This window comes from Mustela nivalis (assembly GCF_964662115.1).
Source record: "Mustela nivalis genome assembly, chromosome: 4".
Taxonomy (NCBI): domain Eukaryota; kingdom Metazoa; phylum Chordata; class Mammalia; order Carnivora; family Mustelidae; genus Mustela; species Mustela nivalis.
This window is the reverse complement of record NC_139023.1, coordinates 39979503-40123681: the sequence shown is the minus strand read 5'-3', so window position 1 is coordinate 40123681 and position 144179 is coordinate 39979503.

The following is a 144179-nucleotide window of genomic DNA, read 5'->3' as shown; positions in this document are numbered from 1 at the left end:
AGACAGAGATCACAAGGGGCAGAGAGGCAGGCAGAGAGAGAGAGAGAAACAGGATCCCTGCTGAGCAGAGAGCTCGATGAAGGGCTCAATCCTAGGACCCTGAGATCATGACCTGAGCTGAAGGCAGAGGCTTAAATCACTGAGACACCCAGGTTCCCCATCTATCATCTTTCTATTTACATATCTAATTAATTGCACCTCCTAACACATTATATTAGGAATCTAGATTTCCCATACAATAAGTCTTCATCAGATCTTTAACTCTTTCCTTACTTTTTATTAAAAACAAGAGTCATGTCCTTTGTATTTGTTTATTTGGTTGGTTTTTGACACTAAATTATATTTGTTTTAAAAACTATCCACTTCTCCCATATCTCAGGTTAGCACTATAGCTAAATGAATTGAATTATTAAGAATTAGAGGAATTAACTCTTCTCATACATCTTTCCCTCTCTTTTTTTCTCCTTTCCCCTTTATAGTGAGAAATAAGTAGAGGAGAGGCAGATACCATTCACAAATAACTGTCTACAGTGAGGTTTTTGTAATCCCTTGGCTCATCAGAACTGTGCTGCCTTGTTTCAGTGATGTTGGGCTCAATATGGCATAGCTGTCCAGTAGCTTAAGAGCTTTCTAACAAATAACCTTCTAAGGCACTGGTGCTCCCTTTTGAATTGTCTGTATCTTCTTTCTGGTTTGCAACTAGCACCGATATTCTACATTTTTAATGTGTGTCCTTCTTTGTTTAAGTTGCAGCAGGTCCTAGAAAGTTTATAAAAATATGCAAAATTAATAATAATAGGATAATAGTTACCAACCTACCCATATTGAGAACTTGTTAACTTCCAAAAACTGTTCAATTTCCATGTGAGACAAAATTTAATCATTATACCATTCCTATGAAATGGTTACTATTTTCCCCCATTTTACAGATGAGAAAACCAAGAGACTGAAAAAGTTCTCATAAAACTGGTGAAGGAAAATAAAGAATATTTTAAAAACCCAACATCAAACATGAAATAGGAGACATAATCTAAGATGTTTTAGATATGGAAAGGAAAATAAAATATTTTCAAAAATATTTATTATTGTAAATATGAATTTTTAAATGAAATAAAGAAATCTATTTACCAAGTTTGAAATAAATAGTAGCATTCAATTTTCACATATGTAGATCTAATAAAACAGTTCAATCTTTATTTTATTTTTTAAATTTTATTTTAATTTTTTGGTGCTCAAAGGTTCATTGTTCATGCACCAACCTCAGTGCTCCATGCAATAGGTGCCCTCCTTAATACCCACAACCAGACTCACCCATTCCCGCACCCCCCCAAAACCATCAGTTGGTTTCACAGAGTCCACAGTCTCTTATGGTTTGTCACCCCTCTGATTTCGCCCAATTGGCTTTTCCTTTCTTTCTCTTAATGTCCCCCATGTTCTTCCTTCTGCTCCACAAGTAGGTGAAACCATAGGATAATTGACCCTCTCTGCTTAATTTATTTCACTCAGTATAATCTCCTCCAGACTTGTTCATGTTGATACAAATGCTGCATATTTATCCTTTCTGAGGGAGGCATAATGCTCCATTATATATGGACCATATCTTCTTTATTCATTCGTTTATTGAAGGGCATCTTGGTTCTTTCCACAGTTTGGTGATTGTTGCCATTGCGGCTATGAACATTGGGGTACAGATGGCCATTCTTTTCACTCCATCTGTATCTTTGGAGTAAATACCCAGTAGTGCAACTGCAGGGTCATAGGATAGCTCTATTTTCAATTTTTTGAGGAATCTCCACACTGTTTTCCAAAGCAGCTGCACCAACTTGCATTCCCACCAACAGTGTAAGAGGATTCCTCTTTCTCCACATTCTCCCCAACACGTTTTGTTTACTGTCTTGTTGATTTTGTCCATTCTAATTGGTGAAAGGTGGTATCTCAATGTGGTTTTGATGTGAGTCTCCCTGATGAGCTGATGCTGATGAGCATTTTTTCGTGTGTCTGTTAGCCATTTGTATATCTTCTCTGGGGAAGTGTCTGTTCATGTCTTCTGTGCATTTTTTGACATAAAGATCTGTTTTGTGTGTGTTGAGTTTGAGGAGTTCTTTATAGATCTTGCATATCAGCCCTTTGTCTGTAATGTTATTTGCAAATATTTTCTCCCATTCCATGGGTTGGCTCTTTTTGTTGTTGTTGACTGTTTCCTTTGCTGTGCAGAAGTTTTTGATTTCAATGAAGTTCCAAAAGTTCATTTTTAGTTGTGTTTCCTTTGCCTTTGGAGACAATCTTGAAAGAAGTTGCTGTGGCCAGTGTCAAAGAGGTCACTGCCTATGTTCTCCTCTAGGATTTCATAGATTCCTGCCTCGCATTGAGGTCTTTTATCCATTTCGAGCTTATTTTTGTGTATGGTGTAGGAGAATGGTCAAGTTTCATTCTTCTACACATAGCTCTCCAATTTCCTCAGCACCATTTATTGAAGAGACTGTCTTTTTTCCACTGGATATTTTTTCCTGCTTTGTTGAAGATTATTTCATCATAGAGTTCCAGGTCCATATCTGGGCTCTCTACTCTGTTCCACTAGTCTATGTGTCTGTTTTTGTGTCAGTACCATGCTGTCTTGGTGATCACAGATTTGTAGTAAAGCTTGAAATTAGGCAACATGATGCCCCCAGTCTTGTTTGTCTTTTTCAACATTTCCTTAGCAATTTGGCCTCTCTTCTGGTTCCATACAAATTTTAGAATTGTTTGTTCCAGCACTCTGAAAGATACCAGTGGAATTTTGATCAGGATGGCATTGAAAGTGTAGATTGCTTTGGGCAGTTTAGACATTTTTACAATGTTTATTCTTCTGATCCACAAGTATGAAATGGTCTTCCATCATTTTTGTGTCTTCTTCAATTTCTTTCATGACTGTTCTGTACTTCCTCCAGTACAGATCTTTTACCTCTTTGATTAGGTTTATTCCAATGTATCTTATGGTTCTTGGTGCTATAGTAAATGGAATCAATTCTCTATTTTCCTTTTCTATGTTTTCATTGTTAGTGTATAAGAAAGCAACTGACTTCTGTTCCTTGATTTTGTATCCTGCCACATTACTGAATTGTTTGAGTTCTAGTAGTTTAGGACTGGAGCCTTTTGGGTTTTCCATATAAAGCACCATGTCATCTGCAAACAGAGAGAGTTTGACTTCCTCTTTGCCAATTTGAATGACTTTTATTTCTTTTTGTTGTCTGATTGCTATTGCTAGGACTTCTAGTACTATATTCAACTGTGGTTGCAAGGGCAGGGATCCCTGGTCTGTTCCTGATCTCAAAGGGAAGGCTGTCAGCTTTTTCTCATTGAGAATGATATTCACTGAAGGTTTTGTATAGATAGATTCTATGAAGTTGAGGAATGTTCCCTCTATCCTTATACTTTGAAAAATTTAATCAGGAATGGGTGCTATATTTCCTCAAATGCTTTTTTTGCATCAATTGAGAGGTTCATATGTTTTTTTGATTGTTTGTTTGTTTTTTCTCTTCTCTTATTGATTTGTTCTCTCACAATTATTGATTTGTAAATGTTGAACCACCATTGCATCCCAGGGATAAATCCCACCTGGTCATGGTGGATAATCTTTTTAATGTAGTGTTGGATCCTATTAGCTAGGATATTGTTGAGATCTTGGCATCCATATTTATCAGGGCTATTGATCTGAAATTCTCCTTCTTGGTTGCATCTTTGCTTGGTTTGGGGTCAGGGTAATGCTGGCTTTATAGAAAGAGTCTGGAAGTTTTCCTTCGTTTCTATTTTTTGAAACAGCTTCAGGAGAATAGGTATTATTTCTTCTGTGAATGTTTGGTAGAATTCTCCAGGGAATCTGTCAGGTCCTGGGCTCTTGTGCTTTGGGAGGTTTTTGGTCATTGCTTCATTCTCGTTACTAGATATTGGTCTATTCAGGTTGTCAATTTCTTTCTGTTTCAGTCTTGGAAGTTTATAGGTTTCCAGGAATGCATCTATTTCTTCTAGGTTGCTTAACTTATTGGCATATAACTGTTGATAACAATTTATGATAATTGTTTCTATCTCCTTGGCATTAGTTGTGATCTCTCCCTTTTTATTCCTAATTTTATTAATTTGGGCCCTCTCTTTTCTTTTAGATTAGATTAACCAGTGGTTTTTTCAATCTTATCAATTTTTTCAAAGAAACAGCTTCTAGTTTCATTGATGTATTATACCATATTTCTAGTTTCCAACTCATTGATATCTCCTCTAATTTTTATTTTCCTTATTGTGGGTGGAATTGACTTAATTTGTTGTTGATTTTCTAGTTCTTTAAGGTATAAAGAGAGTTGGTGTATTCAAGATTTTTCAGTGTTTTTTGTTTTGTTTTGTTATGGTTTGGTTTGGTTGGCTTGTTTTTTTTTTAGTGAGTCTTGAATAGTTATCTATTTCCCCCATAGGACTGCCTTTACTGTATCTGATAGGTTTTGGACCAATGTGTTTTCTTTCCAATGGGTTTCCATGAATTGTTTAATTTCATCTTTGATTTACTAGTTGATCCAGACATTCTTGAGCCAGATGGCATTTAGCTTCTAAGTGTTTGTATTCCTTCCAAACTTTTTCTTGTGGTTGAGTTCCAGTTTCAAAGCATTTTAGGTCTGGGAACATGCAGGGAACAATTTCAATCTTTTGGTATTGGTTGAGCCCTGATTTGTGACCTAGTATGTGGTTTATTCTGGAGAAAGTTCCATGCACGTTCAAGAAGAATAAGTATTCTATTGTTTTATAGTGTAATGTTCTGTATATATCTATGAGGTCCATCTGGTCCAATGTGTCATTCAAAACTCTTGTTTCTCTATTGATTTTATGTTTAGATGATCTGTCCATCCCCTACAATTAATGTGTCCATATCAATATGACTCCATTTTGATTAACAGTTGGCTTATGTAGTTGGCTGCTCCCCTAAAGGGGGCATAAATCTTTATATTCTTAGATCTTGGTTGATAGACCCTTTAAGAATGATATAATGTCCTTCTGTATCTCTGATTACAGTATTTAGCTTAAATTCTAATTCATCTGATATGATAATCACTATCCTAGCTTTCTTTTGAGCCTCCTGTCATGAAAGATGGATCTCCATTCCTTCACTTTCAGTCTGGATGTAGCTTTAAGTTCCAAATATGTCTCTTGTGGAACCATGTGATGGGTCCTGTCATATTATCCAGTCTGCAAAACTGTGCCATTTTATGGGAGCATTTAGGCTGCTCACATTGAGAGTGATTATTGAAAGGTAAGTTTTTCTTGACATCATGTTGCCTGAGAAGTCCTTGTTTCTATAGATTGTCTCTATAAATATCTGTTCTATGTCACTCTTGGGTTCTTTTTTCTTTTATAGAGCTCCCCTTAATTTTTCTTGTAGTGCTGGCTTGGTGGTCACATATTCTTTTAAACCTTCCTAGTCTTGGAAGCTCTTTATCTCTCCATCCATTTTGAATGTCAGCCATTTGGATAATCCATTTGGATTATCCATTTTGGATAAAGTATTCTTGGCTGCATATTCTTCTCATTTAGTGCCCTGAATATGTTATGCCAGCTCTTTCTGGCTTGCTAGGTTTTGGTGGATAGGTCTGATGTTATTCTGATGGTCCTTCCCCTGTATATAAGGAATCTCTTCACCCCAGCTGCCCTTAGGACCTCTTGTCTAAAATTATGATTCATGAATTTCATAATTAAATGTCTGGAGGTCTTTCTAGATTCATAGATCTTGGGGTTGTAATTTCTGTTTCTAAGACATGAACCTTTGTTCCATTCTCTAAACTAGGGAAATTTTCATCCAGACTTTGTTCAACTGTATCTTCTAGTCTTCTCTTTTTCTCCACCTCCCTCAGGCATCCCAATAATTCTGATGATGGAATGTTTCATTGCATCATTTATTTTCCTAATTCTGTTTTCATGTCTTCTAAGCTTCTAGTTCCATGTCTCCTCTTGATCCTTTTTTTCTATCATTTTTTCTTCTAGATCACTAATTTGATCTTTGCCTCAGTTACCCAACTGTTAGAATATTTAGATCATATTGGATCTCACTGATAACATATTTTAGAACTGCCAGATCAGCTTTCACTTCCAACCTTAGAGTTTCTATGTTGCCACTAATTGCCTTCTCCAACCTAGCCATTGCCTGGATAATTGTTACCCTGAATCCTCTTTCTGATATACGGTTTATGTTCATATCCAATAGCTCTGATGGAGAGGGCACAATCTCTGAATTTTTCCTCTATTGGGTGTTCCTCCTTCTAGTCATTTTGGTGAGAGGTGGTTGAGGGGACGTATAGCTGAATACATCAACCACAATCTAGGCAACATGCACTCTGAAAAGTTTCAAAGCAATTGAGGGACACTACCAAAAAGAAAAGAAGAAAAAAAAAGAAGAAAAGAAAAAAAAAAAAGGAAATAGAGAGAGAGAGAAAAGAGAGAGAGAGAGAGAAAACATAGCCAAAATGTAAGCCAAAAGTAAGACTAAAAATAAGCCAAAAGCAAGACTTATAAAGTACATAAACAAAAATAAACAAACAAAAAGACAGACAAAAGTAAAGGACAAGATAAAAAAGAAAACCTTGGCCAAAATGAACCTCAAGAATAAGATTTATATAGGGAAAAAACAAAAACAAATACACAGAAACACTAACAGAAGAATAAGATAGGAAGATGGTTATAAACCCTCAATGTGAGTAAGGAAGTTAATTTCACTTCTTCCTGGGTCAATCTTCTTCTTTGTTAAAGGATTCAACTTTCCAGAGATATAGGGAAATTAAAACTGGTTTATATATAGGGGTAGTATTGAATAGGGAAAAAATATTACCTTGAAGCTTATATCTATATGTATTTAAAAAGAAAGAAAGAAAGAAAGAAAGAAAGAAAGAAAGAAAGAAAGAAAGAAAGAAAGAAAAGAAAAGAAAAGAAAAGAAAAAGAAGAAAAACAGGTGTATGTATGAAAAAAGTTCAAGTTAAGAAGTTATTATGGAATATGTTGTATTAAACCTCTAGTTGCAATGGTAAGTAGGTTAAAAAAATTAAAGAACAATAACTGTGGGAAGAAATTAAAAGAAAAGGAAAAAGAAAGAAAAGTTGTATCTATGAAATATACAGATTTTGAGGCAATAACATGAGCTTAATATATTGTTTTCCCCTGATGTTGGAGTTTTACAATTTTATGGGGACCCTCTGGTGGTTGTCCTTTTGTTCTTTTGGCTTGTCTTCTGGGAGAGGGTCCTGACACATTGTTTCTCAGTCAGTCTCCCTTGGGCTGAGTCACCCTGCCCACTATCAAGGGGCTTGGCTCTGTGTAAACTGGTTTTTCAGGCTTTTGTTCTCTGGAGGCTTTTGTTCTTTGGCAGCTTTTTGTCACTTTTAAGATGTTTTGTGGAAAGCAAACTGTCTGCACCCAGATCTCAGCCTTAGAGAGAAACCTCAATCTGCTCTCCCCAGGTCATCCAGAATACACAGACTCCTCTTCTGTAAATTGCTCTGAACACTGCAATCTCTCACAGGCTGTGAACACCCTCAGCCACTGTCCCAGTGGTTGTCTGAGGCCCCCGCTTGTCTCTGTACCCCTGTGCCACTAAAACCACAAGTGATACTGGGCCAGGTGACTTCAAACTCGAGTGATTGCTGTTGTTGGGACTGCTTTCTGGGGTCCATGCCCACACCCTGTGCACCCACATGTGATGGAGGCACAGGTCACCAAAGACTGTGGGTCAAGGGAAACCAACCTGAGACCATGCTGTTTCTCTCAAGCGCAGGCTGTGTGCACTCAGACCCCACATCAGCACAGGTCATGGAAGGCTGCAGGCCTAAAGACCAGTGGCAGTAACCATCCTGGGACCGTGGGCTTAGGCCCATGCACATGACCTCCCAATTCCACCAGTTGCCTCTTAAGATCTTTTGCTCTTTTTTTTTTTTAATTATTATTTTTTTTTATTTTATAATTTTTTATTTTTTATAAACATATATTTTTATCCCCAGGGGTACAGGTCTGTGAATCACCAGGTTTACACACTTCACAGCACTCACCAAAGCACATACCCTCCCCAATGTCCATAATCCCATCTTTTGCTCTTTTTGAATGCTTTTGACCAGTCTCCAAGTTAATGTTGGTCTCCAGTCTTTGTATTGGGTATTACTTTCAAATGAGTCACTTTTGGTGTTTATCTTCTTATATCAGTCTGAGTGTTCCACTCTGTGTTACCTCTCCACTGATGCCTTCTGCCCCCGTAGAGATACAGAATTGTATCATTTTGCATCTCAGGCTGTTTTCATGGGTGTTCAGAGTGTTTTGGTAGATATTTAGCTTACTTTAGGGGACGAGCTGAAACAACGTCTCCTACTTTTCTGCAACCTTCCCCTCCTCTCTGAAATGTAAGAACATTCTGTAAAGAACACTCTTAGCCAAAATTCTACTAAACATAAAAAGAGAAAAAAAATTCTAATATTACATAATAATTCCAGAGAAAATAAAAAGACTGTATATGTCGCATCTAGTAGCTTAGATAGCTACTGTAATTTTTTTGGACAATATAACAGGGAAAAGAGTAATTAGCTGTCAATATCCTTAAGGAAGATATATACAAAAATCTATTTAAAAATTTACAAACCAAATCCACAATTATGTTAAAATAATAAAGACATTGTACTGTTAGGAGAGTAGTTAATAAACAGAAAGTATACATGCAAATGGAAAGGCTCAAAAAAGCAAAAGGATAATGTATAATTTTGTTTTCAAATCTAAACACCCAAGCAATTTGCATATTAACAAAATAAAGAAGATACGATATAATCATTTCAATATCCTAATGAGTATATGATCATGTTGTATAAATGTTTTTGAATGAAAGAATGATTGAATAAATGAATAAAAGAGATGTTATAAAGCAACCGATTTTTAGTTCTCATAGTTCTGGAACCTGAGAAGTTCATGATCAAGGTCCTGGAAGATTCATTGTCTGTTAAGAGCCCACTTCTTGGTTCATATATTCCCATCTTCTTCCTCTTAAAAACTAACATGGCAGAATGGGCAAGGGAGCATGCTGGAGTCCCTTTCATAAGGGCATTAATTAATTACATGATGACATTATCCACGCTCAGGATGTATTCACTTCCCAGAGATCTCATATTCTGATACCATCACATTAGGGATTAGGTTTTGAACATATGACTTTAGGAAAACACAAACATTCAGGCCACAGCAACTGGTAATCAGGAAAAAAGTAGAGCAGACTGAAAAGTCTTTGGTTTGTAAATCCACTTAAAGAGATGCTAAAACCCATGATTCTATTGTCCAAAAAAGTAAAATTATAGTTTCAGGAATCTTTCCATTTGCAATAACCCAAGGATTTTCAGTGCATTTTGCCCTGCATGATCAGTGACAAACATGGGATTTAATGATTAAGGTGCAATAGAATTTACTTTTATCTTCTCAACCATATGTCTGAGCATGCATATTGCATGTGAATAGGACTTAACATCCTCATCCACTATCTTCCTTGGCAAATATAGTTTTACTGCTTACTAAACTTGCTTTATGCTGCTTGTAGAGTAAGAGCAAACACATTAGATTTCCCTGTCCAAGAAATGAAAGTGACAGATAAAAAGATTTAAATATGAACTACAGTACCAATAAAGGCGAACAAAATGCTTGCAAGAGGTGCCTAAGTAGTAACATTTCATTTTGATAATGTTCAATGGTTTAGAGCTAAGGACAAGGGCCTCTGCTTATTCCAGGAAATGGAGTTAGTAAGAAGAGTACAATTAAATGCTGCTTCTCAGAAATAGAGGTCAATAATTCCTAGTTTCCAAAGGCTAGTTTTCTAGCCTGGCATGGACTGGGATTTTCTGGCAGCCTTAGGAAAGAGAAATTTCCTTATTGTAAATTCTATTACACTTTCTTCTTACCATACTATACATATTTCTGAAATTTTCTTACATAAAAGTAAATCGATTTTTAAAGGGCACATAACAATATTTAGGAAGATTACTCATTTGAAGAAGACATTGGGATTTTTCAAAAGATAAAATCTCTGTGTCTGTAAATTATCATGCTTTGAAAGTATGTGACATTTATACAATAATAAAATATAAATTAATTTGTTTTGTCCCTGTAGATTTGGGGATGTGGTGTATACTAAAAGAGGATAAAGAAAAATACAACTCAAATCAGCATAAGGATAACAGTTAATAGTTAACTAGACAGGATAACTGACAGGATAACTAGACTTAGATTCTAGTACTGTCTTGGTGTTAGTTTATTATCTTTAACTAGTCCTTTATTATGCAATTCAAATTAATAGTTTTAATCCATTTATCCGGTCAATGCAAATGTATATGTAGTCATGTTGTCCCTGGTTAATCCCACCAAACATTTCCCAACACTTCTAGATTAAAAGCCAAATATTGTAAATGACCTCTACCGATGTCTTCCTTACTATGCTCCAGCCTCAATGCCTCTTTCCCAATCTTAGAACACACCCAGTCACATCCACTTTTTGGCTATTGATTTTACACACTTGCTGTACTCTGTGTGTCTGGAATACTCTTCCCCAGCTCACTCCAAATCTGTTCAGTCTTCTTCAATCCCCTTTCTCAGGTTTTTACTCAAATTTTATGTTCTCAAAAAAAAAAAAAATTAGACCTTATTTTAAATGGACTTAATTTAAAATCGAACCCCTCCTCCAACTTTCCTTACACTCATTCCTGTTATTTTTCTTAGCATCTCCCATAATTTAAAATGTCATATATTTATCTACTTATTTCTGCTTGTTTTCTGTCTCTCCCACCAGAACTTAAGGTCCACTGTACTAGACTAGTTTTTCTACTTTATTGACTGTTGTGTGCCCAGAATCTAAGGCAGCCTGTCACAGAGTATACATTCACTAAATATTTTTTAAATAAATGAAATTAATTAGTACCATACAGAAGATGTGTTATGTACTGGCAATAAAGCAGTGAATCATATAGACAGATAATATGCAATTTCAACTTACATTTTAGTTAGGGATATAGGTCAGAAAAACTGTAATTCAAGTATATCTTACAGTACTATGTAAATAAGTAGGTACCAGAAAAATAAACCTAAGAAAAATAAGCCACTGCTTCAAGGCAAAACAAAAAGTATAAGTACAGTTTAAAACAGGTAGGTCTGATTAAACTTACCAAACATCAGCAAACCATTGTGAGAAAAGTTTGTGTGTATGTGTGTATATATATAATAATTAAATGTGTATATATATAGAATTAAATGACATGATAAGGAAGGATGACCTATTATAGTCTCTTGAGACTATAGTCGCTACTTACTATAGTAGCATTGTAAAATGTTCAGCAGAGTTGCTAGGGTAGAAATCTAGTTTCATATTTTGTACAAATATGTAAAACTGAACCTAAATATACCTATATATAGTTTTTCAGCACTTAGGGCAATGGAAAATAAGTACAAATCAAGAGACTCACATTACCTCAACATTTCCTCTTGATACTCATACATGCCTAAATTTCAGAATAGGAGATAACTCCTTGTGTGAGAGATGGGGGTCAGAACGCTAGGTGTTTTGAAAGCCTATTGACTAAACTGCCATTCCTTTACCTTCTATTGGAGAAAGATTGAGACATACTTGGAGTAAGATCTAAATATTGGCTGTTCAAGATTCAGGGAAAATTATAAACAAATGAATGAATAAACATGTTAATTATAGAGTATTATATGTACTTTGAAGGAAATAAAAAAGAGTAACTGGAGAGTATAACAAAGAGAACAATTTAGATACTTTAAGATCCCTTTTATCTAAAAGTCTCCTGATCTTTATAAGAGAAAAGAGGTCCATTTGGCTTTAACACAAGATTAAGGGAATGAGTCACAGAGAGAAATGCAGTTAAGACCAATCACAATTTATAGCCACTCATAGCTTCATTACAAATCATTATAAGGTTTTGTGCCACAGAATGTTTTCTTCTATTTTATAAGAATCACTTGGACTACTGAGAATAGACAAACATTAGACCAATAAAAAAAAATACTACTCAAGGTTAGTAATCTGGGTAAGAACCAGTGGAGGTTTGGACAAGGATGATAGGGCGGAAGGTGATAAGAAGTGGCTGGAGTGTGTGTATATTTTAAAGATAACACCAATGTAATTTAGTGATAGATTGGATTCTCAGTGTGAAGAAAAATGGAGTCAAGGATGACTAAAGTTTTGAGCTATAAGAATAAAGTAGTTATTAACTAAAACGAAGAAGGCAAGTAGGAGAGTTTTCTTAACAGAAGATCAGGAACTCAGTTTTTTTTTTAATTTTTTATTTTCAGCATAACAGTATCATTATTTTTGCACCACACCCAGTGCTCCATGCAATCCGTGCCCTCCATAATACCTACCACCTAGTACCCCGACCTCCCACCCCCCCACCACTTCAAACCCCTCAGATTGTTTTTCAGAGTCCATAGTCTCTTATGATTCACCTCCCCTTCCAATTTACCCCAACCCCCTTCTCTCTAACTCCCCATGTCCTCCATGCTTTTTGTTATGCTCCACAAATAAGTGAAACCATATGATAATTGACTCTCTCTGCTTGACTCAGTTTTGAAAACATGAAGCTTAAAGTAACTACAAGATATCCAAGTAGGTAGGTAGGTTAATTAAGATACAACAGTATGGAGTTTATAAGAGAGGTTAGCCAAAGGGGCCTATATGGATTTTTTGCCATTACATTGTATGAGACTGGATGAGATTACCATCAGAGGGGTGACAAATAGGAAACTATACCCTTTATGATAAGAATCACCAAACCCACACTGGAATATGTTTTCAGTAGTGTCTGTGTGTGTGTGTGTGTGTGTGCATGTCCATATGTTCTGATACCTAGTTAATGGAAGATAGAGTTAGAGACAGTCCAAATATGGGGAAAAAAGTCATAGATTCAGTTTTAACCCTATATCATATACCACTGTGAGTCTTAGGAAAAGTTCAACTCTAAGTCTCAGTTTCTTTAATATCAATAATGAGGCTAATAATTTTCCATCTGGTTATGAAGAATATATGTTCAAGGCTGTACAAGTTAGAGTACAGTAAAATACAGATCTGGGTAGAAAATACTAATTTAACTGAAGCCCTAGATTGTGCAAGTAGGAGTTGGATTAGCTTAAAGGGACAAGTCTTGAGTTAAAAGGTTTTATGTAATTTGTACAATGTTCCTTATAAGATTAATATTATTTGTCATTAAATACCATCTTTCTGGAAAGCTATTTTCCACTGTGTATCTGTAGGCTTAAAAATGCATAGTTTTTAGCTTTGGAAGTGTACTGTAGTACTAGAAAATAAAATGAAACAGAAGTTTAAGTATACAGTTGCTTGAAAATGACTCAAATGTCCAATTATAAGAAACTACACTAAATATCTGATGATTTACCCAAAGAATACTTTATCATAAAGCCATTAATATATTTTTAAAAATTTCATGAAGTTGGAAAAGCTGGTATAAACATGCACAATTAAAAGATATGAGACAAATAACAATTTATTATTTATTTTATGTTAACCATTTTGTTTAAATTGCAAGAAAAAAAAAAAAAACTAGAGGTGACCAACCATGTGTTGGTAACTGTGTGTATTTCGGGGTGACATTTGAAATAATTTACATTTCTAAAATTCCTAAATTCTTTACAGTAGGTATCATTTCTGTCAGAAGAAACAAATAATTTATTAAAATAAATATTCTTGGACCTTTTCATATTTTGCTGTTTGTATAACTTATACATCCTGTCAGTCTCTTGTGCTTTTAGTGCATCAGTCATGTTTTACCCTGAGGAGAAGCAATCTATTTACAGGTAAACTGAAACATTAATTACATAGGAAGATCTCTTCTATGCAGTGTTCTGATAAAATGCTATAAAAACAAGAAACACGAACTTCCATAAAATATTTGTTTCTTTGAAGACATTTAAACTCAGTGTTTTTCCTTGAAAAGCCTCATGAATAATTAAGCCTAGTCTAACTTGCCTGGAAATCTCTGCCTGCTCTCTAACACCATTAAGATTGTAACACTGTCACAATAGACCCATTAAGGTCATTTAAATTGGATAAGGAATGGACCCTGGACGATACAGAATTCAAAAGAACTGACTACTAAGAATGATGATGTGCAGTATAAACATCCAGATGTCAGGAAAAGCCTAATGTGCTCCTTAGAAATCGTGGAATAAAATGCCTCTAAAAAGTATACTGCTAGTTTTCAGAGTATCTTGATTATTGGCTCACGTTAGGTTTTTCTTTTCATTTTTCATAATTTACAGAGAGGAATGTAATAATGTCATCATATACTGATAGGAGGAATGGGATTCCAATTGCATTTATTTTCTCATTAAGATTTTGAACAAATTATTAGTGACTTCCTAGTTTCAGAGTCCTCATTCATTGAGTGGATAAGTAATAGTTCTTAACTGCATCTCATGCATTTTTAATGCGCATGAAATGTGCTAATTCTTGTGTAGTTCTTAACATTGCACCTGTAATAAAATATTTATTATTATTATTATTATTTCCTATTTCCTCTAGTTTTTCTGTATTGGAAAATCAAATAAATGTATAATCTGAGACTGATAGATAGTTTTCAGGCTCAGAGAAACAAGAGGAACAGACCAATAGTTTTCTCTTCATTAAAAAAGAAGACTTCACTTCATGTTGAAATATGTGTTTAACATCTATCCATACCTAAAGTTTCAATTAAGGTCAACTGAAATAATATAAGAATAAGATCTTTCTAAACTATAAAGTTCCATGTAAGTATGAGAGATGATTACTAATATTACCAGGCTCTTGCGCAAGCATTGGAATTAGTATTCAAGTTAGCAAACATCCTTTGCAGCATAATAAAGGGCTTTAAGAGTTAGTCTTTTCAAAAAAGCATATATTTTATTTCCTAGGACTAATTTACAAACTTGCAAAAGTTATTTGAATTTATATAATCAATCATTTTAAGAAAGATTCATTTTAAGAGAGTCCATTTTTTCCTAATATAATAAGCTCCTGATGTATTGCTGACTTGAAATTGCATAACTTCTAATACTGAATCAATATTTTATTTTTCAAATGCACATTTTCATGAACAAATATCTGCACATACTTAGAAATCAGTTTCAACTTAGAATTCATGGTGGTAGATTATATTAGAGGAAAAAAATCTAAGAGTCTACTTGCCAACTCAAAGCAACAGGAACATTGGTGCAGTGAATATAAATTAACTCTCCAGGGAAGATTTTCTGACAGAAGTGCTTTTATGACTCATACTATCTCTTGATCCATGAAATGCATTGCACACCATCAATTTGCTACTTGAGTTGTCCTAAAGGGAAAAGGTTGTCATTCACTCACTGAAATATAATTGGCTATGATAAATTATTTTATTGGTTGCATTATTAAAATTTAATTATTTTGCAAATAAAAGCATAGTATTATACCACTTTTACAATAAAACACTATTTAGCATTTATACAATTCCATTAAAGCACTTACAAAGATGGAGGAGCACTGTATCTTTGTCATATTTTGCCCTTAATATTATGATGGGTAACTGAGATTAAGAATCTATATAACTGGGACTGGTCAGACCTTGTAAGAGAAGCAAATCTGTTTTATCCTACTGTGCCTTCTACCATATCATGAGTTGTCCATGATTCTGGTCTCTCAGGCTAAGACTAATAAAAATACAAAGTGATATAGAATAGTACTCAACAGTTCATTCTTTCATTAACTCCTTTATTCAACGAATACTTAAACATCTTCTATATGTATGATAGAGCAAATCTTGTAATGTTAGCATTACCCATATTTGGATTCAAGTCCTAGCTCTATAAAGTAATAATTTCGTGACCTTTGTGGTATCACAATGATTACCTAAGACTTAATTTGAAATATATAAAACAAATCACATTGTTGTGTCAAAATAAATAGTACACAAAATGTAACAATCACAAGCTAAGTAGCTAAAATTATGTGCTAAATGATGTGAGTTACTTTATAGCAATAATAATCCAGTCAGAACTAAATTAATAAATTGAGGCAATGTAATCAGTAAGTTTTTGTTAAATTATATTGCAGTAACAAGCAGTCCTGGTATCTCAAAGGATTAAAGCCATAATAGTTTAATTTGTTTATATCATCTATCACTGTAGGAAAGCTGTGGTATTGCTCCCATGTATCTTTTGTTTCAGGACCCGTACTAAAGTAGTAAATCCTATCTGAAGTGTTGCCAATTACACTGCATAAAAGGGAAAAACCAGCGATAAAAATCAATAGTATAAACATTCCTGAGGGGCTCAGTTGGTTAAGTGTCTGCCTTCCTCTTGGGTCATGATCCCAGCGTCCTGGAATCGAATCCCTGCATGGGGCTCTTTGCTCAGTGTAGAACCTGATTCTCCCTCTATCTGCCACTCCACCAACTTGTGCCCTCTCATTATCTCTCCCTGACAAGTAAATAAATAAAATATTTTTTAAAATCAACAATAGCTCTTAAATATGATATATGCCATTCCCATTCCTATTTCAATGACCAAAACAAGTAAAAATGAATCTTATTTCAATAAGGCATCATAATGGGAAAAATAATACAATCTATAGCAATAGGTAAGTGTTACATGGAAAAAAGAATCTAATTCTAGGGAGCCAGTGTAGTTAAGGCAGCCTCGATGTGGGGTAATATTTATGCTAAGTTTCTGGGACCAAGGAATATTTGGGGGATGAAGACAGTGTTTGGAAATAAAATGATAGCTAGTGCCTTCCAGATGATAGGGACATCTGTTGAATGATACTTATTTACTGAAGCAACAATCCCCAACTGGAGCTATTCAAGTTGCCTAACCTTGGCAATTTGCTGAATAACTGAAATTCAACAAAGGCTTTACAGGAGCCTTCAGATTTAGGAAAATCACAGCTGGTTTTAGTCTGACACACATTGGCCATTCTACTTTTAGTCTATTTCTAGAACTTGTATATTACTGAATTTCTACTCCATTCCTCTGAACAGATAATGTGTACATTGTCTCAAAATGTCTTCAAATTTCATCTTTTTGTACTTCTTATCTTATATTGGAATCTCTAGATATTTTTCTAGTAGTTGATATTACCATTCCAATTGCTTTGTCTTATCAGAGACATTCTCTGTGGCACAGGGAAGTAAATATATCCTGGATCTGTTGGCTTCTAGGCTCATATCCAAGTCAAGTGTTAGGATCTCTCTGGACTGACAAGAACATCTTGCAGGGTAGCCTGGGTGGCTCTCTTGGTTAAGCATCTGACTCTTGATTTTGGATCAGGTCATGATGTCAGGGTCATGAGATAGAGGTCTATGTCAGGTTTCATGTTCAGTGCAGAGTCGGCTTGAGATTCTCTCTTTCCCTCTGCCCCTCCTCCACTTGCTCATGCTCTCTCTCTCTCAAATAAATAAAATCTTTAAGGGGGAAAACAAAACAAAACAAAAAACCTTGTAAGCCAGTGTCCTTAATACGAAAATCCATTGAATTAAAGACATTTGAGCAAGGGAAGACCACAAAACAGACAGATGTAGAAAGATAGAACTAGAAATGACTCATTCTTTCAAGTAGTTATGGCAATCAAAATTGATTTTCAAGAGACTGCATTTGCCAAGACTAACTGCTATTCAGATCAATTGTTATCTGCCCTTTTTTTTTATTTTAAACCATCACAAGATTAGTAGAGGGGTGGAGACTTTAGAATGTCAGGGCCATATTATGCTATTATAGCAACTAGTATTCACAAATGATATTTTTATCATTTCTTGTAAATTTATAAACCATAAATATACCCTAAACAAATTAACAAATAATTCATTAATCATGAGAACTTTAGAAAAAGTTATGCAACTTATAATAAAAGATATGTAAAATGTGTTGAACAAGAATATTATACCACTTGCTTTCAAGGATTTAAGTAGTGTTTATGCTTTAAAATGTAAATGAGTTGTATTTCACATAAACTATAAAAATGAAAAAGTATTTTATAAAGATAATAATTATGTAATTAATGGTATTATACATAAAGATCAGAAAAACAAATCTAACAATATGAAATTTCAGGTATATGGAATCTTTATCATTGTAGTCAAAAATATTTATTTCAATTCTCCATTTGGCTTGTACGGCTATTACATAGATAAAAACAAGTCAGGTGCTTTTAGGAAATAACTATGCATCACACTCTGAGCACAAAAATAAAGACAATTATTTTCACTTTTTCATAAAATACTAAAGGAAGAATAATCATTTTCATTGCCAAAAATGTCACTAATGAAGCCAAGCACATAATAGTACAAATTTGGGAAAAAATTCAATGACATAAATTTGTTACCCAGCCAAAAATTATATAGAATTGTAGTTGAACATACTTATTTTGAAAAGAGTTCCGGAATGATGAATCTTAATAATATCAATCAGCATGCATTTTCAAAATACAAATCCAACTGCAAGTAAAAATCATAACTTTTTTTAAAGACTGAAACTATTTCAATAGATACAAATTTGTTCATGAAAATTTAAACAGGATATTGTTTCAATGGAAAACTGATTTCCTAAGAAGCAATAATAAGTATTCTCATAAAATTATGAACAACTACCATCATTCCTAGTATAACTTTCCGGAATATGAATATGTTGATTAATTTCACGAGACACAACTTGAATTAGCCTTCTTTAACATCAAGAGCTCTGCTTAAAGACCAATCCAGTAGTATAGACCAACAAACTAAGCTTTGAATTTCAACTTCTAAATGAACATTTCTCTTTTTTTGTGTTTATTGTCTACTTTATTATGTTAGATATTAGCAAATATCTTACAATGTTGTTTGGCTTGCATATTATTTCATCATTTTGATATAAAGATAAAAATAGATATCCCTTGAAATTTTTTAAAAAATATTTTCTCATAGTTGATTAACATATGTATTAATTTGTAATATTGATAAAATGGTACAACAGATATGCAATTAAATACTACTGTCATGAAGGTCAAGAGATAAGGTTATTTCAATGTGGATCATACTTTTGCCATGGACTTTATTATTTGTTCTAAATTCTCTTAAGGAAAAGAAAGATGTAAAATATTTAAATCCTTTCTCTCTCTACCTCTTTCTCTCTTTATTTACCTATCTAGCTGTCATTCATGCAATCATGTCAGGCCAGTTTCAGCTTCTGTTAAGACACTGAAGTTGTATATATGCTAATGTTATTTCTATTAAAGACAAAACTGGAGTCAGAATGTCAGAGTTTAAATCCCTCCTCAGCTCTTTGAGAACAATGGACCTTGGACAATCAAATCAACCACTCAGTTTTTTGTTTGCTTTTTTTTTTTTTTTTTAATGTGTAAAATAAGAGAGATACTAAAGTGTTTATTACATTATGGATATAGGATACATGAGTTAATTCATGTCAAACCTTTACACAATGCATGCCATATGCCTACAATTCATTAAGTGACAATGACTATAAATTAGCATGGAAGCTACTTTGAGAATGTAAGTGTACCAGTCAGGATTTACAACCAGGCCAGCCTAGTTCCACATTCCATTACCTCCCCACTGTAAAATACTGCCCCCTGATTAAGTATCTCATCAGTAAAAGAGTCTCTAAAAGAGGTTTGCTGAAGGTGGTAATATTAAATTTGAGAATAAAACTTAACCAGGACTCAAAATTGAACAATTGTCTTTCTGGTCCTGGAATTTGTTACCAAAGGCCCATCTAGTGTTTTTCCTTGGCCTACAAGCCAGGTGGGTTTGTTGGAGAACAGAAGTACTGATGAGACAATGTACTGACCCACTTTGTCTCCCAGAAGACAGTCCCGGCTGGTGTAGCATATACTTATTGTCAAATAAGACCATTTTTTTTTTTTTGGCTTGTCATTATATCTCTCCTAGGAAATAAAAATATAAATGTTGTGTTATCTGGAGAGGGGAGAAAGTTGGACCTGATATTTGAAAGAGCCAAATCCCATATGAAATTATCATTACATTAAAATAGAAGCAATAGTTTATAACTATGAATATAAACCAGGTATCTGTCATTGTTTTTTATTCTAATCTTATTACAGACACATGAAACTTGAAGTCTATCTTAAATATATAAAACAAAACAAAAATCTCCTAAATCTATTTGTATAATGTATAGTTTCAAGGAATGTCTTATAAACACAGTGGCAGAATTGAAGAACAGAGACATAGAAAAAGAAGCTCTTTATCATGTTAATTCTGATTATATGCTAAAAATTCTTAGATTTCAGATATTGCAAACAAGAATGGCTTGAAAAGAGAATAAATGAAGCTAGTACATACCCCACAAGGGTGTTCTGAAGGAAATACTGGTGAGACCCTGTGCTATAAAATGCATTTTCTTGAGAACTCGACCAAAAACTGAGTAAAAATTAATAAGACTTTAGAACCAAATGAAATAACATTTTCTGTCAGTAATGAGAACCATGACATGATCAAATTTTATAGTCTTTTAAGCTTATAAGCTCTCAACATACTATGATGTAAAGCAAAGGATATAGAGCCTTGTGGATCTTTGAGAATAGGGTCTGAATCTCAGTAATCCATATGAGTTACTTTAGGTAAGGTAATTTAATTCTCTTAGCTGTCTAGACATTGAGAGTAGGTAAAGGAGAAAGACAGATATATATATAATTTCTAATTTCAAAGATTTGTAATTTCAGCACAAATTTGACCCTAAGACAGAGAAGAAAAGGCAAAAAAGAAGAAAGGTATGTCATGAAATATCCTTGGGTCCAAGGAGAGGCACTCTTGTTGCCATGCCTTATGATCTAAACTGACATATTTACTACTGCATACAGCGGAGTCTTTTGAAGAAGTACAAGTTAACTCTAGGGTTTTGAAAATGTTCAATCAACAAATTTACTGATGCTACATTTGTTCATTTCATTTATATTGAGGTAGTATTTAAAAGAGGGACTATATCACCAACATTAAAACATGTAGAGGGGCCATACAGAAAAGTGAAGTAAACAGTTCTACATAGGGAATCATAAAATTAACAAAGTCTTGGAGGAAAATCATAAACAAGAAAATAGTAGTGAATTTCATTGTCGAGTGAGAGTCTCATGGGTTAAAGCACACAACTAGAAAAATGTGCATTTTTAAATGAAGTATTTAACACATTAATTTTTAGTAATATATCTTTACTGACCACTCATCATATTTAAAGCTTTGTAGATCAAATTTGGGTTGGAATACTTACCCTGAGCTTTGTCACTCCCTATACTCAAACCCATGAATGGTTAGATAGATTTAGGGAATATGAATAAACACATCTATACTCAGTTTCATTATTGGGAATATAGTTATACTGGTATTTCCTTACAGGACTATATAAGCTTCAGAGGTGCTGTATATAAAGGACTACCCCCCTACTCATCATACACCATACCCATCATGTTATTAGTGTTTGTGATAATGATGATTATAATGATGTTGATGATTATGATAATGACCATGTGGAGGACAAGGAGGAGGATGCCATACCAATCTCTAGCACTGAGTCCTTTATATATCTGTGCAAGATGAAGTTCCCAATCTTAATAAGGTCATAATTCATTATAATGGGTCGTATACACACTTGGACAAATAAATTCAAAACTCCAGTACTATAGATTTATGTGCAATCTCCTAGCAGCAATTAGAAAATTAGGTTCCAAACTCTTTCAAAATAAAGTCTAACAATTTGTTTCACAGATATTGTCATATTGGAATGATGAAAAAAGGACAGAAAGATGAATATACCTTTTAATATATATATATATATATATATATATATATATAAAATTTATTTATTTATTTGAGAGAAAGTGAGAGAGAAAGAGAGAGAGCACAAGGGGAGAGGAGGGTCAGAGAGAGAAGCAGACTCCCCACTGAGCAGGGAGCCTGATGAGGTCTTGATCCAGGACTCTAGAACTATGACTTGAGTTGAAGGCAGATGCTTAATTGACTGAGCCACCCAGTTGTCCCAGAAAGATAAATATGTTTTTATATATTGGTGCATTTTTTTATGACTCTTCAGGAATTCTCTTTTCATCACTTTAGTGTCTGACTCCTTCACTTATTCCCAACATAGGAAAATGTGAAGCTCTGTTATAAATCTTATCAATTTCATCTATGTTAATTTACTTATGTTACTTTCAAACTACAGTCCTTCTAATGGAGGGTAATGTTTAAGTGTCATTCTAGTAAACTGAAGAAATAACCAAAAAAACACCTTCTTCTTTTTTTTCTTTTCTTCTTTTTTTAATTTAAATTCAAGTTGGTTAAATATATAGTATAGCATTGGTTTCAGGAGTGGAATTTAGTGATTCATCACTTACATATAATACTCAGTGCTCATCCCAACAATTGCCCTCATTAATGCCCATCCATCACTCAATTACCCCATCCCTCAACCACCTCATCTCCATCAACCCTCAGTTTGTTCTCTATATTTAAAAGTTTCTGGGGCTCCTGGGTGGCTCAGTGGGTTAAGCCGCTGCCTTCGGCTCTTGTCATGATCTCAGGGTCCTGGGATCGAGTCCCGCATCAGGCTCTCTGCTCAGCAGGGAGCCTGCTTCCCTCTCTCAGTCTCTCTACCTGCCTCTCCATCTACTTGTAATCTCTCTCTGTCAAATAAATAAATAAAATCTTTAAAAAAATAAAAATAAAAATAAAAGTTTCTTATTGGGGCACCTGCGTGGCTCAGTGAGTTAAAACCTCTTGTCTTTGGCTCAGGTCACGATCTAGGGTCCTGGGATTGAGCTCCACATCAGGCTCTCTGCTCTCCTCTCCCTCTCTGCCTGTCTCTCTGCCTACTTGTGATCTCTTGTCTGTCAAATAAATAAATAAATAAATAAATCTTTAAAAAATAAGTAACAAAATAAAAGTCTCTTATTGTTTGTCTCCCTCTCCGCTTTTATCTTATTTTTCCTTTCCCTATTTCCATCTGCTTTGTTTCTTAAATTCCACATATGATGAAACTATATTATATTTGCCTTTATCTGACTCAGTTATTCTGCGTCATGTAATACACTCTCATTCCATCCATGTTATTGCAAATGGCAAGATTTCATTCTTTTGGATTGCTGAGTTATTATACACACACACAGACACACACACAGACACACACATACACACACCACCTCTTCTTTATCCTTCAGTAATGGACATTTGGGTTCTTCCATAATTTGCCTATTGTTGGTAATGCTGCTATAAACAATGGAGTGCATGTACTTCTTCAAATTAGCATTTTTGTATCCTTAGGATAAATACTTAGTACTGCAACTTCTGGGTCATATAGTAGTTGTATTTTTATACGAACCTTTTATTGGATATGTCATTTGCAAATATCTTCTCCTAGTCCAACAGTTGACTTTTAGTTTTGTTGATTGTTTCCTTCACTGTGAAGAAGCTTTTTGCTTTATGAAATCCCAATAATTCATTTTTACTTCCCCCGCTCCCCCACTGCTGGCCTCAGGAGGCATGTCTGGTAAGAAGTTGCTGCTGCCAAGGTCAAAGTGGTTACTGTCTGTGCTCTCCTCTAGGATTTTGATGGATTCCTATCTTACATTTAGATCTTTCATCCATTTTGGATTTATTTTTGTGTGCAGTATAAGTAAGTGGTCCAGTTTCATTCTTCAGCATATTGCTGTCTTGTTTTCCCAACACCATTTGTTGAAGAGACTGTCTATTTTTTCTACTGGATAGTCTTTCTGCTTTGTCAAAGATTAGTTGGATGTACAATTGTGGGTCCATTTCTGGATTGTCTCTTCTGTTCCATTGACCTATGTGTCTGTTTTTAGACCAGTACCACACTGTCTGGATCAATACGGCTTTGTAATTTAACTTGAAATATGGAATTGTGTTGCCTCCAGCTTTGCTTTTCTTTTTAAGTGTTGTTTTTTGTGGTTCCATACAGATTCTAGGATTGTTGGTGTTTTTGCTTTGCTTTGCTTTTTAAATGGTGTTTTTTGTGGTTCCATACAGATTCTAGGATTGTTTGTTCTAGCTCTGTGAAAAATGATAGTCTTATCATTGCATTGAATATGGATTGTATTGAATGTGTAAATTGTGTAAATATAGACATGTACACATATAGAATGTATAAATTGTTTATAGATATTTTAACAATATTTATTCTTCCAATCCATAAGCATGGAATGTTCTCCATTTCTTCGTGTCCTCTTCAATTTCTTTCATAACCATTCTATTATTTTCAGAATACAGATCTTTTACGTCTTTGGTTAGGTTTATTGCTAGGCATCATATGGTTTTTGGTGCAATTATAAATGGGATTGATCTTTTGATTTCTTTTTCTGCTGGATTATTATTGGTGTATAGAAATGCAACAGATTTCTGTAGATTGATTTTATATACTGTGACTTTGCTGAATTGGTGTATCAGTTCTAGCAATTTTGGGGTGGAGTCTTTCAGATTTTCTACATAGAGTATCATGTTTTCTGCAAATAGTAAAAATTTGACTTCTTTGCCAATTTGGATATTTTTTATTTCTTTTCATTATCTGATTAGTGAGGCTAGGACTAGAAGGAAAATAATTAAGATTAGAGTGGAAATAAATGATATAGAGATAAAAACAAAACAGTAAAATGGATCAACAAAACTAGGAGCTGGTCCTTTGAAAGAATTAACAAAATTAATAACTACTTAATTAGACTTACAAAAGAAAAGAGAAACAGAAACAGAAAATTTAAATAGACCCATGACCAGTGTTGAAATTAAATAAGTAATCAAAAATCTCCCAACAAACAAAACTCCAGGATCTGATGGCTTCCCAGAGGAGTTCTATCAAACATTTAAAGAATTAAGGACTATTCTTCTGAAGCTGTTCTGAAAAGTAGAAGTGGAAGGGAAACTTCCAAATTTATTCAATGAGGCCAGCATTACCTTGATCCAAATCAGACAAAGACCCCACTAAAAAGGAGAATTACAGACTAATATCCCTGATGAACATAGATGCAGAAATTCTCAATGGAATACTTGCTAATCAAATTCAACAGTACATTAAAAGGATTATTCACCAGGACCAAGTGGGATTTATTCCTGGGCTTCAGCGATAGTTCAACATCCACTAATCAATCAACATGATACACCACATTAATAAAAGGAAGAATAAGAACAGTATGATCCACTCAATAGACACAGGAAAAACATCTGACAAAATACAACATCCTTTCTTGATGAATACCCTCAAGAAAATAGGGGTAGAAATACCAAAATAACATAAAGTCCATATAAGAAAGAGTCACAGCTAATACTATCCTCAATGGGGAAAAACTAAGAGCTTTCTCCCAAGGTCAGGAACAGGAGAGGGAAGTCCACTGTCACCACTGTTGATCAACATAGTACCGAAAGAAAACCATAACCTGAGCTGAAGGCAGACACTTAACTGACTGAGCCACCCAGGTGGCCCCCAAACCACTTTTTTTCTATGCCAACTCTTCTATTACTGTATCCAAAGTTAACCCATGCTAAATCTGACAGATAATTAAACCCTACCAAAAATGTAATATATTTTGGGCTTGATTCATTTGATGTGAAATGAATAAAATAGAGAAAAACATACGTGGGATCTGAATTTTCCTCAGGCAAATGAACTGGAGTGAAGAAAACTAAAACTTTATATTATTAAGGTGAAAAAAAATCTACACATTCCACTAATAGACTTGGAAAGAATGAAGTTTTGCACTGTATACAAATGGAACACTTCTAATTTTACATGACATGTACTGTAGGTAGTGTTTCTGGATCCTTTAACTAGAGTAGACTTCCAATAGAGATCGTATTTCTATTCATATGCAAAACAATCAGTAGAATGTAATTAATATGTACATATGATAAGGATTTTTGTCTTAATGCAAGTAAACAACACTCCCTTTGAAATATCCCATTTCACTACCCAGGTGCTTTTCCAAGCCACAGAGTCTTCTACACATTACTGCTCAAGCCATCTGGGCTTCATTCTGTTCCTGATACCTTCATGAGAGCATTACTCCACTGAACACAGTCATCTCCACGAGTCTTCTGATGCTGTTAGTTTTATATTAGATTCAAGTAAGGAATTCTGGCTCTCCCCCCAACTGCTGCTCCTACAAAAGCTTCACCAGGGTTTATAACTCTGTTCCCTTTAGTACAACTGAAAAAAGCCTTCTAATGAATTAAAAGAATAAAAACTCTATGTTCAGAGATAATGGAAGAAAAAAAACTCAGAAAATAGTCTACAAGTACTAATGTGTTTGCACAAGTCTAGACTTATTCTCAGTGTAGCCACTGTAACCATGGGGTTGCCCATTCAGCATACCTCTATTCAGCACACTGCAGGGACTAGAGCTGTTCATAGCTGTGCCCACTGGCAACAATGCTCTGAGATGGACAACTTTACATTCTCCAAGATATCTCTACTTTATTCCTTTCCTCCACCTTAATGATTGATTCCTGTGGCTGCAGTCCCTTTTCCAGACTGGTTCCTGGGATGAATTTGCAGTAGAGATATCCACTGCCGTCATGGAAAACGCTACGCTGGGCAGCTTATACTATGAATGTGCTTGTCTTTTCAATTCAGTTCATATAGTATATGAGTTGATAAGTAACATTTTTTACAAAGGTGAGTAAAATATGTCACACTTTTAATAATTTAGCATGTCAACATTGGGAGATAGTTTTAGCTTTAAAATTACCTATCATTTTATATCTTAAAACTTCTAAAGACTTTGAGATTAATTTACTATCCACACATTTTTTAATCAATGTAGAAGACTAGAATATAGAATATTAAAAAAAATAAAATTTTATTTATTTATCTGACAGAGAGAGATAGATCACAAGTAGGCAGGTTCCCCCCTGAGCAGAAAGTCCAATGTGGGGCTTGATCCCAGGACCCTGAGATCATGACCAGAGGTGAAGGCAGAGGGTTAACCCACTAAACCACCCAGGTGCCCCTAGAATACTTAAAAATTTTAACCCCACATACCATAAGAAATATAATCATTTAAGATGGTAAATATGTCTAAATTAAACAGCATCTTACATAAGCCCATGTCTGGGTTAATATTTTAATATTCCTGCAGACATATTCATTTTATTTAATCCTTCAGTTTGGAATTTTTTTTTTTTAAGTTGATTTTGCAAGATCCATTAAGGTTGCTTTGACAATATCTTTATGGAGAAGATCTGTGCTCAACCAATTTATAGTATTTGTGTAGAATGGTGGTATTATAAAAATGTATATATCTTGACAAATTTTATTTTTGAATGTTAAATATCAGCATGAAATATTTTCTGTACAAAATCGTTTTGTCACAAATCTAAAATAATTTTATTTATTTATGGTGACAAACTTTAAAATTTTAACAATTAAGGGCTACCTTGCAGGTTATATACTTTCAAGCTTAAGGCTTTGCCCAGGCATGCAAGATAGTACCATTAATCTTTAATGCCACCTGCATTTCATTAGTTACTTTCTTATCATATAAGTAAAGTTCATCCTTGTTGACACAAAATGTGTAAACACCCACAGGTTATACAGACAATAACAATTAGCACATTTACAATGGAGTCCTCCTAATTACTTTTTAAAGTCATTAAGATTAAAAAATGAAATTCTAAAATATTATAACCAATGCTGAATCATTGCGTTCAAATGGGAATATGGGTGCAGTAGCTATTCAGTTAACTAGATTCTCAGAGCTAAAATCAGGAAATATGAGCTGCATTTTCATAAACTCCATTTCACATTTAGGACAGCAGAAATGAATTTATTCTTACGTTCCTGTATTTAAAGGATTTTGTAGGAAATAATGTATCTACAACTGATGACTGAGTTGCTATCCCAACTTTAATGAATGTCAGATAGATTCCAGTAGAACAAGAGATGGGGAGATGAATAATTGTGGTTTTGAGTATATGTTATAAACATGACATTTCCCAATTAAGTAGGGCACTTCTGACAAAAATCATACCAACTTTACAAGTCTGGGGCAATAATAATCTTATGTAATATTGTGTATATATTCGCTGGAAGCTCAGTGTTGCTTTTGCATTCTAGTGATATCTCCTCTTTCAATAATATCAGAATTTTTTTTTTATTCAGACCAGAGAAGGAAATTTCTACTCACCTAATATTGCAAAATTAAGTATAAGTTAAAGAATTATTAAATTAACAAAGATTATTTTAATAAAAATATTAGCTCTGAAAACTACAAAGAAAGAAGTGAAAAATAAGATTTTTATTCTAATGCAGTATATGCTAAAGTCATTTTTAAAATTTTGACGAATTCAAATTTAACTTTTTGCTAAGCTTTTCTTCTTCACAAGAGTTTGGTTACACAAAACAAGATTACTTAACATTGACAAGGAAAATGGTATTTGTCAGGTACAGAGTATGTGCTGGGAACTCCACTGTGAGTTTTGCAGATTAAAAAAATATTTACCAAGAGACATTGTAACAGGTGTCTTTCATATTTTATTGCCTATTTTATTTATAAGCACATATTTATTTTATTGCCAACCTTCAAAAAACCCTGGAAGGCAAAATCTCTGATCTTTGTTTGACCAATCTAACTCACTGTAAAATTTCCAATGATTATGAAGGGAAACAGATTTAGGAGGTATTATAATTCCAGAAGAAAATTGTACATCCACTCTTGGCAAATGCCAATAGAAAACACAGATTTTCAGAACAACCAGGCAGAGCAATATGAGGTTATATCAAATAGTGTTTATCTTTCTAAAGGAAACAAAGGGGATTCTGCTCAGCCAGCATATGTAACAGAGATATCAACAACATTCTCCAACACCAAGGCACAAGCTAGCTGCCCTCCCCAACCCCTTTCTAGTAGGCAAACATGAGAGTGACAACAGATGAAAGGATTACATACAAAATTCTAGAATTAAGACTCTTCTTCCTCCTATCCCACATACATCATGTAAGTTGTTTTAGATATAGGGCAGTGGCCCCTCAGCTTGGCTGGGAATAACTCCTTATTCTATGAATTAAAACAAAAGAGAAGAATGAGAGAGAAGGGAGACATGAGAATCAATGTGATTTCTGTAATAGGACACAAGATACATATTGACAAAAAGAGCACTACTCACCCATCAATCAGTCTCAGACTCTGCAGACTACAATAGACAGATTCAGGTATCTCCTGATCCTGATGCTGAGAAATGGAACAAAAGATAAACATCCTCAGTACCTTGGGAGGCAGACTAACCAGAAATAGGATGTAGAAGGGTTATAGTTCTGACCTATCAAAGGAAAAATGTAGAAGAATGTAGAAGACAGAATAGGGCTAGAAGTTTGGAAAAAATGCTTAGTGCAGTCGTATTAGCAATATTAGTTTGTGGTATGACCCCTGAATGGTGGTGGCACCCCTCCTTTTTTAACATCCTTTTTTCAGTTTGATATTTGGTCCTCCTGTTCATCCTCCATGCATCATAGCCCCGGTTACTCCCCAATTCTACCCACATTGTGGCTTACTACCTTGCTCCTTACCCTTATGTTTGCAAATAATGATAATTTGACAAACACTTAATTTAGTAATTGAAACCATCCATATTTCTTTTAGTTTTTAATCACTCATATTTTTAAATCAACATTTAGTAAATCATCTAGTAAATCATCTCATAGGTCAAATACTTATTGGATTTTTTGGTCAGGTTTACTGTGGTATAATTTACATACAGTGAAATTCACCATTTTTAGGATACTTTCATAAATTTGCAAAGATGCACACAACCATGTTACCACCATCATAATCAAGATATAACACATTTATCATTCCCAATATATTACTTCTGTCTCTTTTAATCAATCCTGTTCAACTCTCATCTGTACCTAACAATCCCTGATCTGTTTTCTCTCACTATAATTTTGCCTTTTCCAGAATATTATATGAGTATCATATAGAATCTATCCTTTGAATCTGACTTCTTTCACTTAGTATAATACATTTGACATATACCCATGTACTTGCATGTATCAGTACTTTCCTCTTATGGCTGAGAAATATTGCATTTTATAAATATGTCACAGTGAGTTTAATCATTCAATAAATGAGGACATTAGGGTTCACAGATATTAGTTGTTATTATAATATATGTAATATGGCTATAAACATTTGTATAGAGGATTTGGTGTCTGCATAATTTTTCTTCTGATAATGTAATACATGTACATCAAATTTAGGTTTGAATTTTCATTTTCCTAATGACTAATCATTTAATTTATATGAGAGTAGGTTTTCATGTTCTTACTTGCTATCTGTATATATTCTTTGTAAAAACCTGTTCAAAAATGGACCTGTTTTGTCCATTTTTTTAGTTTTTCTTTGCTTAGTGAGTCTACAAATATATATGTATATATGTTCTGTACATGACTCCTTTATTACATTTTTGTCGTGTAATTTTTTTTTATCTGTGTCTTTTGTTTTCATCATCTTAACAATATCTTTTGAAGAGTAGTTTTTTAATCTTGCTGAGGTCCAATTTGTTGGTTTCGGTTTTTTTGATGACTTATGATTTTAGTAACACACTATAGAAATATTTGAGTAATCTAAGGCTGAAAATATATGTTTATATTTTTTCCTTTAGGAAGTTTCAGAGTTTTGAACTTTTACCTGACTCAATAACCCATGTAAATTAATGTAAGATATAAATTGAGGTTCTTTATTCTGCATATGGAAGTCCAATTTTTTCAACATCATTTATTAAAAAGACTTTACTTCCTCCAACATTACTGATATCTAATTAATCATAAATGTGTGGGTCTACTTTCTAGTTTTCTTTTCTGTTCCATTGAGCCATGTGTCCATCCTTTTCCTAGTACCACATTATTTTGGTTAACATAGATCTAGGTAGTTTGCATTCTGAAATTTTACTCTGTAATACAATTTCAAGCAGAAGAATCATTACAAAACCATATCCAGACACATTACAATCCTATTGCAAAGGAAACAATAATAAGAAAAAAGAAAAAGAAAAAAAAAATAGAAATGCGACTAATAAAAAAAGACACAATGTATAAAGGACAAAACTGTGTATGAATGATGGAACTCTTCTCTGAAGCCATTCAATCCAGAGCCAATAGGAAAAAAAGAAAAAAAATTAACATGCTGGAAGAGCCTTTTCTTTATTCCAGATAAACAAAAGCTGATCTGCATATATGTGTATGTATGTGTGTATCTGGATATATGTGCATGTTTGTGTGTGTGTGTGTGTGTGTGTGTGTGTGTGTGTGTATGTTGTGTGTGGAGGTGGGGGTCTATGTGGGTGAGATCTTGGCACACTAAATGTTGTTGAGAGTGTGGAACAATTTGAACATCATATAGTAAATTTATCAGAATGCAAAATGATTCTGCTCCTTCAGGAGATGGCTTAGCAGTTTCTTATAAAATTTACCCTATTACTCAATAAATACAGTTTTAGGTGTTTTCCCATCATAAATAAAAATATTCCCACAAATTTATTTCTCCCTATATGTTCACACAGCTTAATTTACTAGAAAGAATGTGAAAATAAAGGTGCCTCGGTGGCTCAGTGGGTTAAACCTCTACCTTCGGCTCAGGTCATGATCTCAGGGTTCTCGTATAGAGCCCCACCTCAGGCTCTCTGCTCAACATGGAGCCTGTTTCTTCCTCTTTCTCTGCCTGTCTCTCTGCCTACTTGTGATCTCTCTTTCTGTGTCAATTAAATAAATAAAATTTTTAAAAAAGAACATGGAAATAACACAAATGGTTATCAACTAGTGAATGAATAAGTCAATTGTGGTATATACATACAGTGAATACTACTGACCAATAAAACAGAGCAAAATGCAGATAAATAAATGAATAAATCTCAAAACAATGCTAATTTAAAAAGGCAAGCACGAAAGAGTGCATATGAGGTGATTTAATTTATGTGAAAACATACAAATTGTATTGGTGGTTGCCTGGGTACAAGAACGAGAAAAGGGTACTGAATGTAAAAATATAAATAAATTAATTAATTAAAAAAAAACTTTCTGGATCAATGAAAATATCCTATATGATTACTTATATATGTGTATGTATATCTTAAAGCAAATCAAATTACATACTTCCAATTCCTACATTTTATTTGTGTAACTTATACTGTAATAAAGCTCAAAAAAATCTATTGAGCTGTAATGTTTTTATCAAAAGTTGTCTTTGTCTATTTAACAAACATCAACTATCTTTTTTTTCTTTTCTAATAGAACACCAGTTTTGTTCACTCCCTAACTCTCAACTATGGTGCTTGCCTAGAGAGTTAGGCCCACTCCAATCTTAAGCATTTAAAACTTGATTGCTATAATCTACTTTTATCAAAGTATTGCCCTTCCAAAAATTGTTTTAAGCATGAGCATGGGTTGGGGCTCCTGGGTGGCTCAGTTGGTTAAGCATCTGATTCTTGATTTTGGCTCAGGTCATGATCTCAGAGTCCTGAGATGGAACTCAGCATCAGGCTTCCTGCTAAGCCTAGAGTTCGCATGTGGTTATCCCTCTGCCTCTCCTCCTGCTCATGTTCTCTCTCTCAAATACTAAATAAATAAAATATTTGGGGGAGGAGCATAAGCATGTGTCAAAATCCTGGCCAATGGGAGATTACTGTTGCATAACGTCTTGTAAAGTTCCCCTTACTCTTTTAACATGTATCCAAATGGCCAATTTTCAAATATTCATGTGTTGTTACTAAATATCAGTGTTTTTGATAATCTGTAATATGATCTAAGTTACCTGACAGGTCTTAAAGGGAAGGAATTATAAGCATATATGCATGAACTAAGTATATTTTTCAAACTATGTTGATTTGAAGCAAGGTAAAATATGTAAGATCAAATCATAGAGAGGGACATACTCATGCACATAAAACAGAAATGTTGCTTATCTTACCAATACACTAGGACATTTGCCATTCTACTCAACCCTATTCTATTGTATTTATTTAAGTCTTAATGCTGGTAACAGCCCAGGAAATATATTTCGTGGCATCAATGCATCATGACTCAGAATAAGAAAAACAGAGATAGTGTGGTCTCATTCAGTAACTCTCAAACAGACTACCAAATATTTATGGCTTGTGTGATTTTTCAACCTACCTCTTTTTCTGGTCAGTATCATGAAAACATTAGATAAATATTTTATGATCTAAGTTTTAAGTTGCTCTGTTACAAGATGGAGTAACAGTACAAATATTTTAACAAAGATATCAGTACAAGTTAATGGTAAAATAGCCTCAACATTTTAACCAACTGAGCCACCCAGGCGTCCCTGACCTCAACATTTTAGATGATCCAAAACTTTAGGCAATATGATAATATACTTTAAATGTAGTATTTTTATACAATGAAAACATTTGTATTTTACATATTTTAACAGTAAACGTTTATATAAAACAGTATGGTAAAAGGTCTTATAATTATCAACAATTACTTTAGTAAATTTTAAGTAAATTCAATAGGTATTTCATTGTCTTTAAAAAAGCATCTATAGTTTTTCCAGGCAGTTAGTAAATAATTGTCATTAAATTATCAAGCGTTTGTGCATATTGAATCTAATAGAACATCAATTTTAACCTAATAAACTATTTTGAAAACAAACACTATATGACTCACAATATGTAGAAAATAATTCAAGGCATATCTGCTAAGTATAGTTATATTCAGAAGTTGAATTATTGGCAAATCATTGTAAGTATTGAAAACCATATAGTTGGGGCGCCTAGGTGGCTCAGTGGATTAAAGCCTCTGCCTTTGGCTTTGGTCATGGCCTCAGGGTCCTGGGATGGAGCCCCACATCTGGGCTCTCTGCTCAGCAAGGAGCCTGCGTCCCTTCCTCTCTCTCTGCCTGCCTCTCTGCCTGCCTCTCTGCCTACTTGGGATCTCTGTCTGTCAAATGAATGAATAAAATCTTAAAAAGAAAAAAAAGAAAGAAAAGAAAACCATATGGTTGCCTATGAATATCCATTCAATGTTAACAAGGACTTGAGAATAGAAAAAGTCCAAAGAACATCAAATACATCAAAGCTTGGATTAATTTATGATTATGAAAATGTGATTCCCAGGTGTAATGTTTTTAGCATTTTAGTTCTGCATTTAATCGAGATGAGCCTTACTTGGAATTAGAATCAGACATTCAGAATACTAAATATCAATTTCCTATGTCTCAAGTATGTCAGTAAATTGGTTAGACAATATATCTAAAATAGAGTTTAATTTGATTACTAAGTCGACTTTAAATAATACTAATTTTATTTAAAGAAAAGAAAGGAAGATGAAAAAAGGCAGAAAAGTACATAAAGTTGAGGAAAATCATTAGTATTCTCACTTTCTGTTCCACAACGCCACTGTGGCTTCCCTGCACATTTGTTGGTTCATTGGTTCCAAAGCCTTGTAAAGATCTTTGCACATTAGTTTTTTACCTGTTAGAAGCCTGCTGGTAAGATGAGCATAGAAGAACTTTTCAGGAGGAGAGAAGGGCACACATGAAGTATCAGAAATGAGAAAGCCCAGGGCTTCAAGAGGTACTGGGTGGTAGGACTTAACCTGAACATAATGTGCAAGAAACAAAATCTAAATCCTTTCTATTTTTATCATCTTTCACAAGTATGACCTTCTTATAGTTTCCAAAGCATATCCAATTTTTACTGTTAGTTTTCTTTCTTTACAGCAGGTATTATCCCTAAGTCAATGTATCAAATAAACATTTGCATGGAGATTTCATGTAAGTAGTTATTACATACATCTGAGGTTCAAGCATATAAATCTGGGTCACAAAAATATGAGCAGTTTTTTTTTTTTTTTAAGATTTTATTTTGTCAAAGAGAAAGAGAGCACAAGCACGGGGGAACAGCAGGCAGAGGAAGAGGAAAGCGGAGGGAGAAGCAGGCTCCCTGCTGAGCAAGGAGCCTGATATGGGACTCCATCCCAGGACCCTGGGATCATAATCCGAGCCGAAGGCTGATGCTTAATGACTGAGCCATCCAGCATCCCTGAACAGTTTATTTAAATGTAAAGGAGTTAACGAAATATTTTGGGTTACTGAATATAGAGAAGAGTTTACAGTTAACCTTAGTGCTTTGCAGCACAGGTGAGAGGACAAGTCTGCAAATTTTATTTGGAAGGAGATGCCAGGATAATTGAAGAGTATATCATTTTAAAGGACTAGTTATGGAAATGAATCAAGAAGGAATCAAATGTGTTAATTGCTGATAGCTTAAGTAAGAGTAGAGCTGAAAATAAAGCATTGGGTTAAGCAACAGATTTTGCCAAGACTGGTTTCACTGAGCCAATAGGTGTGGATATATGTCTGCCATGTGTCAAATAAAAGAATTGGAAATGAAGACATGAAGAAAGCAAATTCAGACAACTATCTCAAGGAGTGTTTTTGTAAGGGGGAGAATTGCTTTACTGAGGAATAAGTTGTAGTGTGGGCTTTTTGGCAGTCACAGTGCTTAGTATCAAAAGAAAAAAATATAAGGATGCTTATTACATGTATTTACTAGAGTTGACAAAATTTAGTAAATAGTAAATTACAGATTCCAAAAAATCCTGCTTTATTTAGTTGTTAGTCTATGATGGGTTTCTTCAGAGTCGTTATATACTATTATGTAAATACCTAATCACCGACACACTGTGCATTACTACTCAATCCTACGTAAAGACTCCTTTTGAGTCATTATGGATTATTGTGTAAATGCTTAATTGCAGGCAATTTAGGATAGTTATTATTTACTTGATAGTTTTTAAAGTAGGTATATGGCAGAACTATTCATGTCTTTTTGGTGTTCAAGACCCAAGTGAGAAAAGAGTATATAATTCTATTTATTTATGTGTATATAATATTCATTGCCCAAGTCGACATTATCATAAAATATTTTGAGTGTTAATGATGCTATATTTTTCAGTTGCAACTAAATGTCCTTTTGAAGTTACACAGATGGAAAGAAGTGATTCTCCTGCCTACTGGCTGGTTTTAGCTTGTTAACATATCTCCATTGCTTACTTAAAGTGGAAAATTTGCACCATGGAAATACTCTTATGCCCTTGCTCCTTCCTTCATTTGCATCTTGTTGCCTTTCAGGTAGAGACAATAATGAATGGGTCAACTTACTCCTATGAAACTGCTTGAGTTGTTACAGAGAACTTCCTAGATTAGTTCCTCTGAATCATTCCAACATTACCATACTTGGTACATGTTCCAATAGATTAAGCTATAGTTTTTCTCTAAAGTAACAATTTACATGATAAAATTTGTTTCTAGATCTATGCATTTTTACTACAACAAATATTTTGATGAAGAGCTACTTGGGTGGAAATTGAAAAGGCAGATAGCTGTACATAATGCCATGGCCAGGACAGATCTCATTGAGAAGATAAAAGACCTAGAAAAAGGCTTGGAAGGGGTAGGTAAATTAGAATTTAGCAATGTAGAAACCTTTGGGTGAAGCTGTTATTCAAGGAAAACAAAACTGGTAGTCAATGCAAAGCCTCTAAGGCAGAAACTTGCTGTGTGCTCCCAGAGGTCAAGGCCAGTAGAGTTAAATTAAAATAGAAGGAGCTGTAGTAGGAGATAAAGTCAGGAAAGTAAGGATATGGAGGCCAAAGAACACTTTGGGCACATTTTTGGGCTATTCAGGATTTTGCTCTGACAGAAGAGGAAAGACTATAAAATTTGGGATGCAGTGTTCTTTGCTGCTGAGAATAACTGTAGGGACTCAGAGTGGAAATACCAGTTATTACAAACAAGAATAGGAAAAAAAATTGATGGTTTGAACAAAGGTTACAAAGGATTGAGAAGTGGCATTTGATCACATTAGATATGGAATTCAAGAGAAAGAGAAGACATATTTTAATTTTTTTTTCCCCTGAGAGAGGGATGGGTTAGCTTTGTTATCAATAGACCAGGAAGGCTACTAGAAGATCCACTTGGGGTGTGGGTAAATGAGAGATCAGTTCAAGTTTGTTGAATTTTGAATTCATGTTGAATTTGATAAAATTGCTCAATATTTAAGTAGAAAATGTTGTAAATGAAGTTGGAATTTAAAAGAGATCTGAAGTAGAGCCATAAAATCCTAAGACATAGGCATAGAGGTGGCCTTTGAGGCCAGTAAACGTCATATAATCACCAAATGAGGGAGGGAGAGTATTTACAGAAGCATACCAAGGATTAGAATTCTGGTTCTAGAGCACTTCAATATTAAGCTGTTGGGAGGACTAAAAGGAACCAGCAAATGATAACAAAAAGAATTGACAAATGAGCTAATAAATAAAACAAGACTATTTTTTTCTTCCTCAAACTCAATTAAAGAAAATACATAACTGTCAAATTCTCCAGGCAGATCATGTAAGATGAGAACTGGAGTGTGGGCCATTGGATGGAGCAAAACGTGAACCAGCACTGACCTGAGCAAGAGTAATGGGAGTGAAATCCTGACTGGTGAGTGTTTAAGTGGCAACAGGAGAAGAATTTAAGAGGGCAAAATCTGACTATTCTTTTGAGAATTATTAATTTTAGGAATGTAGAAATTGGGTGGTAGCTGGTGGGGTAAATTTAGTCTTTATAAAAAGTCTGTTTATGTGCTTGTTTTTTAATATGCAGTGGTAATAACATGTTTGTGCACTGTATTAATTTCTCATTTCTTCTATGACAAACTACCACAAATTTAGTGGCCCCAAAGGACATGAATTTCTTACAGTTCTGCAGGTCAGCAGTAGAAAATGAGACTTACGAGGCTTAAACTAGGGTGTTGGCAGGACTGGTTCTTTCTGCAGTCTATAAGGGAGAATCCATTTGTCTACCTTTTCCAAAAGTGTGGTACCCCTTGCATTCCTTGGCTCCTGGCCTCTTTCTACCTCTTTGAAACCAGGAGCAGAATACCTTCAGATGTCTCTCTGCTTTTATCATCACATCTCCTTCTCTTCCTCTGATCTCTTGCCTCCTTATGCGGAAGACCCCTGTGATTATTTTGGGGCCACATGAATAATCCAGGATATTTCTCCATTTCTAAATCCTTAACTCAAATCATATCAGCAAAGTCTCTTTTGCCATATGAAGTAATATAAGCAGTTTCTGGGGATTCAGACATGGACATGTTGGGAAGCCATTATTCAGCCTACACCATACTTTGATAAAAATTATTCAGGAGGGAGGATAATTGTTGGTAAAGTGAAAAGAGGAGAAAGTTGCTGGGACAATTTCTGGAGTTGGCTAGAGGCTGTGGCATGTAGTTAGTATTCCAATGATATGTCTAGCATTAAACAGAAATTTAAATAGTACTTTATGATAATAAGTAAGAAGGCAACTATGTGAATGTTGATAGTTGCAGATAGATTGAGGCAGTAAAAGTCACATCTTCTAAGATTAGTATGGTCTTACTGATTACTGATCTGACTCTAAAATTGGTTGACATGAACTGTACTGATTTATAAGCTTTCTAATCAACACTTTCCAAATAGACAGGATTAGTGACTTGTTACTAATAAATTAACTGAGTAATAGCTAATAAATACTAGGTAATAATTCCTTTAGGTAATGTGATACAATAACAAAAATCATTGTTTGCCACCTCTGCCTTCTTTTGCCTCTCTTCTGGGTTCCCTTAGCATACCATTTTTGTGCTTGTAATATGAAATAACTGTGCAGGGAAAGCATCTCATTCAGATTCTAGCACAGAGGGGCACCTGGGTGGTTCAGTGAACTTGGATGCGGGGCTCAATCCCAGGACCCTGGGATCATGACCCAAGCCAAAGGCACTGCCCCACATCCAGGTCTCTGCTCAGCAGGGAGCCTGCTTCCCCCTCTCTCTCTGCCTGCCTCTCTGCCTACTTGTGATCTCTGTCAAGTAAATATATAAAATCTTTAAAAAAATAAATAAAATAATAAATATATAATAAAATAAAATAAAATAAAATAAAATAAAATAAAAATTCTAGCACAGAGGAAATGCTCAGTTTGTGAAACAAGAATCAACTGTCTCTTACATTTAGTGTGTTTTTGTTTTGATTTGTTTTAAGTAGCTGGTATAAGTTCTCTTTCCTTAACTGCTAGAGACTTTGGAGACCAGGGAATTTTCTTCCTAATGTTGTATGTAGTCTTGGTGGAAAAGCAAATGAATGACAGTGCCCTACTCTTTTAGAAGTCTAAAAGTAGCTGGAGGCTACATTGACCAGAATTTTCTTCTGGTCATCCTCTTCAGCAAAAGAGAGAAAATATAATTCAAGTCAGCTATCTGAACTATTCCCACACCCCACTACCAGCCTCTGGGACTTACTTTTTAGCAGAGAGACTGAAGGACAGGTGAAAACAAAACAAATACAAAAATAAACAAGGCAGTAGCACTTATATTCACACAGGAAAGGAATCAAGCAGCACTTCTTATGTTTTCCTGCCTGTTTCCAAATTAGAAACCTATCCCCTAAGTCTTACATACTTCTCAATATGTTTTATTTATATATAATATAATATATCATATATAATATATCATATATAATTATATATAATATATATGATATATTATATAATGTATATTAAATTATAATTAATATATAATTAATATTATATAATTTTAATTTATATTTATTTATACTTTTATAATTTAATTATATATAATTAATATTTTATACACACTCACACACACACACACATATTTAACTAAAGTTGGATAGAGTTTAGTTTCTGTTATTTGAGACTAAGGAACTCAAATGCATAGACTAATTTCAAGGGACTTATACTTCAGTCCTAAAGAAAGAGGACATACAATCAGAAACTGTGTAAATGAACATCTCTATCAGTAGGTACTAGCAGGAAGTCAAAATGGAATTCAAGCTGGACCCTGAGGCAAGGTAAAATTGAATTCTTTTGAGTGGAGGGGTTGAACATTACAGGCACGAAAAACAAGGGATGTGCAGTGGGAATTTAAAATGGCAGGTCTGAGGACTAAAGAGAAAATACTAGATTAAGCAAAGGGTTTCCTCTGAGAAGATGCCAACCCAATAGCATAAAAACTCTTTCAGAGTTTCAAAGATGACATTTGAATGCCAAGAAGACTGGCCAAAAACATGTCTAAGTTTACATCATTGACTCAATATAGACAGAGGTGGCAATGTAGATCTTTAGGCTTGCAATAAAAATTCAAAATTAGATATGAAATATATCTATGTCTAAATATATTATGTGTGTGAGGGTGGTGTTGGTGTGTGTGTAAGGAGGTTGTGGATCAGTGAGATAGAGAGACTGAGAGAGATTCTAGTCCAAATCTCTTCCTTTTCACAAAAAGAGACCCCTCTCAGCCAAGGAAGAGTAGTGGGGATGATGTTTATCAACTAGAGAAACACATGATATTTAATTTTTTTAATTCTATAGTTTCTTTAATCCTATAATGTAAATATGTTATTTATTTTATATTGATGAGGAAAACAAAACACAGAAAGATTAACTAATTTGCTGAAGTTTATGTAGCAGATAAGTGGCATAGCCAATTTTTCTAAGTTAAGCATTGATTAAGATGCTCAATTAAATTCTATTGTTGGGGGTGCCTGGGTGGCTCAATGGGTTAAAGCCTCTGCCTTCACCTCAAGTCATAATCTCAGGGTCCTGGGATTGAGCCCCCCATCGGGCTCTCTGATCAGCGAAGAGCCTGCTTTCCCTGCTCTCTCTCTGCCAACTTGTGATCTCTGTCTGTCAAATAAATAAATAAAAATCTTTTAAAAAATTTTTAAAAAATTCTAATGTTGGAAATTTTGAAGGGCATACCCATCTAGTCACATAACCTTGTGCTGGACCGAGACTTAGAATTAAGATTCCAACATGATTTTGGGTTGTTTCTAATCCTTTCTGCCTCAAATTCCTCAGCGTAAACTTTAGAGATAATTAAAGCAAATGTTGGAATATAAAATTTCTAGATCTATTAGTAAAATAATAAGATATGAATTACAAAGAAAAAACTATGTTAGTTTCAATAAAAATAATCTCACAATATATACTAGATGTCAAATGTCTGGTTTTATCCATAGGTAAGCAAAATCCCTGATTTTCTTCCTGTTTGACTTAAACTGCAGCTTATTTTATTAAAGGCATATGTGAGTTATTATTCACTGTGATGTTTAATTAATTTCATTCTCCTCTCTACTGATATTTCTATATGGTGTCACTTGAAGGACATCATGAGATTTTTATTTTAATTAAGTCATGATTTTGTTGCAGTCCTAAACTTGGATATTCCCATTCAATTAATTTTTATTTTGTGCTCTAGCTGAAATATATCTATTATTTTTTAAAAGTTGCAAATCTTACCATATTTTCTGTGGAAATACTTTATATAGAAATCATATTTATGATTAATTTCTTCTGCATTACATAGGATACTTTTTCTTTCATTGAAATGCCCATAATCTACTTCCATTCAGTGAAATAAACAAACAGCATGCCCTGGTTTATGAAATGCAACTTTCATTCCTGAGCAAAGGCTGTGGATTTAATTAAATAAATTCAATATTTTTAAAAGGCTCTTTATATGATTGCTGTGTATCTGCATTGGTGAAATTGTGCTGCGGGTTAGTTGGTAGTTGATAATTTGAAAACAAATAATTTTATTAAAAATGTTCCATATCCTCCATTGGATGATACGTTATTAAGGGTTATTTAGAACATCAACATATGTGTATGTAAGTTGACTAATTGTAAAGTAAAAAAAAAAAAAAAAAACTTCTTTCTGGAGCTATTTCTTTTAAGTGCTTTTGTTAGATAGGGAGCTTGACAGGTAAATATTTGGCAACATTCATTCTCTTTAAGAATAGGAACACCTAGTTATTTGGATTACATTTTCTGTGCCTTGATTAAGAAACTCTGTCCAGATGTCATGAAAATATTTTATGATTCAAATATTGTTTTGGGGTACCTGGGTGGCTCAGTTGGTTAAGCATCTGATTCTTGATTTTGGTTTGGTTCATGATCTCAGGGTGCTGGGATCAAGCCCCCACTGGGGCTTTACATTCAGTGGGGAGCCTGCTTCAGGATTCTCACTCTCCCTCTATCCCTTCCCGATTTGTTCATGCACGTTCTTTCTTTCTCTCATAAATGAATAAATCTTTAAAGTCTTGCTTTTCACAAAAACTCTCTTAATTTTTTGAATGTTTCAACTCTTTTCTACTGACGTTGCTGGCTTTTCATCCTATACTGTATTAGTTTCCTATAGTTCCTATGACAAACTACCAAAAAGTTAGTGATTGATACACCACCAATTTATTATCTTACAGTTCTGAAGTTCAGACATCCAAACTGGGCCTCAAAGGGCTAAAATCAACATGTCAACAGAGCTACATGCCTTCCAGGGTCTCTATGGGAGAGTTTTTCCTGCCTATTCCAGTTTCTAAAGGTAGCGTGCATTCCTTGGCTCCTTCCAAACAATTATATCATTTTAGCCCTTGCTTCCACCACCACATCTCCTACTCCGACTCTTCTGCATTCTTTTTTTACTTAAAAATATCCTTATGATAACATAAGATAATCCAGAACAACCCCCCCATCTCAATATCCTTTTCTATTTTTATTGTGATATGTTAGTCACTATACAGTACATCGTTAGTTTTTGACATAGTGTTCTGTGATTCATTGTTTGCGTATAACACCCAGTGCTCCATGCAATATGTGCCCTCCTTAATACCCATCACCAGGCTCACCCATACCCCCAAACCCTCCATTCTAAATATCCTAAATTTAATACCATCTGCAAAGTCCCCTCTGCCTGTCGGGAAACATATTCCAGATTATAGAGATTAGGACATGGCATAATTTGGGGGTCATTTTTCTGCCTATCACATTATACTTATTTCCAAAAAATGTTAATACGCCTTTATATTCATTTTTCTCTTCTATGACTTTATTTTTCTATTTCTGCCTAAATACCGTGTTCTCATTCTCAAATACTATTTATTACAAGATGATATTTAGTAGATCGGGTCTCTATGTTCCTCCTTAATTTTTTTTGTGTGTAATTTAAATAGTTCTTAGCATTATTGGTATTATCATCCATATTGATTTTTGGATTGATTTAAATAACTCTGGAAAAATTCTGTCTGAATATTGATTGGAAATATACTAAATTCAGAGATTATTAGGGGAAAAATTTTCTTTCTTGTGTGGACCCTTTGGAGTCTTAGAAATTATTCATGTATTTTTTTAATCTATTTCCATGTATTTAGATATTTTATCTCCTTTAATAAAATTACATAACTTTGTCCATAACAATGCTTTCCCTCTCCTAATAGATTATCCTTAAGTTTGTTATAATAGTTTTATTTTGCTATTCTATGACTGTTTTAATTGTTTGCTGTTGATGAGCATTTTTACTTTGTATGTTTATACATTTTACATAATTACAGTCTCAATATATATCTGCTGAAAATATTGAACACAACTATTTTAGGCTTTGTTTTTGGTGCTGCCAAATAACAATGAAAAAACAGATTTTTTAAAAAAATCAATAAATAAATCTTTGCCTTCATTAAATTTAGATTTTAGGATGCATACAATGAAGAAAAATTAAATATAAGATATGAAATGTTGGCTATTGACAGAAGAAATATAAAGCTTAAAAGGGAAAAAAAAAGGACACCTGGTTGGTTCAGTCCTAAATATCTATTTCGGCTCAGGTCATGAACCCAGGGTCCTGGGGTCAAGCCCCACATTGGGCTCCCTGCTCAGTGAAGAGCCTGTTTCTCCCTCTCCCACTCCTCCTCCTTGTGTTCCCTCTCTCGGAGTGACTTTCTCTATCAAATAAATAAATAAAATATTGTATCATATGATCTCCCTGATATGAGGAAGTGGTGATGCAACATGGGGGCTTAAGTGGGTACGAGAAGAATAAATGAAAGAAGATGGGATTGGGAGGGAGACAAACCATAAGTGACTCTTAATCTCACAAAACAAACTGAGGGTTGCTGGGGGGAGGGGGGTTGGGAGAAGGGGGTGGGATTATGGACATTGGGGAGGGTATGTGCTTTGGTGAGTGCTGTGAAGTGTGTAAACCTGGTGATTCACAGACCTGTACCCCTGGGGATAAAAATATATGTTTATAAAAAAATAAAAAATTATATTAAAAAAAAATATTGTAAAAGGGGGGTGCAGAGAAGGAGTTGAGAGCTTCTTTGGATTGGGTAGCACAGATCCCTCACTGAGAAAAAAAACATTTGAGTAGACACTTGGAGGAATTAGGAGAGATCCGGGAGAAGAATGTTCCAGCAGAAAGTGAATCCAAACTGATGCCTTATGCATTTAAGGGACAGCGAGGAGATGAGTAAGACTTGAGGGGTGGAGTTAAAAGGAAGACAAATGGTAGATAAGATCAGTGACTCTTGTTGTATATTTTGAGCTCTTGCAAAGAATTGGATTTTGACTGTAAACTAGAAGACAGATGGGAGCTCTGAGCCAAAGGGATAACTGACCTAAGTTTTTGCATGCTTTCCTTTCCTGCTATGGTGAGAATACTTCATTAGGCACCCATGTAAGTGTTAACCAGATTTAGATTTTTTTCTAAAATTGAGGCAGGAGATGGTAGTTGCTTAGCACGCATTGCAGTAGTGATAGTTATAAGAAATGGTGAGATGCAAGTTAAATTTTATAATCAGTTTCATATTATACTATTATTTTAGGATTTTCAAAATTAAAGTGGTAATTTTCTTTTTCATTGCCTTACAGATTCTAGCTCATACTGGTTTGTAAGGTTTTCATGTGAACTCATATTTGACAGGTATTTCTTTTCCATGGGGAAACAAAATGAGACTCAGATTATAATATGTTCTGTCACAGATTCTGTTGTTGTTGTCATGTTGTGTTGCTTTATCAGCCAAATGCCTTAGAAGCTTCACTGTCTGGTTGAATTTTATGTTCAAGTTTTCTCTGATAGTTTCCAGAACTAAGATGCTTTACAAGTTAGACTTAAATCCCATACTTAGGAAAAAAAAAAAAGTTTTTGTTTATTTCCTTGTTTCTTACAACATATTTTTATTTGTATATCTAGTATTTGAAAAAGACAAACTTTGTGCTACCTCTCTGAAACAAGTTTTGCTAACTCTCCTTTTTCTTGAAGGTATGGTATTTCTAAGGTCCCACTCCTATGGTCTTGATCTCCCCCTTACATCAGAGCTAACTTGTTCCTTTAGAACGGAGATTTTCATCCCATCCCGTTCTCCTCCATCCTCTCCTGTGCTGACTAGTGGCCCTGCTTTGTCAGCCCACAAACTCACAGATCTGTTGTGGGGTTTTCTCTTCTTTCATGACATGTAGGGATTACATCTTTTTTTATAGATTGTTTTATTTTTTTGAGGGATCACAGACATTGGATTTTCTAATGTTTATAAGGAAAGGTTTTAGAGAGTGCTCAAATCAGAGTGGCATCAGAGACTGGTTTTATTTTACATACATCTCATCTTTAAAAATAGGATTGACTACAGGATAATGAAAAACTTGTTCCTGTTTTTATACTTCAGTCCTTGAACACACACACACATGAAACACAACACAGACACATATAGACACACACACACACACACACACTCTACTCCAGAAATACAGAATACTTGTATGAAGAATCTTGCATAATAGTCAGTAGCAATAGTGACTTCAAGAAAAGACTCAAAGCTCAGTGGCACCAACGAAAGAAAGATCCTTGCAAAATAATGGCATTGAAAAAAAAAACGGATACTTAATCTTTACATATATCTTTGTCTTTTTTTAATGCAAACAAAAGTAAATAAATGTATATATGTGTACATGCTATCTGATGCATTGGTTTTAAAAGAAGTATGTTGGGGACCTGGGTGGCTCAGTGGGTTAAGCCTCTGCCTTCAGCTCAGGTCATGGTCGCAGGGTCCTGGGATTGAGCCCCACATCAGGCTCTCTGCTCAGCAGGGAGCCTGCTTCCCTTCCTCTCTCTCTCTGTCTGCCTCTCTGCCTACTCTATCCGTCAAATAAATAAATAAAATCTTTAAAAAAATAAAATAAAATAAAAGAAGTATGTTTATGGAAAAGCAAGTTGTATGACAAAACATTTTGGGAAAGATTCTGCTTCATATTTTTAAGATGATTCAGCTGATGCTTTTTTTATTGCCTTTGCCTAAAGCAAGGTAGGATATAAACACTGAAAAGATTTGTCAATAACAAAATGCTATCACCAGAATTAGGTTTTAGAGAAAGATGATAAAAAATAAAGTAAAGCCATTTGTACAAAACAAAACAAGGTAAATAATTATCTAAATGGAAAACTCCTCAATAGAATGATAACTCTATGAAGGCCAGAATGTTTGTTATATCCCTGTCCTATCACTAAGATGAGAGTGTGGATAACATTAGACATTCAATAAATATTTGATAATGAATAGATTCTTGTATTATTTAGATGGAATAGGATTGTGGGTGTGAATCATGTCTTGAAAGCTAAAAAATAAATAGGTTTTTAAGTTGTCTTCAATGTCCAGAAACTTAAAACTATTAAAAGGCAAAAGAAAATAAATAACATAATGTTCACAATTATCAACTTATTTGTACCTACAACCACATGCTTAATTTACATAGTAACACTTTTAACATTTATTTACCCTTTGGCCAAGGACAATTATAACAAATCATTTCATCTTAGGAAATAAATTATAGAAAAAAACATTAAAATATTTGTCTTTATGGAACTTTCACGTTAAAAATGATGCTAGACCAGAAATCTCAAAAAAAAAATTATTTAAATTCACTCCCACTTTCTACCTTCTCAGCTTATTCTTGATAAGAAAGTCTTCATAATTATAATGATACATAAACTAAAATTCACAGGTCAAGCTATTGAATTTGTGAGAAATTTTCAGTTCTGTCATTTGAGGAAGAGAAGATGAGAACTGCACCTTGCATATTTCAGAAGATAAACTCCGTTATATATAAACATTCTTTTGGCTTAATAAGAGGTAAAGATGAGAATTAGTCCAGTAGTGTCTTGGAAAACATTCTACAACTGGCTTTCCAGAAAAAGAAGCCCTCCTTTGTAGTGTTTACATATGTTGATATTGTAAACATTTCGACAGTGATCCCTTTTAAGTGGCCAGTCATACATGAGCATGGAATTGGGAAGAGGTGTGCACAGGGGGCTTTTGAAATCTTATGTGATCGGTGGCTATCTCCCTAATGCTGTCTCTAAAGAGGGAGAGAAAAAGCAAAAAACAGTGCATGCAAGAAAATGTGACTTTTCACTTACTACTTCTGAGCTAAATGCCACTTCCAGGCAACCGAGGAAGATGAAGTTTCTTTTTGTACTATCAAAATAGCAGATCTTCATGGGAAGAATGTCTGCCAGTCACTGGAAATTGGGAGTGAAGCTCTACAAATTGCTCTACTCTCTGGCAGAGTATGTGAAAGGGAGAATGTTAGCATTCCTAAGTGCATCATGAACAGAGGTAAGTGATCCTCATCTTGTCTCTTAAAAAAAAGTCACATTTAGACAAAACTCTTCAATAAGTAAATAAAGAAAATAAATATGGCATGGGATATATAACTTATTAAACATGAGGAAAAGGAAACATACCAAAAAGAGATGGTGTTTCTGATTATGATTGCAAATAAAAAAGGAAAATACCTACTTGGATTTCTTCATAGAATAAAAGACCTGTGACTTCGAGTGAGATAAAATCAAAACTGGAGAAGAATAGAATAAGATACAAGGACAAGAACTTCACTCCTATTGAAATGAGGATTAATGTAAGAAAATCCTGCAAGGTAACTACAATGTAATAGCAACTTTAAAATCCAATATTGAAGCCAATAGAGAACATAATTGCAACTTCAGAGAAGGAAATTATGGTTGTAGAGTACACATTTGAAAAATCCTATAAGGATGCAAAAGAAAACTACAAGGAGATAAAAAATCATATGAGAGGTGATAGTTTTATTTTTATTTATTTTTTTAATTTTTTAAATTACTTTATTTTCAGCATAACAGTATTCATTATTTTTGCACCACACACAGTGCTCCATGCAATCCGTGCCCTCTATAATACCCACCACCTGGCTCCCCCAACCTCCCACCCCCCCGCCACTTCAAACCCCTCAGATTGTTTTTCAGAGTCCATAGTCTCTCATGGTTCACCTTCCCTTTCAATTTACCCCAACTCCCTTCTTCTCTCTAACTCCCCATGTCCTCCAGGCTATTCGTTATGCTCCACATCCAACAGCACATTAAAAAGATTATCCACCATGACCAGGTGGGATTCATTCCTGGGCTACAAGGATGGTTCAACATTCGCAAATCAATCAATGTGATACAACAAATTAATATGAGAAGAGAGGAGAACCATATGGTCCTCTCAATTGATGCAGATAGTTTTATTTTTAAAGTGTATAACAAAGATCCAACATGTGAATGATACACATTTTGAAGGAGATTTTTATGAATTTTTTTTAAATGTGTATATTGGGAGTAGTCTCCCTTTCTTCTTTACTACTTCCTTGCCTTTGGTTAGTTTGAGAGTTTAGCAGGCCCTGCTCTTCTCTTTGGTAGAATAGATGGGACTGGGAGCTGACTGAGGAGGAAACTGGCATAGTCATGCCCAGCAGGTTAGAACCAAGGAAGCAACACTTGTGGTGGGGATGTTAGTCACTTATGGGATGATTAAGCAATTAGAGTGTTGTTAAAAATGGGAGCCATATTATTTTAGTGGCGCATAAAGGAGTTACATATATAGAAGTGTGGAAGGCTACAAGTGGTGTTGGAGTAGAACTTGAGAAATAATATCATGAATGGCCACACACACACACGTACACACACAGAAGAGAGGAAAGAGAAAAAGGAGAAAAGTGATAATGGGGAAGTTCTTGCTATAAAGTTTTTTGATTACTTCTTGCTATTTTTCTCTTGGTTTAAGTGATTTCAAAAGAAAAAGAAAAATGTTTTCTTTGGAGGAGAGATTCCTGAAATAAAAAAAGATGTACAGTCAGAAAAGATTAATTGAAAAGATTTCTCCATCTTGCTTTAAAACACACAGTAGTCATAATCTTACTTAATATAATGTTTGCTATAGAAAGATTTTAAAGATACAGGTAAAGAAAGTTTTGTTTTTGTTCTGTTTTATTCAAATTTTACCACTCAGAAAACTTCTCTTGACAAATTACCTCTGTACTTTTGGTTGTTTTCCAGTGCCATAAATATGGCATTTAAAGGTAGGGCCTTACAGTCACAGAGAACCAAATTCTACTGAAAACCAAATTCTACTAATTGTTACCAGTTATAGACTTATCTTGTTATTTAAACTCTGTATATCTCACTTCCTCTTTATAAAATAGAAATAATAATATTTACTTCATGGAGTAAGAGTAAGCACATAATGAAGCATGCTCCAATATTCTTATTACAATCATTTTAAAACCTGTTCCTCTTAATTTTGCAAATATAGTAATCTGTTCAATAGTTAAATTTTTGAAGCTCTGGTGAACTCTTTCATAAGGCTAGATGTTCTGCTTTTGGAAAATCATAACTGTTAAAAATATCTTCCTTAATCTGAGTCAAATTCATCTCCTTTTATAACTTTCAGTAATTATTCTTAATATGTTACTTGGAAGTAACAGTGGATTTACTAACTTTTCAGTGGGACAGCCATTTAAATATTTGAACACTGCTATTAATGCTACTTAGACATGGTCCTTTTTAAGGTTAGTATTTCTAACCTATGTGCCAGACACTCCAACATCACTTTTTCCCCCTCCAAACATTCTAATTTGTTGATGTGTCTCTTAAAATTTGTATCCCAAGAGTCAAACATAATATATCATATACCATCTATCAGAAAATTTGTTAAGACTATCACTTACCTTGCTAAGATTACTAATATTCTCTTAACTTTACTTTAGAAAATGTCCAGATACTTTATCATTTCTGTGCCAAAAATTATAAATAATATTAGATAAGGAAATTTACAAATGGCTGGGTATAAGAAGGCAGGTTATTAACTGATTTTTCAGGAGAGAAGCATGGGACTTTGAATGGGGACACGTGGCCAAACAGGTGAGTAAGGGTTGCTGAATTGCCAGGAAAATGATCACAAGATGCCAATAATTGCTCACCAGTCTCCTAGACCTTATGAATCCTAATAGGAATTTTTAAAGACCATTGGGGATGATTGTACTTTGTCAGAACAATCAAAGCAATATTTCAGTTCTGAAAGTGCAAAAGAAAGGTGCATCTCATATGTACAGCCTCATTCACCTTGGTTCTTGGGGTCATCTGTGTAATCAACTCTTCTGGACTTCAAATATTCTTTGTCTGCTCTGCAAACATCACTTTCCTGCTTGTCAAACTCAATTGGAACTGAGCAAATACATCCAACTCCATTCAATTCAGGAATTTTGTCAGTGCCTTTCTTCAAACATGGTGCCCAGAATTAAATAAAAGACTCCGGATAATTTTATTAGGACAGAGTACAGTGAAGTGGAACTATTACTTTTCATATCTATGAAAATCTGTTCCTCTTAATGTAGTCTTAGATTTTGTTCTGTTTTTAGAGTGTGTGATTCCACCAAAGTACCTCATGTATTTTTCAGCAAGATCCCATTTATTGCTAACTCTTACCTGGGTTCTTATTACTTTTCTGTAATGTGTTTTCCATTTCCTTCTTTTTCCCCTTTTTAATCACATATAAAACTCTATCTGAAAGGATGAAGGAAGATAAAACAAGAACAATAAAGTAGGACCACAGACTGGTGTGTTAGTTCATTTATAGAACCAGGTATTTATTAAACAACCATGATGTGATCGGAGGTGTGTTAGGCATTGCAGATACAGTGATGCATTACACATTTGTAGTCCCAACCATTTCAGGTCTTTAAACTAGTAATTTGCAACAGTCCCATGAGATGACTTCAATGGTTTCATGGCAAGCTGCAATTCAAATGGAATTAGAAAAGAAATATAGAGTCACATGAGCAAGTAACGTCCATTTTGCACAGTCCTTGGTGAAGGAAGAAGCTGGGTGGGATGGCAGTGAAATCTAGAGTAAAAACCAAGCTGGCCCAATGTGTCCTGCAAGCTGTAAAATGCAGTGTAATCAGAGTGTCATTTTTTTGTTCAAATGATTTTGATTCTTGAAACACACATTTTTAAAATATGAATTAAAAAGTTCTAAAACATACTGGGTGCCTGGGTAGCTTATTCGGTTAAGTGGCTGGCTTCAGCTTGGGTCATGATCCCAGGGTCCTGGGATCGAGTCCCGCATCGGGCTCCCTGCTCAGCGGGAAGCCTGCTTTTCTCTCTGTCTTTACCTGTCACTCTGCCTACTTGTGCTATCTCTTTGTCAAATAAATAAATAAAATCTTTAAAAAAAAAAAGTTCTAAAACATAAAAAAAGAAATACAGAATAAAATAAGTTGTGGAAAGAGAATCGATAAGACTCAGTAACTTGATGAATCAACACTAAAGGAAGATAGCAAGAGAGAAAAGCCCAAATTCTTTCATTTTTTATTTTTTATTTTTTATGGAGAAGTCTCTGATTTCAAGAACTTTGACAGTTTTGTCTCATTTGCTCTATTGTTTGACTCCATGGTATATCCACATGTGTTAATTTTAATACTACTCCTCCTTCTCCTCAATTTTAATATGAGGCTCCTTTCAGAAAGAAATAAGCTGAGTCTATTTTGCAATCAGCACTTAGTGATAATTCAGGCTACTTCAACTTAGAAAGAGTAAGAGAGAAAAACAATATCAAATACAAGATGGCCCCGTTGGTTTGTGCAGTTACCAGTTTTTGTGCTAAAATATGAATACAGGGCACCTGGAAGGTGCAGCCAGTTAAGCACCCAACTCTTGGTTGCCACTTAGGTCGTGATCTCAGAGTTGCAACATTGAGACCCTGGCCAGCTCTGTGCTCAGTGCAGAATCTACTTGGGATTCTCTCTCTCTGTCCCTCTGCCCCTCCCACTTGTGCTCTATCTGTCTGTCTTTTTCTCAAATAAATGAATCCATTTTTTAAAAAAAGTATACACATATAAAATTTACCATTCTACTTATTGTTAGTGTACAGTTCAGTGGTGTTCAGACGGTTGAGCAGCTATCACCACCAACCATCTCCAAAACTTTTTCGTTTTCCAAAACTGAAACTTTATATCCATTAAATAATAATTCCTCATTCCTCCCTCCTCCTAGAACCTGATAATCACTATTCTACTTTCTGTCTCTTTGAATTTCACTATTCTAGGTTCTTCATATAAGTGGTTTCCTCTTATAAGTGGTATCATAAGGTATTTGTCTTTTTGTTTCTGGTTAATTCTACTTAGCATAATGACTTCAAGGTTTAACCATATTGTAGCATGTATCAGAATTTCATTAATTTTTAAGGTGGAACAATATTCCATTGCATGTATATATCACATTTTGTTTATTCATTTATCCATGAATGTGCATGTAGGTTGTTTTCACCTTTGGGCTACTGTGAATAGTGCTGCTATGAATATTGGTGTACAAATGTTTACTCAAGTCTCTGCTTTCAAATTTTGGGGATATACACCTAGTATGGAGTTGCTCAATCATATCTCCATTCCCATTCCTAAATCTTCACTGGATAAAAATGTTTTTATCTAATTGTTTTCTATCTCTACTTGAATGTTTAATAGATATTTTAAATTTAAAATATTTGAAACATTCCTTCTCTCTCCCAAACCTTACACCAGTTATAATCTGTTTTAGGCAATGGCCAGTGACACTGAAACATTGCAACCAATCTTCAGTGCTCTGTTTCCTTCACAGAAGGCACTTTATCAGCAAGTCTGCCCCTAAAATTACCAGGAATCCAGCCACTTCTGCTCAAACTTATTCTGAATCCACTCACATTCCTGTTTATACTTCTGCTATAGTCAAGAGTCACACTAGCCCTATTCTCTCACTTGGACTTAGGAAAACATTCTCCCATTTGGTTTCTTTGTTCCTACTCTGCTTCGTCATTCACCTAAATCCATTCCCCAGTCACCCAGTCACCTTAAATGCTATTGCAGCTTTCCCTTACAGTTAAAAAAAATACAAAATCTTAACGTGGTTCCTTGTATGAATGGCCCCTCTCCTCTTCTCCAAGATCATCTTATCTGATTTCCTCTTCATTCTCTATGCTTTTTAGTTTTGTTGCCTATGGGGTAATTAACAGAAATCTTTTTTTTTTTTAAGTTAAAAAGAAAAAAACAAACAATGTTCTTCATTGTTTACCTGTCAGCTTTCTTCACCTTCTTTAATTTTTGGATGTTTACTTTTGTTTGGATGACAACATATCCATGGAATAAATCATAATAAGATAAGCCTCTCAATTTTCTTTCAATTTCTTTTATATATGTAATGCATTTGAAGTGAGTAACACAATCTTCGTCAGAAGATGTTAAAAAATATACTGAGGGACTTCTGAGTAGAATTTTTTTTCTCCATTAAAACAATAAAAATGAGGAGAAGAAATATTATTTCTTCTTATCTTGGAAACTGTTATATAAAGAAATTATGTTTTCAAAAGTAGCAATTATCTTATAAGAATATCAGTCTAAGGACCAAAAACAACAAAAATCAATATGCTAGTAGAATACATCTGGGTCATTAATGCTAAGCATCTGAACCAACTTGAGAAAAATTTGGAATGTAAAATTAAGTATCTTTTCTTGCTTAAGAGACTATAGCAAACATCACTTGCTGAATAATAAATCACCCTAAAATTTAGTGGCTTAAGCAACAATTTGTTGTTGATCAAGATTCTACAGGTTGACTCTGTGGTTCTCTTAATTTAGATCAGGCTTGATTGATATTGACTGGGCTCAACCAAGTATCTGTTATCAGTGGGAGATCCTGCATTGTGTGAATGGAGGTCTTGGTGTCTGGATTCCTGTGAAGGTTTATGTGAGGATTGCAATCAGCAAGATGGCCAGAAGGAAAGTACAAGCACAAAGCCATTTATTAAGGACAGTACACTCTCAAGATAGGAATGCAGGAGGGCCCAGAGGTGGCAATTGCCCTAGGTTGAGGTGCCTTTTCTTTTTCTTTTTTCTTTCTTTCTTTTTTTTGTTTTCATAGATCATGATCATAGCTAGGGAGATCTTCTACTGAGGTTGTTTCCAGCCATCTAAGAAACTCCTTCTTCTAGACAGGAGGGAGAGGTTTTATCCTCACAAGGTTCTTGCCAGAGCTGTCATGGCCATCACCATGGGGGTCAAAACAGCCATGTAAATATAACGAAGCTGGGGGTTATTGTAGGACACAGGCTGGAAAGGGAGTACATGCTCTGCACCTGCTGTTCTTGGTCTGATAATCTCAGGAGGAGGGAAACCACAAACCCGTGTTTATCACCACCCTTGCCTCTATCTCATATCTAGCTAAACTGTATACTCTGTCACATCCATGGTCATCTCACAGGTCAGCTGCAGTTCAGCTTAGCTCATCTTAGCAGGTAGCTGTGGCAAAAGAACTCACTCAACTAAGTTCCACAGGTTTTTATCCTCCAACAAGCTATCTCGAGCTTGTTCTCGTGGAAGTAACAGGATTCCCAAGAACATGAGTTAAGTGTCAAAGCCTGACACAGAACTGACACAAAGTCACTTGTACCATATTCTCTTGGCCAGTGGATGTTAGAAAGCTAGTTCAGATTCACATGGAGGGGAAAGAGACCCCACTACTTAATAGAAAGTGTTGGAATATCATATCACAACAGAGACAGGGTGGAGCATGGCAATCGCTTTTGTAATCAATTCATTTGGTTATTGTTGTCTATGACTTGCCAGTATGGCCTCCCACCAGCAGCTTTATATTTTTCCCCTATTTCTGGGCAGTTCTTTCCTTGGCTCTTGCCATAAGTGATTAATTACATTTTTAAGTTTGAAATTTAAATGTTATTTCCTCAGAAAGACTTTCTGTATAATTTCTTGAGTAGCCCTATTCTCTCCATCACCAATTATTCGATTTCTCTCATTAGAATATAAGCTAAGTGAAGCTGGAGATTTTATTTGTTCATGCCAACACTTTATGTATGTCCTATTTTATGGCAAGTACTTGATGTCTTTTGGCTGGTTGAATAACTGAAAGAATAAATGTACAATTACTGTAATAGGTGGAGTGAAATTTTATTGACTAAATCTGTTTTATGTGTTCAAGAGAGTAGAGTTTATTATTATTAGTTTAGGAAAAGGTAATGAGAGGAAAAGAACACCATGAATCTCAAACTATTTTGTCAGTCTTTCATCAGTTTGTGTGTGAATATACATATACTACATATGTATACATACGTATATGTATAATAATAACTATATATACATATGAGTGCATCTATATAGTAATTATTATTTTGATGAATTGGAACAAATCCTGTGCTATTCTACTTCTATGATATTGTCTAAACACTTTTCCCTGCATGGAATATGTTTATATCATTTCTGATTTTCAATAATTTATCCTCTTTTATTGATTATATCAAATGCCATATCTTCCAAGAAAAGCTTTTGGCTTTCAAGTAGGTATGTTGGGTTCCTCCATTAGATTGCTCTGCTTCTCACTTCATAACTCTTTTCTGACACTTGGTTTATAATATCTCTTCAGCTTTTCTTTATTATGTCCCTCGCAATTCTTATACAAGTTTCTGAATGTCAGAGTTTGTCTTAGTCTTTCACTTATTATTATTTTTTACATGTATATAAAAATTATCAATAAATATTTCTTAACTTGAATTAATGTATATGATTATTCTTCCATATATCACAAGAATCTGATTCAATCTTGAAACTAATTGTAAGTTAAAATGTGGGGTTTTTTTTCTTTATTGAATTTGACTGTTCTACTTAACACTTAAAGTCCCGTGTGATCTCTAAATGAACTGCTTACCTATTGCAATTTCACAACTATATTGCTTAGACACATCAGTACAATAGCCTAGATTGTTTCTCCCTATCAATTGTTAAAAGCTTGTTCCATGTCTCTGATACTGTTGGCTTTGTCTCCTTCATTGTATCTTATTTTCCATTGTGCTACCCTCCAATCACTGAATTCCATTCCCACTGGCTCAGTACTGGGACCTCTTCATTCTCAATCTCCCAGAACTTTCCAAGATAAACACCTTCAATTACAACCACTCCTCACCTCTTCAACAGAGGCCCCTAACAATAAACAACTTACTCAATATGTAGTTGAAAAATAATTCTCAGATGAGCTTAGTGTAACAGAGAACTGGGATGTAATATGGCTTTTACTCTTTGAACTCCCATTAGTTTCCACATTGTAGAGAAATAGACCCCTTAGTATTGCTCATAAGTGTAACTTCAGCAGTGTGATATCTAGCAAAGCAATGTTCTGTAATATAAAAATTATTTCATCATTGTACTAAGGAACTACTTCATAGCACAATAAATGAAACACCACAATGATATCAACTTAAATGAATTAAAAAAACAACAAACACTCCAAGAGAAACACCAGAATTTTGTGTGTGTGTGAATTTGTTTTTAATTATCTTAAGACTTATCACATAATTTACAAATTTATGCTGATAATATATCTCCTCTTCTTCAACCCTTCTAACGAACTGGCAAAAGTCCCTTACCAATCATGCATATAGCTGTTTAGAAGACAACCCTGAATTATAACTTAGTTTGACTTAGTAAAGAACTCACAAGTTTGCTACTATATCTTGTCACACTGAATTTTAAAAGCATCTGACCTTATCTCCTATAAGATAATCTATAAAATATGAAAATTATTAAATATTATTTATTTAATATTATACAGAAACCACACACTAAAATTCCTTTCATTAATCAAAAAGCAACCTTTTTAGAGGCAGGAAATTTTAGTTATATTGACATGGTTAGACTAAAAAGATAAAGTGGACATTGCCAGCTTATCCTCAGCCCTCGCCTTTAACAAACTAACGAGCACAACTTGAAACTCAGCTAAGTCTTGCTATTCTATGAGACAGTGAAAGGATTTCCTCCATATTTAAGTATATTGATATAACCAGTTATATAAATCTAAATATAAGACCAATCTCCTACCCACATAAAATTTACCATCTCTGTGAAAATCTGAACATTTGTTAATCAATTCCAATCATATTATTAGAAGGGGAAAATGGTGACAATTACTTGCTGAACTAGAATTACTATCGAAGTTCAAAGAACCGATCCTATTCATTTAACTACAAGCCAATCTTATTTAAATCGGGACTGTCCAAAAGAAATATTCTATCAGCCATTCATGAACTGAATTCTGGTGTATGAGGTCAATTTAAATATGGCACTCAAGTCATGATACATTTTTATTTTGAAATAAATAAAATAGTGGCCAACTATTACTCCCCTTAGTAGCTCTTTTTGGGATAAGTTTTAAAGTCTGTGCTTTCCCCTGGCTTCTTAGAGATAGTGAAGACCAGTTTTGTTCCAGGTGTGTATTTCTTGGGATTCTCCAAATACACTATCAGTGTCTCTTCTCCCCAGGTGATGCCTTTGTTCTTTCTGGCATCCAGGTAAGAAAATCCAGGGGCCTGACATGTGTTTCACTCAAATAAATCATGGAGATTTGGCCTTATCTTTTGCTTGCATCCCTTTTCCACTGCATGGCACCGGGTACACTTCTGGACAAAAATCTTCTCGCCCTTGTCAGAATCACCCATTTTAAAATCATGCTTCCATGGCGTGCAAAACAAAGAAGTTTGCTCACAAGCCCGACATTCCACTCTCTCAAGAAACACCAGAACATTTTAGATTTCAATTTGAGTATTTAAATAATGTATTTAGAAAAATGTCCTTTTAAATGTAAGTGGTTTTAAAGGTGAGAAGTTGAGAAGTAGGTTCCTGAAATACACAAATCCAAAAAAGAGAATTTAGGAAAAAAAAAAAAAAAGAATAACAGGAATTTCCATGTGTAAATAAACTACAAAGCTAGGCAAAAAGATGAGGTTGAAGATATGCATTGACTTTCCTATTCTGTCTCTTGCCTTCCCTGTCCTACAGCCCACACATTGACCTACATAATTCTTGTTCATGACAAGTCTTCTACTCAGGGCTTAACAAATATTGAAATGTATAATAAAAATCTTATTTTTTCCATGGCATCCAAATATTATTTTGATAAAATGAAAGACAAACAGGTGTTAATATAAAAGAAAAAAGAAAGAAAGAAAAAGAAAGAAGAAAAGGAAGGAAGGAAGGGAGGAAGAAAGAAAGAGAGAAAGAAAGAAAGAAAGAAAGAAAGAAAGAAAGAAAGAAAGAAAGAAAGAAAGAAAGAAAGATGTACCATGGAAGGATTAACAAGGTTTTCTTTGTGTTTAGACAAAGCACTCATAGTCTCTCCTTTGCATTTCTCCATGGAACTCATTGTTTCCTCGTCCTATGTATTCAGGGCTAGTTGCCCTGTACAAGCCACTGGAAACCCATAGTTGTGCTTTCTTTATCCCTAAAAGATGTGGTGTGTAAGCATGTGTATGAGAGAGACAGACCGCGTTAGAGAGGGTAAGAGAAAAAGAGAAAAAATGTTGAATGACTTTCACAAAATCTACCCTAATACAGGTAAAATTGAAACATCAGTAAAGTAGAACATACTATAAACTATATTGTGAAGTTGTAAGAGAATGAAAGGTCTATTTTGGGATAATTGCTCTCTCTCTCTCTCAAAATCTCTCTTTCTCCCTCCCCCCTACCTTTCTGTTTTTCACACACACACACACACACACACACCACTCACAAACTTCCATTCACAGAATGGTAGATTAGAATGCCCAGAGTAGATCTGATTATGATGACATCTATCTGGTGATGTTACTGCTTCTTCAAATTTTGATTACAACCTCTGGGAGATAATTTCTTTTTCTTTTTTTTCCTTGAAGATGTCTGGACCTGGCATAAAGGACATGGGGGAATATATTCTCCGTGGGGATAGGACACTTTTCCACCTCTTTTCTGCCCATAGAATATTAGCAGGCCAAAATGTTAAAACAAATCATCCAAGTCTCTTTTAATCCAGGGTGGTATGGCTCTTTGGGCAATATAGTTCTATAAGACTGTAATCAACTTTTGTAAATATGAATTTTATTACAGTAAACTTAGTCTCAAAGTTGCATCTATGATCACTTTCCATATGCAAATCTGTCACTAAATTAAATTATAGGTTAATTAAATCACCGGGCTTTCAAATAAGAGATGTTTCTTTTCTCTGAACCTTTTTATCAAACTGAAAAGAATTATAGGGTGTTGCTTGTTAAATTGGTTTCAACAAGGTTATGAAGGCTATACCCTTATTTATTTTTTTAAGCAAAAGCTAAGCTCCAGGGGCGCCTGGGTGGCTCAGTGGGTTAAAGCCTCTACCTTCGGCTCAGGTCATGATTTTAGGGTCCAGAGATCAAGTTCTGCATCCGGCTCTCTGCTCAGCAAGGAGCTTGCTTCCCCCTCTCTCTCTCTGCCTGCCTCTCTGCCTACTTAGGATCTGTCTAATAAATTAATAAAATCTTTAAAAAAAAAAAGAGCTAAGCTCTAATTGACCTTTGCCACTCAAAACATGTCTCAATTTTTCTCTTATAAGTTCGGTATGAGAAAGATGTAACATCTATTAATCCTGCAAGTTCCAGAATTTTGGAATTTTATCTCTCTCTTTTTTTAATATTTCCTGTTAAATGGCCAATCCTTTTATACCTTATTTTTCTCTCATAGTACTATTTTCAAATGCTGGTAATAATGGATGAGGAATGCAATAGTTAGCTAGTAACATGCCCATGCACCCATATGCTTAATCAATTGCCTTTAGAGTACTTGCAGGTAATCATTTTACCAAATAGTTTGTCTCTGTATTTCATCCAGCCTCTAATAATAATTTCTTTACAGCCTAAAGCCTGACCCCAAAACAAAAGCCAAGCTGTTTAAAAATATTTTTCTATTTCTGGTTACTAATTTATTAGTAAGATTTTACTAAGCTAAGCTGTGGCATCAACAGTTCTGAAAGTTTCAAAATGTTAGAGGAAAAAGAAAAGAAATGTTAACTTCTTTTCCCCTGACTTGTTAGTTTCAAATGGTCTCCTTCCCTCTTCCACCTCCTTTTAAACCCAGAGTCAGTAATGAAAGTGACAGAACCTCCTGAATACATGTTGGCCTAATGGCAGAGAGAAGAGAAGCTAGGGTAGAACCATTAATTGGCTCTTCAATCATTTTACTCAGATTTTGCAAGTGTTACTTTCATTCAGGTTTCATTACCTCAAGTGTTATGGGCTGAATTGTGTTCCCTGAATTGTGTTCCCAAAATATCGAATCCTTAATTCCTAGGTGATTATGTTTAGAGAGAAGGCCTTTAAGGAGGTAATTAAGGTTGTCTCAAATGGGGTTCTAATCCATTTATGACTGGTGTCCTTACAAGAAGAAAGAGACACCAAAAATATACACACACATAGAATAAAGGCCAACGTGGGCATAAAGGCAGCTGTCTGGGAGCCAGAAAGAGAAGTCTCATCAGAAACTAAACCTGCTGACACCTTGATCTTGGATTTCTAGCCTCCTGAACTGTTAGAAAATAAATTTCTGATGTTTTAGCCTTCTAGTCTTGGGTATTTTGTTATGGCAGCCTGAGTCAATTAATGTACCAAGTTAAGTAAGTTACATGCTCAAGCCTGACAGCACTGGGATGGGGAAGATTAGTCTTCCCCAGAAAGTCACTGAATATTACATAGTGTGAGGCAGAAATATATGAACCACAGTAGTAGAGAACAGCAATCACTGTGAACAATAGTGCTAACTAGTTTTTTGCTGGTTAATGGTGAAGAGAAGAGGCCAGTTCTAAATGTGGTTCTAGTGTTCATTCATCTGGTGTTTTAATTCTGACTGACCTTTATTATCTGAACTAGTTTAATGAAGCTCTAAGCCTCTAGTAAATGTGAGCTTTTTAATGTAGTAAAAATGATTGAAATAAAACAGAAAAAAAAAGATTTTAAAAATACAAACTAGGAAATTATACTTTTAATGATTCAAAAGCAAACTATTAAGAACACATTTCAAATCTGTAGTTATTAATATGAAACATTAGCTGTGAAAATGTGAATTGTAGATACATCTTTGTATGATGCATGACAATTCCAATCTTTAAGGGTCTTAGATGTTGTCTTCATATTTTAATAGTTAATGTGTTGTTACCTATTCATAAACATAGGTATGCAAATATCAGTCAGTCATGTCCTTATCCTTCATGAAAGTTTTGATCTTAAAGAAGAAGAAAAAATCTTAAATCAAGAAGGCTGAATAATAAAAGCAGAAAGAAGATAGGTAAGATAGCTCTTCGGAGATGACAAAGATGGTTATTTCAAGAAGAAAGGAATAATGAAAACTAAAATAAATTGTAAGACTTTTCTTTCACTGATTGAAGTAGAAGTAATAAGGTGCTATTAGCTACTCCTCCATCTTTAAAAATCTTACCGGTTTAAATCAATTTTGCAAATACTTGGGGGTGGAAGTGAGCAGAACTTCTCTCCCCCGACACTTTAACTAGAGCATCAGAGTATCACCTGTTTTCTTTTTGCCCTGACCTTACTGGCACCCTGTGGCACTGAGATGGTAGTTGGTTTATGGCAGGGGCACAAAAGGGTCGTTAATGGTCTATGTTTATAAGGTTTAAACAGCCGTATACTGCCATTTATAAAAGTGAGAATGTATATCTGATTATACACGTTTGCTATTTCAAAACTTGCCTCTAGCATTGAAGGTTGTTGTTTGAAATCTTGGAATGTGAACAGAAAAGGCTTCGTGAAACTATTTCAAACACATTGCTGAGGTTTAGTACAAGTTCCAGATTTCCCTATAGATTCTCCAGAGGAATGGCACCTCTGTGTTTATCTGATTTCCATATTAAACTTCCTCAGTAGTTTTCTTTTGAAAAATGATACATCTGTAGCTGAAATGTGTTTGAAAACCATGCATGAAACTCCTTAGCTTAACATTCTGGATTTTTGGGATTTGTTTCCTCTTCTTTTTTCCTTGTATCTATCTGAAACAAAAGAGACATTCCCTTCTTTCATTTGAAATGTTCCTTTTACCTAGATACTTTCTTCTACCTATAACCTTTTCACTTTCACTTTGTATCACACCACTTATCATACTGTCCCATGTTCATTTACTTAACAGCTTGGAGAAAAAGTCCCAAGTGACCATTGAGCAGGGATGTAGGGACAAATTTGATAGTTGGGTGCATGCCTCATGGATAACAAAGAGGTTTTTAGCGTCTAGATAATAAGTAAGAAGTAAATGTGTCTTCCATGGTCAGTCCTCCATGTAAAGCATTTACATCTGGATTAAATTGTGAGATATAAGTGATGGTGCTAAAACCTCAGGAGCTCAGCTTTGTCATGGCTATTGCGTATATTCTGCCTGACCTTGGCCCAGATGGCTAGGAGTTTAAGCCTTGATCTGTGCTGTATTTTATGATTTCAAAGCAGAGGGGCTCAGAGACTGAAAAGTGAGGCTCAGAGAAGTCAGCACAATGTGGTATTTAAAAAAAAAAAAAAAAAAGAGGAACCTTAAAACATCAATGGATCTTTCTTCCTATCTCTAAATTGAATAGTCCCTAAATTATCTCCTGTTTCTCTGCAACTACCAAGAAATAAAATTCAATGGACTGTATGGTTCTCTGACTAGAAATCTCATTAGAAATCTACAGAGAGAAATATCTTCTTCATGTCTCCCATTTTGAGCCGAAGTTATTTCTAGCCTCAGTGAAGACAGAAAACAGCTGTTCATCTTCTTTAAGCCCTCCATACATTTCACAACAACTTGATTAAACAGTTCTTCCTGTCTCTACCTTCAGCCAATATCTGCTTATATTTTATTATCATTTTAGGATTGGCATTTATCTTATGCAATTAGCCTCTTTTTCATATTAATGCTGTATGTCTTTCCACAGGGAGTATTGTAGGTCATAATGTAAGCCAGTGCATCATGAAGATGAATTGCCACGAGTAGGGGGAAAAATAGCAAAAAGTAGGATTGACGAATAGCAAAAGAAAATGGTTAGGTCAGGTTAGCTAATGAGCCAAGAAAGTGAGAAAATATATTTGCAGACTTTTTTTCCTCCCTTATGCATCTATAAAGTATCTTCATTAAGCATCCTGGGCTCAGTAATGTCTAATAGGGAGAAAAATGCTGAGAAATATTTTACTTTCCCTAATTATCAATTTTATCCTGGCAACCATCTTCTAAAACTACAAATAAAAAAGAACATGATTTGTTTCTCCTACAGTTGGCTGAATATAGTTACATTAAAAATAAAGTGCTCTTGATATTAACTTCAGAAGATAAAGATCCAAAGCAGTGATTTAACCAGAAAGTGATTAAATTCTGTGGATATATATGATGGGTCCTGTATCTGAAAGATTTTTATATTGACTCTTATTATGGACCTTGTTCTAAAAGCTCCCTAAATAAATTGCTAATAGTAATCTAAGGCAATAGATAAAGGAGATGCTCCTTTTTACAGCTCAAGGGTAAAATATTTGTTTAAGAAATAGGTGCACTAGACTTCCCTGAGACTCTTTTTCCATAATTAATGAGTTGATTAATTATATGTGTACTATGAACGATGGCGTCTGGATAATGATTACTGACCCATATGCAGCTCCCAAACCACAGCGAACTTCAAAAATTCAATTACAAGGTCCAGATGCTGTACATTGCATATGTAAACTATTTGGGGAAGGAAGATTGCATATTAATAACATCGTCTATGTGGGTTATCTCTGCAGCCTAGTGATTATTTTGCAAAAAAGTTCTTGGAAAAAGCAAAAGGTATACAGAAACTGAACTTTTTCAAGTTTATTTCAGTCTTCAGGTACATTATGGCTTCACTCATATTATCATGAATATTTTATTTTGGTCATTGAAATGATCAAGTATGAAAATTGATAATTTTGTTGAAAATTTCTGATTTGATTAATATCTTTCATAGGTTAAAAAAATGCATACTTGATATCCTAGATGTATTGTGTCATTTTTATGTGCCCAAACTGACTTTGTTCTGATTCTATAGATTCCAGAGTGGTAACTGGTATTTCTTAGAAAAATTCAAAAGCCAACCCTTTAAAAAAAGTACAAATCCAAAAAACATTCATATCCAGTAACTGACATGTGCACAAATTACTTTTTTAAACACTGAACTTCAGTTAAGTTTTATTATTCATAGTTGTTCATTCAATTTAACCATTTACTTATGACATTGAGTGGGTATCTGCTAAGATCCAGGGTGTTAACTAAGTATCTCACATATAAAGTAAAGCAGCTGTGTTCCTTGCACTCAAGGAGACAGTTCTACAAATGATAGAGTTAGTAAATGGTCACAGTGGAGTTGTAAAATGTACATAGTCCAGGGCCCAATCCATAAAGATTCTTATCAAGTTAATATTGAGACAGTCCTGGAAAGGGGTATATTCACCATCTGATGATTATCATGTGTTAGTCTCTTAAACATATTTTCAGATAAATCTGCCCAAAGAATTGAGAAATACCTGAACAGTGATGTGTAGACCCAGCTAATCTTCCTCATGTGATTGCAGAGAGAAATATACACATTAGGAGAAACCATTAAAAACAAGTTCACCTCTCCTTTTTAATCCTTTTTCTCTTCTATTTGAGATCATATCTTATCTTCTTCCTTTCAATGATACCCTGTTGTTACCCAAGGGAATGCAATATTCTGGGTTCCATCCTAGACCAACTGAATTAGGGCCTCTAGGAAAAGCAAAGATCTAAGATCTGCTTTTATATTATTTTACTTTTCTTTTTCTTTCTTACTTTTATTAATCTCTGGTTGGAGAAACACTGGTCTTAGAAGTGAACCTGGCTCTGAATTTTCTTTTTCTTTTTTTTTTTTTTTTTTTTTAGATTTCATTTATTTATTTGACAGAGAGAGAGAGATCACAAGTATGCAAAGAGGCAGAGGGGGTGGGGGGGCAGGCTCCCTGCTAAGCAGAGAGCCCTAAGCAGAGGCGCTTGATTCCAGGACCATGGAATCATGACCTGAGTCGAATGCAGAGGCTTAACCCACTGAGCCACCCAGGCACCCCATGGCTCTGAATTTTCATAGTGACATTACTTTAGGTAAATCAGTTAAACTTTTTGAGTTTGGCTTTGTTTTTCACTTATATAATGGGATTTTCATGGAAGAGTCCCTGAGGTTTTTCCAGCTATAATATTTTTTTAACTTTATTTCCACTTTATTCATGTCCATTCTGATGCAGATTCCTTTTATAGGAATCCCTTTAAACAAAACCTTGAGTTTGTTTTTTTGTTTGTTTGTCTATTTGTTTGTTTTTGTTTTTTGGGGTGGGGAATCTTTGATAATTTATTTTTTACATTTATCTTCTTTCTTTCTTCTTTCATAAAGAAAATGCATTCATATATATATAAAGAAAAATATATTTCTTTATGAAATATATAAATGTATTTCTTTATGACTTCTCCCTCAAGTCTTGAAATCAGCTCAGATTGAAAGATATATTAAATCTTGTTTTTTCTTTAGTTTACATTTCTTCCTACAGAAGTCCATAAAAAATGGAAAAATCACAAAATAGCTTATAATTATCATTTATATTCTGTTTCTACCGTTTGTGATCATTTTTCATTCAGTGGAGAAAATACTTCCAAAGATGCCTACCTTTGCAAAAAAGAAGATAGAAATTTAATGAGAAAATGAAAATGTGGTGATCAGAGAAAGCTGAGGGTTATTCAGCAGATAAGTAAAGATTCCTTAACTACTTGGGAATAGAGTCAAGGGAATTGCAGAATCTGTTTTTATACACAGGGTGGCAAGTATTCTTGATGGGATAAATAAATACAGACAATAGATAAGGGGATAAGATACCTTATTTGAGGTATCTTGAGGTAGAATTTCAACCTAGATTAATATAAAAATTAAAATAATGCTAATTGCCTTGGTATATTTCTAGGATGTATTTCTAGAAAAATATGAATCAATACCAACAGTAAGCCACAATAAAATACACACAATTCATCCAGTTTGACGAGGTGATTGTCCTAAAATCATCTGACTTCCAGAATATCCTTGTCTGCAAGAATACTGACCTATATATGTCCTGAGGCTGATGTAATGCCAGGAAACAAATGGACTTTGCTTGTATAAATAGGATTTTTTAACAATTCAAAAAAATAAGATTCCCCAAAGCAATCTGATTGATCAATAACTAAATCTATTCATAATCAAGAATTAGTACAACCTCGGCAGCAAGCACTTTCCAGGAATAAGTTGCTGTTCGTCCATGGTGTGTAAATGACTCTTCCAAATGTGGTTTAACAGATGTCACAATTTTTTTTTTCTCCTTCCTCTTCCATCTGTCACTGACTGAAACTCTCCTTACTCCATTTCTCAGGAACAGCTTTCATCTGTTCTTATTTTCCTTAAATATGTGGTAGCCTTTGTTCATCGACTCGATTTTCCTAAAATATGGTTTTTCTAATGAATTTTACCCAAGTTGACATAAAGAGCCTTGGTGAAATTAATGAGAATCTTATGTACAAACACTTCATAATGTTATGAAATGTAATCATACTTAAAACAATTTATAAATTTCATCAGTCATTATAAAGCGTGTGTGTATTATGCTTTTTTCATCCCAAGGGCACACCAGGATCATAACCAAAAAAAGAGGAAATTATTTCTGAAACAGGATCCAAACACAATTAGGTCTTTTAACTCATGCATATAACAATCACTTTGTCTCAATCAGCTGCTGATTTTCTGTGTTACATAATGAATTACCTTGTTTCAATTATTTTCCAAGAAGCACTCTATTTTTGGCATACAATATTGATTTTCTTAAACAAAAATTCATGAAGGTACATCCTAAGCATGCTTAAGATTTTAAATCTACTTATAATTTTTGTGCAGAAGCAATTAATTTTGGCTAACTTTGAGAGAACACTGGAATTGACTATAAAATTGTTTTTAAACAATTGGCAGAAACTTAAGTTATCATACAAGCACAATGCATAGGTATGTATGCAGTTTTCTTTTCTTTTTTATAATGAGAGCAATGGGACTACAGCAAGATAAACTCATATTATAGAAAATAATGAAAATAAGTTTTATAATATATGAATTATAGCATATGAATGTAAACCTGTTATAAGTATATAATTAAATATGTTTAATGTAATTATTTGTGTAATAAATATGCCTCCCCAAATCTTCATAACAAATTATTTTCTCCTAAGTATGCTACCAGTAAACCTATATTTTGTTTACTGAAACACTATTGTTATTGTTGTGTTACTTATTTACTTTAGTACATTTTACTTAAGTAAACTGTAGCAATAGTGACAATATTTATCTTTTTTATCATTTTATCTCTAACACCTCCTTCCCTTCATGAACATAGAAGTGGTTTAATACCTGTTGAAATGAATGAGTGAGAGGCACCTGTACCCATGGTAGGTCTTTGCACAGACATGTTCAATTCCAGCACTAGCAACCTGGCTTATATTTGTTGTTTTTTTCTTGCAATGGAATAAGTGCTTCAGGAACTTCATATCATTGAAAGTCTAGTTTATCTACCCAAATACCTCAGTTAGACATGTGAACACCATCGACTAGATGTGTCACTGCAGAGAAAGGTTGAGAAAAGGTTGATAGATTTACCTTTAGGAAGACATTTGTGCAGCAGTTAGAGCAGTTACAGATGGCATGATAACCTCTGGGAAACTTCCATTTTCCTTGTCCTGTTTTTTTTATGTCATGATTCTGGAGGGTCCTACTGCCTCTCGAACTATTCACTAGCCCTTTCTAACTGTGTAAGCTCTAAGTCTTTGGAATTTGTCAACACCCCAGGGCTTTAGATCATTTATTTATACTTTATACTTGATCTGCTTCACTTTATATAATTTGTTACAAACCTTCATGACTACCTTATCAGACCTATCATATTGAATCCTCTACAGTGGCAAAATTTTGTCTTTGACAGATAATAACTTTAAACTGTCTAATGAGAATATTTTGAAAAATTCTGAGACTTACTTGTAATACTTACATGTATATCATGTTGGTCTTCTATACTGAAAAGTTATGTTTAATTCATCAGTATGAAAGTCAGTTAATTAGCTTTAAGTTGAATATAGAGTGAAAACTTTTTTTTTTCATCTTTAAATATGTTATTCTGTTCCAGGTGAATTAGGATAAAGCATTTCCTGTTGAAAATCAAAATGATAAACCTGCTATCCATAAAATTACTATTGTATTTGTGGGGTATTTATGCTTGAAAGAATTTGCGATATCTTGGGAGATAAATATAAAACCTCATTTAAGAAACATTTTGGGTCTGAAATTATTCCCACTAGAAAAGTGAAACAGTTAATGTTGTGAATGTTCCTAATAAAATTATTTTTTATGAATAAAAGATTCAGATAAATGTACTAATCACCTGATTTCCCTATTTCCATAAAAAAAAAGGATGTTACACTTAATGAAATCATAGCTGGTTTTTACTGAGAGTGATGTAGTGTTGACAACTGATTGTTTACTCATAAAGGGCTTCATCTGTGGTTTCTATTCAGTTAGTCTTGAGATCTTTAAAGACAGGGACTACATCCATAACCTCCATATCAGTAGCATATCCCAAAAACTGTTCATTGAATGTTTATTGTCTTAAACGAGAGATATTGGACAAGAACATTAAGAAAATGAAAGGGTTACACATCATTTGTAATATCAATTTAATATATATTTAATGTTTAGCAGGACTGATACATCTTCTTACAGTCATTTTGAAGATAAAGCCATATCTATTGAATCAGATTCCATAGCATTCCACATTTCAGATGAAACATTTTATCTATAAATGTTTTTTCATCATTTGTCATCTTTTATCCCTTATCTTTTATTTTGTCTTTTATGCTGAAACTTGAAGAAAATCACCAGATTTCTTTTAAAGATTTTATTTTTTTATTATTGGAGAGAGAGAGAGAGAGCAAGAGAAAGCGCATAAGTGTGTGGGGGTGGGGGCAAGGGAGGTGAAGGGAGGGAGAAGCAGAGGCCTTTCTGAGCAGGGAGCCTGACTTAGGGCTCAATCCTAGGAACCAGGAATCATGATCTGGATTGAAGACAGACGTTTAACTGGCTAAACTACCAGGAGGTCTTGAAGTCTTCAGATTTTAGGCATTTTTATGACTAGCTCCTAATCAGTTTACCTGTTCAGTCACTTCACAAACATTGCTTGAACTAAGTTAACTAGATATACTTAAAAAATTAATTAAAATGTATTTATTTGGTTTTAAAGATTTATTTATTTATTTTAGGGACAGAGAGAGAGAGGAAAGCATGAGTGTCAGGGGCAGAGGGAAAGGGAGAGAGAATCTCAAGCAGACTTTCTATTGAGCATGGAGCCTACCATGGGGCTCTAGGTCACGACCCTGAAGTCAAGACCCTGAATCACTACCTGAGCCAAAACCAAAGGTCTGATGCTTAACCAACTGTGCCACCTAGGTGCCCCTGATTAAAATTTTAAAATGCTTCATGGACAATCACTTTTATTTACCTGTTATTTGATACAGAACAGAAAATTAAAAGTTTTCTATTATTTCAGCAGGGCGTTAGTCTATAACTTGAATCGAACAGGAAATTCTTAGAGAATAAAGTATTACATTTTCGGGGAAAAAAAAACAACTATGGAATTGGATACATTATTAAATGCTTTAATCCTCTAGCCTATATTTTGTTTTCTTCCTATTTTCTTGCTTTCAGATACATGGTAGACAGTGAATACAAGAAAAAGTTTAGAAACCTTTTCCTACACTTTTACTTATGTCAAAATAATGTCTATTAATCTACTGCATATGTGCATTCAGGTTTGTCTCATTTCTGGAAACCAGCCTTCAGGTTTTCAGGGCATTCCAGATATTTTTGTCTTCTACCTATCACTTCGGTCAGGTGTCTTCTTTATTACTTGCCTTTGTCCTGAGGCTCTAGTCAATTATTATTCATGCAGTGCTATACTTGATCATATAACTTCTTGTCTCTGTCTCAATTTCCTCCAAATAAAAAATTAAATAGCAAATACTAAAGTGCTAGCTCCAGTCCACGTGTTGCATGTTCAGTATTTTATTCACTCAATATTACTTTGTATTTTCATCTTATTTCAGAGTAGTAGACCTGATCTCACATTTATATGTAAAGTAAGAAATAGAACAAAGGCTTTGATTGATTCTAGTTACCATAATTAACAGAATTGTCAAAGTATTTTTTTCAGAAAGTTAAAAATATGACTCTCCTGCAAACATGCTATAAACACACTTTAAGATTGGTTTCAACTCATTAATTAATGAAAGAATCAGAAGAAGGTGAAACTGGTTGGAAAAACATCTTGTAAAACTGCATATAAAGATCTTTTAAAAGGGAAATGCTAAGGTTAGATCAGAGGGTTAAAATACAAAACCTGTAAATAAAAATAAAAAAAAAATAAATAAAAAAAAATAAAATACTGATACTTGAAAAAAAAAAAAATACAAAACCTGTTAATGTCCTACAAAATAATCTTTTAATGCCTTTTTTGTTTTGTTTTGTTTGTTTGTTTGTTTTTCCTACTGAGAGAAATCTATAAATTCACACTGCAAAATTTATATAGATAAACATTTCTTGTGTGTGTGTATATAAAGTAATATCTCAGGACAATGAAAATTCCTTCTGTAATGTCTTAGCATTTTCTTATGTTTTTTAACCATTTGTTTTAACACAATCAATAAATTCTTAAATTGGGCCTAATAAAAATACAATGTCTGCTTTTTCCTCAAGTGTCTATTTGGAATAGATTTTAACTACTTTATCTAAAAGAAAATAAATATTATGGTTGTCTCTCAGGGTTGTGAGTGACAGACCTGGACCTCAAATCAAAATGGCATAGCAGAAACTGACACCTCCATGAAAGAAAACATCTTGAAGACAGTCAAGAAGTTTATAGAAGTATAGGAGAGAAAGATTTTTTTCTTTCTTTCTTTTTCTTTTTTTAAGATTTTATTTATTTATTCATTCCAGTGAGAGTGAGTGCAAGTATGGGGAGGGGCAGAGGACAAGGAAGACAAGGGAGAGAGAGAATCTCACGTAGACTCCCTACTGAGCACAGAGCCCATAGCAGGGCTCCATCTCAGGACCCTGAGATCATGAACTGAGCTGAAATCAAGAGTCTGGCACCTAACCAACTGAGCCACCCAGATGCCCCAAACTTTCTCTTTCTTACCTTCTAGGTTATTTGGTCTAATAATTAAATGAACATAAGAGAGATTAACAGAAAAAAATTAAATTTGTATGTATGAGAACCCCAAACCATGAGGTTCAAAGAAGTGACCAACATAAGCATGACATTCATTTTAGAGAATGAATAATTTTGTGAAGGGTTGACATTACAAAAATGTTTGGACTTGCAGTAGGAAATTAGTGAGGAAGTCAACAAGGTTTGTTTATGTGGTCTTCCCATCCCTGCTTTCAGGGACAAAGGAGTGTCCTTGTACCTGCTGTTTCTTAAATACTTTTAATTAAAAATAACCTATATGTCAAAGTGGCATATTTTGGGGTGGCATTTTTGCTTCCTTTCATCTCTGTGGAGGAATGTTTGATAATCATTTGGTCAGTACAATATACAAACATTGGTAAATGCATAGTAATAGATCAGATCTATATAAGGAATTTTAACATAAACAATAAAACAAAAATTTCTTCACCAGAGACTTGGAAATAAGACAGATGTACATATAAACACAGTCTCACATTAGAATTGTTTAAATCTCACTGTTCCAATAGAATCTAATGACTGGCTTCCCAGAGGATTATTTATCAAGGTCAAAGCTAGGCTGCTGCAAAGTACAGCATTCCATACCTGGAAAGCAGTGTGTAAATCAAGCCCTACTATATGACTGTATTAATAAATATATTTAAATGCATCTACACATTTGCGGACATAGTATCCTATGTATTTATTAATTGTTTCGAGGCCTTAGACCTTGGGCCACTAAACTTTAGAACATACTATTTCTTCTATATTACTGAATCTAGAAAGAAAAGAATAAAAAAATATAAAAAATTAAAATAAAGTATTTCATAGTACAAAGTAAAAGGAGGCATTATATCAAATTTTTGTAGTTTGGGACCAGTATGTCAGACCTAGTTTAGTTGGATGCCCTGTTATGCTTCATTGCCTGCAAGTTACCATAATTAGAGGTGACAGTGTGGAACAGTTTAAGTCTTAAAAAACTTTAAGTTCTTTACAAAATCAAGCAGGGAATTCCAAGTCAAGTGGTTCCTGTTGTCAAATATAAGTGAAAAAAAATCCTAAATACCTTGGGAAATGGAAAGCTCCCATCCAAACACTGTGCTATTTTGGTCATTAAATTATGTCAAAATTTATAGTTATAACAGTACTGATATTTCAATGTTAAAATATATAAGTGAGTTCAAGAAATCATTTTAAATGTAACAGGCTTATGCAAGTCCTGGTACATGGTCTGATTTGGAAGTGGTAAATGTTAGATTTCATTGTGATGTTGATACGTGGTTCTTCCCCTCCAAGGCTTTCCTTGAAATTTTGCTTTCTTGAGAACTTTCGCCATATACAGGTAAGTAAGTATTTAGAGGATTTTTCCCTAGGGATAATTCATTTTTGTAGTCAGACTCAGTATATGTGCAAGGTTTGGCTATCTAGTCTGACACTATCAGAAATGAAGAAATGTTTTTATTACCCAGGGGCTAAGCTTCATAAAATCTTTGTTTCAAGTACATCAGGAGTCACTATGCACTTTCTAACTACATTTAACATAAACTATTGTATTCTAAAGTGACATTTTTGGTGTTTAAAAAAAAAAAAAAGTATCTTCTATTTTACAGATCCAAATAAAAGATTGCTATATATCAGAGCAGAAAATTAGTGGTTACTTCATCTGTTAGAATATTTGCTAGTGACAAGGCTGTTTCTATGTCTAAACTGATTTTACATGTTAAAAAATAAACAACCCTTTCCACTGGAGGGTAGTTTTAAAACTGAATGTATCCTACTGATGCCATTAGTTAATATTAACTACCAGGTGTTAAATAAAAATGAAATGTGGAAGAACTACACAGTTTTAGAACTAGAAGATATTTTTGTTTTATTTTATTTTTATTTTTAAAGATTTTATTTATTTATTTGAGAGAGAGCACAAGCAGGCTGAGTGGTAAACAGAGGGAGAAGCAGACTGCCCACTGACCAGGGAGCCCAACATAGGGCTTGATCACTGGAGTTTGGGATCATGATCTGAGCCCAACACAGAGGCTTAAACGACTGAGCCACGCAGGTGCCCCAGAAGAGATGTTTAAAAGCACTGAGTCCACTCTGTCATTTTATTTATTTATTTTATACTGCAGTGAATACACAGTTAAACAGGGACAAGTAAAGAAAATTTCCTAAATTAGAAATTAAAAAGATGAATATGGGAATCTTTATTAGGTAAATAGATATAAATAAATTCATAAGACTCATATCATGAACTTTAATAACTAGGCCTATGATTTTTAAAAAGTAATTATTAAAAAGAATACAGTAAACTTTTCTTCCCGCCATGCTCTCTTTGTTGACTTCGATTTTTTCATACTTTTTACTCTTTGAAGTCTTTCATCTTCATCTGATGTTCTTTCTATCTGATGTTCATAATATCTCATGTTCTGAAATGTTATTAGTTATATTTCATCTGTGGTAATGTATATCTCAAGACATTTAGTTACCTAAGGTTATATGATTGTAATTAGTAGAGTCCTGATTCCTAGTCTTCAAGCTGTTCCCTCAGACAATATTGAGAATTTTATTAAGATTTGGAGAGAGTAACAGGATAAAGAAAAGAATTGGAGATCAGGCCTAGGGCTCCATGTAACAGTATCATGGTTTGAGAATATTAGAAAGAAACTTTTGCGTATAGAATGTAATTGACCCCATAGTGGTGTATGGCCCTCATGTTTAACAGCAGTTGCCCTACATAACAAGATTCTGGGGTGATTATCTTGTTTTGAGACTAAATGACTTCAGTAATTTATTAATTTGTTTATCTTTATTGAACTTTTTTCCATACTATTCTGAACTATGCTACATAGGAAATATTGGGAATTCATTTTAAAGAATCAAATCAGACTAAAACAGATGACTGGAATTCCATATGATATTTAAGAGTCACCGAGAAGTTCCTAGTGAAAGAAGGATCTACAATATCATAAATAAATTTAATGAAGTTCACTGTCTTTCCAGAGTATGTGGCCTTGGGAAGAAAAGCTTAATTGAACCAAATAGATCTAAAATAAAAACAAAATGTGATTTTTAAATTTCTTCATCCTCAAAGATTTTTCTAGCCATCTTTCGTGTGCATCCCTATCTTCAGTCCATCATTTGCAGTCTGCTGCTCTAGTCATCTCTTCCTTGCTACACTATCTAAACACATTTATTGACATGTTTTTATTTAATTAATGTACTATTTATTGGCCAAGGTCACTGCCTTCTGAAGATTTCCTACATTAGAGCCACAGTGCACTTCCTTTTATCCTAGAAGTTAACATTATCTGTTAGAATTTCTACCTATTCCCACATCTAAGACAAAAGGTGGCCTTGCCCTGAAATGTCTTATTACATAATAAGCAAAAGATCCAGGGTTAAAAAAAAAAAAAAGATGAACTTTTAATATTGAGAATATGGGGTTCACTAAGTGTCTAAGATTCTATACATAAAATGTAAATTCTGGGGTCAATTCAAGATTGGAATCCAGATTCTAACACGTACTTGCTATGTGATGTTAAATATAAAGATATTCCTGGAGACTTAATCATATCTAAAGATGTGGAGAAATAATACAATGAATGGCAAGTACTCTTGCTTTACCTTCTGAGATAATGTATAAAAAGTATTTGGCACAGTGTTTAAGATACAGTAAATACTCAATAATTATTAGTTATCCTCATCGCTAATTAGTATTTTACTCTATAAGTATACAATATTTTTGGAAAGTGTATGCACTAAATGCTCAGGATTTCTTTCCCCAGCTTTCATGTGGCAAATAACACATTTTTAAGTCTCCAGAGAGATTTGGATGACTCTGATCAATTCTCAAATTTCAGAAGTTGTCTCATGACCCAGATCTGACCAATAAACCCCTCCATCTGGTTGTGACTGATTGGTCTAGACACAGACATGCAGCCAAACCTAAGAATGAGTTTAATTCTGTGTCCAAATGAAAGAAATAAATTGCTGATGCACTTAGTTTATTTTTGGTCCCTAAAACTAGCAATAATTCAATGTGTGTTCTAGAACTATTTCATATCAGCTTATAAATTCAAACTATTAATTTTTTAGAAATTTTTGATGTAATTGTTGAACACATCAACTATTAAACGTAGGATTATGTTAACTTATAATTAGGTAAATTATATTTTATAAAGGTAATTCATTTCTCAAAACATCACTTCCTAATTATTATATTACCTTTTCCTGTTATGTATGCTATTAAATTATTTATGTCTATTATATTTGTATTGTGATAACAGTCCACAATGGTGAGCAAATGTGCATTTCCCTCCAACTTCATATTTAGGGTCTCAGGTTTTAGCTTGTAATTCTGTCATGAAGAAGGTATTCACACCATAAAAATAGGCAAATATTGCAGATCAGCCTTTGACTTATAATTCTGTAACATCTAGAGTTAGTAAAATAATAAGGAATATGTTACTAATGCACCTAGGTGGTGCGCTTTCTGCTTAGTGGAGAGTTTGCTTCTCCCTCTAATTCTCCCTCTGTACTGTCTCTCTCAAATAAATAAATAAACTCCTTAAAAATAAATAAATTTCACTTTCATTTTATACTTCACATAAAATAGCAAACGAGCATTCATACTGAGACTATAGCAGTTGATTAACTGCAACTAATTAGCAATGATTAAATGGTTTAGCAAAAATTAACAAAATGCTCTCTGGAAATCAATTGGCTGTATGGAATTTATAATAACGAACACACATATTTTGTCATTTTCAGTGTGTGCTATGTATCTTTATATTAGTAAAACATAATAAATTTGTGTAGTATCTATTGACAATTTTATTTTTTGAAAGCTAGTTAAATATTTACAAGCACACATAGGTTATATGCTAATCATTAAGTTATTTTAGTAGGATTTCTAACATATGTTCCTGAAAGAGTCAGTTGGTTGTACCTGGTCATAGATGTTGCAAGTGATAAATTCTAGCATGTGGAATTAGATTAATTAATTGAAGTGGTCTGTGAGGCAGGAAACAGTCTTTTATGTTCAATGAAGAAGTTAACATTACCTATGAAATGAAATACCTTATTGAATAGTCACCTGCTGAAGTTTAGATAGCATCAGATCTTTTTCTTAATTACAACATTCTAATATGTCTATTATAAAATATCTGACTGTTTGTAAAAGGGAAAAAAAATAAATGCCTGCCAAGAGAGCTTATGTCAAACCAGGTGAAAATCTGATAACCATGTAGCTTATAGGGTTGGGAAAGATGAATTCTCCGTTTTCTTTTTTTTTTTTTTTATGATTTTATTTATTTATTTAACAGATAGAGATCACAAGTAGGCAGACAGGCAGGCAGAGAAAGAGAGGAGGAAGCAGGCTCCCTGCTGAGCAGAGAGCCCCATGCAGGGCTCGATTCCAGAACCCTGAGATCATGACTAGAGCCTAAGGCAGAGGCTTAACCCACTGAGCCACCCAGATGCCCGAATTCTCCATTTTCAACTGAAGATTATATACAAGGAATGTCAGAGAAGACACAGATACAGCCCCCCCCCCCCCAAAAAAAAAAGAAAGAGAGAGAGAGATTGGGATCTGGGGAAATGTGATCTTCTTCCTCCCTTACTAGTTCATTCTGGTAACCTTACACCAATGCCTGACAAAATGATAATTACTCAAACTTTATGGAGTCACCTTCTGGGAAATAGCAGGAGGTAAGAACAGATTAGTTGTACCCTCCTTCTGATCTAATATTTCACATTTCCTAGGACAGAGAAGAAAAAAAGGTCATGTATAAAATGGGGCAGACAGAAATCAAGTGGTCAGAACTTCACATTTTTAAGGTGTGAATTTTAAGAGAAACCATAAGTCTGGTTAGCGAAAGCCTATTACTGCTCAACTTCTAAGAAATTACTTTTACTTTCCAAAATATGATCAATGAAAACCAAAGAAAAGATGGTGAATCTCCTCAGAGAGCAGACTCAGGGTTTGTTATACTGGCTGACCAAGAAACAGATTTCTCCAACTGGCAAGGAGTTCAAGGAGGACACAGTCAGCACTAGCAAAAGTTGATCATTCTGGGTATTTTTGTCTTCTTCCTTTGAGAAATGGGAAATTTCATTTCAGAAAGCTTTTTTTTTTTCTTTTTAAATTATTTTTAAAATATTTTGTTTGAGAGAGAGAGAGAGCAGGTGCATAAGCCAGAGGAGGAGCGGAAGGACAGGGAGAAGCAGGCTCACAGCTGAGCAGAGAGCCCAACATGGGGCTCAATCCTAGGACTCTGGGATCATGACCAGAGCTGAAGTCAGACACTTACATGAAAGACCCACTCAGGTGCCACCAAAATTCAGGTCCCATCAGTCCATTAGGGATGCTATAACAAAATACCATAGACAAAGAGCTTATGAGCTGTATTCCACTTCCAAAGATCTCAAGGGTTAGAATTATATGCCTGCCACTCTCCAGTGGTTCTACTGTCTTGAGACCACACAGCTCCAGTGGGCATTGTCCTAAGAGGAATTATTTTGTGTTCACTATATATAATACTTTTTATATATTAATGGATTCTATTTGTTAGTATTTTGTTGAGGATTTTTTTCAATCTATATTTATATTATATTGGTCTGTAGTTTTCTTGTAATGATTTTATCTGGTATCAGAATAATGCTGACCTCATAGAATGTGTTGGAAAGTAGACTCTCTTCTATTTTTGTAAGAGTTTGTGATGGATTTTATTAATTCATCTTTAAATGTTTGTAGAATTCAACAATTAGGCATTCTGGGCTGGAGTGTTTTGGGGAAAGAGGGTACTATTTTTTATGCTGATTTAATTATTTTGCTTTATGTGTTTACTCAGATATCTATTTCTCTTTGACTCAATCTTGGAAGTGTTATCCATCTAGGAATTTGACTATTTCACCTGACTAATATATTAGGATACAGTAGTATACAAGTATTCTTTTATAATTAATTTTTTTTATTTCTGTAAATTCTTCAAATTATTTCTCGTCATTTTTTTCATTCTCAAAGACAGGTATTGAAGTATCTAACAAATATTGTTGATTCATCTATTAGTGTCTTCTTTTCTGGAGGTTTTTTTTTCCACAAATTTTGTTGTCCAGAGATCAGATATTTATGTTTATAATTGTTATATCTTCATGATGGATTGACTTCTTTGTTATAAAATACTCTTTTTTATCTCTGTAACGTAGTTTTTGTTTTAAAACCTATTTTTCCCAGTAATAATATACCCAGTCAAGTTTTCCTGTGATTACTATTTTCATGATATATTTTGTCCATCATTTTATTTCAATCTATTTTTATCTTTGGGTAAAGTATGTCTCCTGTAGACAGCATGTATGGATCTTGATTTCTCATCCAGTCTGATAACCTCTACCTTTTGACTGGGTTGTTTAATCCACTTATATTTAATGTTATTATTGATATAGTTGGCCTTACTTTTTTTCTATATGTGTTATGAATTTTCATCCTCTATTCCTCATTTACTATTTTCTTTTGAATTAAGTGAATATTTCCTTCATTCCTTCCTCTCTCTTTCCTTCCTTCCTTCCTTCCTTCCTTCCTGAAAGTGAGAACATAAGAGCAAGGGGGTGAGGAAGGGGCAGAGAGAGAGGGAGAAAAAGAATCTTAAGCAGGCTCCACACTCAATGCAGAGCCCAATGTAGGCCTTGATTTCACCACCCAGATATATGACCTGAACTGAAATCAAGAGTCAGATGTTCAACCAACTGAGATACTCAGGTGACTCTATGTGAGTATTTTCTAATATAAATTTTAAGTTCAATAATGGTATATCCTTTGTTTTGCCTTAATTATTGCTTAAGGGCTTACTATCAACACTATAAGCTATCAGAGTCTGTTAGAAATTTATTAAAAACTCTAGTGAGATATATTATTTTTGTAATGCTCGAATCCCTTTCTCCTTTTCTTTTGTGCTATTAATCATTATACACATAACACCTATACATGTTACAAACCCAGCATTCATTGTTGTGACTATTGCTTGATATAATTTTATATCTCTTAAGGAAGTTGAGAAATGATAGAAGGGTATATATACATTTAGAGTTCTTATTATAGTAATTTTCTTATTTACTATTTTTATTTTATTATTATTATTATTATTTTAGATTTTATTTATTTATTTGAGAGAGAGACAATGAGAGAGAGAGAGAGCATGAGAAGTGGGAGGGTCAGAGGGAGAAGCAGACTCTCTGCCGAGCAGGAAGCCTGATGTGGGGCTCGATCCCAGGACTCTAGGATCATGACCTGAGCCGAAGGCAATCTCTTAACCAACTGAGCCACCCAGGCATCCCTTGTTTACTATTTTTAGTCTCTATTTGTTCTATTCATTTGAGTTACCACACACTGTCTTTTTCTCGGCCCATAGAACTTTGTTCCCACCCCCCTTCTTTGTAATACTAATGGCAAATACACTGAATTTCTATATGTTATAAGTTTATGTATGTTATATATATGAGATTATTATATGTACATTGCTTTTGAGAAATTCTGGTGCCTCGCTCATTCCCAGGAAGATTATGTAGCTCTCAACCCAGACCTAGCAGAAGTCCTCTGTTGTTGACTGCTCTCACCTTCAGTGGACTATTTGTTAAGATAGGATAAGAGAGAGGTAAGAGTGAGTCATGATTCAAATGCAAAAAACTTTCACTCTTACCAAATTTTAGTAGATTTTCTTGAATAAATGTTTCTTGATTTTCTATATGCTATGATGACCATTTTAGGAGATTTAGATGATTTATGGTTTTATAATTTCCAAATGTCTCATGGGGGAACAGATCCATTGAGTACTTCACAATATCAACCCAGAAGTGGAACTTATATGTTTATTTCTGAATTTCTAGACAAATTCATGCTTTTTTTTTGATTGTTTGCTTTCTCCTTCCAAATCATGCCTTCAGAGTCTCACCCTCTATAGAAAATTGGTTACTCAAGGAGTTTCCTTACCCAAGAGAACTCTCTTAGTCAAATAAATTTCTTACTGTTCTATATTGCTGTATTTCAAACAATACTCCCATTGTTTAAAAATAGTACAAAAATCAACGAGACCCTTATATTCATTTTATGAAAACTATTTTGTCATTCAGAAAATCCATAGTAAAGTGTACATAATGTTTTAAATACATTAAATAATCAAGCTCCATAGATAGGTAAAAATATGTAACTTTTTGATTTTTCCCTACTTTTATCATTGTATAAGCACATATAAACAAATGACTGCTAAACATTTCTCACCTAATTTCACCATTTGTATTTTATGATTAATTCCATTACTTACACATATATTGAATAGATTTGCTTTAATATAAAGGATGTGCAATCACAAATTATAATTCTTAACCAAGTGAAAAATTATTTTGGAACATATACTTTTAATTTTAAACAAGATACTGAGGTACTCATTAGTATCTCCTAAAACCTTAGCATAAGGAAAATACTTTTTCACTTGTTATTAAATATAAAATGACCCAGAACACAGCAAAAATTAATTAGCTGTAAAGCCAACTCTAAAAACAAAACAAGTTTATAAAAAATAGAAGCATTCTTGCTTATATGTAAAACTGCACACTGGCAACTTGACATTTTTTTTCAGATTTATATTCAGACTTAAAACCCTAATTCCTACCGTGTAAGCAAAAAAATATAACTCTGTGGCTAAAAGTATCAAGTAATTAAATTGCTCCTGACATTCAATTCTCATGATAGTAGTAGGAGACATTCCTCTGAGAAAATAACTTGAAAATTTTCTGGTAAATATTATTTTTGCATGTGGGTGTAAGTTTAATATTCAAAACAAGTTCTCATATATCAAAAGTAAGTATTTTAATGATCCTGTAAGACTGTGCTCTAGGATGCTATACTGTGCCAATATTTATACATGTTGAATATACTTAAATTTCACTTAACTTACATAGCCACTATGTTTATATTTAACCACAGATTCTACACTAACTCTGATGGATTTTGGTAGTAAGTGGGCTGAAAAGGAAAAGAAAATGTCGGAATAAGTTCGAACTGAGGATGAAAGGAAAGAATGGGGAGCAGACACTACTGAAAACAGTACTGAATAGTATTTCAAGTGTTGGTTTATCAAGCTCTTATGAACTGGGAAACAGCAAATTGAATTGACAAGACAGGGAACAGAGGCAGGAGAGTGTGGAATGAGTGGGTTTTTGTCATTGTTTGTTTGTTTGCTTGTTTTGTTTTTAGGAAGGAATATTGTACTCAGGGGAAGTGTACCAGGGGTACAAATATGGCCTAGAGATGGGGCCAGAAAGAGGTAGGTAGAATATCTGGACCTTGGATATGGGATGGGTGTGTAATATATTGAGTATCCTGGAAGCAATTGTTATGGGACAATGAGGTAAGATTTATGTGAGTTGAAGTCTACAATAGTGCCAAGCCCAAAAGATAAACATCCATTAGATAGCAAGCAAGACTAAGAGACTTTTAGATTTGCAGATAATGTGACTAAAAACAGTATGAGAGGTTGTATCATATGTATTTAATTGACTGCTTTCTTCTTCCAAGTAGCTATCATGTGAAGCTATATGCTCTACTTTTTTTTTTTTTTCAAAAAAGACCAGAATCTCATTAAATGTAAGAATATTCCAATATAATTTCCTGCTACACTCAGAACATGGATTGAGAGTATAGGCTCACTTCTTAGATTTTTTTTTTTTAAATCATGAAGCAATATGGTTATACATTTAAATAGTGTACCAGTTGAATTGTGAGTGATAAACTGGTTTTATATTTTTCAAATATATTTTTATATTTGTCATGAAAGTATAAATCATGAAACCAATATCCTATGTCATTTGTATAAGTGTAGAAGGATATTGCCCCAATATTTTGAACAGAGAAGCATGATGAGCACCAAAAAGAAAAAAAAGGTATAATAATCTCTAATATTTCTACTCTGTAGAGTAATATGGGTCATGAATCCTTTAGTAATATTGTAAAACAAAATTCTAGTCATTTGCTTGCTTACCACCTTTCTGATGATCTTCCCCTGCCCCTAAGTGAAATTCCCAGATCCTTACAATTAAATGTTCTTTATCACAGAATCTCTCTCTCCCTTCCATTGGTCTATATGACCTAAATACACTAGACCTCTTTATATTTCTCCAGAATATTCTGCATTCTTTTTCCTCATGGCTTTTACTCATGTTATTTCTTTTTCTTAGAATACTTCTCTAGTACTTATTAACTATCATCTATTTATCTTTCAAATTAACTTAATTACTAATTTTCAAGGAGGCCCTTTATGATCTCAGATGAGAGTAAATTTTGTTGTTATATATTCCCATAACCATTGGACTTCTCTTTATTTAACACTCATTATGCTAAAAATGTTTAATTCCCATCAACCTGCTAGACTCCAGATTCTCTGAGGACTGGAAAAGCTCTTTTATTCACTGATGTATCCCAAAGTATATATTCTCTCCTACCGTATAGCCATTTTATCTGTTAAACTGAATTGAAATTTTTGTTATGTCTATTACTGCATTACAAATACCTCAAGGTCAATGGTATTTTTCTTAATTCCCACAACCAGAAATAATTTCTTTCTGATTTATATAGTTTGACCTTATCTCAAAGCTACATGCTATTTCTTCAATAAAGGAGAGTGAAATGTTTTTAATAAGGAAAAGTAAGAAAGAAAACTTAAGGATGTTTTTTTTAATCATATGCTGTGTCAACTATATTGTTTCACTTAATCTACTATAAAAAGCTACAATATGAGAATATCACCCATGAATTATATATTGCTTATATTGCTTGCCAAAGAGCACAGTTATTAAATGGCTCTCACATTTGCTTAGCGCTACATTTTCTCTTCTTTTCCCTTCATGACAAGTTCCGCCAAAGTATGGAAGAAAGAACATTTCACCTGCTATTATTTCTGTTTTCTAATTCTGCTTAATAAACTTCACATTTAGTGGCATGAAACAACTACCATGTTCTTATCCTTACAAAGTTTACAGATCAGAGATTTGGACATGGCAGTGACTTTACCACAGTTTGCAAATTCTGGGGTCTCTGAAACTTCTTGGATGGCTAGTAATGAGTAAAATGTTGAGTAATAGAATTATCTTCTGAAAACTTCACTTACATTTTTAGCACCGGGGCTGGAATGACTCAAAGTTTGGTTCAAAATTATTGACAACTTTATAGCTTAGACTTCTTCACAGCATGGAAGTATAAAAGTAGTTAATCTACTTGGCAGCTATGTCTTCAAGAATGGGTGTTCTAGGAAGTAAGCATATGACCTTTTATGACCTAGTTTCAGAGTTCACACAGAATTACTTTAGCCACATGCTATTGGTTAAAGCAATCACAAGCTGGTCTGACTTTAGGAGAAAGACACATGGTGTCCACCCCCTGATGTGAGGACTTTCAAAGTATTTACAACCATATTTAAAAACTGCCACAGGTATATCTTCTCTTTCAGAGCGTGACCAAAATTATTGCCAGCAGTAGAATCAGGATTAGAACACAGCTTAGTAATGCTACATATGCATTTTTTTCTCATCCTCTTTGTCATTTTAATCTTTTTGTGAGATGGGATGAAAGAGTATGCATTGTATGTCACTCCTCCTCAAATGTCTTGTCATATAAAACAATAAATAAGAAATGGTATAAAAAGGACTCAAAAATAGTTCGTAGAAATTAAAAAAAAAAACATAAGTTTTCACATTCAGGGTACAAATAAGACATGCAAAATATCAATAATATTTGGAACAATTGCTTTAAAAAGTAAGTCTTCTAATTGTATAAAAGTAACCAGGATTATTGTCCACTGATCCCTCCTTAAACCTCTTCCTTAGGTCCAGTCTCAAAGTTGATGTAGCCATCTACATGATTACTTTGGACTTCAGAAGGAAATGGAAAAAGAAAAAGTTTAGCGAAATGGATGACAGAGCAATCTTAAAGTTAACTACTATAAAAATTTATTTTTTATAGTTTATTACTTGAAAAATGATGATATGGTTCAAATTTCCAGTTTCACTAGTCCTTTGGTAACAAGAATAAGATAAAAGCAATTTTAAATGTGGCATATTTAGAATGATCTTGTAAGGATGTTACATGCAGAAATGTTATGTGTTACTGGTTTCTTGGTTCAGAAAAATATTTAACTGGAAAAGGCTTACATTAGGTAATTGTAGTATTTCTAATCTTTTTAATAAATTGTAAAAACAGTTTCTGTTGAGAATCAGGGTTTTAATATTGAGTTGGATTTTATTTATATTTTGAAAATTTAAGGACCCTTGAATCTCCTTAAGTAAATTATAATTTAATGCAATTTAAGTTACACTCAGCAGTGCAGTTATGTCTTGATTGAAGTCATTATAAAGAAAATTTAATCACATCCTGATGATCTTCTTCACATTTCTTTTGTGTTAAGGATTAATTGATTTTGTTGTGATTAACTTTCAGGAGAAGGAGTATTACCTACATGCCACCTATATTACTGTCTAAGCAACAGTTGTAGTTCAATTTGCATGTTTATTATCTTTGAGCATACACAAATGTAATATGAAATAATAATGTATTTACAAAATTATGTGCTTAAAACATATGCAAATTATGTATTTAAAATGTACTAAGTAATAACATATTTATTTTTTATTTTTTTATTTTTTAAATATTTTTAAAAATATTTTATTTATTTATTTGACAGAGAGAGACACAACCAGAGAGGGACCATAAGCAGAGGGAGTGGGAGAGGGAGAAGCAGGCTTTGAGCCTGATCCCAGGACCCTGGGATCATGACCTGAGCTGAAGGCAAACGCTTAACTGACTGAGCCACCCAGGCACCCCAATAATAGTTTAAAATGTTAACTTTTGTTTTGTTTTATTTCCTTGAAGCTGATCTTACTGAACTATAGGAAAGATACTGCCAGTTAGTTACTGGAAAGTATGAGCTAAAATTATTGTCTTTCTAAATTTTGTGAATAGCAATGATCTCTTTCAGACTTGTTTGGGAGTCTTGGTACTTCAACCTTAAATTGGAATTGGTTTGAAAAGATTATTTGAAGAATGTTGATTGTGCTTTAGCAAGACTTTCATATTATAATTGCTATTGACCCTATCTGATGTTTCCATGCAAGAAAATACTTAAAAGTCAGTGTAGGGTAAAACAGACTTTCCAAAGTGATTTATCTTCCTATTCCATTGCTCCTCTATCTTCTCTCCTGGGTTCCTACCACAGATCTTTATATTTTCTTCTCCTTCTGTTTTTGGAAATGTGTTCTGTCTTAACTGATTTCAGTTCCCACCAAGCACTTTTTATCCCTGAATAGTCCTTCTTGGTTAAATGACTACCCAGATAACTCTAAGTAAAATAATAGTATACATGAGTTTCCCCTATTTTGCACTCACAACTTCAAATAACACAACTTCTTCCTCTGTCTCTGTCTCCCAATAAGATTATGGACTTAAGCCTTTTTAATACTAAGGGCACCCACACTTCACTGTAATGGGAAAAAAAAATCTGTAGTGGGCAATGATTGTGGGTAAGATAACATATTTCAGAATGGACAACTTCCAGGATACAATGTGCTGTAAGCACCCAGTAGTTACTCTCCTAGTAGTTTCTCTATTTGATGAATAAAAGTGATAGAAGACAATTGAAAATTGAGAATGAGTCAAGCTTCATTCTCTTGATTTCTTGTATGTCATCATAAATATATAGTCCTTCATTTCTGTTAAATAGGAAACCAATGATGATACTGCTTACTGAAAACCGTCTGTCTATGTTCATCTATATCAACAATCTTTGGCCAATTTGCATTAATACAGCTGTTATTTCTATCTTTGTCAGTGTTTAACAAAGTCAGGTGCTTTCACCTCTTCTCACAGCAGCATATTATATATGACATTCTCAATGACATATCTGATTTTCTGGAAAGATAATATTTTTGTACTTTTCACAGTTCAAAATGCATTACAAATTCTGTGATCAGTAAAATCTGTGCACTGAAATTGTTTCAATTTCATATATAAATAATTTTATAATGGTTATCGAATCACTAAAATATTTATATTTCACTTAACTTTATATTAATACTTTGCATTACATCCTTTTAATCAATCAAAAAGGAGGTAATACCTGTCCAAAGAAAGCTTAGCCATGCATTATGCATACAGTCTCTATCAAAGAACTAACAAAGCACTAAGTTTTGGTTGTTAAAATGGGATATTAAAAAATAAAAAACAGGGCACCGGGGTGGCTCAGTGGGTTAAGCCTCTGCCTTTGGCTCAGGTCATGATCTCAGGGTCCTGGGATTGAGTCCTATATTGGGCTCTCTGCTCCCAGGAAGCCTGCTTCCCTCTCTCTCTCTGCCTGCCTCTCTGTCTACTTGTGATCTCTCTCTGTCAAATAAAAAAAATCTTTAAAAAATAAAAATTAAAAAAAAAAAAAAAACAACTGCCTATCCAAAATCGGACATTTTAAAATCCTCAGTCTCAGGTATTTCAGGATTGGTGCTGCCAAACTTGAAGATATTTGAATGAAAAGTGTCTACTGGGATATCAGACTAAAACTACAATTTTAAGAAGAAAATACTGCGTTGTGTGAAAAATAAGACTTGTTTTTCGTCCAAAAGCATCTTTTAAATCAGTGACTAAAAGTGTAGATTCGCATCACTCTTTTCACTCTTTTTTTTAAATTTTTTTATTTTATTTTATTTTATTTTTAAAGATTTTATTTATTTATTTGACAGAGAGAAATCACAAGTACACTGAGAGGCAGGCAGAGAGAGAGAGAAGGAAGCAGGCTCCCCAGCGAGCAGAGAGCCCGACGCGGGACTCGATCCTAGGACCCTGAGATCATGACCCGAGCGGAAGGCAGTGGTTTAACCCACTGAGCCACCCAGGCGCCCCCGCATCACTCTTTTTTTAAATTAAAAAGTCTGTGGAAACCTTTTTTTCTAGTAAACAAAAGTTCAGTTCTAAAAGGACTGAACTGCAAAGCAAGAAAACAAAACATCAGATTTTTTTTCTCAGTTTGTTTAAGCAGAACGTACCTCTGTGACTCATATAATTAGTGTTATAATTATGTACAGATATATATTCATTCCTCAAACCATCTAAAACATTCCCCAAATGGAAATCTTTTTAGATTAAACATAACTAATCATTTTAGATTAAACATAATTTTAATGATCTAGTTAGCTTTTCATATTTAATGCAAGGTAGATTATATTTTAACAAGTGTCCTTTTGGAAGCCCGTTTTCTATATTTTTAATCTATGAATCAGGCAGAAATAAATGCTAAACAGTAAAAAAAGATCCCATTTTCTCCCTCCCCTTGGCTTTATAGCCATTTTCTTCTGTGATTAATCTTTGCTGTATGGGTTGGAAACAGGTAATTAAAATAAGAATTACTGACATCTCTTTCCCTAACCACCAGGTTGCAAGATATTTGCTTCTCCACTCTCTTCAGATTCCTACACATTTGTTTATAATCTTACTGAGCTGTGAGTTAATGTGAAGTCTCACACACCACTTACCTACCATGTTCTGATTCACAATGTTGTGAACATTGCTGGTTCTCAATATTTTTAAAAAAATTTGACTTTCAAAAATATTTAAAGTTGGGGGGAGGGGGTTTGAGAGAAGGGGGTGGGATTATGGACATTGGGGAGGGTATGTGCTTTGGTGAGTGCTGTGAAGTGTGTAAACCTGGCGATTCACAGACCTGTACCCCTGGGGATAAAAATATATGTTTATAAAAAATAAAAAATTATATTAAAAAATATTTAAAGTTGAATGCATACTATACCACTTGAGACATAACTGTTCCATTTTTTTAAATAAATGCATGCAGCATAGTAAAAGTAATAATTCATTAAATTGCAAGTATTTATTGTAGTGGAATTACTCACTGCCAACCATGCTTCCAGACCACCTTCCTCACCAGTATGTTCCAGAATCAAGACATACACAGGTGGCTGATTGTGAATGTCGTTCCAACTCTGGGGTGCTCAATTTTATGCAATCAGATTACTTCAGGCATGCACTTCTATGGATCGTTGGCACACTCTCTTTTAAAATGAGATGTAGAAATCATACAGATATCTTTCTAAATTCTGTACATCTTTTCCTAGGAATGTTAATCTTTAATGATGCAGGGTTTTAAAGGAAGTAAAAGAGGTTGCAAGGCGGTCAACAAATTAAAAAGAAAAAACATTTTTCTTACCTTTTAGCTGTACATTTTGTTACATAACAAGCACCATGAATCCACTTATTTCTTTGCATTATATTTTTGTACTCTAAAATTATGTTATCTCCACTTTTACCCTTTTGTTTTTCTTTATGATATCCTAGTAATATACTAGTAATGAAAAGCATTCTTGATTTTCTAATACCTTTTCAGGAAAACTCTGCTGCCAAATTGAATGACAGCTATAAAAAGATGAATAATTAGGGCACCTGGATGGCTCAGTGGTTTGAGCCTCTGCGGTCAGCTGGGGTCATGATCTTGAGGTCTTGGGATTGAGCCCCACATCAGGCTCTTTGCTCAGTAGGAAGCCTGCTTTCCCCCCAACATCTCTCTCTGCCTGCCTCTCTGCCTACTTGTGATCTCTGTCTGTCAAATAAATAAATAAAGTCTTTAAAAAAAAGATGAATAATTAATAATGATTATTGTTGATATGAAAAAGATGAAGCACATGTAGGGAGTTGCATGTTAATGGTATTTCATTAACTAAATAGTTGAAGGATTTTGTTTTGTTTTATTTTTTTATGAAGTAATTGAAAACAAGATAGATGCTGTTGAAGCCATTTGAAGTATACTATTTTTTAAAATAAAAATATTTATATTGTTTTGAGGTAAGCAGACATTTGTGATGACACTGGTTCTGGCTGGAGGCATTCTGTTCATATTATTCTAGTCCTGATAATTGTATATAGGAAAATCTTATCAGTATACTCTATCCTCTCTCTCCCTCACTTCAAACAAAACTTTATGATGCTGGATTTTAACATTTCTAGTAAATTAATTTGTACAATTATTTTTCATTTACATTACATTACATTATTTTCATTGTACATTTCATTCCTCATATTCATTGATTTCTGGAGAAAACATACACCAAAATATCAGTACAGATTTTCTTTTTTCATTAAGGCACCAGGTTTTCTTTATTTGTGCTTTTTTAGATATATGTAAACCATACATTTATGTTTTCAATCAATTTTTAAACTTTTTTAGGAAAAAAAAAGAAATCTTTGTGTTAAAGCCATTATTCCTGTAAATTGTTAGTGAATTCTGTTTGATTTAGGCATTAATAAGTTGATTGATTCATTTTCAGTGCCATTTATATATGAGCTTTAGCGGAAGATCCCTGAGCAGCTCTTCCCTTTTGAAGGAGTGAACTAAATGACACAGGACATTGTAGGAACCCATCATTGTTATTTACCTTGCCAAACATCCTCAGCATTGAAAAATATGGTGTTTTTTTTGTATTGTTTTGTTTTGTTTTGACTCTGATTGAAGGCCACCCAACAGGTATATTAAAGAAAAGGGAGTCTCAAAATTTAAGTATACAAAGAGTTACATACATGCTTAACAATGTTAATGTAGTTTGTATTTTATAACAATCTATAGAGCCCCCAGCTTCAGAGCTCTTTTAATATATTATGTTAATATTAAAAATTTCTTCCGAGAAAAAGGGGCCTTGAAGCTTCTATTTATGCATTCTAATTTCAAAATCAAATTGTATGTATGTTAGGAGAAAAGGAACAAATATTTTTTGACTGTCTGCTGCAAACCAAACATTGTTCTGGGTACTTCGGAGACACCACTGTGTCTACATTTTTGTTGACACAAACTTCAAACTTCACCCATATTAAAGCTAATATTTTTAAATTGTGAAAGAAACCTTCCATTTGCCCTTTCAAATCTATTCCCAATATTTTGCCATCCTGACTTATTTACCCAGATGTTTACCTTTATGGATAAGATGATTTCTGGGTCCTCTGACTTTTGATTTAGCAGAAGCTCTATTGGAAGCTCTAAAGAAGAAAACTTGTGGTAAGGATATTAATTTCCCTTTCTTCCTCCCTAAAAGAAGCTCTGTCTTTCAATCACTGATAGGAACAAAACACAGACTCTACATGATGTTTTTGTTTTGTTTGGTTTTGTTTTGTTGTTTTTTTTTTTAATTTTTATTTTTATAAACATATATATATATATATTTTATTTTTTTATTTTTTATAAACATATATTTTTATCCCCAGGGGTACAGGTCTGTGAATCACAAGGTTTACATACTTCACAGCACTCACCAAAGCACATACCCTCCCCAATGTCCATAATCCTACCCCCTTCTCCCAAACCCCCTCCCCCCAGCAACCCTCAGTTTGTTTTGTGAGATTAAGAGTCACTTATGGTTTGTCTCCCTCCCAATCCCATCTTGTTTCATTGATTCTTCTCCTACCCATTTAAGCCCCCATGTTGCATCAAAGAAGACATCCAGATGGCCAACAGACACATGAAAAAGTGCTCCATATCACTCGGCATCAGGGAAATACAAATCAAAACCACAATGAGATATCACCTCACACCAGTTAGAATGGCTAAAATAAACAAGTCAGGAAATGACAGATGCTGGCGAGGATGCGGAGAAAGGGGAACCCTCCTACACTGTTGGTGGGAATGCAAGCTGGTGCAGCCACTCTGGAAAACAGCATGGAGGTTCCTCAAAATGTTGAAAATAGAACTGCCCTATGACCCAGCAATTGCACTACTGGGTATTTACCCTAAAGATACAAACGTAGTGATCCAAAGGGGCACATGCACCGGAATGTTTATAGCAGCAATGTCCACAATAGCCAAACTATGGAAAGAACCTAGATGTCCATCTACAGATGAATGGATCAAGAATATGTGGTATATCTACATGATGTTTTAATTCTGATTTTGAAACCTAGTGGTGGTAAGGAAGTGGCTGCTAGGAAGTGACTGTTTATGTCACTCTCCTTTGTGGTATCTCTCCTCTCCCTCCCCCATGCCCACACCTTTGTAAATAAACCTTCCTTGAGTTATTCCATTCTCAGTGTACTCTTGGTTTTTCTTGGGGCCTGAATTATGTATAAATTATGGTGTCAAAATGCTTAACTCATACGTTATCTTCCACATTTGTGGGATAGAAAAATTTTCTCCCAAATTTCTGTAAATGTTAAAGGATTTGATTTTTTATCTCTGTCCCTGGACTCTTGTTTTTGATAAATTAGTTAATTTTATTACATTTTTATTAGCTTTCTCTGGATGTTGTATCTCACTACATTAACCGAATACTGTCTCTTACTTGATTTACATATAATAATTTACACACATACACAAACACGCATGCATGCACACATAAAGACATTTGTGTTTATAAAACTTACTGAGGATTAGGGAGATGAAAGCATAGGAAATATCTCTTAGTTATACAAAAACTGTGATATGAATATTAAAGATTCTTCTTCATATAAGCTCCTTTATCTACCCCATTACTAGAAATTTTAACACTTGTAATTGGTATTCCAAACTCATACTATCTTTCTCCTGCCAGTGTCTTTTCGTCCTGCATATTCTTTGTACTCTTGTCTGATATAATCTGAGGTGTCTTCCTGTTTCTCTCCCAGAACTTCAAGATATCTTCTATGTCTTACACAGAAAAATTTAATGTTTCCATTTTGCATAGCTGTATTTACTGTTTTTTAAATTAATTGAATACATCTTCTGTACAACAGAATCTACTTTCCAAAAAAAAGACTGCCTCGTATATTCTATGTAGGTAGTATTCTATGATATGTATGATATGTATATGCATGATACATAGTTGTATTTATGAGCATGTGTGTATGTATGTGTGTGGTTATCCTTCATCAACTGATTACTTAATCCTATAATAAAATAGGGAGTCTTACTTTGAGATAATAAATAAAATCTATGGGATAGAATGCTGCAGAATGAATATTTATGTTCCCTCAAAATTTATATGTTGAAACCTAAGTTTTAACATGATGATATTTGGAGGTTGGTGGCCTTTGGGAAATAATTAAATCATGAGGGAGGAGCCCAACTGAATTGGGATTTGTTCCTTTATATAATAGTAAGATCCCTTACTCTTGCCATTTGAGGATTCAATGAGATGACAGCAATCCATGTATAAGAAAGTAGGCTTTTATCAGACATTGAATCTGCTAATGACTTGATCTTGAACTCGGCAGTCTCAAGATGTGAGAAATAAATTTGTGTTTTTTGTAAGCCACCCAGTTTATGGAATTTTTGTTAGAGAAGCTTAAGTTAAGACACCTTAAGACCAGGAACAAGATCAGTATAATGACTCTTACCACCCATATTTAACATTATACTAGTAGCTCTAGTCAGGACTCTTAGCAAGAAAATGAAATAAGTCAGGAAATGACAAATGTTGGCCAGGATGCGGAGAAAGGCGAACCCTCCTACACTGTTGGTGGGAATGCAAGCTGGTGCAACCACTCTGGAAAACAGCATGGAGGCTCCTCAAAATGTTGAAAATAGAACTGCCCTATGACCCAGCAATTGCACTACTGGGTATTTACCCTAAAGATACAAACGTAGTGATCCAAAGGGGCACATGCACCGGAATGTTTATAGCAGCAATGTCCACAATAGCCAAACTATGGAAAGAACCTAGATGTCCATCAACAGATGAATGGATAAAGAAGATGTGGTATATATACACAATGGAATACTATGCAGCCATCAAAAGAAATGGAATCTTGCCATTTGCGACAACATGGATGGAACTAGAGCGTATCATGCTTAGCGAAATAAGTCAAGCAGAGAAAGACAACTATCATATGATCTCCCTGAAATGAGGAAGTGGTGATGCAACATGGGGGCTTAAGTGGGTATGAGAAGAATCAATGAAACAAGATGGGATTGGGAGGGAGACAAACCATAAGTGACTCTTAATCTCACAAAACAAACTGAGGGTTGCTGGGAGGAGGGGGGTTGGGAGAAGGGGGGTGGGGTTATGGACATTGGGGAGGGTATGTGCTTTGGTGAGTGCTGTGAAGTGTGTAAACCTGGCGATTCACAGACCTGTACCCCTGGGGATAAAAATATATTATATGTTTATAAAAAATTTAAAAAATTAAAAAAAAACATATAACTGAATTGTAAGGAAGTAGTAAATATATCTATTTGTAAATGACAAGATCTCATGCATAGACCATTTTAAGGAACTCATTAAAAGCCTATTATTAGATTCTAAAAATTAGTTCAGCGAAGTTGCAAGATACAAGATCAGTAAGTAAAAATCAATTACTGGTTTCAATGAACAATCTGAAAATGAAATTAAGGAAACATTTCCATATATAATAGTATCAAAAAGGATTAAATGCTTATTAATCAAGCAAAAGGAATGCAAAGCTTATACTATAAAAGCTAAAAAATATTTTTGAGAAAAATTAAGATCTAAATAAGTGGAAATACAACCTATAATCATTGATTAGAATATTTAATGTGATTAATGTGTTGAAGTGACAATGGCTTTATCTCAGTTTATGTTGTATGGTAACTCATAAATCCAGAGGGTATATGTACATGTATATTTTTTCATACCACCATCCTGAATATGAATATCTTTATTTCACGTACATAATTTTTAAACTCATTTTTAAAAAACCTTATCAATCCAAGATTTACACAAAATACCTGAAATTTTTAAATCTGTGGCACCTGGGTGGTCATTCTGTTAAGGCTCTGGCTTCTGCTCAGGTCATGATCCCAGGGTCCTGGGATAGAGCCCCCTGTGGCAGGGCGCCCTGCTCAGCAGGGAGCCTGCTTCTCTCCCTGCCTGCTTCCTGCTCCTGCGCACTCTCTTCTCTCTGTCAAATAAATAAATAAAAATATATTTAAAACATTTTTAATCTTTCCCCTTAAGAAATAAAAATAAATAAAAGATAAAAGTATAAAATAAAATATTTCCCCTTAACCAGTTTTAAATATGAGCGAAGTATTACAAATATAACTAGATATTTCAAACTCCATTTTGATATTTTCAAAACACTTCAACATAATTCAGGTTATGCTACAAATTAATAAAACTTTAAAACTCATTAATATAAAATGAGGTAGAACCATTAGTTAAGAAAGAAATAACTGAAAAGGAGTGTTAGTAGGAAAAAAGCCTGGAGGGAGGAAGGGGGAAATTGATGGAGGGAAAAGAAAGGAGAAAGGAGTAGAAGTAACAAAATCATGAAAGCAATTAATTGAACTAATGTGAAAATACATCTGCTCTTTCTTTCAGAGAGCAAGCCCTTTAAAATGACTAATTAGCATGGAGTGCTGCAGGCTATTGCATAAGTATTGATTTAATGAATGCAGTTGATTGTATTTTTTCCAACGTTAGAATTGCTCAGATTGTCGGAAGTTTAAAAAGCATAGAGTTCATTTTCTTGCCCTTTCTGCCTTGGGCAGAAAAATTCCAGTCACTCAGAAACTAGAGAATTTATCTTATTTTTTTAAATGTCCAAGGAAGGAAATCTTGCAACTTCCTCTAAAAGCATATCTTCAGCTCACAAAGAACACTTTCGCAAAACAGAGCTTGTATTTACTTAAACAAATATTTCATTTAAGCTATGTGAAAAGATGAAGATTCTTTGGTTTTAAGATCTGTATGCTTACACGTAGATTCCAAAAGGGAGAGTTTAGGCGACTGTGCATCATCTTGGTAAAGACTCTTCTTTAAAGGGTAAATTTTATTTAAATAATAATAATAATAATAATAATAATAATTGGTTTTATAAATGAAGTAATATTTTAGTTATCCCTTTATTAAAGGAAATATGGATTTCAAAGAGAATAAATGTAAAGTTTATTTTCTTGACCGAGACTAAATGAAATAATCACTACTTAAAAGAATCATGAGAAGTATATAGGCAGGTCAAGACAAAAAACAAACAAACAAACATACCTCTGTAAATTGTTAATCCCCGTGCACTATGGAAAGCCTAAATATATACAAAGGTCCTTTGATGATTTGCAGTTGTGAAGCTTAAGAATAACCACACAACTGCTTTAATTAGTTAGTTATAATTCTGATGACGGATACGGTACATCTAGATTGACTTTTCTGTTGGCCTATGACCATTATTACTATCCAGTTTGAAAAAAAAAAAAAAAAGGAAAAGAAAGGATATGGAATTATGATAGCCACAGGGAAATACTAGAAATGCTTCTCTTATATATCGAATTTGAAATGCTAATTCCATTGAGAGAAGGCTTTACCTATTCTAACTTATGAGAAATTAGAATTCTGTTTTACAGTTAAAAACAGTCCTTTAAAATATGTTTTTGCCTTACTGCTCAAGTTGTCAGCTTTACTACTTCTGTATATAAAGACCTTAATTAAATGACAGCTGGAATTTGGGCCTCTTTCACATAAGATTCTAAGCAAATTAGTATCACAATAAATTTTTCATGTGACAAATACTTTGTTTCAAGTGAAATAGTGTTGTCCATTTCATTAACTGTTTTTAGTTTAAGCTATAGCTTTAAAATAGAGGTGCTCTTATATGGATATGTATTGATTAAATTATATAGTCCCTTCCCAAGATTACTTCTTTTGACTAGATCATTTAAAAAGTGTATATCTAGGACCCCAATTCTCTGAACTATATAGAACTGAAAAAGAAGAGTTATTTAGAGCTATAGTATTCTTTTTTTTTTTTTTTTGTAAGATTTTATTTATTTGACAGAGAGATAGAGATTACAAGTAGGCAGAGAGGCAGGCAGAGAGAGAGGGGAAAGCAGGCTCCCCACTGAGCAGAAAGCCTGATGCAGGGCTTGATCCCAGGATCCTGAGATCATGACCAGAGAGGAAGGTAGAGGCTTAACCGACTGAGCCAGCCAGGTGCCCCTTCGAGCTGTAGTATTATAGAATCATAATTACCTATATAATTGGCCAAATGCAAGTCTCTCTGTATCAATTTTTATTTCAACAAAAATGACAAGATATTGCCAATAACATGTTCACAGTTCACTTCAGAGTCTGTTTGTTTGTTTGTTTGTTTAATAATCAAATGAAGTCTCATTTATATTTATCATCATCACATACAAATCTACTTTTAAAAGTTTAATAAATATTACATGGGGAGTACATGTTTGTCTGGCTGAAAACAATTCCAGATTTTAAGACGAGGATATATATTTTTTAAGGCAAAGATATTTTTCTGGGGCACCTGCGTGGCTCAGTGAGTTAGGCCTCTGCCTTCGGCTCAGGTCATGATCACAGGACTCCTGTGACAGGGCTCTCTGCTCGGCAGGGGACCTACTTCCTCCTCTCTCCCTCTCTGCCTGCCTCTCTGCCTGCTTGTGATCTCTGTCTGTCAAATAAATAAATAAAATCTTAAGATATTTTTCTAATACATTTTAGATGTAAGACATATTTCTTCACTTTCCTAAATAAAATGTAGTCATTTATATTCTTCTGGAATAGTCAACAGCACACTTCTAGTGTTTACTGAAACATGTGTCTACTACTAAAAAAACCTTTAACCAAGGACCTGAACTTTCCTGTGATTCTATTCTTGTCCAACTTGTGGTTGGTTTTGTAGTATTTTTTAAAAAACAGATGATCATTGTGACCAATTCTATATTTTAAATTTAAAAAACACTTTGGTAATTTTGTCAAATCACCCATCTTAACCTAAAACACTATTTATCCTAGGGTGGTAAAGCCCTCAATCTTTGTACCATGCTTCTTTCAAAATCTCTCAAAACTGGTCACTAATTTTATCTCATTTTTTAAAAAGATATTATTTATTTATCTGACAGAAGGAGAGAGAGATCACAAGTAGGCACAGAGACAGGTAGAGAGACAGGGGAAGCAGGCTCCCTGCTGAACAGAGAGCCGGATGAGGGCTTGATCCCAGGACCCCAAGATCATGACCTGAGCTGAAGGCAGAGGCATTAACTCACTGAGCCACCCAGGCACCCCAACTGGTCACTAATTTTAATCAAAGTCATTTACTCATCATTAAAATGATAGTCATGATGCACTATGAGAAGGAAAAGATCATGCAAATACAAAGGAATCAACAGCCAAAATATTAGATTTATAAAAATATTCAGAAAATCAAGGTAGTTAGATATCACATTAATAAACTCACATACTTATGATAAAATAAAATTCGTATTAAAAGTAGACTGGAGGGGCCCCTGGGTGGCTCAGTGGGTTAAGCCTCTGCCTTCAGCTCAGGTCATGATCCCAGGGGCCTGGGATCGAGTCCCGCATAGGGCTCTCTGCTCAGCAGGGAGCCTGCTTCTCCTCATCTCTCTCTCTGTCTGTCTCTCTGCCTATTTGTGATCTCTCTCTCTGTCAAATAAATAAATAAAATCTTTAAAAAAAATAAAAATAAAAGTAGACTGGATTATTCAAATCTGTGCCACTGCTGGGATAGATTTTATTGTCCCATATTTTGTAGTTATAAAATAAAAATTACAAAGTGTTTTACATAATTTAAAATTTAACTTTAAGATAACACTGAAATCAAAATGCTAAATGGCTGCTTACATTTAGCAGGTTTTGTGATCAAAGTAAGGAGTAGTGATGAGTATTGTGGCTAGTGGTAAATCATATTGACCCTTTAAAGAAGCAGAGAAACTCATTATAGGCAATTGTAAAAAAGAATGCTGGCCTAGCATTGCTGGATATTAAGAGTTTTTTTAAAAAAGGCAATTCTTAGACCATCTTATGAGATAAATCCAAATACTGAAGAAGTGTTATCAATTCCCAAAATGAAATACATGATAACAGAATTAGGAGGAAAATGTCTGTAGGTAGTCAAGTTATTAGTTATAAGTTATTTCTTTGCAACTCCTAGATCTTCCAAATCATAGCTATGTGGGGTTGTCTCTGAATCAATAGATATCTTACCTTTTTTCTTCATGTTCTAACGTACGAAAAATGGGTCCATTCTCCCCAAAGGACAAAAGTCTCAGAGCTAACATTTAAACAAATTTCTAGTTATATTACATAGCATATTGCATGGGGTTAAAGGAAGTCAATTTTATTTGCTCTTGATGAGTTCATAGTTTTAAAATTAGTTCATAGTTTTAAAATAGGTTAAAGGAAGTCAATTTTATTGGCTCTTGTTGCGTTCATAGTGTGCATTAATTCTAGTAACTCTATGTATTTTCTTTCATGCCATTATGAAGATGCTACTTATTTAAGGCTTTTCCTGTATGTATGTCCTTTCTTGGTTAGGTGAACCTTAAAATTTGGTCTTGTGAGAAAGCTTTTAGAGCAGGATAACTAAAATGGAATTCTATGAGTGAAAGAGCCTTTCTTATACTTACAGAGTTGTATTCGATACTTACAGAAATGCTCTCAAGCCCATAGATACCTGACTACTGAGTCACCAAAAAAAGGAACGAGGATATCTAACAGGAAGTTAAGATAACATAAAATTATGTTTTTAATTGGGAGATTTTTGTCTATTCCTTTTATTTAATTCATGTATTTAATTGTATATCTACCATACTTCTATTTGCTTTCTATTATTTTACATTCATTTTTCCTTCCTTTCTCAGCCTCTTTTGGATCTATAAAACATTTTTACTACTCCATTTTTATCTATTATTAGTTGTGAATTATTATTTATTTAGTGATCATTATAGATATTACCATATGTTCCCTTTAAAAATTGTATAAAAACTTTTACCACTCTTCTGATAATGTTGGAATATTGGAAAAATTAAATTCTTTTTAAATAATATTGAAGTATTTAAATTCATCTTACCCCCTCTCCATTTGCCTTTAATTTTTATTCATCTTTTGCCTACAAAATTATGTATCTGATATGATGATTGTTCAGTGAAATACTTTTCACACTAACAGATTTTGAATAGTTACACCATATTTTGAATGAAATTTTAAATGTCATTTTCTTCTAAACACACTATAAAAAGTAATATTTATCATTCTAGTTTTAGGCAAAAAAAAAAAAAATTACCAATTCTCTCAACACAGCAATTTCTAGACAAAGGGTACTGTGTTGAATGCATTTATGAAACACACTCCATGGTTGCATAATCCAAACTTAAGATTAAAAGTAAATATCTTTCGATGACTCTTAAGAGTCAATTGTACTCATAAGCCTTTTTTCATGTTTCAAATAAGATAATAATAAATAATGTAATCTTCATTTTGTTTTAGAATTTTCTCTATGCTATGCTTACACATTTAACTGCATTTTAAAGCATGATATTATGAGCTTTTAATATGATATGGAATACAGAAAGAGTGAGATGAGTATTTTAGAGTTTAAAGCAAATCATATATGGTTTGGCTGGTAGAAGCAAACAATGATCTGTAATAATGAAAATTTGGGTTAAGCTTATTCTGAAAGTGAAGAAAATTAACCATCATGTACTTCTTTCAGATTTTGCATACCTAATTAAAGTCTGGTTCTCACATTTTCCACAGCACTCAGAAGAATAACACTCTGTCAATGTATTAGGGTCAGTGCTCTTCAGTGCAATAGCATATATAATAAGAAATTGGCTCACACCATTAAGGAGGCTAGTAAACCCAAAATCTATAGAAATGATGGCCCAATTCTGGTCCAAAAATCATCTAGGTTGCTGGACAACCATGAAGTCCCAGTGATCCAGTTTGAAGGCTGTCATGCAAGAGAATATTTTGTTCCTTGGAGGAGGTCTAACTTTTGTTCTATTCTGGCTTACTAAATGATTGGATGATATTCACCCATATTGTGAAGGCCATTCTGCTCTATGTAGTCTACCAATTTCAATGTAACTCATCCAAATACACTTGCACAGAAACACTCACATGTTAATACTCATGTCTTCCATTAAATTTGGGAAATTTTCAGCCATTATTTCTTCAAATATTCTCTCTGCCCCAGTTCTTTCCTTCCTACATAGGAAATTTGATAATGTGTGTGTTGATCCCCTTGATGATATCCTACAAGACCCTTAGGCTCTGTTCCCATTTTTAAGTCATTTTTTTTCTTTTTTTCCTTAAACTTGATAATTTCTATTTTTCAGAAAACTTCACTGATTCTTCTGTTTATTCAAAGCTCCCTTTGTATACCTCTAGTATGTTCCTCACGTCTGTTATTGTACTTTTCAGTTCCACAGTTTCTTCTGGTTTCTTTTAGGCTTTCTATTTCTTTATTGATGTTTTTATTTTATTCACTCATTGTCCTTTGGACTCTCTACATGTCTTCTTTTATTTTTGTGAAGATCTTTAAGATAGTCATTTTAATGTCCTTGTCTAGTAAATCTTTCTTCAGGTCTTTTTCAGACACAGTTTCTATTAATTTTTTTTTCCCCTTTGAATGGGCCATGCTTTCCTGTTTCTTTGTATACCTTCTGATGTTCAGGTTGAAAACTGGACATTTGAATCCAATAATGTGAATGAAATCAGAGTCTTTACTTCACCCAGGGCTTCCTGGGGGTATTGCTGTTGTGTTGGCTTTTTTTTTTTTTTTTTTTTTTTTTTAATTATTGTAGGTTGCCTTTGTACTGAGGCTGAGTCTAAGGTGTACTCTTAAAGGTCTTTTCAGGTCTTTTCTGAGCCCGCACCTTCTTTGGCAGGCACATTTTGTGTCTATTTTATATCAATTATGCAGTTGCTTTTGAATGGCCTAGTCTTCAATATGTGGTTAAGTGTCTGATTTCAGCTCAGCTCATGATCTCAAGGTCGTGGGATCAAGCCCTGCATCAGGCTCTACCCTCAGCAGGGAGTCTGCTTTACCACCCTCTACCCCTCACCCCACTTGAGCTTACTCTTTCTCTCTCTTAAATAAATAATCTTTAAAAAATTAAAAAAATAATTTTCTAATCAAGAGATTTATATCTTTAACATATTACTGCTATGGCTTTGTTCAGAAAATATACATTTTATTTATGAATGCAGTTACATGTCTGTTATTCTTCATCTTTTTCTGATAATGAATTCTTTCAGTTTTCATGAAAATTTATTTACTGTGTCATTTTTATAGTACTTTCATTGGTATAGAATTATGGTTGAGTAATTATTTCAACACTTTGAAAATATCATTCCATGTCTTCCATTATTTCCACTGAGAAGTCAAATGATAATTATATTATTCCTCCTTTTATATTTTTCCTTCTTCCCCCTTCCCTCTTTCCTCCTCCTCCTCCTTCCTCTTCTTCCCTTTCTCCTTTTCCTCTTATCATTTGTAATTTACAGAACATTCTGAATCTGGGCTGTGGTCTTTGACAGTTTTTGAAAATTCTTCAAGATAATATATTTTCAAATGATGTTTGTTTGGTCATTTTCACTCTCTTCTTTCCCTCTGAGACTCCAGTTACATGTTTTCTTATGACCCATAAGTGTTTAACACACTTGTTTCTTTTTAATTAACTCCTCTGTTTTTCAGCTTAAGTAATTGACATTGATATATTTTGAGTTAGCTATTTCTGTGTTAAGTGGTTTCTAATTTACTGTGAAACCTATCATTAGATTGATCATTACAAATATTTTATTTTTCAGTTCCAGTATGTTTGCTTGTTATACACTTCAATTCTATAGCAAAATATTTATCTACTGTTTTCTCTTTGTCTATTTCTTGAATATGTTAGTCATAATTCTTTAAAGACTTTGTCACCAATCTCTAAAATCTGGATAATCCTTGAAAATATTTTTCGTTGGGGCTTGATTTTGATCATGTTTTTGGTCACACGGAATGTCTAATAGATTTTTTTAATTGAATGTGGTATATTTTGTATAAAATATGATATGCATTTTTATGTTCATATATATAAAAGGCATCAAATGATGTTCCATTCTTCCAGGAAGAATATAATGTTCCCTCTATTAGAGTGATAAAGTAGTTGACATCTTTTATTTAATCCAAGATTGCGCTTACTCTCAGGTGGGTTGGCACACTGATAATGTATACTCTACCTCTAGGTTTCTACACACTGTTAGGTATTTTCAAATGAGAGTCCTGAGTATTCTTCATGGTCCCTCTAGTATTTGTTTCATAAATGCAAGTATACCCTGCTTTGCTATTTGATGTCTTTTTACTTAAGAATTTATCTCCCTGCTTAAGTTGTATAGCCCAAAGAATTTATTTCCCTGCTTAAGTTGTATAGCCCAAAACTTCAGCAGGTACCTGAGGAAAAAAGCAGTCTATGTATTACCTCACTCAATACATCCCTCAAAAGTTCTTCTGCTGGTTTTTGTTTATTAGTTTGTTTGTTTTGTCCCCAGCAGTTACATCTTGGGTTCTTTGACTCTTGCCCTTGTCTGTTAATCTGAAATACCTCCAAGGGCAGTATCAGTTGCTGAATTCAGATTACCTCTCCATTGTTTGCCACTTCTCTGGAAGTTTTAGCCCATTCTTGCTATTTCTGTTCTCAAAAGGCTTATTTATATGATTTATATGGCTTTTGAAAGAGAAGTACTGACTTATTAACAGCTTTCACATCTCACTCAGCAGCAAAACTCTGTATTTATTGAATTAGGAAACATTTCTACAGCAACCATGGGACAAATTTTGTATTGGAGACTTTGACATATATATTAGGAACACTCACACATATAAATGTATATTCATATAATTTTCTATATATATACACTAATGATAAAATTTTATGAATGATACAATCACATCATTTAATTAGAGAGATGGTAAGGTAAAATCATTAAAGGCTCTTTGCCATCAAAAAAGTATACTGAATTTGACTTATTCTTAATTTTAAGATAGATGAGGAGTTATATTAATTTGTTAACTTTCACAGTCTAGCTCCAGAAGCATTTTTTATAACTTGGAGACTGAGAAAAAATGGTTGAATACTTGTTTAAAGTGGAGCCAAAGGGAGAAAATCATGCCTCACATATGCCTCCAAATAAACTGAGTATAAGTGTAAAAGAGCAGAAAATGTAGTATATATATCCAGTAAATAAACATTTAAATAAAAAAGAAATATTCGCTCTTTCAGTGAATGAAAAAGAATTCTGCTGAATTATAATGAAATATGGAAAACTTCTACAAAGCATGAAGTGTAAATTAAAAACCACATTTAGAAAAATAGGCAAGCTTTTTTGGAATAGATTCATTGTTAAATTATTTCACACCTTCTCTTTTGCCTGAACTCATGTTTTAAAATTTAGTAAATACAATCAGCCTTCCATGACTTCCAAATCTGAAAAAAATATTTTGGAAGATACTGATATTGTTTCCAAACTTTGTCATTTTAAGCATGATTAGCATATATTTTAACTACCTTTTGTAATGTGAAATGGATGATGATATTAGATTTTATTGTAAAACTATTTTATTTAAACCTCTAACCCTTCCACACATTCCATTTATTAGAGCACTTCCTAATAAATTGAAAAACATCTAAAAATTACTTTTCATCCCAATATATGTTAATTACATTTTGAAGGGTTTAGTCCCTTCTCCTGATATTACTAAGTACAACAAAGTCTAATTTAATTTGTGCATATTAAAGATGTAGCATACTTGAGACTGCAAAACACATTTGAGAGAGAGAGAGAGATAAGTAACACTTTTTGAGTGCCTATTATGGGCCTGGGAATGCCAGATACTATTCATCTCATTTTGCACATAAATGAATTAATCAAATTCACAGGTCTAGTTAAGTGCTGGAGCTGAGATCTAAACCTGGCCAACTGAGGTAAGCATTCATATTCCTAGTCACCATTATAGGATTTTAACTGTAGCACATCTTCCTGAATATGAGCTCTCAGTAAAGGACTCAGAAGGTAAGCAAGTCAATTACTGTGTCAGTTTTGTTCTTAAGAAAACTGTTGGAGACCTTTAGGTATTTGACAAACATGGGCATCTTAATATGAAGGCACAGAATTATAGAAGTTTCAGGCAGAGCTGGTTGAATGTAAAGTTCTTCTGTAATGGAAAAGCAGAGAATTTGTTCTGGAAGATTTCCAGTGCCAATTCACTCCTCCTTCCCAGAGCTAAAATAAGTGAGGGGACAGAGAAAGACTAAGAGTGTTGAAATATTTGTAGTATTGATTTCCTTGCACATGAGGTAAAAGGATATTTGCCTTCCCCAAATCTACTATGATATGGTACACATATACATACAATGCACATTTATAGGCATACAGGTACATAGCTATATGTTGATGAAAGGTCTAAATCAAGGGGCTCAGTCAGTAAACTGAGGTGACTCAGTCAGTAAACATCTGCCTTTGGTTCAGGTCATGGTCCCAGAGTCCTGGGATTGAGTCCCCCTGTCAGGATCCCTACTCAGTGGAGGTCGGCTTCTTCCTTTCCCTCTCCCTGTGCCTGATACTCCACCTGCTTGTGCTCTCTCTCTCTGTCAAATAAATAACTAAAATATTTTTAAAAATAAAATGTTTAATCAATAACTTAGGGCATTTTTTAGAATTTTATTTGTTATATTTTCTACTTTAATTTAGGATGCCAACACAACAATATTTTCAGAAATTTAAGTTTGTTCTTTGGAATTCTCAACCTGATTTTATAATTTTTCCATAAACTTATCTTATGAGTCAAAGTATGATGTGTTATTTTCCAGTAACTTCTCTACATCTTTAAAAAATAAATATTCAAACATTTTTAAATGCTAGCTCAAAATTATGATTTATTTTTCATAGTTCTGCTAACAACTCTGGCAGCTGCTTTTCTCTCTTTTTCTCAATTGACAAAATCACAGTCTCTGGGCCCAGATGTCAGTGTGCCAATGTACCACAGCCAATAAAACTGTATGATACATTTCCTAAAGAATCATCTTGTGATAGCACATTTATTTTAGATTCATTATCAAAACAAAAAAAAAAATGCACTTTTCTTGTGTTAATTGATTACTTATCTGAGTAAATAGAACTTTGCTGAAGTCAGTACACATAAGACATGTACTCCCTAATTTGATGTTTTATTTGCCAGTTCTTGTCACCAAGTGGCTTGGATATCAAAGTTTCAATTCATGGCCTAGTAGAATTATGATTCATTTAATCATGAACCTTAATTGTTGTAATGAAGTATCACTATCATGGTATGAACCATTTCTGGGGTTTCACTACGTAGTTTTTTAGGTCATTCGCCAACAAACAAAGGTGATATCTACAGACAAATTTAAATAGTTACAAATGGATACCAACCTGAAAAGTCAGTTTCTTGTTAACACTGGCACAGACTTTCACATAATGGAGTCAGCTTAAAGAACTAGGTCTCTGATCTTTTCAGCCATAAAGAGCGAGGTGAAGGGCATAAACAGCTTGAAATTTGGTCAGAATAGAGAGAATCTGGGCTTTATGTGAATTTCACAGCTCTCTATTTAATTTATATTATTTCCAGTTAACTGAATTTCCTAACAGAAACATAAGTTAGAAGGTTGCTTATCATGTGATTGATAGGCACACCTGCCAGATAATATCAGAAGTATTAGTAATATCAGAAAGCAGTAGTCCATAAAACTAATTTAAATGATATGTAAATTCTTAAATATAGATATATCTTCATGTGTGCATCTATGCCTTATTACTATTACTATTGTTCTTATGACAAGAAAATATTTTTAATCAGTAGGAAAGACAAAAGTATGAGCTGAACTGTTTCAAGAAAATATTTGGCTTTAGGGTGCCTGGGTGGCCTAGTTGTTAAGCATCTCTCTTTGGCTCAGATCATGATCCCAGAGGTCTGGGATCTAGCCCTGCATCAGGCTCCCTGCTCAGTGGGAAGCCTGCTCTCCCTCTCCCGCTTCCCCTGCTTGTGTTTCCTATCTCATTCTCTCTCTCTGTCAAATAAATAAAAATTTTAAGAAAAAAAAAAGAAAAGAAAGAAAAAAATAAAATATATGGCTTTGATTGAATATATACACATGGTTCTTATACCTTATGACTCTTCTATACACAATTTCTAATTTATTGATGATGTATGTTGAACATCCCCCCAAAGTAAACCTTCAATCTCCATCTTGCAGCTTCTATCTACACAGTCTTTGCTCCAACCCACAGATTTTTCTCATGTGCACTATTGCTATAGCATTCTGACTGATCAGTTATTCCTGCCTTTGATTGTAGGAGGATATGATCTTTGGACCTTTCATAACCATCTTTTGCCAAGGGGGCTGCTTCAGGTTGAATCCATTGGAAAGTGGACTCTGTGACTGAGAATGATATATAGAAAAAAATTATTAGGAAGTGGTCTCAGAAGCAAGACACTAAAGGAAGGGAAGACTAATTCTTTATTGGTCAGATAGAGAAGTTAGGTTACAATTCTATTACAAAAAAAGCCTCCATTCTTTAGCTGAAATGGCACTTCAGAGCTGTTCATAGTTGAGGCACAGTGGCTAGCCCTACATAACTCCACTTCACCCAGTGGCTGGACACAGGCTTCTCTCTGAAAAGGGGCATGACCTTGGGAAAGGTCACCCTCCCCAGTACTGCAATTAACAGGCAGTTTTTCTTTCTTCCACTACCTACTCCAGGTTATCCTTCAATTTTAGCACCTTGACTCTGCTGGAGGGCTTACCTGATGGGATGACAAGGAATCTCATCCCCAGGGTATTCAAATTCCTAGTTATTGTCTCATTCCCAGGCTGTGGCAACTGAACTTAAAAAATTATGTCAAACATGGGCCATGGCTTCACAAGATATACCAAAGTGGATCGACTACTTGCCAAATACATTTGTCATTATCCACATTGTTTAACAGCAGCCTACTTCCTCCTGGTAATCAGGGTTAATTAGCCTTGCCAGAATGAAGACATTTTTCATGCTTTCCAGACCTTTGGTGTGAGGAATCTAAAGTGCCCAGATGGCTGCTATTGCTTAAAGTTCAACATGACTCTTGCTGTGTCCTGTGATGGAAGATTTTCCCCTTTGAGAGCCAGCTGGCTAAACAATCTTGCATCTCATTATGATAATTGTGCTCACCTGGCTTCTGAGTGTTCAGTACCACCTCTTCGTTTTTGTTTTCTGGGGATCTTCTCATAGGTCTTGTAATCAGGAGGCCCAGTTCGGTAAGAGCATTTTATACCTTCAGGCTGGACTAGAGAAAAGATCCACAATTGAGATTCTCAGTCATGCTGATGCCCCTCTCAACGTTCCTTCTTTATTGCTTTGGTAAAAGGTCTGTCCTGCAAGTCCCCTAATGAAAGTATTTTTCTGGAAGATTTTTCCAAACTTACATACTTTATGCCAACTGGCATGCTCATTTCTCTTAGTATTTTCCAATCTTTTTGGAAACATGAGTACCATGTTTGTCTCACTTTCCAGGGTTCCTACCAGAATGATAAATCATGACTTCCAGACAAGTGCTCTCATATCAATAAACTCTCCCTTACCCAACCTTCTCTTCTACCCTTGCCACTGCCCACTTGTTTCAACAGACTCAAAATATAGCCAATATGCTGTGTTTTCCTGGCTTCTGCTAGTACACCTCCACTACATATTTATCTTTCTTCAGGGTATGATGCCTTTCCTTCTCTTCTTCTCTTATTGTCTCAGCACTTCCCTGTCTGTGATTTAACCTTAGCTTTGGGCTTAAATGCCAGAAAGAGAAGTAGGGACTGTTTGTGGAGGTGGTGTATGTATTATCTTGACTGATCATTGACTAAGGAGGACCAGATCTTAGTGGATGTGGATGGGCTATTTTTAATTGCTTAGGAAAATCTGGAAGTGCAAGATTTTCAAGTGCATCAACCCAGATGTCCTAATGACATATCAGAGCACCTCATTCTTTCCTAATCAAGAGCCTAATCTTGGCATAGCAGATCTACCTTGGAACTCCACCACTCATAATTAAATAATTAGAAATTAAAATATTTCTCTGTCTGCTGACTATAGGATATGAGTCTCTTTAGATGCTCCTAAGTGAGTCCTCTAATAGCTACAATTAATTTTTGAAGGCCTTATTTTTTTAAAGGACTTATAGATTCACAACAAAATTGGCAGTAGGAATGGAGATTATGCCTGTTCACCACACATGCATGGACTCCCTTATTTCATCATCACTCATCAGAACAGTAGATTTGCTGTTAAAGATGAACCTATACTGACACATCATTATCACATAAAATCCATAGTTTACTGTAGAGTCCGCTTTAGTGTTATAATTTTATGGGTTTGGACAAACACATAATGACAAATACAATCACTATAATAGCATGCAGAATATTTTCACTGCCTTGATATTCCTCCATACTCTGCCTATCCACACCCTCTTCCATCCTTGGCAACCACTGATCTTTTTATTATTACCATAGTTTTGTCTTCAGAATATCATACAATTAAGAATCATACAGTATGTAGCCTTTTCACATTGGCTTCTTTCACTTAGTAATATGCATTTAATATTTCTCCATGTCTTTTACCTTCATTTTTAGCACTGAATAATATTCCATTGTTTGAGTATACCACGATTGTTTATTCATTCGCTTACTAACGGAAGTCTTCCTTGCTTCCAAGTTTTGGCAATTATGAATATCACTTCCTTAAGCATGTGTTATTGGGTTTTTGTTCTGTAAACATTCATGTACAGACTCTTGTTCTATGAACATTCATGTGCAGTTTTTTTTTTTTTTAAGATTTTATTTATTTATTTGACAGAGAGAGATCACAAGTAGGCAGAGAGGCAGGCAGAGAGAGAGAGAGGAGGAAGCGGGCTCTCTGCTTGGCTTGCGGGACTGATCCCGGGACGCGAGATCATGACCTGAGCTGAAGGCAGCGGCTTAACCCACTGAGCCACCCAGGCGCCCCCAGTTTTTTTTTTTCTAAAGATTTTATTTATTTGTTAGCGAAAGTGCACACAAGCATGGGGAGAAGCAGACAGAGGGAGAAGCAAGCTCCCTGCTGAGCAGGGAGCTCAATATGAGGCTCAATCTCAGGACCCTGGGATCATGACCTAAGCTGAAGGCAGATGCCTAACCGACTAAGCCACCCAGGTGTCTTCCATGTAGAGAATTTAATATAAGTTTCAACTCCTTTGGGTAAACACCTAGAAGTATGATTGGTGGATCATATGGTAAGAGTAAATTATTAGTTAATTATTAATTATTTATTAGTTAATAAACTAATTATTAGTTATTTATTACTTAATAAACTGCCAAGCTGTCTTCCAAAGTGACTTTACCCTTTTACCTTCCCACCAGCTGTATAAGAGTTCTTACTGCTCTACATCCTTTTCAGCATTTGGTGTTGTCAGTGTTCAAGATTTTGGCCATTCAAATAAGTATGTAATGTTATCTCATTGTTTTAATTTGCATTCCCTGATGACATATGATGTGGAGCATCTTTTTGTATGCTCATTTGCCATATATATATTGCTGGCAAGGTATCTGTTAATGTCTTTTACCCAGTTTTTGTTTTGTTTTGTTTTGTTTTTAATATTTTATTTATTTATTTGACAGAGAGAGCTCACAAGTAGACAGAGAGGGAGGCAGAGAAAAATGGGGAAAAGCAGGCTCTCCACTGAGCAGAGAGCCTGATGTGGGGCTCGATCCCAGGACCCTGGGATCATGACCCGAGCCAAAGGCAGAGGCTTAACCCACTGAGTTTGGCCCAGTTTTTAATCAAATTGTTTTCTTATTCCTTTGACATGCTTAATTTTTAATTGATGATTTATCACAGTCAGCTTTTCATTACATTTGTCCAGAGCATCAAGTGCTCTGAGCAAAAACCATCCAATTCCATTGACCTTATAATGACCTGTCACCAATATGTCTATAACATCCAATATATTGTCCTTGCTAATACAATTCCTTTCACCAGTATAACATCCCAATTCATGACTAATGAATATTTTAACAGTTGCCCTGTTATCTTAAAGGTCCAGTGTGCTGTGGTCATTACTGTCTGCCAGTTGAAGGAATATCCAGTTCTGAAAATCCATTTTACCATCTTTTGGGGATTCCGCCTGGTTGTGTAGATACAATTCCCGAATGACTTGCCTTTATTTCAAACTGCATTTTCTAGAATGCTGTTCAGGAAATAGCCTTTGAAGATATATTATCTCTCTCTGAAGCAGAGGGAAGATTCACTTACTGTCCAGTATAATAAAGATATAAAGATAATGTCTTCCTCTGGCAAAATTTAGGCAAGCTAACTGTCCATTATAAGTTTTGGGTACTTGGGTTTCCTTTCCTGTAATGTATTGCACTGTGAATCCATTGTATCATCTGGCATTCATTGTGTAGCCTGGTGGGAGCTGAGCTTAAGGAATGAGCACAAATGCTAATCCAGCTATGGTTATTGCTGTGCATAATAAACGGCCCTTTATGTCTTTCCTAGTACTCTTGTGTCTTCTGTCAACATCTGTGAAATTTGGTAAGCTAAATAGATGGTTTGTATGTGGGGTAAAAATGCAGAATTTTTGTGAGTTCTTAACACTGGAGCCAACTGTTGAAATTCAGTTTCCAGGAAAACAGACTCTGCAATAGAGATAAACATACAAGAATTTGGGAAATAAAATTTGGGAAAATCCTCTTAGGAACAGCACTTGTGTCAGGAGGGGTGCAAGTAGGATCTGTCAGAGGGAAAAGTGGAATATGTTGCAGTCACAATAGTGATGAGGAAGCAGAAGGCAAGCTGAGGGCAATGCAGAAGCTAATACCCTGCAACTCTGCCCCTCCCAGCTGGGTTATGTGTGACATTCTTCAGGCACTTCTGGCTGCCCAAGAACAAGGAACAGGGACCAGCAAATGGCTAACCAGTTAATGACAGGGATCACAATCATGTAGGACTTGAGTCTCTACAAGTTTGTAACTGTCTTAATGATTTACAAGGAAAAAAGCGATCTCCAGAAACCTATATACACAATTTCTGGAGCCCTATTATAGATACATAAGATAGAAAATCTTATGTAATCGGTCACTCTTCACAACCCCATGCGGCTCTCTATGCACCTGGGTCCTGTCCCTGTGCTTTAACAAAATTACCTTTTGCACCAAAGACTTCTCAAGAATTCTTTCTTGTCCATGTGCTGTGAACTCCACCACTCCAAACCACATCAGTAAGGCCTCAGACAGGGTCCCTGGGTGGCTCAGTTGGTTAAACAACTGTCTTCATCTCCGGTTGTGATCTTGGAATCCTGGAATTGAGTCCTGCATTGGGCTCCCAGCTCCCCAGGGAGTCTGCTTTTCCCTCTGACCTTCCTCCCCCGCATTCTGTCTCTCTCTCAAATAAATAAAATAAAATAAAATAAAATAAAATAAAATAAAATAAATAAGGCCTCAGCCAACCTCACTGTAGTTTGCAGCTAGGATAGTCATGCATTCTTTTCCAAGTTGGAAAGAAGTGGTGAGGACTCCATATTCATGTATTAATTACTCTTTGGATATAGGTTGCCCCAGGGTGAGGGAACAAACCTTAAGCAAGATGATTCTTTTTAGTTTATAGTAATTCCCATTCCCAGAGAGGGCAGACAGGTGATCTGCTGGAGGAATGTCATTCAGTACTATAGGAGATCCTGGAAGGTACAGTGAGAATCCAGAAATAAAACTGTATTGCTCTATCCAGAGTCTTGACATCATTGATCTTCTTAAATTTTCAACTCACAAATCTTTTTTAAGCTAAATTTTCTTGAGTATTCTTATTTGTAATATGCATACCTAATACATCTGTTTAAGATTGTTCCATAAAATTTTTTTAAAAGATTTTATTTAGTTATTTGACAGACAAAGATCACAGTAGGCAGATGTGGGGGGGAAGTAAGCTCCCTGCCAAACAGAGAACTTGATGTGGGGTTTGATCCCAAGACCCTGGGATCATGACCTGAGCCAAAGGCAGAGGCTTTAACCCATTGAGCCAGCCAGATGCCCCATCATTTTATTTTTAATCTCTATGATTTACCACTGCATTTAAGATCTGATATTACTGCTTGTGACACATGCATATTCTATCTTATTTACATTCAGTACAATCTTGCTACTCTTTTGTATGTTTTAGATTTCAGATCAAATGCCACTTCTTTAAAGCTATTAGCTCAAGTGACCCCTTCCCTATTATTTTCTAACAATAAGCCTTCTTCTTTGGCATCATAATAATTTAGAATTTTATATTTATTTTGGTCTCCTATTTATTTTATGAACTCCTGCATAGACTGTGAATTTCAAGAAGATAAACCAAACCTATGTGGCTCATTCTGTTAGTCTTATTACCCAAATGTTCTGAGCTCTCCTTTCCAGGACCTCAGAATTATTGCATATCTTGGTATCTTTATGGTCATTGTAGACATATGATTGATTATAACGAATGCCTTATGAGCAGAAATGATCACTTCTATGATCAAGCACTTAATTACCAATGTGGGACTCCATAGAATACCTTTCCTCTGGTACCACAGTGGGCACCATTTGAAATGAAGGCTGCTCTGTCAGCCTGATTTTCAGCAATACTATGATGAGTTGTCCCCCTCTGACTATTTTTGATGGATGTGCAGTGGGAGTAGCCAACAAACTAATGTTATTTTAAACCACTCAGATTGTTTGGTTGTTTGATACCAGAGCACACCCTAGACTATCCCGAATGATATACTACCTGACACCAGAATAAGCCCATTGCCCTGCATATAGCATAAACTAAATAATTTTTGAAGGAAAGAAGGAATAATGCTATGTTTATTTAACAGTGTATATGAATTTCTGGGATCTGTGGTTTATATATATATATATTTTTTTTAACTTTTTATTTTTTATAAACATATATTTTTATCCCCAGGGGTACAGGTCTGTGAATCACCAGGTTTACACACTTCACAGCACTCACCAAAGCACATACCCTCCCCAATGTCCATAATCCCACCCCCTTCACCCAAACCCCCTCCCCCCAGCAACCCTCAGTTTGTTTTGTGAGATTAAGAGTCACTTATGGTTTGTCTCCCTCCCAATCCCATCTTGTTTCATTGATTCTTCTCCTACCCACTTAAGCCTCCATGTTGCATCACCACTTCCTCATATCAGGGAGATCATATGATAGTTGTCTTTCTCTGCTTGACTTATTTCGCTAAGCATGATACGCTCTAGTTCCATCCATGTTGTTGCAAATGGCAAGATTTCATTTCTTTTGATGGCTGCATAGTATTCCATTGTGTATATATACCACATCTTCTTGATCCATTCATCTGTGGATGGACATCTAGGTTCTTTCCATAGTTTGGCTATTGTGGACATTGCTGCTATAAACATTCGGGTGCATGTGCCCCTTTGGATCACTACATTTGTATCTTTATGGTAAATACCCAATAGTGCAATTGCTGGGTCATAGGGCAGTTCTATTTTCAACATTCTGAGGAACCTCCATGCTGTTTTCCAGAGTGGCTGCACCAGCTTGCATTCCCACCAACAGTGTAGGAGGGTTCCCCTTTCTCCACATCCTCGCCAGCATCTGTCATTTCCTGACTTGTTGATTTTAGCCATTCTGACTGGTGTGAGGTGATATCTCATTGTGGTTTTGATTTGTATTTCCCTGATGCCGAGTGATATGGAGCACTTTTTCATGTGTCTGTTGGCCATCTGGATGTCTTCTTTGCAGAAATGTCTGTTCATGTCCTCTGCCCATTTCTTGATTGGATTATTTGTTCTTTGGGTGTTGAGTTTGCTAAGTTCTTTATAGATTCTGGACACTAGTCCTTTATCTGATATGTCGTTTGCAAATATCTTCTCCCATTCTGTCAGTTGTCTTTTGATTTTGTTAACTGTTTCCTTTGCTGTGCAAAAGCTTTTGATCTTGATGAAATCCCAATAGTTCATTTTTTCCCTTGCTTCCCTTGCCTTTTGCGTTGTTCCTAGGAAGATGTTGCTGCGGCAGAGGTCAAAGAGGTTGCTGCCTGTGTTCTCCTCAAGGATTTTGATGGATTCCTTTCGCAGATTGAGGTCCTTCATCCATTTTGAGTCTATTTTTGTGTGTGGTGTAAGGAAATGGTCCAATTTCATTTTTCTGCATGTGGCTGTCCAATTTTCCCAGCACCATTTATTGAAGAGGCTGTCTTTTTTCCATTGGACATTCTTTCCTGCTTTGTCGAAGATGAGTTGACCAGAAGAAAGAGATATTAAGGAGTCAATCCCATTTACAATTGCATCCAAAACCATAAGATACCTAGGAATAAACCTAACCAAAGAGACACAGAATCTATACTCAGAAAACTATAAAGTACTCATGAAATAAATTGAGGAAGACACAAAGAAATGGAAAAATGTTCCATGCTCCTGGATTGGAAGAATAAATATTGTGAAAATGTCTATGCTACCTAAAGCAATCTACACATTTAATGCAATTCCTATCAAAGTACCATCCATCTTTTTCAAAGAAATGGAACAAATAATGCTAAAATTTATATGGAACCAGAAAAGACCTCGAATAGCCAAAGGGATATTGAAAAAGAAAGCCAACGTTGGTGGCATCACAATTCCGGACTTCAAGCTCTATTACAAAGCTGTCATCATCAAGACAGCATGGTACTGGCACAAAAACAGACACATAGATCAATGGAACAGAATAGAGAGCCCAGAAATAGACCCTCAAATCTATGTGGTTTATATTTTTTAATAAGAAACTTATCATCATTTATCTGAACATGATTACTATAAGACCAAAAGTTACACCAAAATGCGACGTAAGGAAAAAATGTAATATTTGTTTATGAAAGAAGTCATTTTCTGTAACAAAGGAAGAATATGGTTGGAGTACAAACCTTCATTAGTTAAAACATTGATGGATTTAAAGAGAATGAAATGTCCAGAATTTTGGAGGGTGTTATGCCCAATCAAACCTTAATGTTTCACTGTAGTCAGAGAGATTCCATTTGGTTTAGTCCTCTAGTGAATAAAAACCCACAGAAGACTATAAGTTGGTTAGAGGAGAGACTATATTAGCACTGTGTCAACAATCAAGATTTAGTAGTTTTATTGTAATTTAAGGATCTAGACTGTTTCAGGAAAAATGCATTCAGCTTATGGCAATTGTGGCTTTTATTCCTACTACCTGACAGGTCTGTAAAGTTTATGTACCACTAACTGTGGCTCAGCTTCAGTGATCCTTGCAATGCTGTAATTCTGTGACTGTTCTAGAGGCTTGCCTCAGTTTCAGCTACAGGCTTGTTGTGACCCTACCTGGCTATACTCACTCCTTTTCTCTTTATGGTCATGCTGGCTCCTAACACCTGTGAACTTCTCTTGTGGTAAGTCAGAGCTATTTATTAGCAATGGGATTTTCAAATAGCTCTCACCTCTGATTTCTATGGAAAGGTCTATATGCATGCCAAATCATTTGCTTCATCATTCTAATAAATCACAAAGTGTTTTTATCCTTCTATTTGGATATTATTACTGAGTATGTGTTGTTTCAGTTTAGCCTGGCTGCCTGAAGTCTGCTCCTCCTTCCTCCCCTTCCTTCCCTCCGTTCCTGTCCCTCCCTTCCCTTCTTTCCTCCCCTTCCTTCCCGGCCTCCTTCTTTCTTTCTCTTTCTCTCTCTCTCTCTTTCTTTTTTTACCAAATGCTTCTTTCTGTCATGTTGGTGCAGCATTGGTGGTGATGACAGAATTAGACAAAACGACTTGGTTTTAATTACATTTGCCTCCTACTTCTTTCTAACCATACCCATTTAGCCTTTTGAAAGACACAAACCTTTCCTCATATTCCTATTTTTTCAAACTCCTCCAAAAACCCAATCACAGTTGTGAAGAAGTTGGTATTGTGGATCCAGCACAAACAGACTCATACATGGCAATGTCCTTGAATGTGCTGATCAACCTGCCATGTAACACCATGTTGTCAGTTATAGACTCTGCTTGATTTAACCATATAACTTAGCACTTATAACCTATAACACAATAGGTTATAAGTGCATAAACAATATATTTAAAGTCAATATTACTGTACATATGCAAAGATATCATCACTTTAGCTATGCTGATATTCACTAACAGATCAGAAAAACATAACATTATGAGGACCTTAAAGAATTAGGGAAAAGGGGTTCCTGGGTGGCTCAATGGGTTAAAGCCTCTGCCTTTGACTTAGGTCATGATCCCAGAGTCTTGGGATCCTGCATCAGGGTCTCTGCTCAGCAGGGAGCTTGCTTCCCCCTCTCTTTCTGCCTGTTTCACTGCCTATTTATGATCTCTGTCAAATAAATAAATAAAATGTTAAAAAAAAAGAAAAGTTATGACTAAAGAATGAGATAGAATATTAGCTCTAAAGTCTTACTGCAGAAACAGATCTACTAGAATATAAATACTTTTAAGACCTCCACTAAAGTTATCATAATTTCATGAAAATCAAATTAACTTTGTGATATCAATGCCACATTTTTAATCTCTTCCTTAATACTCAATTTTAGTGTTGATAATGAATGCATTCGTTCAAGACTAGAAATTATGGGTTGAAGAGAGGCAGATGAATATAATGGGAAAATCTGTTTTGCAATTATGATGGAAGGCATAGGCATCGAAGATTAAGAAAGATGTCTTTGGGGAAAAAGTCGCTGCTTAATTTAACTTATATTATTAATAAATAATCATTCATATCATGCTTTTGTTCTCTATATTGTGAATGTAGGTCAAAGAAGCAAATTATTCAGAGACAAAGATAAAATATTTGAATTCTCAAAGATTATCAGTATACTTTCAACAAAAATAAATCACAATTTATTATTTCAAATTCAAAGTAGTATTGTGACAAAAACTGTTAGATATATCAAATATCCAAAAGATTGGTTATTAAAACTGACATTGTCTGCAGAAACAATGATTCTCTCATTCTTATTTCCATGAGTTAAATATATGTGTCAATGCTAATTCTGAATGGATTATAGTATTTGGCAGCTAGTGTCACGACTTTCACATTAGTCAGTAAAAGTTTACTCGATTAATTATAGATTTATATTAGAATAATATTAACATAGAAATTTTTAAGACTTTTATTACTCTTTAATTTAACATGAGGCCTTTTTTTTTAATGCTAAACCAGGCTTAATAAGTTTATTTTTCTTACAGTGTTATTTTTTTCTAACTAGATAAGAGTATTTTATAATTTTTTTGGCCAAACTTAGATAGATGAATACTTCCAGTAATCATTTCCAAGTTGCTCTAGTGGAACTCCCTTTCACAACATAAGCTGAGTTGCAATGTATTTATCTTCCAACAGGACCTGACTATAATTTCTTATTTATTTAAATATGGTAAAATGTAATTTTTGCATAGTATTCTTAGCATCATGCATAAATCTTTTTGTAATTTATAACTCCAAACAACTATATTTTACTTTCTCTCTTCTGATGGTTAGTATTAACCCTTACTGGTAAAGCAGAGTATGGCAATAAGTGTCCAACCCCCTAGATGGAAAAACAAAACAGTGCAAATTCATACTACTGAATGAAATTATTGAAAACTAATTCAAACACAGCATAACACCATTTTATTGGAAATGTATTCAGATTATGTCATGAAAGTCAAGTCTCTGAATTTAAATTAATTTTCTTTTCTCTTTTGTGCATTTTACTAACTTCCTTTAAGATAATTTTATTAATGGTGCTGAATTATCCTTAGGGTTTATACATGAGAGATAAGAGGAAAATGAGGTGCTAGGTTCAATGATATCTCACCCTTACAGAGAAAATAGTAATTGTCAGCTGTGGTAGAAGTAGGCAGCTGGTCTTGGCCCTAAGGATACCACCAACTCAGAAAAAAAAAAAAAGCCTCAGGCAAACCTTGTCATTAAAAAGTACAAACAAAAAAGAAACACTGAAAAGCTCACTTTCTTTGCTCCGGTCATGTGATCAGTCTTTCTAGCATTTTTATCATGATTAGCAGGCACTATCTAGGCTGGCAATGACATCTACACAAATCACCACAACAGGAAGTGAACCTGACCTTGGTCTCATCGTTGCCAAGCATATGCAAATACACAGATCTTCAAAAATTTCTAGAAATAAGGGCTGCTTACAAGGTTGCTCTCAGGCAAATCATTTGATCTTTTTTCTTAATTTCCCTAACTTTCATGGATATGTTATAAAAGTAGACATTGATGAAAACTAGAAACAAAGACTGTAACATGTGTTCTTTCAGTATTTCTTGTTTTTTCCCTATAGGTTTATGTAAATTATAGCTTCTTCAGTTTCCCTTCACCAATCCCTCAAGTCGTAGAATTGAAATATAAGTTAGTGAGTTCTTTAAAGCCAAAATGTCAAAGTATATATTGACTTAAAATAGTAATACTCTAAATATACTTATTCATTTACTTTTAAATTATTATGGAAATCTGAGCAGGTTGGCATATATTTTCCATATAATGGAATATTACACATAGAAAAATTCTAGAACTAAATATGACATTTCACAATTTTTATTTCAGTTTTATCTTTCTTAAAACGGGAAGCTTCAACTAGATGATTCTCTAAACACTTATTTAATTTAAGATGTAAAATAATTTAAGCAAATTTTTCGATATAAAGAACAATGACATCATAATCTCCTCTAAACATTTGAACTTATTGTCTTATTTTATATACACACTCACTTATCTTCTAGTTCACTTTTCCCATCATATTACTAGTGATAATAGGTAGAATGCATTGAGTGCTTACTATGTTGCAATCATTGTTCTGAATACATTACATGGTTTATTTTATAATTCCTGTAACAGCTCTATGAGGAAGATGTGATTTTTATTATGGTCATTTTACAGATGAAGAAGAGAAAGTTCAGTTGACTCAAAGTCACACAGCTGGTAAATGGTAAAAAGATGGGTAATAAGTGACTCTATAATACATATCATTAGCACTCATAATTTTGACTCCTTTAAGACAGGGAAACTGCAGGGATTCCATGAAGAACTGCTTTCTTAGCTCCTTTTCCATCTTCTATTCTTGCTAGAACCTACACCCCCGCATTATACTTACCTTATAGTACAAATAATGTATGTCCTTGTCGCAAAGATCGGGTAGTTAATGATTTCTTTGGAGATTTTCAGAACAATAGATAATATCTAAGGAGTGACCCAGCAAGGTTTTCATGTATGGTTTCTGCACCACTGGCTCCAGACACCTTGATGCCAAGACCTCTAAATACAGGGCATAGGTAAGGAATGTGAAGGACACCTGAGCACTCACCCTTATTTTGAGTGGTTTCTGGACACCTGATAGGACATATATACCAGACCTCAATCCTATGTTAAAAACTCCAGGCCCCAAGCAAAGATAAAACTCACTCTTCTTTCCTTTCTGAGTTTCCCATGTCCTGTCTATATCTGCACTCTCTATCTCCAGTAAACACTCCTCTCACTTCCTCTCTGCTGACATTTTATTTCTATATGGCCTGAAGCTTTTACCTGGTCCTGCAAGACCTCCTCTAGGTCCTTGAACCCAGCCGGCCTAGGTCACTGTCAAGGTTAACTCATCAGATGAAAGCATCAAGTTTTTTGCATACCATTGCCATTACCAAAGTCCATTCTTTTAGAAATTCAGTCTGTAAAAGAAAAGAGTAAGCAACAAAGCAAAACATTAGGATGGAAGTTAAGAGGAGAAAAGAAATACACAATTTTGTCATACATAAAACATTAAAAAAAAAAAGGAAATTCCAAGAATAGGTTTTGACCAACAATGTCAAATGATGTAATATTTGAAAAGGATACAAGATTCCAAAAGTCTGGTAATTAGAAATCATTGGTATCTTTGTAGTACAAATGTTCACTAGTATTCCTGAAAGTGTAAGGAAGTAGCTAAGGGTTCATTAGTGAACTTGACAGTGTAAGGAAGGAGATTGAGGTTAGTTGACTAGCAAATATAAAGAAGAAGGAGAACACAGGGAAAATCCTGTCTTTATTTAGGATATTCAAAAAGACAGGGGAAGGAGAGAAGTGATATAGTATATTAGGGCTAATTGTGAAAACATTTGGTTTCTTTTTTTCTACTTAAGATGAAGGTAGTCTAAAAGAATGCAAGCAATGTGGAAGGAAATTTTAAGATAAGGATCTTGGAGGAAGTACAAAGAAAGGGTCTTTGGAGGAAAAAAAAATCAAGCAGTGCTTTCTTAGAGTCAGTAAATAAAAAATAAAAAAAAAAAGGAGAGAAAAAGGAAAAGGGAGTGGGGGAGGAGAAAATGGATTAAATGAGAAGTTTGCCCTCAAATGGTTCTGTTTTCTCAGGGAAGTAGGCAAAGTCAGCACTGAGGGTGACTGAGGGTGACTGAAGATGGGGTTGGAAAGTGGAGTTAATTTGTGATCTCATCCTCTAGTGCAGGCACAGAAAAATGTGTTCTCCAGGGCTTTTCTTTCAGATCTCATGTACATCCATTACCTGGTTGTGTTGGAGCTGATGCTAGAAAGCAAAATATGGAAGATAAATTTATGGAAGCATGGATTAGAATGTCATTTAATTATAATTCTTTTTTCAAAGATTTTTTACGTGGAGTGCCTGGGTGGCTCAGTTGCTTAAGCATCGGTCTTTGGCTCGGGTCATGATCTCAGTGTCCTGGGACCGAGTCCCACATGGGGTTCCCTGCTCTGCGTGCAGTCTGCTTCTCCCTCAGCCTGCCACTCTCCCTGCTTGTGTTCTCTTTCTCTCTCTCAAAATAAATAAATAAATAAATAAAATATTTTTAAAAATGAAAATAAAATAAAAGATTTTTTACTTATTTATTTGAGAGAGAGAGAGAGAGAACAGAGCAAGAGAGAGAGCATGGGGGGATGGGAGGCAGAAGCAGGATCCCCAATGGGCAGGGAGCCCAAGCTGGGGCTCAATCTCAGGACCCTGGGATCATGATATTTAACTGACTGAGACACCTAGGTGCCCCTGGAATATCATTTAATTATAAAATTTAGAGGGCAGTGCAATGACAGAGGTGAGTAGGTATTGAAATAATGAGAAAAAGAAGTTAGATATACCATCAAAATAATATTCCAGGAAGTTAAATCCTGATCAAATGGATTAATGTATTTATTACTTATTTTTTTAACTCTTAGTGATATAGCAGTTTAAAAAAAATCTTTGGGACATAGGGATAAAAAGAGAGAAATCATTAACTCAGCACGTCTTTACTGAAAAAGTACAACATAGATGTTACTTTCATAGAATTTTTGAAGTTACAAAAATGACTGAAACAATGAATTTCTAGTAGACTATGATTTGTATCCGTTTATTCTTTTATTCCTATTTTATCCTGGGTCACATCAACAGTATTGGTAACACTATTAAAATTAATGCAGAGTTTACTGTAAAAGAGGTTTCTTTTTCCCTCAAGTCACTGGGAAGGAGCTAATTAGGCGCTGAAATAGTCAATGAAAGTATTATAAGACTTTTTTTTTTCTTTATTCAGTATTGTAGGGCATTTTCACCAAAACGTAAGCACAACACGAGAGCCAAAGGAAAGCACAAATAGAGGATGACTCCCTATAACATATAATTGGAAGATTGCTCTCCAGTCAGTTTCCTGGAAGGTGTGAACTTAGACCTTGAAAGAGAGTTAGATTTTGTATATATAGATGGAGGAGGAATATTCTAGTTGCAGAAAATGTTGCAAACAAGGTGAGAGCCATGAGAAATTCTTAGGCTCATAGAGTTAGTTTCATGCCATTCAGTTATGCTGGAGGACCAAACCATGAGAAAGTAAACTGATATCAGAATAAAAGATACATTAAGGAGTTTGATATTTTAGAGTATGAAATTCAATGGAGTTTTGAGCACAGTGTGATAGCATGAAAAGTGTGTTTCAAGTGTAACCCACTATTGTATTCTCTGATGTACTCTTTTCCCAAAATAAAGCTAAGTTAAATGATTCAGTTTAGCACTATATGCTCTATCATATTACTTACCCATGTTACTGTAATAACCTCTTCCATGTACCTCAACAGCCTCATCAAATCTCTACATGTGTTTGGATTCAAATCCTTGAGAGTAGTAATCTATTCTTTTGTACTGTTTTTCCAGGGTTCTTTTTTTTTTTTTTTTTAAGATTTTATTTATTTGTTTATTTGTCAGAAAGAGAGAGAGAACACACAAGTAGTCAGAGAGGCAGGCAGAGGTGGAGAGAGAAGCAGGCTCTTTGCCAAGCAAGGAGCCCCATGTGGGACTCGATCCCAGGACCCTGGGATCATGACCTGAGCCAAAGGCAGAGGCCTAACCCAGTGAGTCACCCAGGTGTCCCTCCAGGGTTCTTAATCGAACTTTTAAGTAGCTCAGGAAACAAAGTTAGATATTAAAAGGTAAAATTAGGTGTCCTTGATCCTTGGTGTAATACATACCATTTCATTCAGACACAATTGCAGTTGACCCTTGAACAATATAGAGGTTTAGGGCACCAAATCCTGCACCAATATGTTTATTCAAAAATAAACACAACTTTTAACTCCCCCAAATGTTAATGGACTATCATTGACCAGAAGCCTTACTAATAACATAAATAGTCAATTAACACATATTTTGAATATTATAAACTACATTCTTATAATGAAGTAAGCTAGGGCACAATTGTTCAAGCCTCTGACTTTTGATTTTATCTCAGGTCATGATATCAGGGTCATAGATTGATCCCCGTCTGGATCCATGCTCAGCACTGAGTCTGCTAAAGATTCTCTCCTCTCCCGAGCCCCTCCACCCTGCTCACTCTCTCCCTGTCTCAAAATAAAAATAGCAATGTAGAGAAAAGGAATGTTATCAAGAAAATCATAAGGAGGAGAAAATATATTCATAATACAGTATTTATTGGAAAAAAAATTTGCATGTAAGCAGACCCATGCAACTGAAATCCATGTTGTTCCAGGGTGAACCATATAATAAGTCCCCATTCTTAAAAAATAATTAAATAATTAATTTAAAAAATTCTGTCTTAAGATTATGGCAGTAAAATGAAATTGCAAAGATATTTCAGAGGTCAAATCAAAATGATTTTTTCAAAATATGCAATGTACATGAAAAAGTTTGGGGGGTATTTTATTTTTTCGTTCTTTTAAAAATGCAATGGAATGTGGAGACAGGACAATGAAATATTTAAGTGTATAGTGGTTGATCTATACAATTTGAGACAACAGGTGGTAAATATATCTTCTTCACCAGCATTTTTCTATTTCTAAATGCTAGAGGTGATCAGAAGTTAACCAATTTATTTAAACTGTGGTGGATTTCATAAAATCAGAGGAAATATATTGGATCTATTTTGGTTTAGGACAAAGAACAGGAATTAAACAGAATATTACCAATTTATAGCCCATTAGGAACAACAATGAAATCGGGAAGGGGAAGCATGAACAGAACATTTTGGTTACAACAAGTCTACCACTATAAAAAGTAGCAAAGTGGAACAAGAGAACACCAAAGAAGGAAGATAATGAGGACAGACAAATTCAGAGCTGAGGAAGTTGAAAAGAGAGAGAAGATAAAATTCTCTAGGTGTCTCAGCAAGTAATGACTTCCCAGACAATTTCAGAAAGTAAATTTAGTGTGCTTATTCTTCAATATATCTTATTTAGAGTATTATCTTATTTAGAGCAGCTAAATATAAAGATATAAAATGGTATCATATCTTTTTGATAGCATAATTCCACTCAAACCCCCAAATCTCCAGTTTTAATTGCTATATATTTTGTAAAGTATGTGGTATTTTTAATCCAAGGAAAATTTGAATTTGTACCAAAGGTTAATCTTCATGGGAAATGGAGTAATTTCCAAAAAGTGGATGTGACACAAGCGTTTCTTCCTTCTGCTGCCCCCTTCTCAAGAAAGTCAAAAGTCTTTCAGAGATTTTGCTGCACATTTCTGAGAGAAGGCTAGGATTTTTGAAGGGTTGGTTATGGAGGAGCCAGAAAGAACTATTCTGTGGATGAATGTTCATATTACCTTAGTCTTACCTTCAGACTTGGGTAGCTATTAAATATAATTCACCTAGGTTTTCTGTTTATTTTAATGTAAAGTACACAAAATTTGTTCTAAGAGCCACCTGCTCAGTTTGACAATTGTTATTTTAATTATATTTCTAAGTATCAAACCTCTAAATATACTATTAAACATGAAAATTCTTTCATAACAGTCTCTGAAGCTTTTCTTCAGTAGTACATCAATGGCAGAAAATACACGAGGTCTGAAACTTGACTTTTGAAGAATCAGTGATTGTTGCTATCAAAATCAGGTTATGACCCAGGACAGCCACCACCAGAGAACACTCACATAATAGCATCATAAGACTCAATGCCACAATGATCTGGGAAGGGCAACTAACCATAGGCACTGCTATTTGCTTCAGAGGAGCACCAATTAATTTGTCTGCTCTCTGATCCACTTGAAGAACTCAGCTGGAAACCAAACAAAGCTAGCTTGAAAAAAAAAATCTGACATTTGAGCTATTTTATGTATTCTTTCAAGTAGACTATATTTTAGACTCCAGAACCAAGGGTCATAACTCTTGTATCTCTCTCTCTTCATAGAATTAGAGTTTGTCAAAGGTGTTAAAAATAAAATGAGTGTGAAGGCTCTCTGAGAGTTATGTGAAGGGAGAGAAAGAAGTGAAGAAGGACTAAAGTAAGACTTTTAGTTTTCAGTAATAATAACAACAACAATATTAAAACCAAAAGCTTTCTTTTCTGTATTCTTTGCTTCACACTATTCCTTTTGAGAACTAAATGTGTAACTTACACTTCATTAAGGATAACTATAATAAAGATTAGCATTCACATTTTGAGTAAAGAACTAATAGAATTAGGAGTGAACTTAAAAATTGATTTTAGATATCTGCCAAAATCTCAACAATATCTCCATTTCTAAAACCCCATCAATGGTTCTGAAATGGTTCTGAAATCATATAGCAATGCAAACAACATAGAATAGTCAAAACAATTCAGAAAAAGAAAAAAAAGTTTGGAAGATTTATATGGCCTGACTTAAAGACACAGGTTAAAGCTACACTAACCAAGAGAATCTAGTATTGCTGTAAGAAGAGACATATAGGTAAGTGGGATAGAATAAAGAGTTCAGAATAGACCCACCTGTATGTTGGAATTGAGTTTGACAAAAATACTAACACAATAAAATGGAGAAATGATAGTTGCTTTTACAAGGGTTGCTGGAACAACTGGATATATGTATGGATTAAAATGAATCTCAACTTTTATGTAATTAAATTGAAATAAATTTTAGCCATAAACACCAACCTTAAGACTATAAATTTCTAGATGAAAACCTAAAAGGAAATCTTTTTAGCCTTGAGTTAGAAGAGTTTTTCTCAGGACACACACGATAAATAGAAACCTCAAATAAAATCTTCAAAAATTGGACTTCAACACGATTACAAACTTCTGCTTTGTGAAAGATACCAATTAAGAAAATTTTTTTTAAAAAGCCACAGACAGGTAAAAAATACTTACAATGTATGTGTCTGATATCCTATTTGTCTCCAGAATATATAAATAACTTATAATTCAATAATGACACAATCAATGTTTTAAATGTGCCTATAATTTGAATAAGTATTTCACAGTAGAAGATTTACAAATGTCCACTAGTCACATGAAAAAGATGTTTAACAGTAAAAGTCATGAGGAAAATACAGTGAGATATCAGTATACATCAAAGAGATTGAAGTAAGAGAGCAAATTGAGAGGGAACTCTTAGAAATATTTAGGAGACTATGATAAAGTTGTTTCTTATCTGCCTATCTGTCCATTGAATGGAATGCTAATGAAATAGAGCTTGTATTTTGTATGTCTTTTTTTTTTTTTCACTTAGATATGGTGATTTATTGTAATTTCTGTGTCCCTTTCTGAGATATTTGATTTTTTTTTTTTTGGATTGTCCTTTACCACAGATACTTTGAAAGCATTGCTCTCTGAAATTGAAAATTAAACTGATTGGCCCATAGCAGTACTAGCAAGATATCCTTCCAGAAATAACCAGGAAGCTAAAGAAATGTGACCTGCAGATATGGCTCCCTTTTCAATATCTCTCATTCCCTCTTGGATTGTGCATGAAGACACAAACCACAAATAATTGTTTTGACTATCATGTTTTCCTCCATATGTCATTCCACTCTATGCATACTATGAGAGGTGAAAAATTACAGAAAATGTGTATGTCTCATTTCCTGTGAGAGGAAGTTTAGAAACAGAAAATATGGCTAACCTTTGCACTGATGCAAATACTGAGACCCAATTTCATGCTGAGACTCCAGATGGCCACAACTTTCCAAAGTCTAACATATAGTGTTTTTATCTTATAAACTATTAAGTTAGTACACCAGTGACTTAGCTTTAAATTAACATAATATCTCCTGTATGTGCTGTGGTGATCAAACCTTCAATAATTGAAGGAAAAACCAACATAAACCAAAATAATGCATTGATTGTGAGTCTGGACACTTTAGCCAAAGAGAGATATGAATTGAAAATATGTAGCTTGTTTTCTTTCAAGGTAAAGGTAAATAAAACAAGTCTACTTGTTGGACTTTAATTTCATTTACTAGGTCTTTTTTTTAGTGAATGGTGAAAGCATCAGTTTTGCATACATATATGCACAAAATGCTCTGCTAGCATATGTTAGACCTCATGAAGTATGTGATAAATGTTATTTATATGGTTTTCCTTCTATAACAGGTAGACTAAAATGGTACAGAAAACTACAGAGACACAGAGAATTACTATATCCCCAACTGGTTTTATTAAATAATCAATTAGTAAAAATTACTAAATTATTATTTAGTGAAGGTCCATTAGACTCAAGAAGCTATGTTTATAGAGCTACGTTGAGAACTTTATGGTTATCATGGAAAACTTAAATTTCAAAAAACTTCCTTGAACTTGCTTTGCTAATAGAATCTATATAGATCCAGAAAAAAAATCTATATACAATAGTTTGTTTTGAAAACCTTTATGATTCTACTTCCAAGTATTTCTTTCTTACCAAAGAAATTAAACTGACTCAACACATTGGTAAAAGTTTTTTGAAAAGAAGGACGTAAAGAATAGCTTTAAAATAGAATTTTTGTTCTTTTTCCAGGCCAGTCAGTGATTGGTTTCACTATAAAGCAGCAAAGTCAAAATCTACTATTTGTCTTAAATACTTAACTAAAAATTAGTATCCATTATGTGGTAAAATGTATATATAAAGGTAAACTTTTTGTAAAGAAGGGAACTAGTTTATATGAAGAAGAATATACTTTTTCTACATTTATTGGTTCTTGCGATTTTGCAGTGGGAGTTATATTTGTCCATTATGGTGTTGTATTAATTTTTGAGGAAAATTTCTGTTATAAAGCACTGAAATTGATCTTAATTATAGAATCATCCATTTTCTTTCTCAAAGACACTGCATAACCAGGATTTATTGAATTATATCAATAACTTAAATACTTTTTTCTGTTTATAGACAGAGAAAAGTTTCACTCTGTGGGAGATTCTAGCCTAATTATTCATCATCAATTTTCCCTGCTTCCTCTGTGCTTTTTGTCCTAGCCTGAAAATCGTCATAATACTTGCTAAACAAAATTGTTGAGAGAATTAAGGGAAAAAATCCTGGAACATAGTCAGTGGGGTCTAAGTGTTTGCTGTTATTACTACTGTTGTCATTAAAGCCCTGAACAAAATACCCCCAATTTTCTTCAAAACGTTACCATATCATTTTGGTACTCTCTTCTTATTTCCATGAATCTTAATTCACTACTTAAGTTCCCTAAGCCATGTGGCTTTTTCAGGTGAGTAGAGGTTTGTTTTACAGTTTAAAATAAGTATTGATTATATAAAAGATGACAATAATAAACTGATGATATATTAACATAACTAACATTATTTTTTGAAAAGTAATTCTATTTTCTACGACTAAAATTTATTTTTCTAGATTTACTGAAGAATAACTGACAAATATAATTATATCCATGTAAAATATATAGTTCAATAATTTGATATACATCTACCTCATGCCATCTATGAATCAGACTTCCTGGTTTAGTCTCAATTTTTCTTGTTCTTCTGTTTTTGTTCTTTTTGATTTACTATGCCTAGAGGTCTTAATTAAGAAACTCGGATCCTTTCTTATAGGTACTCAGTTTCTAGAACATTTATATATACAATACAAGCTAAGTGGGTCTGCATGAAAATCCCAATTATCTACCCATTTCCAAAACAGACACAGAAACTGGAAATAAACAAAGAAACATACATACACACACAGGCACCACCCACATGTGGTTATATTTCTGATGATATTTAATATGTAATTATTGAGTAGATAAAAGGTATCAGAAATATCTGTTCATAAAAAGTCTGTGAAAATTAGATGTGGCAAACACACAGGCACAGCTTTCTCCATTATCAACATACACCTCTGAAGTTGTGCATTTATTATAATTGATGAATCTTCACTGGCATATCATCATCACCAATACATAACAACATGAGGGCTCCTTCTTGGTATTGTATATTCTGAGTTTGGAGGACAAAATTATAAGGATGTGTATCTACATTATAGCATGTTACAGATGAGTTTCACTGCCTTAAATTTTTTCTGGGCTCTGACTTTTCATCACTCCCTTTCACTTAACCCCTGCCTACCACTAATCATGTTACTATCTGTATAGTTTTTGCCTTCTTCAGAATGTCATATAGTTGAGATTGTAAAACATACAGCCTTTTAAGAGTGGTTTCTTTCACTCAGTAATATGCATTTAAGTTTCCTCTCTGTCTTTTCATGGTTTAAAACCTAATGTCTTTTTACCACTGAACAGTATTATACAAATTGACAGCTGATTCTGGAGTGCCTTGGTGGCTCAGCTGGTCGAGTATCCAACTTTTGATTTCATCTCAGGTCATGATCTCAGTATCCTGAGATTGAGCCCGACTTCAGTCTCCAGCTCAGCAGGGAGGCTGCTTGTGATTCTCTCTCTCCCTCTTATTCTGCCCCTCTCCCCACCTCATGGGCTTTCTCATTCTCTCTCCCTAAAATAAATAAATAAATCTTAAAAAAAATTGACAGCTGATCCTAAAATTTATATGAACAGATAAAAAAAACTAAAATAGCCCATTTTTAGAAGACAAATTTGAAGTTCTTATACTGAATTCAAGAATTAGTCAATCTTCACCTAGTAATATAGTATAGCATTGGGAAATAAATGGACCAGAATATAGTTGTGAAATAGATATGTCAATAGACAATTGATTTTCAAGAGAGGTGCCAAGGCAGTTTGGTGGAGAATGAATAATAGTCTTTTAAACAAAGGGTGCTAGAACTGGTGAAAATCCATACACAAAACCAAAATAGAATAAAACAATACTAAAACAAACTTTGTTTCATATTTTGAACTATATTCAAATATTAATCCCCAGTGAATCACAGGCATAAATATAAACTGTAAAACTTTAAACAGCTGTATGAAAGCATAATAGATTATAATTTGTTGTGTGGGGTCAGACAAACAATTATTTGGTAGAACACCTAAAACACAACTATTAAAAAAATATACTGATAAAATTGAAGTTATGAAAATTTTAAATATGAATTATCTTGAAAAAATACTGTTAAGTGAATGAATGGACCAGCCTCTGACCGAGGGTGGGATGGTGGTGGGGTGTGGGTGGAAGACAAAAGACAAAAGAAAAAAAATGTGCAAATCAAATATTTCAAATGGATTAATTCAGAATTATGAAAAGCTCTCAAAACTTAATACTGAAAAAAAAATGGGCAAAGGATTTGAATAGACACGAAACTAAAGAAGATATCCTGATGGTAAATACGTAAATGAAAATAAAACCCAAATCACTAGTCTTTAGGTAAGTGCATATTAACAATTAGATAATACTACACAGATATATTAGATGGATTATAATTAAAAGGACTGACCATGCAAAGTTTAGTCCAAGATGTATAGGAATTGGAACTACTGGTGCAAATGTATAATGCTACCCCTACTTTTGAAAATAGTTCAATATCTGGAAAACTGTATATAAAGATGTACCTGCCATGTGATCCAGCCATTCCTTCTTTCAATATTCACCAAACAGAAATAATAGCTTCTGTGCATATAAAGACTTGCACAGAATTGTTCATAGCAGGTATAGAGCCCAACTGGAATAATTAGATATCCTTCAATGGTTTATTAAAAAGACAAGTTATTACATATTTATAATTAAATACTACTCAGAAGTGAAAAGAATAAACTCTTGATAAATTCAACAATACAGAACAATCTTATAATAATAGACTGAGTGAAAAAAGCCATGCAAAGAAGAGAATATACAGTATGAGATATACATTTCTAGGAAATGCAGACTGTTAGGTTAGAAAGCAGATCACTGCATTGGAGCAGGTAAAGGGGCACAAAAAGGGACAAGAATTTTGGTTATTAAGGAGAAGAAGGACTTTTTGGGGTGACAGAAAACATTCACTTACTTAACTATGGTAATAATTCACAGGTATATATTTATGCCAAATCTTAAATTATATACTTTAAATAAGTATAACTTATTCTACCTAATTATATCTCAATTAAGACATCAAAGAATCACAAAAAAACACAACATAAGTTTGTTTTTCCCCTTATAATCAGCTACTCTCTGCATATAAAATACCATTAAATTCTTTCCACATCTGTCATCCTTAATCCAATTTCAGCATACTCTTCTGTTTAATTTTCATTCCTTTAAGATTCCTAACAAAGACAATGGAAACACTTCAGTCTAGAACATTTTCCAATGTTCATCATTAATTTTGAGGCTTTTTATACTCATCCTTAGGACTGAGATGCAGACATGTAGTAAATGCACAACAAGAAATGAGAAAGCATACTCATGTTACGTAGGAGCCTGTTCTTGTATGAGCATACCAGGAAATTGTGTTCACTTTCATAGTTTTTCTTAAATAGTTTTTCATTTTTACTTATTCTAAATTCATTTAAAATTTAACAAATCATTGTTGGTTCATCATAGTTTAAAAAAAGATTGCTTGATGAATTAATTCCAAATTTTATATATAAAAGAGCTTTTTTTTTTTTTTTACAGAAGAAAAACTCATGGATGATGCTTTTGACCTGTTTAGTCCTTCAAAGGAAAATCTCTGCCTGTTGAAATAAATGATAGCCTTTTCCTCCTGTGCAAGCAAGGAAAGTACAATTTCCATTGAGATTCCTTGTTTGCTTACCCCAGATTAGATGCTTTGGGTCAATTTCCCTGTGAGAATGACACTGTCTTCTAAAGGGAACCAGCAATGTAAGTTCCTTAGTCATTACCCCACTCAGAGAAGAATGTGTACAATATCTTCTGGGATGGCTTAGCAAAGACTTACATAGAGAGACATTTTCTTTATCTTTTATTCCAACAACACTATTCATTTTATTTTAATACTTTTTCCTTTATGCTGTAAATCTCATGTGTACTCATGGCTCCGTATGGTCCCTGGACCTATTATGCTAGGGCACATTAATTCCATCTTGTTCTTCATCATTTCTGCATTCAAACTGAGAGCCTAGTATGGTGTCTCAAATTAACTTGGTTTTTAATATATACTGAATAATTTTTTATATGGCTAATTCTGGAAAAGTTCAGTGAAAGATCTGCTTTGCTTTACTATCCATAGACAATAACTTCTGAAATGCAATTTGGCAACATATACAGTTTATCCAAAATATTTACCTCTTAAATGACTAATTTATCTGTTGTAACCATATTCAAAGGAAATAATCAGGAAAGTACGAAGGCGTATGCATAAATAAAATCACTATAGTAGTGTTTATAATAGAATAAACAAACAAATGTGCAATGGTGATTATAATAGTATATAGGAGAATGGGTAAGTAAATTATGGCAAATCCATAAAATGAAAGGCTGTATTTCTATTGAAAAGATATCTATGGCTTTCTTTTTAATTTCAATATGTTTCTCTCCATCTACTTTTGTTCACACTTTGGACTTGCATTGTTCTGTCTCTCTGTCTCTGTCTCTCTCTTATCGATATGAGGAGTGGTGGTAAATGTTCCACTCTTCTTTGCTCTTTTGTTATATTTTGTTGCCAACTCATCTTGGATAAGATTAATTTCACCTAGGCTGTTGTTTGCCTCAGAAACCATCTCTTTTCTGTTTACCTGGGTATTATTTTAATCTTCTCCTTGGCCCGTGAGTGGGAGGACTAGGTGCATATGCATTATTTTTGTAAATCAGTAGTTTTCTCTCTGAGGAGGGTGAAGAAGGGAGCTCGGGATTTGGTCCCGGAGTCAGCAGTGGGGAAACTACTTCAGCACATTTTCTCTGTGATTTTGTAGAAACTAGTTTATCAGAGTCCAGTGTTATCCTAAGGATTATTTTAACCCAAGATTTCTGTTTATATTCCAGCTTTAGCTTTTCCCATGTCATTCACAGAAAAGACTGGTCATACTGAGTCCCTACAACTGTAGGGCATTTTCCCTCAGTTACTCAGCACATATTTTTCTCTTCATTGCCATGTTCCTTCTGATTACAAATGTGAAACTCTCTTCCTCCAAAGATTTGCCTTCTTAGTCCCAAACTAAGGCAGGATAACTATGTCAGGATAGAGAACTGCAGGACCCAGTTGTATCACAACCAATCTGGCCCACCTGATTGAGCCAATGTGGTTGAAATTAGCCTTTTCCCTCACTTATTTTGGCTCCGACGTGGGTCCTTAAAAATATATGCTTCTAACTAGGGCCACTGCTTGAGTTCTCTGCAGCAAAAAAAGATTTTGTACCAACTCCCCACAATTCATTCCGTTTTGTTTGTTTGTTTTCTATTTAGTCCATGGTATATTGCATTTAGCTGATAGCTCACCATCATTTTTGTACACATTATAAAATTATAGTCTCAGTAGAGATTAATATTCTATGATTTTTAAATTCTTTGGAAGAAAGAATCTATTTGGTCTATCTCAGGTAAGTGTTTGCAAGTTCAGCCATACTTATCATTTGGTGAAGTCATTCACAAACATGTTTGAAAGGTCCTTATTTCTAGATGAGGAGTAGTTCTTAGGGAAAAGTAAACAAAAATCTTAGATTGTTGGAAACTGGTTATGCATTCCATTCTAAGAATGTTTTACTTTATATATTTATTTACTTATTTATTTGACAGAAAGAGACACACAGAGAGAGAAGGAACAGAAGCAGGGGGAGTGGGAGGGAGAGAAGCAGGCTTCCTGCTGAGCAGGGAGCCTGATGTGGGGCTTGATCCCAGGACCATGGACTCATGACTTGAACCAAAGGCAGACATTTAACCCACTGAGCCACCCAGGTGACAGGTGACCCAGATTTATTTATTTATTTTTTTTTTTTTAGGGATGACTCCTAGAGCGTTCGCTCTCGCTCTCTCTCTCTCTCTCTGACAAATAGATTTAAAAAAAAAAAAAAAACTTTAACAAAAGATTTTTTTTTTTTTAATAACTAAAATCCAGGAACTTCATTTAAGGTAGTTGGAGAGACTTCACCTAATTCATTGTCAATCAGTACCAAGCTTAAAAGCATTTATCTCAGTGAAAATTGTATCCTTTAATTATATGTATAATCTTGCAAAGCGAATATTACACCAAAGTAAAAAAGGCAGAAAGGCTTTATTTAAGGCGATTGCACTAAGAGAGAGAGGCCAGAATTCAGTCTGCACCAACCTCTGCTGAAACCAAGGGTGGGAGGCTTTTTCATTGCTAGGGCGAGCTGGTGGAAAAGTACTAGAACATTAGAAGGGAGGTTGTTCGATGTCATGCTTGAAGCATATTAAGTTATTGCTGAGTTTGCAAATGTTTTTCTCTATAATTAGGCCATCTGTGTTTTCTAATTGACACCTATCAAAGTTAAGACTCCTACCCTCCCACAGAGATTGAGAAATAGGAGTCCTATCTTTCTTGATAGTTATATTTTAAAGGGATGGCTCTCAGATCTTTGAGAAAGACATTTCTGGGTTGTACAAGTGGCTAGAGTCTTTTTAAAAAATTTACATATATCACAAAGAGTCAGAGAAATAATTTACAGTGATAAGCTCTCTAAAGTAAAGGCTGTAAGGAAAGGGAGATCAGGGCCTAGAAGCAGCAAGAAGCCCATCTACAGTTCAGTCAAGCTGCAGGAAACACTAAGGCCATCAGATGAATCTAAGGTAAATAAAAATAGATTTAACTTTTCCTAGCTTATTCTTACTTTGTGCTAATTCTTATTGAATAACATTTTTTAAAAGTAATGTCAACACATTTTTGTTTTGTTTTCAAGTGTATCAAAAAATGTTAAGTGCATGAGTTAGGATTAAAACAAGTCCATAGCTCTGTTTCAATGATATTTTCCCTCCAAAATTAATTAATAAACTCAATAAATTCCCTAGTTATGAAAGAAGCAGCATGTATGACAATGACTTGGGTGGAAATCAGACTTGTGTTCAGTCATTACTGAAGTACTTGTTAGTTTTGCTGATTGGGGTAATTTCTCTGAGTGTCAGTTTCCTTATTTGAAAAATGAAGGTCAAGGTTATAGTTACCTTATAGAACTTTGAGGAAGTAAAATGAGATAATCTTTATAAAGGATCAAAATGAATACAGTATGTTCATAGTATGAACTCAATAAATATGTATATTATAATTGCTATACTTGGAGGAAAAGTGTAATCTTTGGGCCATAAATTATTAATGCTTGTAAAAGCTCTCAAAAGGATATTTAACAGAAATAAGATGTCCATAAGCTCCGTCTTGGCTCATGAATCGGCTCTATCTTGACAGAGCTGCTGGGTACACTGCATTTACCTCATTTCTCTGGTCTTTTATGCTAGCTCCACAAGAAATATGTAACATTTCAAACAGTTCAAATCTGGATAGGGATATTCTTGCAAAAAGAAAAAAAAATGGTGAAATTTTGGTATGAGTTGAGAGGGCTATGATATTTTTACTTTTTCTGTTGATATCTATATATTTTGTATAAAAATCTGCAGATAAAAAGTGTATGAGGTTTTTTGTTTTGGTATGGGCACAAAGTGGATCCATATAAAACCTGGCATTAGGAGCGTCTATAGACTAAATTGTGTCTGTTCTCAATTCCTATGTTGAAGAACTCTTCAGTATAGTAATATTTGAGATGAAGTCTTTGAGAGATAATTGGATTTAGATGAGGTTATGAGGATGGAGCCCTCAAGATGGGACTAGTGCCTTTATAAGAGAAAGACACACTAGAATGCTCTCTGCTATGTGAGGACTCAGCTAGAAAGTGGCCATCTAGAAGTCAGGAAGACCACTTTAACCAGGACCCAACCATGCTGGCCCACCTGATCCTGGATTCTAGCCTCTAGAACTTGAAGAAAGCAAATGTCTGTTATTTAAGCCACCTCATCTTTGGGAATTTGTTGTGGTAGTCTGAGCTGAGAAAGAGCTCATCCCAGATGCTAGAAATTTGGTTAAAAAATGTAGTCTTGGGTTGCTGGGGGAGGGGGGTTGAGAGAACGGGGGTGGGTTATGGACATTGGGGAGGGTATGTGCTTTGGTGAGTGCTGTGAAGTGTGTAAACCTGGCGATTCACAGACCTGTACCCCTGGGGATAAAAATATATGTTTATAAAAAATAAAAAAAAGATTTAAAAAAATGTAGTCTTCAAGCAGATTTTCAAAGAATCATCTTAAAAAATAAATGTATTTGGGTAAATAAACTCTAGATGATCCTCAAAGTAAGTGTGAACAACAAAAAGTACTTTTCCTTTCATACACAACTATTTACCAGTGATGGGGTTCAGTACCTGAATATGGCAACTTTGCACATCTAATCTTTTAAGCTGAAGGAGGCTGAGAAAATGGCAGAAGCAGGAAGGTCAATGACATTTCCCCCAATCTTCTTTCTTGAAATAGAGCATAAAACCCTTATGCTGGAGGTAACTTGCCAATATCCACAAGAAAGGAGCATCCTTATTTCCAAAGACACAGAGTGCCACAATTCTCATCAAATGAGCCCTGCTAAGTTTCCTCCAGTTAATTATATTTACTCACACTTTTTGATTTCTCGTGTTTCTATGTGGCCGGCCACACTTCATCAAACTTAGCATAAACACACTCAGGTTTAACTGTTTCTTCAGGTCTTTATTTCCTTAAGAAGCTTCCTGAGTCACATACAACTGTCACAAATTATTTATTTATTATTTATTTATTTTTAGGCAGAGAGAGAGAGATAAAGAGGAGGGGGAAGAAGGGGAAAGGGAGAAGGAGAAGGAGAATCTGAAGCAGGCTCCATGCAGAGCTTGATCTGAAGACCCAGAGATCATGACCTAAGCCAAGGTCAAGAGTCAGTGACTAAACTGACTGAACCATCCCAGTGCCCTATTTGCATTTCTTTTGTCTGCCATTGCCAGTTTAAATTTTAGATCCATTAGGTAGTGTTAGACAGGAACAGTGGAAGGAATACCCCAAGCAGAGTCCCAAGTCCTTGAAGAGGAATCATGGAGACATGAGTGAGAAGCAAGAAAGGAGATAAACAAGTTACATATTAAAAGCCCTGGAGCTCAACATCCTGACCCAGTGACTCCCACAACACCTTAGGGCTGACAGACCAAGAGCTTCAAGGGCAAATCATGCCCTCTCCTCCTCTACCTCTGCTTCAGGGTAACCCCCAGACTCATTATAGTGCTTTTGCATTGCAGGAGCTCCTCCACCGGATGAAGAAAGGCTGCCACAACTTTCTGGTACAAACCCTAAAAAGGTTAAAAATTCCTCCTCCCAACCTGTGGGAGAAGTCCCCCAAATGACTGGAAGCACTCTACTTCTAACACCATTCTAGGTCACAGCCCCTCCCAGCCCAGAGAGACCCAATAATATCCAATCTCGAAATGGTGTAGAAGCCGGTTTCACCTCACTGAACCTGTCTGCTCTCCCACCTTTGCTTTAATAAACTGCTTTGTGCTTGCTACTTCCCATCTGATTGTCTTTAACCCCACCTGGATCCTCATGTAAATCTTCTTGTGGGAAATCCAAAACTGGACACTCCATTCATACAGTGCAGACTTTCCTTCCTCTATATCAATTACTTAGGAGGAAATGAGTCTTGTCAAAGTAAGTTTTACTACAAGACAAAGTAAGGTACTCATTTTGTTATTGTAAAGCCAACCATTTGAAATGCCCTTTATTAACACAAAATCTGTCTTGAGACAGATTTAATTCCTCACTTTTTTTTTTTTTAACAAATGCTTCATTTCTATAGCTTTGGTGGTTCCTTGGCCTATTACAATGTAAATGTATTTCTAAAAATTAACATTATGAGACAATAATTCATTAATTGCTAAATTCATTTATTCTTCCTTCAGTAAACTTTTACTAAGACACTTCTCTCTTCAAGGTATGGCTATTAAGAGTTGGGGACAGAGGCCTTAACTAAGTAGACCTAAAGGCCAACCTTTTTGGAGTTTATAGTGTTTAAGCAGCTAACAGTCCAAGAGAAGGTGGAGACAGTTAATAGACCTATGAGAACCATAAATTGAGAGAAACAGACACCTATAAGGGGCAAGATCACTAAAAGTTCAAACAAACTTCACCTACTTGAAAACTTTCAGAGCTAATACTGCTTGGTACATGGGTTCCTGTGTTCTCTTCTGTGAAGGAAGATTCCAGAGTGAAGTATGCATTGCTATTGGAGTCATTCAAAATAGGATCTGGAGAATACTGAGTAAGCAGGACCTATGCAAGTCTTTGGCTTCAATTTTTCGAATACTGTAGACTTTTGACTTTTGTCAATTGCAACTGGTCAACTATACCTCCACCACCTTCTGCAACACATCCTTCTACTTTGAACTGAAATAGGAATCATGTAACATCTATTAGCTAAGGAGCCAGTTGTGTATTAGATAGTTTAACTTGTCACCACCAATCTTAATTCCTTTAAAACAAGGAATTGTTTTGTCTTGTTTTGGCCTTTCTAAGCCTGCACGTCCTGGTTGCAATTCAGAGCACACTTTCAATTTTGGTCACTCTTGTCTCTCAGATTGCCATCCCTAAGACCCCGAATAAACACTTTTAGTTATTCTACAGCTTCTTCTTTTTGGTTGACACTTCTAAGGTTTTGCCTCCTCCCTCCCCTCCTACCCATGGAAACTGAGAGGTTGGGAACCTCTCACATCTAAATTTTATAGACTATGTAAGTGCAAGTAACATAATGGGTCTCAGTGTGATGCTGGAGACTACATTACAGAGATACATTCTGAAAGGGAGGCACTTTTTTTTTTTAAAGATGACCATCTTCTCCTGCAATTTGTTCTTTATGATTTTTGATCAGAAAGTCCTGTTATCTCTACCTTCCATTGTCTGTTTGAAGATCTGCTCACCAGAGGAAAGGAGGCAGTTAAGGACACCAGGACCCCCTTGAATCACTTTCTACTTCTGTCTGTTTATAGAAAAGTTGTGCTTTTTAGGTTAGATTTTTGAGGCTCCTGAAAACCTTTTGGCTGTGCAGGTAAGCATCTTTTGGAAAACCATACCTTCCCTTGAGATGCTTGCAAATATCACATCTGTTGTAGAACACACAGAAAACAGAACTGTGTGCTCTAATTAAAGAGGAAAATTATTTCAAATGTATCAGTGGATCGCTAAGAGTGACTGATGGAAATGTTTGGAGGAAAAATAGCTCTTTCTGATTCGAAATTATGTTTTCTACACTATTGATATGCCCATAATAGGTAATTCCAATTATATCTTTTCTACTCCATGACTGTAAATTAACTGTGAGTAAATGGCAAGGCATTAGAATTGTATTTTTCCATAAGCAAAAGTATAAATGTTAATCTGAATCTCCTGAGTTTGCAAAATTTGGCTGAAAATACTGTTAAAACATACTTTCTCCAGAGAATGTTCTTTGCTTCCAGCCTCCAAAAAAAAAACTGCAAAGACAACAGCAACAGCTTTTCATTGCAGCATTTTGGAATCGTCCCCACCCAGCAGGAAGTGGGATATATGCAAAGGTCTGCAAAACTAAAAAAAAAAAAAAAAAAAAAAAAAAAATACTGCTGTTTTAAAATAAAGTTCAACAAACTTTGGTTTAACTTCCTACAAAGGTCGCTTCAGGATTAGTTTAAATTTCAGGTCAAGAGGCAGTTTGGCTTCTATTTGATCTGCAGCAATTGAAGCATACCTAATAGAAGCACTATTTTAAACACAAAGGTTAAACACTGTTGCATTTTGACAAAGGTTAAATGCCTATTTACCAAAGTTAATGACTTAATAACATTTTGAATACCATTCTTTATATAAAGGTTAATCTCATATTTTTGACTTCATGTTTCCTTTCTTAAGAGGAAATACTCATTAGGACTCAAACAATTATCTAATTGTTAATTTGTTTTGATCTTATTTATAGTTCTTCTACCAGAGTATTATCTGTTTCGATTGCAAAAGAATTTTTTTAAAACATTCAAGAAGAAAAGTGCTCAAAGAGAAAAATAAGGTTATTACAGAATTATTGCTTTCAAAGAGTCAAAAAAGAGAGGGATGAAGATTTTAAGAAGTCCAGAGCAGAGATACAATCTATCTATGGTGGGATCATATACTTGCCACGATGTATTTAAACCAGTCAACCAATTTCTATTAATTATAAAAACAAATAATTCTTTGGACTCAGTAGAAAAATCTCTATTAGATGATCAGAAAATGTGAAAAAAAAAAAACACTACATGAGAGAAAGGCATATGGTCAATTTAACATTTACTTTTGATGCCATATTTAGTTAATATGATTGCAATAATTTACTGCATGTAGTACATTAATTAGAAAAAAGATTACTGAAGTATATCATCCATTCCTTTAAAAAAATATATCTCTAACACCTCACTTCACTTACTCTTCAGAAATTAAACTGAGCCCCTAGGAATTGCAAACTGAAGCTGAGTTTTGATGATGTGTATTATACATTTGGGGAAAATACTCACATTTGCAGGTGCTATAGATTTATTGCTTTACTCATAAAATATCAAACTTGATGCATCATTTCACATTTGATTGCTAGTACAATTAAGAGTGGCATGATTGTGTCAAGGTTCATGGTTGTTACATGAAACTTGTTTCAAGGTCGTGATATAAATGACAAAAAAAATGAAGAAGGATAGTATCAGGAAGACAATTGTGAGAACTCCCTTCTTGTTAAGGAGAAAGCTCAATCAGGCAGAAGAATGCCATCTGATCTGTCAGAAGGTGAAATCAGTGAGGACTGAAAGTCAAATTTCACTTTTAAATGAGGTAAACAAATTGGATAATAAGATGAGGGCATGCAGGGAACAAAGGAGGTTGAGCTAAACTCATGAGAGTTCAAAAAGAATCTTTGGGTACATCTAGGACTTCTTGGGACAAAGGAGTGGATAAAACCAACTGGTACAAGATCCCACAGATCTGTGTACCACTTTGTATTTTACGACTTTTATTGCTGTTCTGAAAAGTGTTCTGGGTTTATTTTTCTATGATCATTTTTTTCTTTTATTTTAGCATGTCAACATTTATTTTTTCTTCCAAATTCAATTCATTTTTATTTTTGATTTATTTTGTTTTTTTAGGAGACGCTATTTGAATTGTAAATATATAAACCTGGTGTCTCCTGTCCTTTAGGTCTGTATTTCGGTACTGGCCACCAAACTCTTGTGATGACAATGACCAAAGACAAAACAGAATATCTAAAAATGCAAGAGCTTATTATAAGCCTCTTGTAACATTATTCTCATTTTGTGACTGTAAATTATCACAATGATGTTATTGTATTTTTGCTTTAAGAAAATGCAGATTTATCTTGGCAAACCATCTTATAGTGATTCTGAATTGATTAAAAAAAATATGAAGAAATTCTTGTGCCAAGCATGTAATGGTCAATTTTCTGTCTATGAACCAGGAGTATACTATCTATAAAAAATAATTACTAGATTTAATTCAGTATATATATATATATATATATATATATATATATATATACTGAATTTTCTTTAGTTTAGGAGGATTATTCATACAACATTAAAAAAAGATGAAGCAAGCATTTGTTTCAAATGAGAAGTAATTTAAAATTAACTACTCACTTTATTAGACTTATTGTGGTTAAGGCAATAAGTGCATTCATGAAGTCATTATATTTCATTCTAAAGTGGTGCTTTGCTTTTGCAAAGTCAATGTGAATGAACCCAAGAATCCCAGTGCTATCTGATTATTTCCTACTGCTTCAAATGATAGGGTCAATCCAGTGAGGAAAAAAGACAAATTCTGGAATAAATATTAATGATTTATAATCGTGCTAACAGGTTAAAATAAATAGATATTTTTAATAACAATGTACCAAGCTGGTCACTGGAAGAATTGTTTTTACATCTATTTTCAGGTGAATGACATGTAAAAGTTACAAGGTAAAGTTCTGATTTAGAAATAAAAATGTCAATATTAATTAGTGATATTCAATTATAGATTTCTAATTTGTGGATTTAAATTATACACCTTGGGTAAAAATGAATTTTTCTTTTGATTATTTAATAGAGAACTGCTCCTTAACTTCTTGTGGAGTTAAGCAGTAGGCAAATAGTCAAGTTTTATTGCCTAGAATTCTGGTGGCTGGCAAGGGGACAACAATGGAAGAACAATTAGAGATCCAGAAAGGTGTGACCAAGGTCCCCTTGTTTGTGAATTGTTAATTCCCATACACACTTGCCTATTTGGCTGCAATTTCACACCCCAGTTGTGCCTCCCCTCCCTGTGACATTCATTCCATGTTAAAGACAATCTTAGTGTTTGGAGTCTAACCAATGGTAATTGTTTGACTTGTATAATTTCTCAATATTTAGTCTTACACTAGTAAATGAGTAACCGTCTTATGATCAGAATCTCTGATTTTAGTTTCTGGTTCTACATCTGATCATCTCATAAACTCTACAAATGCAAACAATAAAGCACAATGGGTTAAGTATGACAGTATTGTTATAATTTACTTGAAAACACAAAAAATATAGCTAATGCATAGCAGATTCTCGAGATCTATTATTTAACTCTAAATATAAAAACTTTTTTGAGTCACTTATATGCATTTGGTAATGAATCATTCTAAGGTAGAATAATAATCTTAATAAATACTTTTCAATGGCAAAAATTTCAGGTTAGGTGCAGTGGAGAAAATATTAGAGGGTAAATTATTATAGCTTTCAATACACATCAAGGTGTAACTCTCTTAAGTACATCTACTGATATACTTAGCAGTATACAAACTAATATTAATATTATCATTATTATCATAATATTAAATTATTTTAAAGCAGTAGATGTAAGTTAATAACTCAGTTATCAGGAATGTTTACCTAATGAACAAAATAAATTTATACTGTATAGTACTATGTACTTTTTAGGTACCCAATCGTATTGTGGGTCTTATTCCAAAAATTTTAAGTACATTAAGCAAATGTAAGTGTGTTACTTGAATAGGAAATCAAAAATATAAACTGTAAAAGTCATTTTTACGTATAGGAAGGTTTCATCTTACAAAATAAATATTTATGGAGCTCATAATTTCTGTTATCAACAGGGAAAATAGTATTTTTGAACAGTATTAAGTTCACATGACATTTATCTCAAAAATAATATTTAATCTAATTAGGTATAGTATTTTGTTAAATAACAATTGTATCTGAATTATTTAAAGACAAAAACATCTGTGTAATAATAATTTACAGAAGCTATATTTTCCATTCCAGCAAATGTAAAGTCTCAACCAAATTGGTTTTTTTTTACCACACCAAATTCCCTCATGCATTATAATTATTATCAAAATCGTTGAGAATTATTTGGATAAAAACCATCAAAGGCATTGACATTCAGTTCAGGAAACAAAGTCATTCAAGGAGTAATCATGAAATTTGTAGTTCACAAACCAAAATAAACTTCTCATTTTCTCACTAATTATTTTCTGTTGATATAGGAAATGTTCCCTGAGTAGGTGACATTTACATTAAGACCTGAAGGATGATAATGAGATAAAGGAGCAAGTGCACATTAGATGTAGGAAAGGTTTTGGTACAGAAGAGAGGAAAGGAAGCCATTGTAAATGAAGGGTACTGAGCAGGATGGAAAATGGTGAGGCATGGTCTTTGAAAATTAGCCAACACCTGAGTGACATAGGTGTAGATAAGAAATTTAAGTTTTATTCCACATCCATTGGGAATCCAATGTTCTTACAGTAAGTGACAAAGCAACGAAGAGTCCAACAGGAAACAGGCCATATCCAGCTATGCTCAAAGTTTCAAAATTTCTTGCCATTATAACACGAGATAAACTCTTCAGACTATATTGAGCCAATTAGAATAAGACTTGAACAGCAATAGCTATATAGTTTTAGTGGAGAAAAAGATCACTTTTAGATATAGGTATTCATGGTAATATGCCACCGGAAGAAATACAACATTGTATAATTCAAACTTCTCATCTATTAATGAATAAATTGAAGTACAAAAGGGTTAAATATATGTTTTCCTCTGTATTTTTTTCTTTTATTCCTGATGACCACTTTACCTACATGAAGTGATATAATCATTTAATATATATCAGAATTTAATTAAAGAAGCTTAAAGGCATTTTATTAGTCTTCAGCATTATGGAGAAAAAGATTTTTGTGACAAAGAATACATGCCTTCCATTGATGAGTTTGCATCAGCATGCCATTTAACTTTTCCTTCTCATGAGCTATTGATTATGTGATTCAGTGATATTTGTAATAATTATTCTTAAGCATTGTAACAGGAAAGAAGATGCAGTTTTTTTGTTTTTGTTTGTTTGTTTGGTTGGTTGGTTGGTTTTTGTTTTGTTTTTAGATTTTATTTATTTATTTGAGGGAGTGAGCACATGAGCAAGGGAAGAAGCAGAAGGAGAGGAAGAAGCAGACTCCCCGCTGAGCA